The 144,179-nt window shown below is 40.6% G+C and overlaps 5 protein-coding genes and 1 pseudogene across 5 annotated transcripts in view; 4 read left to right on the top strand and 2 right to left on the bottom strand.

Moving 5' to 3' along the window:
• LOC119740171 (protein LTO1 homolog) overlaps nt 1-670 on the bottom strand; it is a 4,577-nt gene extending 3,907 nt beyond the window's left edge. The window contains exon 1 of the mRNA XM_038215387.1: nt 513-670. Within this exon, the coding sequence (XP_038071315.1) occupies nt 513-580 (68 nt within the window). The 5' untranslated portion in view covers nt 581-670. The remainder of the gene's footprint in view (nt 1-512) is intronic.
• Nucleotides 671-5,572: 4,902 nt separating this feature from the next.
• LOC119739955 (fructose-2,6-bisphosphatase TIGAR-like) lies at nt 5,573-19,416 on the top strand. The gene is made up of 6 exons (XM_038215113.1): nt 5,573-5,753; nt 13,478-13,515; nt 14,708-14,826; nt 15,246-15,320; nt 15,981-16,088; nt 16,853-19,416. The coding sequence occupies exons 1-6, from the start codon at nt 5,722-5,724 to the stop codon at nt 17,594-17,596; spliced, it is 1,116 nt and encodes a 371-aa protein (XP_038071041.1). The 5' UTR covers nt 5,573-5,721; the 3' UTR covers nt 17,597-19,416.
• A 5,916-nt stretch (nt 19,417-25,332) lies between these two features.
• LOC119739810 lies at nt 25,333-39,763 on the top strand. The gene is made up of 9 exons (XM_038214894.1): nt 25,333-26,376; nt 29,035-29,108; nt 29,889-30,092; nt 31,676-31,746; nt 32,427-32,604; nt 33,721-33,801; nt 34,104-34,187; nt 36,471-36,657; nt 37,887-39,763. Exons 1-9 carry the CDS (start codon nt 25,658-25,660, stop codon nt 38,359-38,361), a joined length of 2,073 nt encoding a protein of 690 aa, XP_038070822.1. The 5' UTR covers nt 25,333-25,657; the 3' UTR covers nt 38,362-39,763.
• A 14,174-nt stretch (nt 39,764-53,937) lies between these two features.
• On the top strand, nt 53,938-77,278 carry LOC119739809 (annotated as a pseudogene).
• An 8,908-nt stretch (nt 77,279-86,186) lies between these two features.
• LOC119740062 lies at nt 86,187-103,909 on the bottom strand. Its single transcript, XM_038215264.1, has 22 exons — nt 103,709-103,909; nt 102,795-103,106; nt 102,059-102,334; nt 101,281-101,556; nt 100,309-100,501; nt 99,392-99,517; nt 98,528-98,662; nt 98,329-98,376; nt 98,147-98,227; nt 97,396-97,443; nt 96,548-96,631; nt 95,909-96,093; nt 93,789-94,004; nt 92,942-93,220; nt 92,430-92,705; nt 91,585-91,857; nt 90,873-91,148; nt 90,115-90,325; nt 89,004-89,138; nt 88,479-88,559; nt 87,685-87,810; nt 86,187-87,300 (listed from the first exon to the last, which is right to left on the bottom strand). Exons 1-22 carry the CDS (start codon nt 103,907-103,909, stop codon nt 87,071-87,073), a joined length of 4,068 nt encoding a protein of 1,355 aa, XP_038071192.1. The 3' UTR covers nt 86,187-87,070.
• A 167-nt stretch (nt 103,910-104,076) lies between these two features.
• LOC119739966 (tudor domain-containing protein 6-like) lies at nt 104,077-127,557 on the top strand. Its single transcript, XM_038215126.1, has 25 exons — nt 104,077-104,114; nt 105,887-105,992; nt 106,936-107,070; nt 107,763-107,870; nt 108,959-109,034; nt 109,483-109,574; nt 110,177-110,261; nt 111,337-111,557; nt 112,232-113,838; nt 114,894-115,002; nt 115,120-115,267; nt 115,907-116,043; nt 116,203-116,215; nt 116,698-116,874; nt 117,746-117,917; nt 118,778-119,069; nt 119,342-120,308; nt 120,752-121,510; nt 121,695-122,504; nt 122,828-123,002; nt 123,875-124,000; nt 124,810-124,914; nt 125,457-125,630; nt 125,948-126,120; nt 126,317-127,557. Exons 2-25 carry the CDS (start codon nt 105,913-105,915, stop codon nt 126,566-126,568), a joined length of 6,993 nt encoding a protein of 2,330 aa, XP_038071054.1. The 5' UTR covers nt 104,077-104,114; nt 105,887-105,912; the 3' UTR covers nt 126,569-127,557.
• Nucleotides 127,558-144,179: the final 16,622 nt, after the last annotated feature.

Genomic DNA, 144,179 nt, shown 5'->3' with positions numbered 1-144,179 from the left:
AATATTTTTTCCATAGCTGTAGTTTGGGAGGCCCAACCATACATGTACTGCTGTAGTTGGGATGCTCGCTGTGCAGACAACAAACAGTGGCAGTTTCTGTTATCCTTCCCCCTTGCTTTATTTTTAAGCAAGGAAGTTAATAGCCCCACTAGTGTGGCCGTCGGTATGCTGCGCTGAGGTTCAGCGCAGCATACCGACGGCCACACTAGTGGGGCTAGGAAGTTAAATGAGAATCAGAACTAATTTTATACATGTTATACGATCTGCCAGATCGATCACTACGTTCACGGCTCAATAAACATTTTAAAAATCAGAAAACCTGTCAGTGTCACAGAAATGAAAGGAAATGAAACATGTTGAATCCACGACCGCAACCTATATCTGCGCAGGTAACACTTGCAACGCGCGTGCGAAGATGAGCTATAAAAATATGAGTGCGTAGAAATAGGACCGCGCGAACGACATAGTGTTTGTTAAAATGAACAATGCGGTCACCCATCATCTGCTTTTACCTTTCTTCTGCCATTACAATTGAGTCGAAAATATCTTCATCAGGAGTTGCAACCGTTAAATCAGCCATTGTAATTATCACTTTGATATTTAATTTGTACAGGATAGTGACTGCAACTAGAAACTGTGCAAGTCACACGCGTGATCAAAGGTTCCTCTTTTTCCGAGTGAATATGAGCGCGCCCTCTTTTGACAAAAGAAAAACAGAAATGTATTGCGGAATCCCCCCCCCCCCCCCCCCCCCGGCCCTCCAACCCAAGAATGAAGAGTTTTCATTGCCCGTACGTACGGTCATCTGAATGAGCTGAGAAGTGAGAGGTCAAAACGTGAAAATCGACATACCCTAAAGGTTTTGAGTCCCTCTCAGACTTTGAGTCACCCGATCCTAGTCCAAGACCCTCGTGACCAAAGGAAATCGTCACAGTGTGTCATATTACAACCATACAACAACATCAACAAAACAAAACAAAACCCACAAAAATCAACAAAACGAAACCGTAACAAAACAAAAGCGTTTGACGCATGTGCATTTCCTTCAAGAAAATACAACCATTATGGCGGGAGAAGTTTTACTTGCCACACACGCATATCTAGTCTGTGGATGGATCCGGCCGTAATCAAAAGTGGGCGGGGCAAGAAAAAAATTTAAAAGTGGGGAGGGCGCTGGTAAATGCCCACTGTGAAGTCCATTGAAGTTTCGGCTCATGCTACAAACTAGGTGCATCAGAAACTATCGTACGAATCTGGAAAATCCGGGTAGTCATTATTGATTACTTATTTCTAAACCTGGTATGGAAAACGTGAACCCCCTGAAGTTTTCAAGATTCATAAAACAATGCACTAGGCCTAGTTCGACTTTAGCGGTAGCCTGCTATAACCGTTTGTCAAAACAGCGGCGGGCTATTGTCAAACTATTCCTAAGTAGCCAGACTGCATGGCGAGTTAAAATTTGGGATACGGCAAATTATGAAAGGACAGGAAGAAATAAATCATTAATTTCAGAAAAAGGCTAACCTGTATCAATTTATGTCTAATTTTATTAACTGTTCGTGGTTAAATTATTAGATCTGTTTATTAAATACAGTACGATATTGCCTCATGGATTGCAGGTCAACTCCCCCCCTGGCCGACTCGCCTCTTACCGACTCGCCCCTTACCGACTCGCCCCCTGACCGACTCGCCCCCTGACCGACTCGACCCTTACAAGCTCGCCCCCTGGCTGACTCGCCCCCTAGCTGACTCGCCCCCTGGCTGACTCCCCCCTAGCCGACTCGCCCCCTGACCGACTCGCCCCTGACCGACTCGCCCCCTTGAAAATTATGCACCGTACGGGGACATCGTGAAATAAAAATAAAGACAGTGGAGCACATTGCCCGGTCGCAACGTGAAACTTAATGGAGCCAAATTACTCAAACGCAAGTTTGAAGGATTTCCGATACCAATGCAAAAAACTATTGATCCTTTTATAAAGAATTTGGGTTGGAAACACCTTAGCACAACTTTACCGATATAGCGCAGCGTGATTTTTCGCGGAGTGCCCGTGGCATAGGGCCCGTTGGGCATGTGCGCGTAGTAGCGTTCACGGTGACTGCCGGCGGGCACGGCAGGTCTAGCTACCGGTGGGTGCCGGCGCGCGGCAGGTATACCCGCGTTCACCGTTTGTCAATGACATAACGTTATAATTGTAAATCTCGACTCTGGGTCCTCAGTTTCATTAAAAAATATTTTTCAGAATAAATGTTTTTCGTTTTGTTGGTTTAGTGGTGTTCTTATCAAACATACCGAACGGTTTTGAAAAAGTTATAAAAGAGGCTCAGAAATGGAACTTTCAGAACCAAATTTTGAATTGGGCAATTTGAATTGTTTCCCTCCACTGTCTTTATTATTTTTTTTTTTACGATGTCCCCGTACGGTGCATCATTTCCAGGGGGCGAGTCGGTCAGGGGGCGAGTCGGTCAGGGGGCGAGTCGGCTAGGAGGCGGGTTGGCAATGGGGGAGTTGGCTAGGGGGCGAGTCGGCCAGGGGGCGAGTCGGCCAGGGGGCGAGCTTGTAAGGGGCGAGTCGGTCAGGGGGCGAGTCGGTCAGGGGGCGACTCGGTAAGGGGCGAGTCGGTAAGGGGCGAGTCGGCCAGGGGGCGAGTTGACCTGACACCGCCTCATGATACACATTTACTTTAACTTATAATATTTTTTGTGCACATTGTTGTTTATGAGATATGAACTCTGTAGAAGAAAAACATGCGGGTTAGTTTAAGAGTCTGTTTCAGTATCCCGGCTGGCTAGTGAAAAAAGGTATAAAGTCGAACCCTGAACAAAATATTATCATTGCTCTTCAGTAAGCTTAAGAGCAAAAAAGTGGGGAATTTATTGGGGGGCAATGTTATCGGCTTATAATCAGGCGCGGTTCATAAGTCCGACGCCTCATAGGTCCGACGCCTCATAAGTCCGACAAAATCTCACCCCAACCAAATAAAGGCCCATAAGTCCGACGCCTCATATTAGTCTGATGCCTCTAAGTCCGACGCCTCATATTAAGTGCGCCTCATAAGTCCGAATCCGAAACATCGTTCGTCCGTTGTCGGAATGGGGTCTACCCGATGTTCCCCAATACCGATATTCCCCACTACCGATGTTCCCCGAAATCCTTAGGATTAGGGTTAGGGTTAGGCCTTTTCAGGGTAAGGGTTATAGGGTAGGGATTTCGGGGAACATCGGTATTGGGGAACATCGGTATTGGGAAACATATAGTTAGGCACCCGTCGGAACTTTGAGGCGTCGGACTCATGAGGCGTCGGAGCTATGAGGCCGTCCAATATGCCTCATCATAATCCGATGTCTCATGATTCCTAAATTTCGGGCTTATTAGGCGTCGGACTTATGAAGCGTGGGACTTACGATACGGCCCCATATTTTTTGGGGGCTTGCAGGGGTGGATCCAGAAATTTTGTCGAGGGAAGCGTGCTGATATGTAGGCCTAGGCCGTTTTTTTTCTTCTCCGGACACTTAGGCCTCCGAAAATCAATGGGGGGGGGGGGGTCATATCATATTTTCAATGGGGAGCGCTGATCAAATCCTACGATCATGCACACTATCATACCTAATAGTGTACAAATATGCCCCCTTCTCACAAATGGCTACTCCTCTGGCAGACATGTACGTTATTATTATCAATACAATTTCCAACAGTTTTCAACCGGGGGGGGGGGGGATTGACACAAAAAACCACCCCCTCTGAATCCGCGCCTGACCGGCAAATAGCGAATTTTATGGGTAGACCGTTCGCATGTGACGTCACCTTCTGTAACATTCGTTGCTGCTATTTCAATTTTTTGGGGTGGGGGATTTTTTTTGGGGGGGGGGGGGGGCTAAACAAAAGTTGGGGGGCCCAAAGCCACCCTAGCCCCTCCCCGACCCTCCATAGAACCGCGCCTGCTGCCTAATTATGTAATAGCAATTTTGTTATGCATGGCCGATTGTCGGCAGGTTTGGCCGAGTAAACAAAGTGCTGCTAATTATTTTCTGTGAGTTCCAGCATCCAGGCGCTATTATATTTGAATTTTGAAGGGGTTATTAAAACTGAACTGCCATCGACATTTCAACCATTTTTCAATCCATCTATTATGCGGTACAGGTACTACAGGACACTGAATCATTGACCCCGCCTCGAACATACGTGTAGGATGATGAAGTTTGAGGGAGGTTTCCCCTGACTATACGCACCTTGTTATGGGTACAACATTTCCGACTTAATTTCCTGCAATTATTCTAGCTGGTTGCACCTCATTTCCATTTCCAAAGAAAGCGGAAAGATTTCCAACGTGCATACCCCGCCTCAATGATGAGTTCTAGCTGCTGATGTGTGGACACGTCTTGTCTTAAGACGTCGCGTTTGAAATAACAATGCCAGCCTGGCATCTTGCCCATAAGCATGCACTACCGTCCGCTCGCTCGGTCAGTCAACTTTTGAGTTAGATGATCACGACATGGATCATATGTGTACTGTAGGATTGTAGACCTATATGGGCCTATACTTTTCAATCGAGGCAGAATATTTTTTTTGCAAAGAACTACTCTCCGACATCTTCAACAGATTCAATTTGTTTCCTACTTGAAACTTAGACCAACTTCAAGTCTTTAGTTTTGTTTCATTTTTAACGAAAATCTACTGCTTAACTGGACGTCTGGAATTAAACTTTTGCGCATGCACGCAAATCCGTCATTCAGTACCGGTCCCTATAGTCATGCAACTGCTACGCAAATCGAAATGTAGAAGATAAATACATGTATAATTAATAGGAATATCAAAGCTTAATTACATGACCCATCTTCTAAATAAGGCCAAAAAAAAAACATGTTCAGCGTCCTGCCTTAAAGAAGCGGGAGGCCCTTTTTTCTCTCCAAAATGGCCGCCCGACTTGGCTATTTTTCAAGATGGCCGCCAGATTATTATTTTTTTTAATACCGCCATTGGACTAAGGAAATGACATATATGGGCTAGATGCAACAGACAAAGAGGCCAAAATGACGCCACTGTTTAAAAGTTATCGTTTTTTTCGGTTTGAAAAAAAAAGAGGAAGCGGCCTCCAAAAAGCCAGCGGGCGGAGACGCTAAACATGTTTTTTTTTTATTTGGCCTAAAGAGGCACTGTCCGATGGCCGATATCGCCGGGACGAATTTATTCATGAGTAGTTTTAAGACTGCTTTTTCAAGCCGATTTTGGAATGAACAATACCCTCACGTACTGGGGGAAAAATTATTACATGTATTTTGTTTCACGGCGATCATTTAAACTTTCAGTTCGCACGTTGGCAAGTATACAAAAAAAAATAACGAATGATTTTACTGACGAAATATTTTGTTGCCAATTTACTAACCCTATAAACTAGCAGTACATGTACGTATGACCAACGCAAAACTCGCGACCTTCAGACCGCAGCTAGACGAATAAATTCTCCCCAGACAGGTCACGAGGTCAACAGAGGACACGGTCTGGCATCCAAACTGCAAACGTCTGGTCTAAGATTGGACCAACGGGTTTTGTGGCCACAATACGCAATCGCGTAGGTGTACCGACGATTATTACCAGACACCGGTAAAGCACGGCATGCGAGCTGACAAAAAGCTGAGCCAAAATCGCCTATAAATTCACCAGCTCTTGTGCGATTTTGGCAGAACAAGCTGTGCAGCCAAGGCGTGCGAGCTGTCTGAGGAGATGGCGAGGTTCATTCTGACGCTTGTAAGACAGTAAGTGGAGAAATGTTTGCATGTATTCTGCTCGGTTTTGTTCAATCATGAATGCTGGATGTCAACATTTCCACCCACCCACCCAACCGTATAGCGTATCCTACTTGTGTTGTGCCCGCCGCGCCGCGCCGAGCGAGCGAGCACTCAGCTCAAGTCTGGATGCACGAGAGGCATTTGTACAATACAGACATAGTCTACACACACAGTAGGGCTGTTGAGTTCGTTGATCAAGTAACACTAACAGGTTTGTAAATTACATATGAATTTCATCCCGATGAAGTGATCTGGATTTTTCTTTAGAATAGAAAGTGAGATTGATAATTTGATTACGGTTTTGTCAAATTTGTTGTAAGGCCAAATAAGCAAAATACCAGTTGATCGTCCCCACCCACTTCCTTTTTTGAGGCTGCATTATACTTATACTATAGTGCATATTTGGGTGTTTTTTTTATTTTTTTTATTTCAGGCATAACTTTTTTTAACCTTGGCTTAGGCCTAACCCTTACCTCACCTAAAGCTACAAAATACTGCTGAGTAGTATGCATTTCTTTCCATACAATAACAAGTCTGCACAACACATTTTTCTGTAGCATTTGGTCCTTGACCCCCAAAGAGCCCTTTTTAGGACGTTAGGGTTATGTTTCAGAAGTTCAGATGCCTCTAAATAGTTTATTAGTAGCGGAAAGATTCCCATATCTGGCCATTTCTTGTCACCCTGTGCACAAACCCTATGGGACTGGTCTGAAAATTTGTAAGTGTTTTCTCAGTAAAAATTCAAAATTTGTCCCTGCCAATTTTGACTTTTTAGGACGTATTATCACTTTCTGATGGCGGGTAGTTCACTTAAGGGAACAATTACTGATGGCCAGATATGGGAATCTTTCCAAAATCCAGACGATCACCTCTGTTTTTGTGGTTAAAATAGTGTAGTGCACGAAAACAGCTTGCAAAACTTAATTAGAGCCAGACAATACCTTTTTTCAACAAGAATTGCAGTGAGAAGATTTGGAAAGATTTTAGCATAATGATTAACGGCTGTGTACAACCTGGCTATCAAACCAAAATTTGAAATCGGGCAGTGTATATTTTGACTGTGAACCAGTCCCTGTGATTGGGACTATCTCCCTCGGCTTTATCTCAGGAGATAGTCCCAATCATCCAACATTAGTTTTTACAATTTCCTCACAAACCATGTTGTATTTGTATACTACCAAACTGTTGTTGGGACCATTTCTATAGGTTTGGCATAACAAGTACATTACTAAAAAAAATTGCATGAAACTTTCAAACAGATATTTTTGCTTTGATATTTTCAGTCACCGCTCAGTCCCTGTGCAAAGAGCCATTGTTACAAGTACAAGTACTTTAAGTCACCATGCATACCTAATTCTATCCTACAAAAATGCCATCAGGCTTGCTTGGCCAATTGGCCTTAGGCCAAAAAAAAATAGTTCTGCTTCCGGTTTCCTTACCTACCCAATTCTGACAGCCCCTACCCAAATATTTTTATGGGACAAATTAGAAAAAACACCCAAAACCATCATTTTCTACCTTTTATCCTTGACTACACGCAGACGCCTCCATATGATCGTACACAAAAAAATTGGCCCCCCCCCCCCAAAAAAAATTCCCTACCTACCTAGCCTATTTTCGAATGCCATGTAATCGGAAGCAGAAGTATTTTTTTTTGTTGGCCTTATTAAAGGCTAATCTAGTGCCCAGACCTCTGGCTCTATATCTGACAAATCATTGCTGTTTATTTTTGAATAATTACCTCCGCCAAGGAGGTTATGTTGTCATCGGATTTGGTTAGTTTGTTGGTTGGTTGGTTTGTCTGTTAACAAGATAACTCAAACAGTTAAGGACAGATTTGCATTAATATGTGTTTAGGGGTGGTCCTTGGTACAGACTTGTACAAATCTATTAGATTTTGGAAGTGATCCGGATCTGGGTCTCAGGCATGCAACTTTTCCTCGGATCAGCTGATTTCCTCTTTTTTTACTTCCCATGTGTGCCATTGAAATAGAAAAACACTGTACAAAGTCTGGGAAAAATTTGAATTTCCTCTTTTTTTTTGATTTCCCAGTTGCATGCCTTGGGTCTGGATCCGGGATTTTTTTTTGCGGATTTTTCACCATTTATGCGAGTATTTCTTTTGGGTGTACTGACAATAATGGTTGGGAACTGTTTAGCCTATGCGGAGGTTTGCGCTCTCTGGGCGCTTTCTAGTTTAGTATAATATTTGATTATTGGGACTTGGATTTGATCAAATATTCGAACATTGACATTGAGGTGAAATTATTTTTAAGAACATCAAAAATGTATTTGATCAATTTATTCCGTGCAGCTGACAGGCTGACAGGCTGACATTCGACAGATTTAAAAGATACAAATTAGTGCTAATATCCATATGTCAGCTCTTCAATCATGCATGAATTTGGCTGTTCACAAAAATATGGCATTTAATTGAAAAAGAATAAAACTGCTCAACTTGAACAAATAAAATTACATCACTGGTAGGTTTTTTTTTATAATCTTTTTCAAGGTCTACCTCTCTCATTTTTGAAATATTCTGTGTGGGAAAATCCTATTTGGATATTCGTTGGATGATTGATTATTTGGATATATATGGGGGATATTCGGCTCACTTCGAGTTATTACCCGTACTTTGGGTCCATACCCATGATAAGACATCCATGGATGCTGAATTTGTTCAGTGGAAGGGTGGCCATTGCTTCAATCCTTCAGAATCCTCCAACAATCACTGTTAATGGGTTGAGGCAGTGCCGATGACATTCAGAAGCAGTGCGGATGATATCCAGCATTTACAGCACAGGTCTCAATTATGCATTGCTGAACATAAACGATACTGGGTACATGTACGGCGTACGATCTCGACACAATGCATCCTGCAAAATCAACAGACACTTTTTTGACATTCAGCCTCAATCCTCCAAAACCTCCAAAACTGCCTGGAGGATTTTGGAAGGTTAGGGCAATGGATGCTCATTCTAAACCTTCTATAAGGCTAACTTTGCAAACTTTATTTCTGCTCAAGGTTTAAATAATGCATTTTTTTTTTTACACATGAAAGATGTACATACTGGTCCATCAGAGCAGGCTGATTGGTTTACTTCATATACAGTCGAGTCTCGTTATAACAAACTCGTTCGGACCTAGCCAAATTGTTTGTTATATCAGAATTTTGTATAATAAGAGGAACTTCAGTCCCATTCATTGTGCACATAAATGCACAGTCGGGACCAAGGCTTTATGTTTGTTATAACCAGAATTGTGTATTAACAGAGTTTGTACTAACGAGAGTCGACTGTATTCTCCATTTTGCAGAATTTGATTTTATTTCTAGCCAACTTCAGGATGTAGCAAGTTTCAAAATCGTCTGTTTATGCATGTGGAGAATTTATGATTTACTTAAACAGAATTTCAAACAAACATACATGTAACTAAATGTATAGTATCACTCAGGCATCAGACACCCTGCTTGCAAGTGCATTTAATACTTAATTGCAGGTAACTTTCAAACCAATAATAATCTTTGCTTTTAAACTTTATGGCCCCACTCAAGCGCTAGTGCGTAATGTCTTATCAGTGCTGAAATGTGCAGTCAGCCACTAAGCACGCACGCAAACATGACCAAAATTGATCGAACTGCTTTCCACTAATTAGCCCCCCTCCCCATGTCATAGCAGCGGAAGGCGGTAGCAGGCTTGCACTTTTATACAGTCATGGTCAAGGTCACTGGAGGTGGGTAAACAAGCACGGGGAAGGAAACCAGTCAAGGTCGCTTGCCTTCCTAGGAAGGCTTAGCCCAGTCAAGATGCCAATCAAGTAATTACGCAGTCTGGGAGTTTTGGTGAGACCATCATGTGGTTTAACAGAAACGAATTCAATCAACTCCTGATGTCTGTAGCCTGTGGTAGGAAACGTCCTGGTTGGGTTGTATGAAACTTGTAGACTTTTAAGCTACTTTTGTACATGGTGTTTATCACTTAACCTTTTAGGGTTTGCAGGCTAACCGTAGTGGGAGTTTTGACGGTTCGGAAAGGTCCTTTGCCAAAAAAACATATTCAACAGAATACTTCATGGATGCAGGCCAGTAAATAGGCCTGAAATTGCCCATGCTGACCAAATCCCGATATATATGCCCTTAAATAATACGGTATTAGAGTATTTTGTTGGCCATGAACACAAGGGTTTGTAAAAAAGAAGGCTGGAAGCCTTGGACAGCACTGCAAGCTCGTACTTCTGTGAAATTCGGATGAAATGAGTCCGTAAAATGGGGTTATTACATGTATATTTATTACAATTTTGAGGCAATGTGTTTATTTGTTTTTATACCCCACGGCGAAGCCGAAGGGGCATACTGTTTCCGCCTTGTCCTTCCGTGGGTGGGTGGGTGGGTGGGTGGGTGGGTGTGTGTGTGGGTGTGTGGGTGGGTGGGTGGGTGTGTGGGCGTGTGTGTCCGGACAAATCTTGTCAGCGCAATAACTTGAGAAATACTTAACATATGAACTTCAAATTTGGTTTGTGGATTGTTCTTGGTAATCCTAAAGCCCTGTCCGCACTGGACTTTTTTTGGTCAAACTAACCGAGACTATGGGTACTTTTCCCATTTTAAGTCCAGTGCGGACAGCCTAGGACGTTTTCCTCTCGGTTACTTTTCCTGAGTCCAGCGGTTACTTTTACTGGCCAACTGCTGCCCAGGAAAACTTCCCACGCGCCCAGGAAAACTGACCAGGTCACTTTTCCCGAGACGATAAGTCCAGTGCGGACAGTGCGAGTCGGTAAAAGCGGCTCAGGAAAGCGTACATCCGGCTCGAGCGCCCTGTTATGCATACAGAGACCGCACGAACCTGCACGTGGCCGAACATTTTGTAGAAACACGCTGCGGTGTATCATCAAGTCCGAGCGGTAAAATCTCGTTAAAATATATATTTCAACGGACAAATACATACACAGAGAAGAGAGATCACGTTCTGAATTTTAATTTGCGGAAATTCTCTTTCTCCACCGAATTCGTCCTGATACGCTACTGTAGTCATGCACGGAACATCATGGTCCGGTACCGTACGTAGGCCGTAGTCACTGGTTCCTGGCCCACATCATAGCTTCGATTCTGTAAGCATGCGATGGGAACCAACGAATACTGATTGCACTGCTGCCGCACGGAACATCGTACAGCGGCATGGCTTCGACGACGTGCATCACAAATGCGTCAGAATTATAGGCCTTTTCGTCAATATTTAGCGTGTCAAGATGAAATAATATCGTGTAAACGATTATGTTGTGCATGCAAATGGCGTGTGTAATATTACTGTGCGTATCGGCGGCTGAAAATGTGATCGGCAATTTGTTTTCTGTGTACGGTGAGTCATTATACTGACACTGTGACAGCTCGGTTACTTCTCCCACGCGGTCTGGGTAAATTTTCCCGTGTCGAAAGTCCAAGTGCGGACAGTGGTCACATTTGACCATTTTTCATTTTACCATCGTCTCGGTAAAACCTTCCAAAAAAGAAGTCCAGTGCGGACAGGGCTTAAGAAGCCTTTCGCATTTGGGGCCAAAAGGCCAAAGGTCAAGTTCACAGTGGCTAAAACAATAGAAATCTTGTCAGCGCGATAACTTGAGAAATACTTTACATGTGAACTTCAAATTTGGTTTGTGGATTGTTTTTGGCAATCCTAAGAAGCCTTTTGCATTTGGGGCCAAAAGGCCAAAGGTCAAGTTCACAGTGGCTAAAACAATAAAAATCTTGTCAGCGCAATAACTTGAGAAATACTTTACATGTGAACTTCAAATTTGGTTTGTGGATTGTTTTTGGCAATCCTAAGAAGCCTTTTGCATTTGGGGCCAAAAGGCCAAAGGTCAAGTTCACAGTGGCTAAAACAATAAAAATCTTGTCAGCGCAATAACTTGAGAAATACTTTACATGTGAACTTCAAATTTGGTTTGTGGATTGTTTTTGGCAATCCTAAGAAGCCTTTTGCATTTGGGGCCAAAAGGCCAAAGGTCAAGTTCACAGTGGCTAAAACAATAAAAATCTTGTCAGCGCAATAACTTGAGAAATACTTTACATGTGAACTTCAAATTTGGTTTGTGGATTGTTCTTGGCAATCCTAAGAAGCCTATTGCATTTGGGGTCAAAAGGTCAAGTGTCAAGTTCACAGTGGCTAAAACAATAGAAATCTTGTCAGCGCGATAACTTGAGAAATACTTAACATATGAACTTCAAATTTGGTTTGTGGATTGTTCTTGGTAATCCTAAGAAGCCTATTGAATTTGGGGCCAAAAGGTCAAGGGTCAAGTTCACAGTGGCTAAAACAATAGAAATCTTGTATTTATTCTGAGATTATAGGGATTAGGGATTAATTCATATAAAACCTACAGAAGACACTAATGCTGTCAATGAATGTTCCATGTGACCAAGGTACATGTAAGTTGATGTTAAAAGAGTGGTGTTATGTCATGGGAACAGTCACGGTTGCGGGGCATTTGTGTTTGTAAACACACCTGACTTGTTTCTTTCAAATTTTGTAATTCAGGTGTGGTTCAAAAATATGTAAAACTTTCTTTTGAACTGGATTTCCACCCTTTACAATATGCCCCACTTCTGTAGACAGCGTTCTCTCATTGATACGTGTACAAGTTGCGGCAACTACTGAACACCTGGGACCTTTGGGGATAGTTTTTCCAAATATTTGTCAAGAGTTCACAGACTCATCATTCCATAGTTGGAGTCAATCGAGGTGTAAATGCTAACCCTCCCAGACCCATTGAAATTTCATTTTTTTTTTTTTTTTAATTAAAGGATATTACAGTATTGAGGAAGAAAGAGCCCAGCCACAGTTAAAATGAAATTTAACCCACAAAGAATGTTCCATTTTGGAAGTTTAGCAAGATGCCTGAATTGTTAGTGTACAGAAAACCCAAAGTTCAGTAGTATAGATGACCAATTGACAAGTGGCCAGTTATTAGAGACTGGAGTGACTTGCAATTCTGTCATGCCCTGGTAATTGCCGAGTAGGACAGCAAAATTAACCAAAATTAACCACGTTGTGACTTGGCAGATTGCCCAGTCATCCTATAAATATGAAATGGGGGGATGGAAAATTATGAATGAAAATAGGGCCGGAGACACTCAAGGGCACAGGGAAACTTCCTGGCTGGCGGGCACGCTAGAGATTAAATCCAATCCTCTGTGGACCAGACTCTGTGTTTGTGAAGGACTTTTTCCAATTAGGTTCTTTTCCCTGATCTCAAAAATTAAGACCGTGCTGAGTGTATTAAAATTCCAGCATGCAGTTTTGCGCAGACGTTCCAAAATCAACACTGATGTTTCAAAACAGTTCATTTGATAAGGAAGGAAATGTTTATGCTTCTTTAGTTCCAGACGGGATTAGTATGACAAACTCTTGTCACGATGTTTTTTAATTGACCGTCGTTAAACATCCTGTTTCTTTTCATAATTGGATACGAAACCGAGTTGAAAGCTGCGCTTCGAATTTCAGTGCTACATGTATAAACTTTGTAATTTTACAGTCTTCAAACTCTGTGCCTCCAGTTTACTATTTTCTTAAAACCATCTTTTCAATGGACTTATTTGTACCTTTTCTTCCCAATTTTCAAATCACAAGTGGTCATGATTTCAAATTTGGTTTTTAGTTTTACAATTTTATTTCATTTTATTTTCTCAATGTTTACAGTGGCCAGACAATATATAACCAAGATGGTATCATCCAAGGTAAGACTGGAGAAAAAGTATTTTGTACCAAAATTGTTGTTTATAAATTAAATTTACTACCACTGGGACAACATTTATTTTATAGGCATACAGTATAGGAACATTAGTAATTACCAGAAACGCATCTACATGTACCAATTTAAGGGAAGAAAAACATTTGCAAACATCAAAAAACGAAATGATCAAATTACCATGAAATATCTTACTGGATTGTTAGGGAATGACAGTCCAAAGCATCCTGTAAAATCGTGGCTCCTGGTGTGCTGACATTTTCAAGAAAACTTTCGTTGGAGAAAACTGGCTTTTTCCAAAAACTGCTCCTAATTTTTCATATTTAATTATTCTGCATTTTCTTTGCAATTGTTTACACACCTGTGAAATGGCACAAGCCTGCTAGACTGATTCTCTGACCTTACAATTCCCCAAAGCCTATAAATTGCTCCGTTTCATCATAAGTGGGGTCAGGGAACCAGACTACAAGATCATGGTTGGTTTTCTTGGATTTTCCAGCATCTCGGAACCCAAAACGTGAAGCAAGTCAGTTCAACAATATTTGCTATAACATACTAATCCTCCAAATCCATGTATTTCTGAAAATTGCAGCAAAAGCAAATGTTGTACATTCCCTTCAAATAATAAAAAAAAACTTGCTCAAGCGAAGATAGGGATGGCACCACATACATGTATGTGTGTAAGCAATGGAATCCTGTCACAAGACCAAAAAACTTTGCATATTTTTTTTCAATTCCTGTATGTACATGTATATCAGCCACTGAGCTAAACTTTTTTGTCGTTATGCGCCCTACTGAAGATTGTAAGCAATATTGTTGCTTCAAACGAAAAAAAAAACCCAAAAAACCCAAATGATCCTACCTTTAGATACCAATTTAAGGTTTAACCCTTTTTAATGACACCCCCAAAAATTGATTCAACTTAGATTATGCTTTTGAAAATTCTATGTGCTGTCAGGTTAATATTTGTATGAGTTAAGATGGCCCCTAACCATGAATAATGTTGTATCATTGTATGAAGTACACATGTACAGGAGCCAAAAGTGGGCATGTTTAGCCTAATAAATCTTGCTATTGCAAGATTTATTTTAAAATTTTAAGAGAGGTGTATATTACAGAAGTCGAAGCAGTGCTACTGTTGTTTCCAAACTTTCCCATTTTTGACCCCCTCTTTTACAAAGGTCAAATGGACGTACCATTGTCTGAGGAGGGGAGGAAGCAGATCTGGCTTCTGGCCAAGGCATTAGAGCAGCACCGATTTACCAAGATCTTTGCCAGTGACCTCCAGAGGGCGACAGAGGTAGGGAGTGACACACTCTGTTGTCCTGTCACTCTGCAACTTTATAGCCTTGATTCTAGGCACAATTCTGCATATTAGTCATCCTTGCATTTGTCATGGCCTTGGATCTTTTGACTCAGACTTGAATCCAGTTTACTGGCTCCAGTCAATTTATTTTTTCAAATTAATAATTGTTATGCTTCCAGTTATTCAGTTTCCCTGAATAGCTTATTTAATTATCTCCCTCTAGTCTTCATAATCAGTTTCATTTATTTATTTAGTACTTATTTTGAAAACATCAAGATACTGTTATATTGTTTTGCCCACACTGCAGGTACTCTCTTAATTCTGACTTGAGAACATTTATTCACAGCAGAACATGTGTCATAAATGTAGTAAGTCATGAATAATGGACACGATGTCTGTAATTTTTTTCCCAGACTGCTCAAGCCATTGTGGACCATGGAACAGTGGAGAGGCCGAAGGTCGTCACAGATCAAAGGTTAAGAGAAAGGGTAAGCAGAAGGAGAGGAGGCGCTTGTCGGAAAAAAGGAATTAAGCACATACTCAATTACCATACGAATTTGCTTTTTTAAAGGTAGAGTCTATCATTTGTCATTTTGGCATGTTTGAAAGCAACAAAAGTGCTCTAAATCTAAAGAAGGGTGCTTAACAACTAACCTTGTGAAATTATAGCTCAGTGAAAGTATATTCCAAAAAACAACAATATTTTAGGATCTCGATTTCAATTCAAAAGTTGCCGAGTCACGTTTTGAATTGCGCCTGAAATCAGCATCGTGTCAATGCTTAAGCGCACCCATTTACAGCTTCGCCGAATTAAAAACGAACTACTAACGGAAATTTCCAAAAATGCGTTTTTAGACACATCTTTGGAATTGACAGCATGCCAGGTAGAATAATTTCACGGGGAGTTTAGTACCATTACCATCTTCAAACCAAGTATGCTTTTCAACAATAATTTTGTCAGTTACTTTTTGGATAGCTGCAAATTTTATACTCTATCTTCAATTGCAAGTGGGCCTCCTAGTGCATATATATATTTGGACTTGCCCATAGACTCTTATTTCATGTGTTTTGTTCATGTAAGAAATGAAAAAGTAGGGTTTAATACACTAAACGTCTTTGATACGCTGAACTTCTCTATTGCTTTTCAGGGTTACGGACGCTTGGAAGGGATACCAGTGAAGGAGTACCAGGGACAAGCCAGGAAGGGCAAACATCACAAACATTTCACTCCAGAGGGAGGAGAAACAATTGATCAAGTAAGTCAAAGTGAAGTACTAAATTAATGAGGAATATCCATGAACCCATTTATCCCCGTACCGCCCCAAACCGCCCCAAACCGCCCTGCCTGTTATTCCCTGAACAGCCCCAAACCACCCGAGTGCGTTGTGGTTTTATGAATTCAACAGAGAACGAGAAAGCACTCTGAGAGCGCAAACCTCCGCCAAGGCTAAACAATTCCCCCGTCATAGTGTCAGCACACCCAGAGGAAATATTCGCATAAGTGGTGAAGAATCCTCAAAAGAAATCCTGGATCCAGACCCAGATCCGGATCACTTCCAAAACCTAATCGATTTGTACTTGTACTGAGGACCACCCCTAAACACATTTTCATGCAAATCTGTCCATAGGTTTTGAGTTATCTTGTTAACAGACAAACCAACCAACCAACAAACTAACCAACCAACTAACCAACCAAATCAGATGAAAACATAACCTCCTTGACAGAGGTAATAATAGATACAATATCACACAATATTAGGTGCTAATGGGTTGACTTACAAAATACACCTGTCTACCGAAGGGTTTCTTAAGCTCAATGGAACATATAAAGTACTTGAAATTACTTTCTTGGAAGTGACTCATTCAGATGTGAACTCAGATATGACAATATAACTTTGAATATCAAGACTTATACTGCAAACAAATGTAGTTCACTTCTTAAGATGTTAGCTGCTGTTTTCTTTACAGAGCAGAAAAATCATGTGCAGTCTGTGATGACGAGTCAATACATTTTTTACAGGTCAGAAAACGTGCCGTTTCCTTTTTCAAAGAGCTGTGCGATGACTTCCTAGAGGGTAATGCACTCCAAACCCCTCCCACAAAGTGTACAGCCACTAAAAAAACCCTCAAGTCTGAGGATGGTACGAACTCGTCAGCAGCAACTCCTACAAATCCAGAGTCTTCCATTGCATCGTCAGGGGTGAGTGCTTCCAACGAGGTGGACGTGCCTCCAGTTGAGTTCACAGTTGGCCCATCATCAGATGATGAGGATCCCAGAGACCAAGCTGACGGAAGTTCAGAAGGCCTTACAAGTGACGTCCAAACGTGCCTCCCTTCTAAACCTCAACAGAGTGGGAGTAAAACCCCTCAATACCACAGACAGTCACCCCTCAGTAACCAATACGCCCCCAACGTGACCCTGTCGTCATCCTCCATGGGCGGGAGTGAGTCACAAGAGGGGGCTATTGAGATCTCCTACTCTGAGGGCAGCCTCTGCAGTCAGGACACGGACGATTTTGACGAGGACGTGGACCTGGAAGGCATGGTGGCAGACATCCTGGTGGTCGCCCACGGCGTCCTGATCCGGGAACTGATGCGGTACTTCATCGAGGACCTCAACTGTTTCGTGCCCAAGGGCCCGAGCCTTGCCAATCGGGTCACCTTCAACACGGGCATGTCCAGATTCCAAGTGGATCTCCTGGACGGTTTCCCCAAGATGGAGTGCCTGAGTATCCATCAGATTGACCACCTGCATCAACTCTAGCAGTCACAATCGCCTACTACATCTGGTCAGGTTTTTTTTTTTTTTTTTTTTTTTTTTTTCGTTTTTGTAATAATTCAGGGAAGTGATTTTTATGTACAGTACCACACTGCTGTAATAAACACTACTCATTTAACCATTGCCAATTCAGTTTTTGGTTCCGAGTTATAAATTGTAAACAGTATTAACAGCATTACATTATTTAATGTAATTTTCATGCAATATTGACTTGAAATATAGTGACTTACTCGATTTGACTCTTGAGGACTATAAAAATGTGAAAATAATTTATACTTGAGGGCCTTTCTGGACAATTTCCTACCATTCACTGCTCACGAGTATTTCTCTTGTTTGTGCACGAGCAGCAGTTTGTGTAGCGGTTTTGAGCATGTTCTTATGGAAATTTGTTGCAAACGTGCATTCTTTGTTTTGTTAAAGTATGCCCTCACTTGGGTCAAGTGAGTTGTCCACAGGGCCCCTTCTGTAGTTAATGTGCAGTGACGATACGCCGTAGAAGTGGTTACGCCATACGCCATTGCCCGGGGCGATGTGTCTACACAAACTCAGCCTTATGCTAGCAATAGCGCGGTATCCACGTTTCATCAGTTTTTCATCCGTTAGAAAAGAAACGTAAAGGAATCCGTCACGTTCTGAGTGATAACTATAGTCAGCTATGAAGCATCGTCCCATTTTCCGGTCTTCTTTATTCTAAATGTCTGAGAAAATTCAAATAGAAAATTTTTACCAAATTTGGACACATCACTATTGGAGACGATCCGCACGACGTCACACTTCTACGGCGTAAAGGGTCTTTCAAACTTGATGAGCATCAAGATATCCAGTAAAATCAGATCGAAGGCCATTTCAAAGGCTGACTTTTTTTTCTTCAAATTAACAATTATATTACTTTTAATGTACAGTGTAGTCACTTTCTTCATAAAATATATTGACAAAATTTAGGTTAAGATTTTTTAGTTTTTAAGGACCCTTATCTTTTTAACTCACTGCTCGATTTTGTTTTTCAGCAAAACGATGACAAAAGAAAATCTCCAAATTCTGTGATTAATTAAGACATTGCATTTGTAGGCATGTGGTAATATTAAACATGACTTTAACATTTAAAACACAGAAACTGTCTTACACCAATATTGTAATTGGCCTAAAGACAGTCATATTATCGCCTGTAAAGTTGAATGTATTAACAACTACCTCGTTATGTTTGTTATGCTTTGTATGATTACGAGATGTGACCTCAGCAATTATTTTGATGACATCATCATTATTATTCTACTCAGTGCCTTAACTTTATACGTGTAAATATATCTTCATATAAAACTTAAGCATGACACAAAGTATATTGTATATAGACAAGAGTATAGTTAACAACATTGAGAGAGGTAAGGTGGTGTAAATGCCTTCAACTCTCGCTCCAAACCTTGTTTGGACAAGGTTGTAGTTTTTTTGTTTTAGGTTTTTGTTTGGAACTTCAGAACATCAGAGGAATGTATCATTAAAATACGTGTATCGTTAGAATTCACATCTTTTGATGGAGGTTTTTGTCAGTTGTAATCGAGTAATTACAAGCAAAATTGTAAAACTTAGTACTGTCACGAGAAACGGGATTAATAACGCTAAAAGGAATATCATTTTCACAGCTCATGTGAATCGCCTGTCATTTGGGCAGCCTGCATGACTGCATGATCTGTGATTGACTTGTGACAACTTCATTACAAACTTGGTTCCTGTTTCCATTTTTTTTATGCAACTTCAAAACTGAGAGTTATTGCTTTCAAAAATAATAAAAAGCTGCTTCAAAATATCAAGTACCGTATGGTGGCCTGAAATGCATAAATCGTGAAAAAAATCAATTCAACCCTAGTAACAGAAGCTTTTTTCAAGAGAGATTTTCTAGAACTTTTATTATAAAATCCTTCCAATAGTCTCAGAGAGAACCTTTCATGATTATTAAGTATTAAGAAAATCCAGAATTTCCAAGCCTCACAATTTTAAGTGAAAATACAGCATAAGATGAGCGGATACCAACTTGCCTCAGAGCCAGGGAAAAGGTAAAACAGGCCCAAATCCCACAAATGTTTCTTACAGTTAGCAGAATTGTGTGTTGTCTGTATTGTACTTTCTTGGTTTTTACCTCATATTTTTTATATTCAGTAATACTTTTAATAAACTTGTTATCTCAGAAGTTCCAACTTAAAGGTATTATACAATATTTGCAAACATCAAAAAAAAATATTATTATGAAATACATTACTTGACTGGAAGAGAATAATAGTCTATAGCATCCTGTGAAATTGTGGCACCTGGTGTGCAGTCATTTTCAAGAAAAGTGGAATTTTTGTATCAATTTCCAACTTTGGAAAGAAATATTTCAAACACTGCTCCCAATTTACCAAATTTAATTAGTCCACATTTTGTTTGCAATCGGTTACACATCCACGAACGGGTGCAAGCCAGCTTGTCTGGTTCCCCGACCTCACAATTCTCTGACGTCTATAAATTGCTCTGTTTTGTCTGAAGTAGGGTCTGGGAACCAGATTAGAAGAACACCGGGTTTTTTTCTTGGTTCTTGGCCAGTGTAACAAAATTTGCAATAAAAAAAACTAACCCCTAAATCTATCCATTTCTGAAAATTACAGCAAAAGCAAATGTTGTATATTACCTTTAAAGTGCATGCAAGAAAGATGTAAATTGAGACCTGTTGGAATCGGATATGCATGACCTCGTATGTAATGGGAAAAATGAAAGAATAAAAGTGCCAATCGCCGTGGTTATGGCGGCAAATGGAAAACTCAACTAGACTTGTTTTGGTTCTTTCAAACTTTTTCCTTGTTTCTCGGCACCGCATTATTTAATTGAACACTTATGTTTAATGTTATGTAATTGTTACAAAGATAATTGTTACATATTCTGTTGAAAACTAATAGAAGCTTTTGAGTAGAGCTTGAAAACGGAGGTATTACACACAATCGTGTTTGGGTGATTTGCAGGGTTTTTCCCACGAAGTTGTGATCCTAAAATACGACTGAAATATAATGTAAAATAATTGCATGTAACGACGGTTTGGAATAATTTGTAGAGGTGTATCAGTTCAAGGCATGCATCCCTCTTTTACCGATGTCTCAAAAATATAAATGTGATTGTAAAGGGGATAACTAAAACAAACGTTAAAGAGTCTGTTTTTGACAGAGAGCACATCAGAGTTTGGCCCAGGCTAGTTGAAAATAATAAATCGACCATCGGTCGTCCCCAGCTCCCCAAAACAACATTTTCCACCCGCGATACTTTCAATCGAACCGGTATATTGATTCCCGAATGCCTTAAATCCGATGGTGTAGTACCCATTGTGACACATTATCCGTGATATTGGCAGCGAGTACGAACAAATATATTACTTTTCCTCCGGTGTTTTTTTCTTTCAAAAGCTAACTTTATGTGTTTTCAATTTGTTTTAAACCTGTGATATGATTGTTGTATTGGAGCGGGTGGACGGATGATGGATGAAAATATTGAATACGTAAACTTCAGCAGAACCACTTTTTTAAGATTCATGCTCTCAGCCTGTATTGGCCCAATCGGTCCCATCACAAGCTCGGCACGGCTTGACCCAACCAAGATCAGCCTTCAAAATCGATATCAAACTCGGCATTTTCAGTCATATTTGAATTGTTATCGTTAGGGTTGGGTGTCCGCGACCCTCTTTCTTCGACCGTCCATCGGTGTCGGTGGCGGTTGTCTTGGAAACAGTCCTGAAGTTGGCCGTATTTCTCCGGGTAACTGGCCCGCGCTGATTTGTTCCAAGACCGCGGCCACGTCTCCAGTTTTGTCCAAATCTTCCTTCACCGCATCCAATCGTTCACTCGCTCTGTTTTTCTCACTCCTGACCGCCTTCTTGTTTTGTCTCTTACCGATAAACCTCGATTTTTCCCTCGGAGAGTTGTACTGAACGCTAGAGAACTTGTCAGGGAGCTGTAACATGGAGGGCACTGTCGATGTTTCCTTGGTCCCGATCGTTGGAGGATTTCTACCTTTTCTGTCTCCGAGTTCGCGGGCGCCGTTGGCAACGCGCCAGTCGTACATTGGGTACATCTGGCGCAACTCTTCCTTGTTTCGATTCAAGAAATCCCCTGGCAGAGTTCCTTCCGAGTCGATTCGGAGCGTGGAGATCTTCAAGCCACCTCTTGTGTAGAGGCTTTCCAGCTCCAGAGGCAGTTTAGATTTCTTGAGGCGAGTGGTAGTGTTTGAATTGTTCACGGTGTTTAAACTTGGCAGAGTCAAACTACCTGTCTCCCTCGAGGGTTGGTTTAGTCCAATAGGATCACCGATTGAGATTTCCGTGTCGACATCGCCGTCTCTTGTGAGAGAGGCAAGCATTCCTCGGTAATCTTTGTACGTGATGTTGCCCTTTCGAATGGCCGGCATCGGCGTTGGTTTGTGATTGGTCTGGTCGGGCATGTATCGAGGCACTGAGGAGGGGTTATATCGCGGAGATTCGGTGAATTCCAAAACCTTGCGCGTTGGTGCCTGATAATGTGCCATTTTGGGTTCCTCTAACTCCAAAGCGGAGCGTTCTGGATCCATGTCCGCCTCTCTCCGGCAATATGGTTGATTCGAAATACCATCTGGGGCGTGTTTTGACAAGATATCACCCTGATGTCGCCCGATGCGGGAGCTATTTGGTGGTGTGAGGGACTCCGTAGTGACTTGAGAACTATCTAATGGTCTGAGGCGTTCTGATGTCCTCCTCTTGTGCTGTTTACTGGAGCAATACCTGTACGGGCGGGAAACGTATTTGGCTCATTTTAGGCAATATGTGTCTCGCATCAAAATAAGTTTGTTGAAATCAACACAAAGGGTGATAAACATGCAATATTGTAATCAGTAACTATAGCTGAGGTGTTAATATTATGACGCTTGAGATGTCTTGCTGCAGGTTCGCTCCACGGGGTGGGGGTTGTCAATCTTATCAATTCAATTATTAACGTGACTTGGTTGAGGTAAAACTGTGACGCCATTGTGACGCTGTGTGCAGGGGGCTGGAACATACAAGGTACAAGAAGTAATTTGTTTTGGCCAAATGAAACAAAATGTCGTTAACTACGAGAAACAATTTAAACCGTTCCGTCATCCATAATTGCAGTGATGTCAGTCTCCTGACGACGGGCAGAGCATGGCCGAAACGTTGACTCCCCCTCCCGGTTCTTTTCAGAACCTCACAAACTCACAAAAGAATTTATCACACGGTGCTACCGTAAATCTTATTTTAATGCAACGAATACTACTTTCGCGTCGAAACCCCGAGAATTAATGTTGTCCTTCACTAATATTCCCATGCATATATCAAATAAAAACATGAAAAAATGGAGTGCCTTTTTAAAATAAATAGGTCCTTTACAAACCTATTTCAGCATTTGAAATGGAATTAAGGATTGCGTTTTGTGGGTTATGCGGCGCTTCAGTGTTGGACACGATTTGATTTAACACCTAAGCTTTTTTTTCCAAACGCGGAGGGAACAAGCAAAAAGTAACCCCAAATTTAGAAAACACAGGGCCTTCAAAGCTCGATCTACAACTTACCGTGAATCACTGGATTGGCTACCGAGAATTTGGTCCTGGTGCCCGGTCGTTGTAGAGGACGGTACCCGGTGCACAAAAGTACGTCCGTTCCTGCAGACTGACGTGCCAACATAGCTGTCTGTTTCTCTCATCTCCAGCTGAGTTGCCATGGTTGTTAGTGTTTTATCATTTCTTTCATATTTTTACATGCAGTTAAAGTTACAGGGTTGCGAATGCAGGAGGTTGGACGCGATTTGCAGAAAAAAATGTCATCGCTTGGGGGTTCTGTGCGCCTAGTGTAATCTATCATAAAACAACGACGTCCGTCCTTTGTATACACGACCAAAGTGTCTGGCCGTAAAAACAGCTATCTCAGGACGAAGTCCATCTTGACTTGAATGGAACGACACATCGTAAAGAAATAAAAGTCAAATTAATCCCGAATTCATGACGGCAAGTACTTGTAGTCCACTTCAGGTTTTTCCTCCACTCGTAGCCAAACGATTTTAAAGTTTTGTTCGTTGTCAAGTTACTTTGTAATTTCTCTGACAATGTCAGTCCTGGAAACAGCATGCAAGATACCGTGAGATCTTCATCAAATGGGATTCCATGTAGGCCTATTGTTTCTCACCGCAGTTGACGCAACGATGGTGTGATTTTTTTTTCTCACGCGGCACAAGCAATTTGCTGGCGGATACTCAACGGAAAACAAGTCTTCACTTTGGACTGGGCTCTTAATTCTAGAGAGCTAGCTCCACAAAGATTTTGGTATGACGAACAAAAAGGTGTTTGCGGCATGAAGAGCTGTCGGCAAGGAGTTGACAATGTGTGACAGGTACCTCTCCACTCTTAACAAAGGGGACTTGGACAACCTTCGTGGGTGACTTAAGATGGTGATGAATTGAAGTGTCTCGTGATAGGGGATTACAACCGCAAAAGAGTCCACAACACTGGTTTTACTCAGGATGGTGAAAAGGATGCGAAAACTAGGTTCTCTGTAAAGGTGTTGAAGAATGATAGTGGAATTAGAGGTACAAAATGTAAGTGGGTGACACAACAGGGGCATTGACATTCCGACAATAAGGCCTCAATTGTTTGTTCTAGTCTACGTTTGGGCAAACGCATCTCGAAGGACAATTTTGTTACTGCTAAGCAGGCCCAAAAAAAGAGCAAAAAAGCCTTTAGGCCTAGCTAGGGCTAGATGAGCAAAGTTCAACTAAACCAGTTTCGTTTGCAGTTTACGAGTAGGCCTATTCTTAAGTCTTAGGTCTTATATCCCACCCCTTGTTTGCCAAACTATAATTAATTAGCCCGGGCCTAATGAAATGGGACTAAAAGTGAATAGCGATGATCTGAGTCAACTGTCTGAAAACAGGCAAAGGTCTTTTTTCCCATAGTATACTTGTGACTTATTTTGTCAAGCTACAATTAATTACTCAGACTATTTTCCTGGAACTGACGAAGAGGATTAACCATTTTTTGCATGTACAAAATTGCTGGACGTATCCTGACCCGAAATTGATTAAGGAAATAACAATTTTAGAGCCGCGAAAAAAGGCCGTGGTCGGAGTCGAGTCACAGCCATGAAGCTCGGTAGCATAAAATGGCACGACAGTAGAGCGCGTGATGAATATGCATGACTATGACGTCACTATTTCTACTGTCGCGCCGCCACCCTCTAGTGTCGTCCCACTAACCAATGATATCACATTTAACAAGTCCTCTTTCTACTGTCGCGCCGCCACCCTCTAGTGTCGTCCTACTTACCAATTATATCACATTTAACAAGTCCTCTTTCTACTGTCGCGCCGCCACCCTCTACTGTTGCCCCACTAACTGATGATCATCAAGTGGGACGACACTAGAGGTGGCGGCGCGACAGTAGAAAGAGGACTTGTTAAATGTGATATCATCGGTGGGATGCAGCACATACAGTGTGCATCTACATGTATATCTATCAGTACCGTGCGTGATATATTACTCATGAGCTTCTAGTGACGTCATAGTCATGCATATTCATCACGCGCTCCTACTGTCGTGCCATTTTATGCTACCATGAAGCTCGAAGCTGGATACCGCCATGGTCTTGTCACATCACAAGAGGGCGTGCTCTATGAGTCTCGGGAAAATGGCCGCGCCCATAACACCATATGGAGCAAGAAACGAGACGATCGGTCACGCACCATATGTCATGCAGCATTGCTACACTGCTACAGAATTGAGCATGCGCAGTAACGATCGAAAGTTCACTGGTGCACTTCAAAATATTGCATATCACGTATAGCAGACCTACCAGCGTCACCACGTTGCACCATACCACCACGCGCGTGCAGAATACACGTGTACATGCTCCATCCACGATATCCATTTTTCCCTGCCGTCGCCCGCCTCGTTCTTCATTCTTTTAATATTGTTCAATTCGTTTTCGTCAGTTGTTGACAGTATACATGGTAAATACGCCAACCTCTTTAATAGATATGTTTTCTGGTCGGGATGCCGAAGAAAAAGGTTGCGAAACTTAATTTCACAACATTTTTAAGTCAACTCGAAGCAGACGACGAGGCAGTTGAACAATATCAGCGTGCATTGGAAAAAATCAACATTTCTTCAACTTCGTTTCGTCAGTTGAGTACCGATGAACAGTTTGGAGTAGTGGTTTCGCGATTTGGTTTTCTGGAAGTTTGCAGAGTACAACGAGCCATTGAAAGCAGTGACGTTTCTTCTTTTTTTGACGCAAATTTATTTAGTGAAAGTCTTGGAGCAGATTCACAGCTGTGCCAATTTTTGTTAGCGGTGCGTAGGCCTACTTTGTCTGCTTCAACTTCCTCTTCCACATGCGAATCGCCATCTTCCTCATCCTTACAGCAGCCGTCACTCCCAAGCTCGTGCTCTTTGATCTCATCTAGTTTTTCTCCTGTAGATTCTTTTGATTTTTGTTTGGTCCCTCCATATTCTACATGCATTTCTTGTGAGGGTAACTTGGGACACAATCACGTGGATGGTACCAAGGTTAAGGTAATTACCTTAAATGGGTGCAAGATTGGCCGAAAATCCACGTTGCGATGCCGCCACTGCAGCTTAATTTATAGATACGATTCATATGGGAATGCAACTCTTGGTTTCAACTTATACAAGGAACAAAGACAATTTGTGAGAGCGTCCAATACACTCTACCTTGAAAGGCAACTGTTGGAGCTGCAGTGTAGCCTGGCGTAAGTTTATGACTTGAATGTTATTGTTAAATCGCTTTTTCATGTGTTTCTACCACCATTTATCATGTTTCATTGTTGGCAGTGTATATTTTGCCGGAGACGGCAAACCTTTAGTAAACGTTAGTTTGCCGGATATGCACTGAACATGCGCAGTTAGCCTACTGTTTTTTTGTACTTAAACATTTTCCGGTGACAAATTTTAGTCTGGCTCCATGTCAAAATTATCGATGTAACCTCGTAATTTTTTTCGTATTCACAAGATGGGATTCAGACCATTTTATAATTTCGGACTTATTTTCCTTTTAAAAAAAATCCTCCAGAGCCACAAATCTGACAAAGAAAAGGTAATACTCTGCAAAAAAATGTTTGAGACATGTTAAAATAATAAAAGAAGAATATTCGTATTTATTTGGGGATGAGAAAAAAAACCTTAAAATTGTGCTGCGGTCTGAATCGAACCCGAGACATCCCGCTTACTAGGGCTTTTGCTTAACCACTACACCAATCGTGCTACACAACTTTTGGTGGGAATTTAATACATCTTATAATTCAGCCCTATCTTAAAGAGTACAGCGCCCTCTGTTGATATGGATTGCCGCCGGCAAACCTTTAGTAAACGTTAGTTTGCCGTCATTACCTCCGGCAAAATATCCACTATCTTCATTGTTTGCAAGTGATCATGTAGTGTAGGGCCCCTGTTTTGTTTTTATCAAATTTGAGTCAAAAATATGGGCAAATGTCCATACTGGCTCACCACTATACATGTACCTGCCGCCAAACACATCAATTTTCACCTCACCTTGTGATTTCACCCATGAGGAATCCAGGAAGCTGTTTTCAAAATGCGTTTTTAGAGCACCTTTTGGATGCACACGTCGTGCAGAACTGAGTTGAAGCAGTCCAAAAATTTGGGACTCTCCCTACTGTGTATGAGAGTCCCAAAACTGAAGGTATTTAAAACATGCAATTGCAAAACAAGAAAATAGACTGGCACCTAAAACAACCAGTGGAAAAAATGTCATACTCGATCACCACATTTTTCAATAAATTTTCAAGCACCAACAGTTGCATCCTTTATGGTTATTCCCTCCACTTTCCCTCCTCTACTCTCACCCTCTCCTTTCCTTTATTTCTATTTATCATCGAGATTCGAACCTCGCCAACACAAGACTCTTAACTGCTAGGCCGCGCATGATGGCTGTTGCAATAGAATGCAATAAGATTAATCTAAATTGGACGTATTTGAATTAGCCATTGAAATGAACTAAATATTCCTGCGAAAATAAATATTCACAATGACGTATTGCACTATCATTGGCCGGCTCATGCAACGTCTTGGTTGTCATGGTTGTCGATGTTATGCGTATAACGTACAGCAGTTTTGACCGGCTGCTTCAACTTAGTTCTGCACGACGTGTGTATCCACAATGTGCTCTAAAAACACATGTTGCCTAATTTTCTATCGCATTTACACAGTTTCCTGGATTCCTCTTGGTTGAAATCAAAAGGTGAGGTGAAAATTGATACGTTTGGCGGCAGGTAAGTGGTGATCGAGTATGGACATTTTCCCCTCGTACCTTGGACATCTCGTACCTTGGATAACTCGTACCTTGGACAACTCGTACCTTCAATTAAGAGGACTCGTACCATCAGAATAATCAAAATGGAAAGATTTCCATATATGAAGTTCACTCAACACTCTGTGTACAAACCCTTTGAGAGTGGACTTAAACATTTTAAGTGTTTTCTAAGAAAATGCTTGTATTTTCTCACGGCTCAAATTGACTTTGATGACATGAAATTGCTATCAGGGGGCTTGTTAGTCAATACAGAGGAAAATTAGTGAACTTCGCATTTGGTAATCTTGCCAAAAAGGAAAGAGTACACTGTACGTGCGTGACTTAGTATGCACAGTGTGTGGTTCCTTGACTCCGAAAAGATAACGATTCTTTTCAAGTCAAAGTTAATTTCTATCCCACAGAACCACATTCAAGATCTAATCGCTTTGCCAGGCAGCATTATTTTCCGCATTGGGCCTGGCGGGCGCAAGCAGCAGTCGGTCGTACGCGGTACCGATGCGGGTGACTCGGAGCGACTCGGAAGCGGCCGGCCTGCGCGATGCGCGCGGCGATTATATGGATCAATAATAGGAAAAATGTTGCAACCTGACACCACTTTTTTCTTCATATATCATCTCAATGATAGTCATTCATTGCAAAAATGATGGTAAGACGTGAATCTTGGATAAACCCAGTGCCATAATATTTGCACGTAGCCTAATTCTCTACATGTAATGGCAGACTGCATCAATGTCACCGTGCACAGACGTCCATATTGACCGGTCAGCGCGGCGCAAGAACCGTGTCACTCACGGATGGCTACTGCATGTAGGTTGACCGCCCACATGCCGCGTGGGCCTGTGCATGTTGCGCAAACAGTGCGTGTAACCTGCCACGTCCGGCTTCGCAATAGGTGCACATACATAGGTGCGCATATATGTGACCTTGACTGTTTCCTGAACAGTGCAAGCATCCTGAAAATCAGCTCATGGTTGCAAAGTGCAATGTCTGTAGTTGTTGGCCTGATGTGATTGATCTTGGGGTATTTTGATCACGAAAATTTATTTTGTACTAATTATAATACTTTGTTTATTTGCAGAAATCATTCTTGGGTCAGCTTCGTTGGTTTTGCTGAGTCGTTCAATGATGCATTTGGTCTTTCAAGGCAAGCAGGTACCTGTATAAACTCTGCAAAACCATTATGTGGAAGTGACATTCATAAATGGAACTTTTCTGACTTTTCAACGAATATTGTCATTTCTTACAGATTTCCCCCAAAATTTGATTTTTTTACGGATTTTGCCACACAAGAATTTGTTTTGATTTCGAAGATGATCTTGTGTTTCCTGATATTTTTTTAAATTTTATTTTCCTAAATTGGCCCACGTACTGTTTGATATAAGTGTTGGTCCAATGTCCATGTTGCATTGTGTGATTGCCTTCTTTGATACCCTAGTGTATTCACATGCACTGCATTATGGCAGCTCGGAGTCTCTGTGTATAAGTATGTTGTGTCAGTGTATAAACATTGTTTTAAATGCGTATGTTCATATTTTAAAAGAAAACTTGCATTCCAAGCAAATTGACTTGCATCAATTATTGGAGTTTCATTGTGATCCTCTTTGTTTTCTCTACTATGTAGTTTTTGAGAGATCACAGACATCAGCTATCCAATTGACAGAAAATAGAACCACGTACCTGGGCCCGTTCCACAAAAAATTGAAATCTTGGAATCTGTTGTACAGATTGTCCATAACGGTCTGGTGCACAAAGATACTATTCACACATTTGTGCATCTATACTCAACATACAAGTGTGTACATGGAGAATTAGAGATCCCAATGGGATTGCATTTTGTTTAAATGTAAGTTGCATTTTGTTTTGTTTTTTTGTGTAACATGTTCCTTTTAAAAATATTCCTTAAATTTACTGTTAACTTGCTTATTCACTAAGGTGTCACTTCCAAGCATATTTCATCAGCCTTCTGCAATGGAGAGTTGGAAAATGAATTACGTGATCTTCAACGACTTGATATGTTTGGCCTTATGAAGGCCAACAGTAAATCCGACCGAGTCAAGATCCTTGAACAGGTTGAGTGTATACGGCGCCAGCAACAATATGCTCATCCAAAGTGCCATCCGAACTGTGCAGCAAAAGGTTGGGTTTTTTTTTATTTAAATTCATTTAACTTGCATCTTCACCTGTTTACATCAAGCCAATGATATATTTCATCTGCTTAATGTATGTTAAAAATCGTTTGTAAATGTCATATTCACGAGTACCACTGTTGACACCCCCTCTCCCCACCCCCCCCCCCCCCCCAAAAAAAAACAACAACAAGGGTTTAACAAAATGGACCTGGATGCACATGTCCCGATTGATTGATTCTGTTGCATTTAACTGAAAAACTGCAGGAAAGCATTTCTTTTTGATCTCATTCTGTTTTCTTCCTTTGGCTGTCTTCCTTCCTTTTTGTTCCATCTTACTTTACCTAATTATTGTAACATCTTTTTGGGTATTTATCTTTGTCATACATTATCTTGCATCTAAGCATACACACAATGTATATACATTGTCGGCTAAGTCGTTATGGCAGTTTGGGCCAAAATGACTTTTTTGCTTCTTGCCAAAAAATTGTTTCATGTTATCTTTTTAATTATACTGGAAATTAACTGCACGTAATTAAAAAAGGGCTTAATTTTGATTTAACATTTGTATTCTTTTTATAAGGTCGCTAATTGGAATCATTACGTTAAAAAACATGATTATGACCAATGAGTTATCAATAACAGGCCACCAACGGATAATGACCTTTTATTTCATATTGCACCTAAAGTAAGCCCAAAAAGCGTTATGGACAAAAGGTCACTAACGGATAACGACCATTTGTTGCACACAACACCTGAAGGTTTGGACTACAATGACTGTGTTTTCTCAGAAAATAACAAGTTTAAAAGCCAAAAAAAATTCTATTTACGGAAATATTGACCTAAATTGTCCCAACTAACATATTCAACGTGGTAGACAGATTTCTTTTATCAACCGACAATCGAAATTTCAAACTGTATTTTCTCAAATTAAAAAAAAAAAAACGCTAATGATTTTATAGCAACGATGACATCGTGATGACATCATTGTATGTCATGTCGCTCTTGTTTGTGGCTAGACTTGACCCAAGTCAGTAATTTGTGTTGACGTTGATCATGGTGGTCTTTCTATGTATTGAATTATGACGTGTATGAACAAACCAATGCCATATGGATTGAGCAAAGCAAAGTAAGTTTGACTCGGGTCACGTCTAGTGTGTGCCAGGCTTTTGAGAAGGTCCTGTTGTCTTGAGTTGTGGTGGGGCAATATAGAGATTTTTATCAATTAATATGCAAAATGATGTGCAAAATAACATGATTTTTTTTTTTTTTTTTTTTTAAATAGTTTAAGAATTTAATATTCATTTTACATAAATAGGTTTGTTTGCTTCCAGGTCATAGACATCCAATTGCCATAAAACTTGATGCGGAGCCTGAGGATGTTATTACAATGTATGAGGATTTAGTCCAAAACATCAACCCCAAAAACCCACATTTTGGAAGGGGGTAAGGGTAGTTTCAGTTTTGATATACTGGTGGCATATCTGGTAATGCGTCATCCTTGTAAGAAGACAGGAATGATCTCATTGGACCCCCCTCCCTTCATTTTATTTCAAAAGCATGTATTTAATTTTGTTTTTTTATCTTGAATAGGTTGTGGCCGAGTGTTCGTTGCGGATGGCATCTGGAAACTCAGTTTTCCTCACTGCATGCATAAATGCGAGGTAAATGTGTTTGCTATCATTCAGATTGTAAGGATTGTTACTTGTCTTGCTTAACATTTACTTTCAATCAAATTCATTTTTTCTTAAAGTTTGTTGGTTGTAAACTGTAAGCCAAATTGTCGTTCATAGTTTTGTCACTTTCTGGCAGACAATTTCTTGTGTTTTGTTTTTGTGTATTACATTTTATTTAATTATTTTTATTATTATTATTTTTATGTTTTTGTTTTTTGGCAGTTTCCTCAAAATCGCACAATAACAAAGAGTACTTTCTGGAAAACACTGAATATTTTTCAGATTTTAAAATATTCAGTTATATGTTGTCCAGATATTAAGCACACCGTGTTTGTACGTGTACAAATGCCAGTGTCTGTATCGTTTCGGTTTGCGGTAACACCATGTGGTAATAACTACTGCTTAGAAGATATTAGTTCTGAGAAGAACTTATCCTGCTTATTATCAACTTTGCTAAGTAGTTTTTTGTTCTGTTTAGAACAGTCCTGCTGTAAGTTCTAAAAGAACTTGTCTTTGGTCTCAACGTTTCAACTAGCATGCTCTAGTCATCGTCAGGAGACTGAAGATAGTTGGAGATGCTAGTCCTTAAGTAGGGTTTGTTAGGATTAGGAGTGCTTGCTGGGCATGCCTCATCTATATTTATCTACTTTTAATTTCACATTATTTAGAACAAGGTTTCAGGCATTCCAGTACCCAGTCTACCTGATGTGTGTACCAAATCTCCGGTGAAAGGAAAGGCGTTCTGCTTAGAGCATTGTGCAAATGCAAAAGAGTTGAAAATACCAACTGACCTGCATGCTTTTCTTAAGCACTGTGACGTCAAACAACCAGATCCTGTCTCCAAAGGTACCAGTTTGTATATGTACAGATATGTCGTCCAATATTTTTATCCCCCTGGCTTTAAGCGCGAGGGGGATATTTGGATGACGTATTCCTTTTGTGTGTCTGCATTTGTTTATGGTGTAAATCCAGGACACACACGTGCAACATCATCAGTGAATCGAGGACAGGAACCAAATTGAAGATGACTGCGATTAGAAAACGTGCACAAAAACAATGAAAGCTGTTACAAACAAATGAAAATGGACGAGGAACAAAAGAAAATCCTTGATTTACACCATCAACAAAAATGCTAGTATGGGTGTATGTATGCGTGTACATGTATTTATGTTGTAAAGTCTCACTTGCTGTATTTTTTTAAATGTCATGACCATATTTATGAACTCCCAATTGGTCATGCATCACGTTTACCAACTACGTGATTTTCTTCATATTTAGTAATGATAATTTTTGTATCTTATATTCTTTACAAATATGCATAGTTGGTATGAATTAACATGTCATATGTCTGTTAAGTATAATGGCAATTCTATGAATTAGGAGTGTCCAAAGTACCATGCACATTGGAAAATGTACAAATAACCTAAGTTTGTAAAAAAAAAAAAGGGAAAACAGTATTAACGACTGCTCTTCGCTCATGTAATACACAATGTAGAAAATCATAAATGCCAATACCAATTGAAACTTTCTCTACAAAGTCTTGTGTGGTTTCGAATGAACTTGTCTCTCTCTGATGTTCCAGGCATGCACCTTGCAGGTCCTCTGATTTTCTTGTTTATTTCTTTTCATGAATGCCATAACAAATTCAAATACAATATGCAAAGTCTTTTATGGTTTTCCATTTTCTGTGAATTCCCCAGTTGCATTACTGTAAAAGTGTCTCTGGCTTTTTCTTTTGAATATTTATTGCCTTGGAATGGTCTATATGTATACAAACAGATTCCAATTTGTAAAAATTGACAGTAACAATACTTGTTATCAGTTATAATGTAGTTTATAACTGTAAATGATGTACCCTTTTGATTTTTTGTCGAACTGAATTTGCATTTACATGTACAAATTTATGTAAATTTAGGTAGAAATGAACAATAATACCATAAAGAATTAACCCTTCTTTTAAAGGTCCATCTACATCTACTGGCAGTCAGGGCAGTGATAAGATTGCTGACAAGCTCTGCCTGGCACCTGGTGCCAGCTGTAATGGTTAGTGCTAATTTTCATGTAAAATTCACTATGCGAGCAGCTACCTATATTTGTCAACAGCAATGCCCATGGTCGTGGGAGAAGTCATATTGAAATGACTCCGTATTCAGTTCTGTTCACAGTTGGGGCTTCAGTTTGTAGTGGATAATTCTTGAGAATGTACATAAATGTTTGTTAACATTGATCAAATTTGATTTAATAGCGGAAGATTAATTTGCGAAAGGTTATTCTATTCCATTCACCTCTTCAATATTATTATTAATATTTTTTTATTTTTTTTTTCTTGTCTTTTTTATTAACAGCACAAACGATAGCCAAAGTGGAAGAAGTTCTCTCGAAATTACAGCCAGTGCCATCTACTGGGGAATCTGTAGTGGATGCACAAGGTAATCAAATTGTTATTAATTCTTAATCCTACTCTTTCTAAATCATTCAACATCCCCCCATGGGCTTGTGGCAGATGGGCCATGTGTATCAAGCTTATCCAAATTGAATTGCTTTGGAGAAAAGTGGTGGTGTTAATGGATTTTGATGGACTAGGTCCTCTACTTCTTTAACCCTTACCCTACTAGACCCTCCAACGCATGCCAATATGTGCCTCAAGAAAATCTCCTATGTTTTTTGCATGGCCCTCCAATATCTGCCATGTCATTTCAAGGGTAACTGGACAGGCACTCCAATACATGCCACAGAGAACAATGAGAGTCCTCTGATAACAATCAAGTGCCCCCAGCTGGTCAGTATCAGGCACCCTCCAGGGCCTCCAACTCCTGCCAATTGGAGCCTTCACTGCTACATCAAAGTATCCTCCAATTAACTGCAGCTGGAGGGCATTGGCATAACCAACTGACATGCAGTAAACTACCCTCAGAGAGTAAGGGTTAAAGTTGGTTGGGAGTTTGTGTTAATTGGTATTCTGATTTAATTCCAATGGCGGTGTGAAACACACTGTATGCTTTGGTGGTTTATGTTGGCTGGTTGGTGGTTGGGCTGGTTGGTTGGTGGGCACTTTACTTGGCTGCATATTGTATTCATACAACTAAAGTATTACAGCTTTGCAATCAAAGACCTTCTGGCTTGATCTTTTTGTTTTTGGGGGGTTGGAGTAGGGGTGGGGTAGGGATGTTTAGGGGAGGGTTCAGGTGGGGTGTAGGGGTTGGTGGGAGGGGAGATGGGGTAGGTGGCTGTAGGGATTGGAGTAGGGGTCGGGGTGGGCTGGGTATGGGTAGGGGTAGAATGGAGTGGGTGGTGGCAGGGGTCCAGGGGGAGGGAGATAGGGGTAGGGGTGCATGGGGTGGGGAAGGGTAGGTGGTGGGATGGGGTAAGGTTGTGGGGGGGGGGGTGTGGTGACGGTAGTGTGGCTACATGAATATAACAATCTTGTTCCTCATTTGTGGGAACTACACACAAGTTCTCCCACGGTAATATGGGGACCAAAGACACTGGGGGGGGGGGGGGGGCTGCAAAAAGTCCCCACAACTAGGTCCTAATTACACTAACAATGAAAATCTTCCCCAAAGCGCGGTGACGGCTAACCCATGATTCCTGATCCCCTTCCATCAAGCCCATCCCCAACCCTACCTTCAGCCTCCCTGCCCACCTTCAACAGCGAGCCATGCCGGCTTCGCCGTTTTTAGTTATTTGATAATGTACAATGTGTTGATTTGCAGCTTTTAAGCTTGTTAAATTCCAGTATTAAAGATCACACAGTTCACTGAGTTGGCACGATGAAGAGAAAGATTGAGGTTTTTTTCTTTGCGTTTTTCGTAAAAAAATTCCTTAAACATTAAATACCTAAAACATTATATATTGTATATAATAATGGTGGAAACACTTCAAAACATACTGGGGATTTGCAGAACATGTCGATGAAAAATGTAGCAAAATTGCTTCACCAAGGTTACCGCACCCGCTTGGGTTCAACATGTAAATACAGTCGAGTCTTGTTAATACAAACTCTTTCGGACCTAGCCAAATTGTTTGTTATATCAGAATTTTGTATTAAGAGGAACATCAGTCCCATTCATTGTGCACATAATTGCACAGTCAGGACTAAGGCTTTATGTTTGTTATAACCAGAATTTTGTATCAACAGAGTTTGTACTAACGAGAGTCGACTGTAGACCAATTAAGCCCTGGCTTGTTGGGATTTGACCTATCACAGCCGTGACTCATGTCCGACATGCATGCTCAAAAGTTTGCCATGTGTATGTGCGTGTGTATGACATTTGCGGCTGACACATGCAGTGTGGTATTGGAGGGGAGCACATGTTGGTTACCCACATGCGCAGTCTATTGTGGCAAAAGTAATATTTCAATATGCAACCCTTTAACACTTATCATACAAATTTGTATTATAAATTTTGAAGCGTAACCGTGATTGTACACCTTCTCGGAAATTTGTCAGTTGAGAGTGGCCCCCATAATTGTAAGATCATCTAGCTGGCAGGGGGCGCAGTATCCTGTAATAGTGTTACAATTTTAATTATTTTACTGTTAAGATACACTATGGCTTTGTTACCTGATTGTTTTCTGTTATTGTTAATCATTTTGCATTGAACACGCTTTCAAGTTTGGATTTTGATAATTTGGTCATGGAACGGCCATGCAACATAATTTTCAGAAATGTGCATGAAATCTGATTGCTTGAATTTTTCATTGACCTACAGGGACCAAGAGCTTCTTAAGTCAACACAGTGCCTCCATGTCCACCATGATGAAGGATTGTGTTGAAGAGGTTCCCTCAACTTGCAAGAAGGATGTTGGGGCAAGAAAGAGGCTTCAAAAATGGTCTAGAGGACATCTGTTTGTTGTCAGAGCTGGTGGCCATATTGAGTTTTGGCAAACCTTATACAAGTGAGTGTTACATTTTTTGCACATGGTATACATGTAGATCAAGTAAATTGGTGCAATAGTATCTTGGCAATGTTTTTTGTAAACTACCTTGTGCTGCAGGCCAATAATACAGTCGATTCTCATAAATTAATACAAATTCAGCCAGACCTAGTCATAATATTTATTATATCACATTTTTATGTTAAGAGGAATGCTAGTCCGTTTCACTGTGCTCATAAATGCACGGTCGAGATGAAGGCTTTGTGTTTGCTATAATCAGAATTTGTATTAACAGTGCTTTAACTATAGTTGATTGTAACACGCACAGGCATTTTTTGTAGGCAGGCAAGGCTGACTGGTTAATATGTCTACATTAGCTCCACTTGTTTTTGTGTGGTATTCAATCCCTAGCGCCTTTTGCACACACACTCTTTATGTGTAGTCTGGTTAGACAGTCTATTGTAGCCATAGACATATAATAAAACCTATACACGACATTAATTACGCTTAATTACGCAATGCGCGAATGTCATGCATATGTCCTCTATTTACGTGCATACTTCTTAGTTATTCTATACGCGCTGCATTTTGTTCACAGGCACAAAAGCAAATGTGTCTAGGTTTTATTACATGTCTGGTTGTAGCAGACCATGTATAGTCCGTTGTGAATGCCATCCGTGAGGTATTGTGCAGTTTGCACTAAAGTGTACAGGCTAAGGGGGGGGGGGGGGGGTCCCTCTTAGAAAGGAAACCCTCCCCCCCAAAAAAATTGAGAGAGACAAGTAATAGTACAAAGTTGTATTACTGATCATAAATGAGGTGGGGGTACATGTATGTCTTGTCAACCCTATTTATAGAACATCCCAGGAACATCATGCTCCATTGAAATATTTTAGTAATGATTTGTGAAGTTTCGGCCAAAAATATTGCACCAATCCTCTTGAAATGACCCGTTTCAAGTATTTGAAGCATTATTTTAGTATATAAGCAGTATATGTACTTAGACCACTGTCAGAGGTCTCGGGCCGAATCATAATGCACTGATGACGTCATCACGTGACATCATTGGCATGGAGTATTTAGTGGACGTCTCTGTTGACGTCCAACCTTTTTTTTGCAATGTCGCGGGTCCCTTACTGCAGAAACTACAATGGGTACATTCATCACAGATCTGTGTGTTGGTAGGCATCCTGATATTGTACCAATATGTTATGCTCCATTGTAAATTTTTTTTTTTTTTGCTTTTGCAGGTCGGAGTCACCCTCCCAGGTTTTCCTGATACTAGTGTCTTGGCTATCTGAGTACTTGAAGACGGTTCCTGTAAATTCCTGGTCGAATGTAGCTGTTGTCTATGACAATATGTGTCACTTGGACAATATGAAGGTTGCAAGGAAGCCTTTACCACTCGATTGGCCCTGGTCCCAAATGTGGTTGAGTCTCCACAAGTGTGTGGATAGATTGCACATACGGAACCACACAGACAAATTATGCAAAACAAAGTATCACCCCAGTGATCACCTTGCTGAGACAGACAACACACTTAGTGCTGAACAGACCTTTGTGTGGCTCTCAAGATTCAAAAAAATCTTATGTGCCATGCCAAAAGTGAAACATATGTTCTATCTTCACAGGATGGTAGTTCGCCGTAACAGGTATACTGCGTATTGTTATAACAGTGGGTACAACCCAGTGCTTCCTGTTGTAAAAAGCACAAACACTACCTAGTAACATAGGTTAGAGCACAGGACAGTGATTTCAGATTTTAGGGTTTGCATCGTAGGGTGTCAGTGTCATTTAGGTTTTTGGGTAACACCATATGGTCATAACTACTTACACTATGGCACAGTTAGTTATGTTAAAAATAGTGTTGGTTAGTATACTGGAAATGACGTGCTTAATATTTTGTTACGTTGAGTATATTTAGTTGTAAACCAGTCTTGCTTATTTCTTGCAATTATCTTCACTGAACAAGTTTGTTCTAATTTCAAATAGAACAAAGTAACCAGTGAAAGTAGATATTTCCACACGTTGTAACTGCTAATCTTATAGACATTGATTTCCACCAACCAGTTCTTTTAAATTGTTGGCAGTTTACTCTCCTATGGGCTTCATGCACAAGTATCCCCTCAACAGCCACAAAAAGGAGAGTTGAGGGAGACCTAGATTTCATTACATATTTCAAAGGACCCAAATTTATTGTGGGTGGGGCTTAGTCTTGGCAATCATCAAAAATTGTTCACACTTTAGTGTCGATGAAATCCGACGCTCCTGCAAAGATGCTGTGGTTAATGGCTTTAAGGCATTCAGGAAGTCATGCATACTTCCCACGTGAACAAACACTGTTATGCAGGTGCTTAGTGTTGCCGATTAATATGGATCTCAAAACTGGTTTAAAAAAAGCCCTCATTTAGTGATGCACGGAACCCATAACGGTCAACTATCCAGTGCACTGTAAACCACTAAATTGTTGTTCCACTTGCAGTGCACTGCACCCATTCTGGTTGTTTAAGGGCAGCATTACCAGACCCAGCTGGAATTGTTGCATGCTCCCATTAAATGCTCTGCCTGTTGTTACTTTACATGCAGCCCCAGATGTCTGAAAAGAATTCTTGCCATATACGGACAAGATGGGTCCCCTCTGGCAAATATCTTGCTGTATTACAATGTAGTGCATATGAGCAGTTTTCCTGATTTTACACTAAATTTTTCTTTTTTGCGTGTGTTGTATTACTAGAATTTTTTGTTTACAGTTGTGAAGGTGAAACAATTGTGTTATACAGGGCGAGTCAAAAAAACACGAAACCAACATGTCTGGAACACTTTTTTAGTGAGGTTCTGCATGTATAGGGCTTTCAAAATCTAGGATATGACAGCCCAATTCAAAAGCTTTCCTTCAGAATTGGAATTAATAGAATCACTCGTGTACTTTCCAAGTTCCAGAAATTTCAACGCAACCACCGTTATGTATTTAGGTCCACGTACACAAAAAGGAATTGTTTTTTCATCAAAACCAAAACAAATCACATAGAGATGTGTTTGCATGGTTTTCGTTTTGCTGAAAGAACGCACGCCTTTTCCTGTGATCCATGGACAGAACTTTAAAATGGTGGTCGTGTTTAAAATACTGTAACTTAAAAAGTACGTGAGTGAATTGAATGATTTTTGTACTAAAAGAAAGCTTAAGAATCGCGTTTTCATATCCTAGATTTTGAAAGTGCAACATGCACAACTTCACTAGTCCCGACATTTGGGTTTCATTTTTTTTTTTACTCAACCTGTATTGTGTTATTATGAGTCGTTCAAACTCAAGCATTTAACTGTTCCTTAATTGATGTACTTGTAACTAAATGTTTTAATATGTGTTTTTTTAACTGTGTAGTGAGTGCTAGTTTGTGTACATATGCCTTTATGTCCCACGTGAACAGATTTCAGAACTGTTACTCCTAGATTGACTCTCATAATTTATTTGACAGTTAGGGCATACATTATGAGGATAACGGGTAACTTTACCCAATACTCTTACTAGTAAATCTAAGTGTGTCAGATTGTCTTTGCAAGGCTAAATGTTGGTAAGCTTTCTAAGTTTATAAATGAAGTTTGTTTTCTTTCGTTGTGTTAAGATTTTAGTGTTTCCTTTTTTTTTGGTATTTTGTTGTGACCTTCATGTCATTCGTCTGGGATGTGTACAAGTTTTATTCACCAATGCATTCTTGACAAAACGAAAAGTATTTCTCATGATAGTTATGTAACGACGCGATAGGAATATTGAGTTCCAAACAATGATGTTACGTTGACAGGCACATTATCAAGAGCATTGTAAGTCAGACTTACTGATACTTAGGTAGATCATGTGTTATTGGTCAAATTTGAGATGATGCATGACGATGTCCTGAGATTTTTGTGTTTTTCAATCTTAATGAACTGAATAATTGTGCAAAATTGGAATTTATTGACAGGTTGATACACTGAAGTAAAGTTAGATAACGGTACCAACATACACTAGGGAGGTTTCGCAAGCGAACGGATACGCTTACACTTACGCTTAGCTATCCGTATCCGTTTTTTACTTACGTGTAGCGAGCGAGATATGCGTGCCGTCTGCACGTTTAGCCGATAGTGAGTTGCGTATGACGTCATACGTGCAGACGACACGCATATCTCGCTCGCTACACGTAAGTAGAAATCGGATACGGATAGCTAAACGTAAGTGTAAGCGTATCCGTTCGCTTGCGAAACCTCCCTAATGATACGAAATGACGTCGCAAATGGTCGCACTGACTTCATGGGATATGACGCATTTGTGAGCGTTCATAGATGTTCTCTATATATGTACAGAACTACATATGTACATCAGAGGTTGATCTTATCGAATACAATTTGACGCAGACCAAGACTACATAGTAAATTGTAATGTATCATGAGCCCTGTGATAATTAATGTGAACATTTTAAACTCGAGTATCTACAAAACTTAAATTTTGTTGGAGTTGTTTGTAAGCTGGGTTGTGTTTTTGGTTGAAATGGAGACCGTCATGATTACGTCACTACGTAATTTCTTATGAATATTTTGGCCATATAGTAAACAATATCTCATCAACATCACAAGCTCAATTCGCAATTCTTGTGTCGGGTTTGTTTAGGAGCACGTAGACGAACCAAAACTGGAAATGTACGTCATGAAGACATTTAAAATATCATGTTCGATCGTGGTAGTTGGTGGGTAGGTAGATATTTACTCGTAGTATATTCATTGAATGTTGTTTTTTTAAAGGGGGCCTGTTGCATAAATTTTTTTCGAATTTATGACAAAAATCTTACAAATGGGTCTGTATGATTTCAGTTTCGTATGGCACAAAACAATGCAGAACAAATTACGTTATTGCTGCTAGTTTTGTCTGTTGTCTGTTAATTGTGATTGTATTTAAGGATAGGTGGGATTTCAATCTTCAGATACTTCACGAAATAAAGATATTTTCCTTATGATATTGTCACGGGTTATGCAATTTATTTTATGTATTTTGAACTTGAAAGCACATTACGTGTATTGCCGGCAACTTAGCCCAAACTTTGACAATATTTAATCTTTAATTTCTTTGTCGGGGAGATCCTTGCTCGTGCCTTTGTACGATGTGCCATCCGACTTGTTCAGATACTGACCTATTTTATCTAGGGATGACGACATAATACATGCCAAAAAGACGACATCCTGATATGATTTATAGGGGGATGGCGACATCCTGAAAGTAGGAGGAGATAATGTACAGGGTGTCTTGAAAATAATGGTGCGTGTAAACCCCCGCCATTTTCGCCAATTTGCAACCAGAATTTACTGCAAATGTTTACACGATCTTTAAGGTTACAGATTTTAGCTTGATAATATCGTTTGTTTAATTAAGTGCACAGATATGTTTGAATAATCGCTAAGCCAAAAAAAAAAAATTCTGCGACAATTTGAGAAGCGAGTGCTTCAAAGATCAGACAATGCCAGTATCATTATTGCTCTTCTGATAAGATTTTCCTTATGGGTGAACGACAAACATTCCATTCACACGACAATACAGGGTTTTGTTCTAATGCTGAAACAAGTTTCGCTTTTTCGAAACTTTAGTGAAAGAGTTCAATTACATATAAATAGATGGGTTATGATGTATGTGCGTTTCCAAGATGGCGTCAATGCACCACGTAATATCTCAGTATGTCGTCTTCCTACTTTCAGGATGTCATCCCCTACTAAATAATCTCGGGATGTCGTCATTTCAATTTCCGAATGTCGTGACGTCGCGTTGTGCACTATTAAATTATTTCAGGATGTCTTCATGCCATAAAAGATTGTTTGAGATGTCATCATCCCATTTTCAGGATTGCGTCATGCCATAACATTATGTCGAGATGTCGTCCTCCTTTTGTCAGGATGTTGCCATCCCCCAAATAAATCATCTCATGGTTTGTCTGTATTATTTCGTAATCCCGAGGTACAATAAGTCAGTATCATGACCTATCTGAACAAGTCGGATGGCACTTCCAGAGCTCCGTAGGCACCTCTATAACTCAGTATTATGTTTATCGCAAGGAAAGTACAAAAACAAAATTTTAGACTTTCACGTCCTTTTGTTTCCTTGCAGCGAAATAAAAATGAGTATGTCGCATTCTCTTAGTTCTGCTGTTTTTTACCAGTCTCCGATTGGGTAAACTAATATATGTAATAAACTATATGACCACAGCTAGGTCTCCATGGACAATTGGTCGACTAGGGCTATAAGGATTAAAAAAAAATTCTCCAAAGTTGGCTTCCATAAAAAAAACAAAGAAATAACAACTTTTCACTGCCTGTTTATTACCCATTTTCACCAAGTAATCCCCCTCACACACACACACCCACGCACACAAAATCAAACAGAAATACACATTGTCTAGAGGGGACAAAACACATCCCAAAAAAATAAAATCCTGTATTTTCCAGCATATTCTCCATTTATCATGTTTCAAAGGGACAGTTTTTTAGTCCAAACCCCCCGCCCCTCCCCCATCCCCAAAAATAGTAAATTTACAACATTCTAACTTAGCACCTCCCATATATGAATGTTTTCTCTCTTTTTACTCCGGGGCAAATTCTCCGTTGCGTCCCCACACGCTTCATTAAAAACATAACAATAAGAAAACTAAGAAACACAAGACTAAATTAGAAAACAGGACTAAACCTGCACAGTTTGCTTTTAATGAGAACGTTTCAGAGAAATGACAAGTACAAAATTTAGATTTCTAATTTCAAACTTGGTCCTCTTGTTAGCTGTTTTTCTCGGGGGCTAAAGCTGTTCTCAATATTTCCCCCAAGAGAATATGTCAAATGTCGTACATTCAAGTTTTGCATTTTAATTGTTTTATTTAAAAAATGATTAAGAGAACAAAACATGAAATATTGCTTCCAAACAGTTCCTTTTTATAACTCTACGCACAGACTTAAACATTAACCAAAATCAAAAAAATAGTGCTGCTTCTAGCATACCATGTACTATTCCTATTTATGTCAGACAACATTAATTCACTTTTCAATGCCACACCTGAATAGTTCTTCTTTTGTCATACAATTTCACGAACACCCGTTTTCGGCGAGGAGTATTCCATTAAGTCTCGTCTACGCCGACCATTTTTATTCAGAACTGAAATTCATCTTTTGCCACACAATATACTGATAACTGTGTTCAAGTTCGTCACAGTTTATCGCGAGATCTGTTGTAGAAGGCACAGAGGTTGCAGATGAGGATATTTTTTTCCACTGTTATTCAGTTGCAGCCACTTGGATGCAGTCCATGGCATCATCTAATGACTCGATAATTATTATCATGTCCAATAGAAACTCAGTTGTATGGCCCTCCGACACAAGGAACATGGTATCACACACGCCAGACTGATTAAATTAACAGCAGTTTGAAATTGATTGGCAACGAATGTAATCTCTGAGTGCTGCCATTCGGCAAAAGCTTAGACAAAATTGACGAATATTCTGGACACTCTGTGGTGACCGTACTTTTCAATTGAATGGTAGTGACTTAATCGCTTTGGTAAAAGCATGTTATCATTTTTTTTTCTCATACAAAATGGAATGTTAGATTTGGTGAATTCGATTGAGAAGTGTTTTAAAATGTTACATCATTCAATATGCCAGCCAAATGTGGAAAAGTTCGCTATGAATTAATTTCACGGCATGTTTTGTTATAAAAAAATGGCATTCATGCTGGATAATCTCTTTGAATTATATGTGGATGGATACCATCGTTACTTTTAACCCTAAATATACCTAATTTGCCTAAATGTTATTATCTACCGTGTAATATATTTTTCCCCATATTTGGATATTATATTTTGATGATTATTATTTACACATCCTTACTCCAATAATCTTCTAAAGCATATAAGTGCCTGAATAATATTATGAGGACATAGTAACGATCCAAAATGGCTACCGGTTACATCCAAAAATTGCGCGCATATACCTTGTCTCGAAATATCTTCAATTAGCCTTGGCAAACGTCAGTATTGATGAGCTTTAAATTCAACAAGCTAACTGGCACATGAGTTACCCTATTAAAACATTACGAAACATCATGTGGACAATAAAAATGTATTTTATTTAGCCCAGCACACAAAAATGGGCAAAAACGAGGTGTCTGTTAATTGGTATATAATTAACAATAATACTGTTTATAATAATTATAATAATATCTACTACCAATTAGGTACTCGAGGCGCTGGAGAATGTGTCTGTTATTTTATTAATGAAAGGTAAATGAAGCTTATTAGAAATATGAGACCCATTATGTAGCACCTTATAATGGTATACAAGGTGCTGCGGCGCATGTTGCAGTTACTGCCAGAAGCAACTTGACAAACCCCTTCTCTAATAGGCCAAACAAAATAAGTCTCCGGTTTCTGGTATGGTATTTTATTTACCTGATTTTTCTGCTTCAAATGTCGGCTGATGACTGCAAATGGTACCCGACCCAACTTTGTGCAAATATATGGGAGTCCGGAGAGGCCACATAAAGCTTATTCTCGATCATAACCCCCTCTAAAAACACGCTAAATTGTGCAGCGGCAGGATTCCAGTCAAACTAGTGAGTTTGGCGGTTTTGAAACATCATCTTTCATTTTGCCGACGCGCATGGCTACGGCGACGGGCGCGCATACCAGAAACCGTAGACTTTTTTTGGGGGGGGGGGGGGGGCTCAGCGGTGAGTGTTAACATGGAGGAATAAGAACACACTGTTTTCTGTAACGTGTATTACAACGCACGGGACCTACAGCTTTACGTCCCATCCGAAGGACGAAGTTATAATGGTAAAGTGCCTTGCTTAAGAGCACAGGCAGCATGTTCCCACGGTCAGGATTCGAACACCCGCCCATGTACCACGACCATCGTAACCATTGGACCACACCGACACCACGAAGTAACACCCATCTACATACCAGTAAAAACTAGCAATCGGAGAAAACGGCAACTAAAGTCAAACGCCTTCTAAAACAACACTTTGCGTCAAAAAGACAGAGTATTTTCAGTTAGGTTTCTCGTTGAGGACACTTAATGAATTGAATTTATTAAATCTGCTGTTTTTCACCCATTTGTTTATTAAATAAACAAAGAAATAAGAGAAAAAAGATGAGTGTTAGTTCGTGGAACCGAAAAGGCTGCGAAACTGTAAATTTTCGTTTTCACGAAGTAACACTCTAAAATGTGACCCGCTCTGCATAAATGATTCTGATGTCGCATAGCTTGAATTCCAGCTTTCACCACTTTTAAATGGAAACAGTGAAAATTTGCTCAAAATTTGGATTTATGTATTCAACACGAGGAAAGTGCAACTTCAGGTCAGCGCGCGCGCGCTCATACAACTTGTTACAGGAAGAGTGTTACTTTATTCGTGAAAACGTTTTTGTTCACTTAAGAGCAGAGTGCGCGCCATGCATTCCAACGGTAAATGGAATTTGAGTGTTACTTCTTGCAAACGAAAATTGTCACTTTTTCGCAAAAGTTGACATGGATACTTAGCGTAATTATAAAAGTAAAGCTCTTGAAGCTTTGAAACCTCGTGCAATGGTAGGCCTTGATGAATAGTGTTTAAAAATTTAAAAAACTGAAACTCGAAAAAAATATTGTTTAACACGGTACAGTGTTATTTCGTGGTGTCGGTGATTAGTAAAGGGTTTCCTGACCTGGGAGACTTGAAAAAAAGGTCTAGGAAATTCACAAAATTATTGGGAATAAAATTTATGGAAAAAACACATTGTGACATTGACATCAGTGTTGCAAGCATTTGCTTTATTTTGTTTTGCTTTTTTTTTTTGGGGGGGGGGATTTCCTTATTCGTATTAAAGTCTCACACCCGTCAGGCGACCCTTCGCCAAATGTACGCCCATTTTACGGATAGCCAGCTTTGTTTGCTAAGATGATTATGACAATTTTGTAATTGTTTACATGATTTTCAATAAGGTTTTATTATGTGCCAGAAAGCAACTTTATGATCTGAAGAACCGTCAATACCATAATATATACTATTTGATGTTAATCTGGAGACAAGGTAAATGCGAGCAAGTTGGGGTATAATAACAGCCATTTACTAAAATCACCAAAAATAAACTTTTTAAAAGATAAAAATGAAGAATTTACGCAAATAGGGGAATAACAATATTACACTACATGGATTAAAAAGTATGCAAATTAGGTATGGTCAAAATGAAGGGTGTCATCTACCAACATTTTATGTTTCATTCATTGGCTAATTGACTCTGACATGTTGCCTGCTTTTACCAAAACATGTTATCTAAAATTACACTTTGGCTGGTTTACTAATTTGCCTGCTGAGTGTGTGGCGCGTCCTAATTTGTGTAACTCGACGGAAGCGTGACTGCTTTAGAGATATCATGTGAAAACAAACAGTAGGTGTATAATTAATTTACACACGATTTAGAAATAGCTTTCCACATTTAGAGATACATGTAGTCTTTTAATGAATTGGAGATATCTTTCAATCTATTTAACGGGATCAACTACCTTTCCCACGATGAACTTCTTAGCCATCTTCAACAATCCATGAAACAACTAGAAACTGAAAATACCTAGAAAATACCCTTGAAAAATTATGTTGGCGATATCTGGTTAGACAAGGGAAATGCAGGCAATTTAAGGTTATAATGGCAGCCATTTTTTCGATCGGTAATATGTACTCGTAATTATTAAGTCGAGCATGCATGTTTTAAAATATGTTATCAAAATGTAACCCAAAACGCCAGATCAGGCAAATTATGCACCATTCCCACAAGCATTTCACGTGTCACCCCTTCTGAATATCTTCTCGACTCTATTGAAGAATCTTTCTACCAAGTTTGGTGCTGCATTTGGACCAGTCTGTCACAATCTTGTCAAAAATTGGGTCGAAGCCTATCTGGAATTAAACATTACAAAAGAAATGCCATAAACCAAGTGCTGTCGGCCGCGATTATTTTGGCCCCGAACGAGATCGGACAATATCAAAAGAGGGCGCTCTCATCACTGCGTTATGCATGTTCATGATGTCCAGGGCTTTAGAGACTATTATAAGTTATTTAATCAGGAATAATGGTGTTAAAATCAGCGCCGTTTGGCAGCTGATTCGTGGACTGGTTGGAAGTAGTCCTGACTTCTAATTAGGCAATCCGACTCGGAGTTCGAATCTCAGTGAAGGTTTTTCACTTCTTCTCAGTTTACCTTTTAAATAAATAAAGTGAGGAAGGAACACTTTGTGTTATGGAGAACAAGGCATTAGAATTGCATGTAAAAAAAAAATGGACCAATCTGAAGATGAGAAACGGATGTCGTTTAAAGAAAATAAAAGCAGATTCGCGTCCCGGCCGGCCAAGGGCGGGTAACTGTCTTTTTTTATGGAAGTACAAATGTATTTTGAATCTTCACCATGTTTTGATTTCATTGTATTTGAAACCATATCGTTTTTAATCAAACTTTTGATTATATGATTGTAATTGTTTTGATATTGGAAAAATACCACAATGAACCACGTATGACCAACACTGAACTAAGTTGACTTCCGTTGTTTATATATATTGCATTTAGGTCTATTGTGCTTGTTTTTGATAAAATTTGTAATGGGTGGAGGGAGCCGGGGTAATGTTCATTGCAGTGGCTTATCCAGCTTTTGGTGATGGGGAGGGGGGGGGGGGGGACCGCACTCGCACATCCGCCCCGAAATGTTATAGACATATTTTTCCCAAAACACTTAACCTCCGTTAAAACACTCAGCCTCCGTAAACTAAGTACCAGCTAAAGCTTGGAGCTGAACTCGCACTTGATTTATCACGATTGATGACGTTTCCTTAAAATGGTAAAAGTTTTTGGAAATAGGCATAAATGAAATTATCCAAATAGTGCTATGTATGTTTCTAATTACTTTTCATTTCCCCTACTGTAAAATTTTATGAAAGGATGTTGACCTCTAAAGCAGGTGACTCTTGTAATATGATTACAAGCGTAAATGGGGAGCGCCAATCAAATCCTACAATCAGGCACACTATATTAACTACAAATGCACCCTTGTCACGACTATTTCTTTCATAGGGGGAGACCGTTTGCATGTACGTCACTAAATTTGTTATGGAATTTTTTCGGGGGGGGGGGGCAGACAAAATATTAGGGGCGGGGGCTACAGCCCCCGCCCCTAGCCCCCCCCCCCCCCCCCCCGTAGAACCGCCACTGCCCTTGACTTGTTTGATGCTAACTTACTTTCTCTTTTGGGCACGAAAAATAACTGCATGTGTCCTGACTCGAAAAGTCAACTCGAAAGTAGAGAATGTCACTCGAAACCCGAAAAATTGACTCGAAACTCGAAAATTTATCTCCAAACTGGAAGATTTGACTCGAAACTCGAAAAGTTAACTTTTTTTCATGTCAACACACTTAGGCCTGTGGAAATAGTTACTGACACAAATATCTTTCACTGAAAATCCGCCGGGAGGGGGGGGGGGGGTTTATATCGGTTGAGATATCATGCATGCAAGGCTCGTGTTGCTTCGGCACCACGCGTCTAGCACCACAGATTGGAAGGGAAAAAAAACTAAAACAAAACAACAGGACCTGCCCGGCAACACGTGGTTATGATGAGACGACTTCGGGCCTTCGAATATATACAGGAGCTAATTTCATTGTCTTCTTCAGCTGTCAGTTCGTTCACACCGCACGCACCGTCCATGTTCTTTTGCTCACGCAGACAACATCTCTCTCAGGCTCTCTCTCAGGCTCTCTCTCGGCTGCTCTGAACCCTGAGCAAGGAGTCTGAACTCCGAAGCGGTAAATCAACAAGGAAAATGTCACGCCGCGGTAAGTACTCATTCCAAACCATTTGTTGCCACTGTAAATATTCTGATACATGACATACGGAATCAGAAAAAAAATGTAACTTTAAAAGAACCGGACATTGAAGACTAAATAATTATTTAACCAACGCAAACAACGTCGCTTGTAAATTATTTTATTGTGCCCTTCCATATGCAGTTTTGTATATCGTCCTTGCTCTCTCTACCGTATACCACCGCTATGCTCCAACATGCACACTCTGAAAAAACTGAACAACTTCGTGTTCGTCAAAACATATGTACTGGTTTTCCTTGTTATTGAAAATTGACCATGAATTTAGTTAAATTTGTATAATGTAGCTAGAAAAAATAGGGTTCCACTCCAATCTCATTTATTTTTTGCATAAATTATGTTTCCAAAGTCAATTATCATGGAAACTCTCGTCTGCTTGGCTGATTTTCGGTTGCATCCTCAGCTGACCCTGAATGGCTAGTCAAACTTAACAGATTTCTTGTCAAATCTGACCATGGAGATAGTTCTATGAGTATGACTCATGTTTTTTGTTGTTTTAAAGTGCATACCCACATGTTCATTCAACCGTGCTACCAGTGAACCACTACTTTCATCTTACAAGCACTACTTTCATCATATGATAATCGCACCCCATACCATCGTCCAGTATCACGATCTCAAATGTTTTCAATATTTGGATAATTTAACTTAAAATCTCTTACCATTTTAAAGCAAACTTGCACAGATTGAGCGTGATAAATCATAGAGCAATGGATAAATGAAGTGCAGGTATAGCTCCAAGCTTTAGCTGGTGCTTATCAACTTTAATTCATAAAGTTTTTTTTGTGTATGGTCTAAAATAAAGGTAATTAGGCCTTATGTATATGTAAATAAACACCCCCAAAAAAGAAAGCTGACATTCATTGCAGGTGTCATAATTTTGGATCGGGACGTCAGTTATATACCTGTGGGGAATCATATCAGCTGAATTTTTATTTGTGATACCCTGTTTGCTACCAAAGACTGAAAATTGTTTCGTAAAACTGTAAAATGTGGATTGACTATGGTTTGTGACAAATTATGCAGTTTGAAAAGTTGCAAATTTAAAGAGTACGCTATACTATAGTTGAGTGGAAATTGCTGTCTGACAATGTGACACTGCCCGAAACGAATGACAAGGAATGGCTATCGCACAGTGATTGCCTGCATGAGAGCATGTGAAATTGAATAACCCCGCTTTGTACGGGCACTGTACAGTCCATCCATATGGGGACAATTACATTTATTTTTGGTTGCGCTGAGCACTTTCTCCTGGCGTTTCTCTTAAATTCAGTGCAACTTTTCAAAATGCACCGTTTGTCATAAAACGTAATCTTGAACCATTAAAATTTCACAAAGATGCTCTTTGATGTAATACATGCTGACATTTTTTTTTGTACTGTTCATTGTATTAAATTAATAGCATGTAGGCATATAGAGCAAGGTCAAAATTGAGTTGTACCGGTATGCTTTCAGTGATCCTAATTGTGTGCTACATGTGCACAATGTACACCAAGATATGGTCCCTCATTTAACACTGCAATTGCAAAATACATGTAGAAGTGCTGCTTAATTTTAGGTCTATTAATGGAGATGGAAAACTTTGTAGCTTCTACTGACTGTTCCTTCATCTAGCTTTGAGCACACTGCAGTGCAAAGAATAGACAGTAGTGGCCAAGCACTGTTGATTTCCAGTGTTTGGAAAATAATGTTGATCATATTAATGTTGGTCGTAATTGTTTATTTTAGCCATGTGTGACTATTAACTAAGTGGTGGATAAGCCATGCCTCTAAACATACCTCCATGGATATATCGTGTTATCAGATCTAGTAGTACAAGATAATTCGAGCCAGCTGCTTCGGACATTAAGTAAAGAGGTCAACTATCAATTAAGGTCAACTCGAAAATGGAGAAGTCAACTTGAAAATGGAGAAGTCAACTCGAAAATGGAGAAGTCAACTTGAAACTCGAAAACTTAACTCGAAACTCGAAAACTTAACTGGAAACTCGAAAGTCAACTCGAAATTCGAAAACTTCACTCGAAACTCGAAAACTTAACTCGAAACACAATTGCGCAGTGGTGTACATTTTTTGTCAACTTTATTTGTGTGCCGAGTTCTTCTGGGTTGTACTGGTGCACGTAATATCATAGGATATTTGTATGTATAGTTACAGGGTACCAGTCGAATCCAGAATTTTCGTGGCGCGCGCAACTCCCAATGACCAAAAAAGACTTGAAATGCACATTAATTTTAAGCCGCATGGTTGCAAAAATAAAGACAAAATGGACCACGAACGAGCAAGGAACACGGACCAAGGAGTTTGTTGTTAATTATTCCTCCATGAACACACACACATGCCGTAAGCTGGGAACACAAATCAGAATGCTTGCAAGACCATGCGGGAAGTGTTACATAACACATTCTTGGATGTCCCTCACTGGTTATTAATAGGCTTGGTAATACAGCCCGAGGAAAAGTAAGCACAGCGGACACATAACGTGCTCAACTGTCCGCCGAATCCATCCGGAGACTGAGCTAGCACGCCGGAGAAGTGAGACCGTGACACCGGTGTCACCGTGCTAGCTTCTCCGGGTGGATTCGGCGGATAACTGAGCTTGTTACACATGTACGTCACATATAAGCACGATTCATGCCCATGTGTCCGCTATGCTTACTTTTCCTAGAGCGGTATTCTGAAGTCTACCAGCCAACATGTCCTGTGGTCCAATCAAATCAATAAGTCACTTCCAGAGCCAACACAGTGAGGGATACCCAAGAATGTATTATGCAAGACTTCCTGTGGGCAGGTGGGGTCAAGTCATTCCATGGTCCGTAGCATTCTGAGTTGTGTTTCCAGCGTCATGCATGTGTGTGTGTTCATGGAGGAACAATTAAGAACGAACTTCTTGGTCCGTGTTCCTTGCTCGTTCGTGGTCCATTTTTTTGTCTTTATTTTTGCAGCCACGGCCTAAAATAAATTGGTTTGGTTATTGGGAGTTGTGCGTCACGAAAATTCTGGATTGGACTGGTACCCTGTAACCATGCATACAAATATCCTAAGATCTTACGGGTCCACTGTAGTAATTCAAGCCCCATTGAAAACATTTTAAATTCAACAAAGTTCAGGGCCAAGTAACATGCAAGCCAACATCACTGGGTTTTCTGAAACAAAAATTAAATTATTGTCTTGTCTTTCATCTTTTCATTTCTTTTCAATTTTACGTACATTGGCCAATTACATTTTTAAATATTCACACCCAAATAAAATCACCTCCCGAAAAGTGATAGTTCCCGAGCCTGCATGTAGCCATTTTAAGAGTGGCACCCTTCCACTTTCACAGGCAAATAGGACACATTGTTTCATTCGTGATTTTATCAAGCCTGCCCTCAGATGGAAGCCTCAAAACCAGGGAGTTGATCCTCGGGTATATTTAAACAATTCCACCGTTTTTAAAGCCAACCGGTCTCCGTTTTCAAAAGAAATTGTGGGGGGGGGGGGCACTTTTTATGCTAATCAGCTGGCTTAGAAATTCTCGCTTGAATTAGTTCAGTGCACCCTTACGTGCACCAGTACAACCCCAAAGCACTCAGCACGCTAATATAATACAGTTGGCGGAAATGTACACTAAAGCGCAATTTTGCGCATGCGTGTTCGTGAAGCCAAATTTCCCTTTCGGAGAAGCTTGTAGCACGCCGGAGAAGTGAGACCGTGACACCGGCCTTGATTATACACCATTATCATCTTGCCGCGAAAGTGATTTTTTTCCCTTCAATTCAAATCAAGGTAACCAAAGTGAGGCTGGAAGGAGAAATAGTCTGGTTCCTTTTTGCGCAAAAACATTACCATTCAGTACTGTGATTGGATACAAGGAACATGACTGAAATGGAGGCGTTAGCGTTGATGTATCCGGCAGGATATTTTGCTGACTTAAACAATGGAGATGGAGATGGAGGCACCAAGATAAAGATCGAAAAAGGCTTCATTTTTGGCTGACACTCGTACAGAATTGTACACAATACTCACAATACTAATATACCAAGAAAAGGAGGAAAACGCACGAATTTCACTTCAATGCTACGGTATTAGATCCTTTTTTAATTAAAGAAAACATACTCACGCGCGACACTTTTAATAATTAGGGTAGGAAACTTTTGTTTCTATGAACAACACAAAATAGTGGCGGCCCCTCTAGTGGCGGAGACTTTCAGTAAAAACTGTAGCCTACTGCCATGCCTCGTTCAACTTCCACGTTTCAAATTCAAAGAATTTCGCCCTGCGTAATTGCTCGCATTGATTTCAAGTTGTTGACACGAAACAAGAAACATTTGTGGAAACTTACATTATTGTAAATCAAAAAGTGTATGACAAACATTTACAAGATGGTATATCTTTTTTCGAAATAGAATCATTTGAAATTGCTGACGACAGGATTTGGAGAGTCCGGAGAAATGACGACAACAAGATAACAAGTAGAAAAGAAGTCGCTTCTTTCACCATGAAGGTACAAAAAATAATCAACGCTGGACACAAATCCCAAAGCGGTGGACTACTGGTCGAAGTACGAAGCGCTTTGATGAATACCACCAGGTAATTTTCCATAATTGTACTTATATATTGATATATGTGCTTTGTCAACGTCAGAAATTTATTCTCTGAATGAATTAGGAAATGTTCGCTGGCGCCACCGAAATCATTTCTCCATGGTACAAGTGGACCTATATAAACAGCTTAACGTGCGTAATATGCGCTGCATGGGTCATGCAATAGTTTATCAATCACAGATGCGTCATGATTCAATGAGCTGATTAGCCATAGCATAAAGCCAGGTGCTCACGGCCACCTGTTTGACGCGGTCCTGCTTGTAATTAGGCGGAAGACCTTTAATTAGAGCGAAACCCCGGCGGATCCGATCCCATAGCGTATTTTGAAACACAAAAAGAGTCGCTGAATTTCAACACGGCACATGAGTTGAACACCACTGCACCATTCATTGTAAACCAAATGTATTGAATATTACTATTAAACCAGCCTTTTTTTTAATGCTCAATGCACTTAACTAAGTATTTACGGGTGAAAGACAGTCATCACGGTCTCACTTCTCCAGCGTGCTAGATTCTCCGGGTGAATGCGGCGGATAATTGAACACGTTACAGTGCACGTTACATGAGCACGATACATGCTCATGTGTGAACTGTGCTTACTTTTCCTCGGGCTGTGTTCTGGAGTCTGCCAAGTCCATTAATAACACAGTGAGGGACACCGAAGAATGTGTTACGTAACACTTCCTGTGGGTCAAACTTAGGACTATGGTCATTCCTTGGGTCATTCCATGGTCTTGCAACTATCTGATTTGTGTTCCTAGCGTCGTCTGGGTGTGTGGGTGGGTGGGTGGGTGGGTGGGTGGGTGTGTGTGTGTGTTCATGGAGGAATAATTAAGAACAAACTCCTTGGTCTGTGCAAGGTCTGTGTTCCTTGCTCGTTCATGGTTGTCTTTATTTGTTGCAACCACTGGGTTTAAAATAAATGTGTATCCTTCACGTTTTTACTTGTATTGGGAGTTGCGCGATTCAAATTATGGATTCGACTGGTACCTTGTTACGTATACATTTGCTCATACAAATATCCCAAGAGTAAGATCTCACGTGTAGCAGTACAACCCCCAAGAAATCAGCACACAAATACAGTTGAGGAAATGTACACTATACTGCGCAATTTGCGCAGTAGTGTTAAGGCGAAATCACGCCGGAGAAGTGAGACCGTGGGTACGGGTGATACTCAGACAACCCCTAAGCCCAGCTCTGTCAATCCTTTAAAAATGTACAATTTAAATGGCAATGTGAAGTAAATTTGTTCAAGGAGGCATCATTAAAAAGTATTCCTAAATACCTCAGACAGTTTAGCTAATCCTATTGGTCGAGCGCCCGTCACGTGGCAGGTCTTAAAGGTAAAATACATGTACAACATTTGCAAGCATCAAAAAATGAAATGATCAAATATACCTGACTGGATTGTTAGGGACTGACAATCGAAAGCATCCTTTAAAATCGTGGCTCCTGGTGTGCTGACATTTACAAGAAAAACTCTATTTTCCAACGCTGGTCGGCCGACCAGCAACTGTTTTTTTTTTAAACTGTTCTTAATTTTTCATATTTAGTTATTCTGAAAGAAAAAAAGAAAGAAGATTTATGTGAAAAAATCCAGACAGTGGTCGGGTTGTGCCCGACCACTCAATTGAGGTTATATGACAGCGAAGATACATCATTTACAAACAAGTAAAAAAACGAAATGATCAAATTATCACGAAAGATCTTACTATATTGTAAGGGAATGACATTCTAAAGCACCCTGTAAAATCGTGGCTCCTGGTGTGCTGACATTAAAAAAAAACACGGTATTTTTCCAACGCTGGTGGGGAACTGGCTTTTTTTCAAAAACTGCTCTTAATTTTTCATTATTAGTTTTCCACATTTTCTTTGCAATTGATTACACACCTGCGAAGGAGTACAAGCCTGCCGGACTGATTCTCTGTCCTTACAATTCCCGAAAGTCCACCAACTGCTCTGTTCCATCTTAAGTGGGGTCAGGGAGCCAGACTACAAGAACATTTCTTGGTTTTCCCAGCACCCTCTGACCCAAAACGTGAAACAAGTCAGTTTAACAATATTTGCTTTAACATTTTGATCCCCAAATCCATTTACTACTGAAAATTGAAGCAAGAGCAAATGTTGTACATTGACTTTAACTGCTAATTGCTTATAAATAGTTTAAAAAATGAGTTGATAATTAATATTCATAATTGCTTTCATTTAGAAAACTTGAAATTCAACAACGATTAAATTGTAAAATTATTTTCCTATTTTTGGAGGGCTTTTTCAGAGGGTTCACTATGTGTGCTTCGAAAAAACTCATAAAATCACATCAAAATAAATTTCTTTGTTTATTTTGTATAACGGGTGGTTAAAATCAGAATTTGTTACTATAGTGTTTAGAACTTGATGACAATTTCAGTTCATTGACACTGCAGTTACAACTTTGGCTGTAGCTCGGCGCTAAGTGAAAACAAAAGTGCGCCTGTTAATGCGCCTATCAATTGTTTCCCCCACCACTCCCCCCCCCCCCCACCCCCCCCCCCCCCCCCCCCCCCCACTGGCTGCCCCACCCAAGATGTGGGGATTGTCACACTTTTGAAGTGACAAAATCCCCACCATTGTGGCAGAATTTAAAGTGACAATCCCTGACCATGCCTTGACATACATACGTGGGGCGCGCTGGTGATTGCCTTTCCATGTAGTACGTCCATGTTAACTTTATAATATGAGTCAAATTGAGTGACCAAAATCCCGACCCTGGGGCATGAAAACGTGACCAGATCCAGACATCAGACCTGTGGCAGAGCGGGGGGGGGGGGGGACATTTTATAGGCGTATAAGGGGGCCGCACCACGTTAGGAAACAATATATCACGGTCAAGCAAATTTGTTTAATGTATAATTTCTCTCCTTTGTCAACCAAAATGCTTCCAGGACATGTTTCGTGACCCAATCCGCTATCCAATCAAACCTGGATAAGTTTACTACGGAGCTTTCCCAGTCCTTTGGATTAGATGGTGCTGGATGTGGTGGCCTTGTCCACACATTCACCAAGAGTGAACTCAAGGAGTTTTTTTTGCGTGAAGTGGAGAGATATTACAGGTGAGTACCAACGGTTAAGCCAAATAAAAAAAGAAAGGTTAAGCGTCCCTGCCCCCTTCTTTATTGGGTGCCGCCTCCTTGTTTTTAGACTGAAAAAATGATAAATTTTAAACAGTGACATCATTTTGGCATCGTTGTATACATCTAGCCCATGTAAAGCTGGTACGGTATGTCATTTCCTGAGTCAAAGTGGTGGCCATTTCAAACAAAAGCTGGCGACCTTCTTGAAAAATATCCTGGCCGGTTGTTTGGATAATGTGTCAGGCGGCTATTTTGGAGCCAAAAAGGAAAAGAAAGAACCTCCTTCCCTTTTTTCAAAAAGGCAGGACATGTTTTTCTTTTTCATTTGGCCTTACTCTGTCTTGTGTGTAGGAATTCTACTGTCCTCTTATAGGCATACTAGTCTTTGTCCTATATTTTACTTTGAATTTTATACACTTTGAGGAGATTCACTATTGGTTTTGTCATGCTAACTTTCAATGTTATTCCCTTTGAAATGGATGCTTTCATGCACATACAATTATTCATTCCATCATTCTTGTCTGGATATGAACTGTTAAAGCCAGTGCACCAAAAGATTTACAGCATGGGTTTCAAAGCGATGATTTTATTTCATTGGAATGTTGTTAAAATTGCCTCATTCCTGTTATTCAATTACAAACCAAACCCCAAACGTAACCTTTTCTGTTGTCTTTATCCTCATCTGCTGTTATGATATCCTCATCTGATTTATGGCTGTATTATGAAGCTTCTTCAATTTAATTGGATGCACCTCATAACCAAAAAAAAACAAAAACAAAAAACTTTCAAGGTGTTAGTGTGAAGTTTAATTGCTAAAAACAGTTTTACTTTTGCCTTTGTTTACATAACTATACCATCAAAACTATCACCAAATTTGAACACTTTGTTTTGATTTCACTTGATATTGTTGGCTTCTATAACTAGGCGTGTGTTTTTTATGTTTGTGTTGAATTAACCTAACGTTGACCTTCTAGTTTGCATGCAAGGGCGTCAATCGTTTTCAAAAGTGTGTGGGGGGAACATAACCTAGATCAGCAATATTAATGCTGGGTCTGGGGCCCACATAACGGCCCTGGAAAATGGTGGATTCTGGTCTCTCTATGATACAGTCGGAGTCAATTCAACCAATTTGTGAGCCAAAAAAAATATTGATTTGGGGACAAGACAAGGAGAGGGGGTTACAAAAAATATGATATCAACCACATAAAAAGTTGGGGATTCCCCCCCCCCCCCCCCCCCACCGATTAACGTCCATGTTTTCCTAAATGTTGCGCTTAACATTTTGACAATTTTTATTAATTACAAAAACAATACAGGCAGTGCAGGGAGGATGGTTCATCCACCACATTATCGGCAGCTACATGTGTAGGTAAACAGCCTAAGAAGGATGTCTGGGTTTTATCACCCAGTTTGCAGCTCGACAGCAATGGAGTAGAAATTCCTACTGACCAGCAGACATTCTACTGGGTCGACAAGCTGCTACCTTCGACTGGGACGAGTGAGCTTGAGGTGCCAAGGCATTTTAATATCCTGCGGCCTGTAGATGTATTGAGAGACGTCTTTTTGGCCCTGTCAGAGACACTACATGAAAATGCCATCGCAGGGATATTCACAGTTGGTTAGTATAAAGGTTAAAGGTTACTCCTTCCAACATGGACTGTGTGATTCCTAATTTTCATCATTTTCAACTACCAAAATTATCATTAGGTGTATTCCTCATTATCTCTTTTTTATTTCAATAATATAAATTTGGTCAGTACACATATTCTTTTCAGAACTGGATGTCTTAAAGACGAGATCACTTCACTTACTAATAAATATCTCTGTTTCAAATTGAATAAATTGTATTTAATTGTTTTGATGATATTAGTATGAAGTTTTTATTTACAAAACAAATTCATAGTCACACAAAAATAATAAAACATCGGCTATCCTTGCGGTTTCCATGGACAAACCAAGTGTATAAGGTCATCACTCATTGGGTTTCAGAACTTCAAAACATAACCAAAGAGAATGTATGTTTTTACTCTCTAAATTGAAATGATATATTCTTTTGTATTCGTTGTTTTGGTCCTTACAGCATCTGTGTGTCTCTCACTTCACTATGAAACAGTCCTGCAGCTGTTCAAGTGTTGTCCAGTGCCAATCATAATTGGCGACGTCAACACAGGTTGGTACTGGTTCATAGGTAAAATTCACTTCATCCACATGTGAATAATATTGGCAATGAATGACTACTTCATTCAAACAAAAAAAATATTTGGTCTCTGGTCTGACCAAAGTTCCGGAATTGACGCGGCGACGCGGCTTTTTTTTTTTTTCTTCAAGCTTGGATTGTACAGACAAGGTGGGGTACTATTTTGCTTTTTTGGTGTCCTCATGTACATTGGTGTCCTTCATAATTTGCTTTGGTGCTCTCGATCATTTGCCTTGGTGCAATTTCCCATTCCTTGGTGCTCTTTGGTAAAAAAAAAAATTGAGTAGGTGCGGCAAAGAGGGCGCTGTTGGAGCTACCGCGGAACATTTTAAGAAAAAAAAGGTTGACGCGCTTGAATAAAATCGACGCGCGAGCTGACCAGAGACCGACTAATTTTTTTTTTGGCCTAATATGAAACAAAATGTAATAAAACCTCCACTATCCATAATGAGGAATTGCTCTGGCTTCTAGTTCTTAATGAAACAAATGGGTGAAACCATATCAAATCTACATGTCAGGCCATAATGGTTGATGCTCAATTTCAAATCCCAAAGCAGTGTTACAAAAGCAGTGTCCCTGTAGTAGCATTTTCAAATGACATTGATCACACTGTGGAAATAAATACTACATATAATTTTTCTTGTACTGCAAATACAGGTAAATATAAATCTTAAATATCCAATTATTATCTTTTCTTGTAATAGGCAAAACGACGTCCTGTCGTATGGCATCAAGAATGACCGGGGCCAAAAATGGTGTACTTGGATATACCAGAGAACGCTTTCTCCCAAAAGCAACTTCCAAATCCTCCATCCCTGTCATTCTGGATGATGCCGAGCCTAGTGGCATCCGGGGTCTTATGACCAAGTATTTCAATGGCGGGGTGGATGCCACTTGCACTCTGGAGTCATCACCAAAGTGCTGCCCCATCATTAGCGCAAACTGGTTTGCGCTTTCCAAACTGGCTGGATGTGAGCGGTGAGTGAGATTGTTGAATTAGCTTGTATATTTGCTTTGTCAGAAATAAAAACAATTGGAAGTTGTGGGTTTATTTAGGATTATATTTAAAAAAACAAACATACTAAGTAACCCCCAAAACAATTACATCGTATATGCAATTGATATAATAATTGAGGATGAAAACAAGGCAATATATCAGGTAATATGCCTATCTTAATTTTAAGCAATAAAGGGTCAATCATTTTTCAAAGGGGTGTACGTGTAGCCTGGAAAAATGACACACTTTTAAAGAAACTTGCACTAAACAGGCTAAATGGGGACTACTAACAAAAAAAAAAAATTAAATCAGGATCGTTGAAAGGAAAATCTGAGGAAATTGAACTAGTAGAGACCAAAGACAGAATTGTAAATTTTCAGACCCAAATAGCTAAAATAATTTATTTTACGGGACTTTGACTCACTGAGTCAAAGTCCCGTAAAATAAATTATTTTAGCTATTTGGGTTTGAAAATGATGATGATCATGATGATGATCATCATGATCATCATGTGTTTGAAAATGATGATGATCATGATGATGATCATCATGATCATCATCATTTTCAAACCCAAATAGCTAAATTATTATATATAGCTGCCAACTGTTACGAAATTTTCGTCATTATTACAAATTGTTTGTTAGAATACGAAAATACGATTTGCCACTAAAACATTACGAATTTCCCATTTTCTACCTAATGAAAAAAAAATATATCGTTTTTGACCGAAAACTTCTGGCGAAATGTTGCGATAATGGAGGGACTGGTGACAAGTCTAAAACTATTTTTCAATGGTGTGTCATTTGTGTGTGCATCTCGTGGATGTGTGGTTGTGTGTACTGTATGTGAGTACTTGTACTTTTCAGTGACGATCGTGAGCACATTTGGTCGCTTACTAATAAAAGAAGTACAGTGGCACAGGCAATGAAGTAAATCTTGGGAACTGCTCCATATGCCTCTTTTCTCTATTCATTTATTAGCTCCACCTCCATGCTATGGACCTGATATTAACAGGTATAAAGAAGGACTTGTGATGATGCACATTATTTAAGTACATGTACATTTGTAGAGGAACATATTTGATTGTTGTGGATATTTGCAGAACACTTTAGTAATCTGATAATAGAATTGATTACTGCTCCTTCAATCACGGGCATGCCAAAGTGTTGTAAACAGTCAGTGTATGTTTGTAAATGACCAGATATTTTCACTAAAATGGCTGGGCATGGGAACCAGGTACCCAAGTACACGACAATTGGTGTCAGGTACTGGTTCCAGATTATAGAATCAATTTACCATAAGTAACCTTTACATATTGTCCAACGCGGATCCAGGGGGGGGGGGGGGGGTTTGGGGGTCAACCCCCCCCCCCCCCGCCCCCATCTCTCCCCCCCCCCAAAAAAAAATATATATCATACAACTTCCGAAAAAATAAGGCTAACCCCCCCCCCCCTTCCTGCTGTGACACAAACAAAAAAATTATACTGTTATAATGTCCGCCTGTTCAAATTACGGTACACCATTCTGTAATCTAGTGTTAATAATTGTCGAAATTTGAACAGGGCCCCCTATTGAAATATGGTCCCCCCCCCCCCCCCCCCCTGATAACAGATTGCCCTCATGAAATTACTGTTTTACTTCCAGAGAGATGACTCGGGCAGTCATCGTTCCATTCCTAAAGACACAAAGGCGGAGGACCGAAGAGCAATTCCTAGCAGAGAGCCGACGCCACGAGCTTGAAGACAAAGTAGTTCACTGCCTGCCTCTTCTGATTTCGGTGGGCGCGGAATTAAGGAAACAGAAGGTCAGCATTTTGCAAAAGTGCAGGGTGCTGGTGGCGAGAAGCCTAGCTCATCTGAGTGATGCAGATGACAGGCTCCACCTGACCTATGGGATTCTCCTGTTTGTTGTACAGTTGGTAAGTATTTCTTTAACAGTCAAGAATCCTAGCAAAATAAAAGAGCGATATTAGTTTCATTTTTACTTTTTTTGTCTGTAATAGAAAAAGCAAGATGAGCCTGATTTTCTTTTCCGCTTGCAAATATGCCAATCTAGGTCCATTTGCTATTGATATTGCATACAGCCATTTCGATCGTGAGCATAGGTTAATTATCTGTCAAAATGTCAGGAACCTGTAGTGATAAAACACATTAACATTTTGGTTAATGCGCCTTGCCCAACAATTTAGGTTTGCAGTAAACATGGACTCAAATCACTCCATCTTTTAAAAGTTCCCCTCAAAAAAAAAAATCTTTATTACACATGTTTCTTTTGAATTTGATTCTATGTCAATGATGTGGCAATGATGTGACGAACCACCCCCCCCCCCCTGTACTGCAGGCTGTCATTAAGCTTGCACCATTTTTGTTTTCTTCATAAATACCTGTTATTGTTTAGAATGATTTGTAATGGCACACAGCATTATGATATATGATATTCCATGTTTTGCTGTTTGTTGTATGGGTGGTAATTGCCATTGTATTATCAACAAAAACTATGAAGTAAAATAGCAGCATAATTTTTGTCAAAGCTTCTCCAGAAAGCAAATATCCCTGACTTTCCACCGGAGGTGGCCGAAACCTTTCTGCAGACCACCATTCTGCACTATGGAATTGAGCAATTCCAGATTGGGAATGCCAAACTGCATGGCCTTCCCTCCCCCACCAAGTCAATCGCAGATGTGGCCCACCTCATCACCGAGGCTACTCAAGTATCGGACATCGGTGAGGTAAGGGACATGACATACTTGCATTGCTTTGTATGGTATGGTCTGTGTCAATTTGTTAAAACACCTTGGTTGAACGTGTCTATCATATAAGAAAAATTGGTTGCCTTTGGCTTCCTCATCTCCTCATCCCTGATATGCATGCACATTCAGTTCATGGAATTGCATATTATTTATATAGTGACTATAAAGAACGAACTGTTCAGCATCTGTCCATTGTTTTCTGATGTCCAAAGAAACAATCAAAGAATGTTAGGATGGGAATTGGCCACAACAGCAGTGTCCACGAGTTGGTAAGATGTAACTCTGGGCGTGACTCAAAATACACATGCTAAACAGTTACACACCATCAATCACATCATGATCTTACCATATGAAATAGATAATCATTTACCAGAAGATGGGCTCAAATCTGTCATTCAGCAAGGAAACAGTTCATTGATTCTGATTGCATTTTCAGCAGATAAAGCACCTGGTATGTACATTCAGCTATTTGATTCAACTGTTATTTAAGTGTGATGTTCACTTCATTCATGATTTGATTTCATGTAGTTGCTGACTGCAATCAATCCCAGAGTGGAGGTTAGAGGGACAAACGGGTTAGCTTTCCACCTGGTGACGCTGTTGGAGATTCTGGCTGGTCATCAAATCAAACATCCGTCAAAGGATGCCTGCCGCAAGGCGATTTCAGCAGACCCATTGATGTCTGCGGTGCAGGTCTATCTTAACATAGAAAAAACCCATGACATCATATCAAGAGGGGGGTTACACGCAACTGGGCCACGGAACAAAAGGGGCATCTGGATGCCATATTCAAGATTCACGGCAACACAGCTTGCAGAAATTGAATCTGGTGAGGCAAATACTCCTACGAATTTCATGAATAAGATAACCTTTACAAATAGCATATTTGGTTTATAACCCACTAACATTAAGACAAACAGTCTGTTGTTTTTCTTCTATCTGTGCTATACAAATCCAAATGAGCGTTCAAAAATTCTTTAAATGATTAACCTTTTCAATTGTATCAACATTTGTTGAAAATTTGACCTAAGCAACTCCCGTATTAAGTATTGTTCTGAAGCAATTTAAAACGGTTTTAATTAGTTTTTTGTTGTCAAATATTCCATAAATTAGAACCCAATTTTGAATCAAGTTTGAATTACCTGTGGTTATTATTGGCCCTGATTTCCATGCTTAGTTTCAAAGATACTGATGAGTAACCTGGGGATTCAGGTTGGTGTAGCGATACTTTCCTCATCTTTCACCACTGTGGCCCGGGTTTGAATCCCGCCTGGGCCAATGTATTTGGTTTTCAGTCCCTACCTGATCCTGCGGGTTTTCCCCAGAATATTCTTCTTGGGTTTTCATCACAACTCTAAAACTTCTTCTCATTGTCTGCTCTCCACAGGTTTCTTCAGGCTTACTAGCTATAGTGCCTAGGGTGCTTTTGAGGAATCCTTGAATAATAATAATAGGCTAATAACTTTTCTTTTGTTCTCCAGCCTTCAAGATAGAAACCAAGCAAACCCGTGCAGAAGGTAATTATTAGTGCTGTATTGTAATGATAGTACGTAATGTACTGTGATTTTTCCAACTTGGTATCAATAGACTGATCCAGTAGGCCCTGCCCACTGCGCATGTGGGTAACCAACATGTGCTCCCCTCCAATACCACACTGCATGTGTCAGCCGCAAATGTCATACACACGCACATACACATGGCAAACCTTTGAGCATGCATGTCGGACATGAGCTGTGATAGGTCAAATCCAAACGGGGCAGGGCTTACATGATCAGTTTATTGCAACTGTGTTTGATTTAATTTTCTCATTTGTATTGGAATTGCCATCTGATTGTGGAATTGCTTGTTGAATTTTTGAATAAAGTTTATTAAATGTTTGGTTATTATGGTCATATTTCATACCACACACTCACCGGTGTATACCTTTGTTGGTGTTTCAATTTCATATGCAGTGCAAGTTACAAAAGATGCTTTGGAGGAAGTCCAAGTGGAAAATGTTAAAAAATTTATAAAAAGCATTACAAGTACCAGTACATTGTATACGTAAACTCTTTATGTTGTTGCCTTGTAATTGCAATAGTGAATATAGTATTCCCTCAATGCACAGGAGAAAAGGATGACAGAGCAGAGACGGAGGCAGAGGTGGGACTTGCAGTTGGTGATCTCGAGACAGATGTTGTGATGCTGGATGTTGAGGGACCAGCTACTGGTGACAGAGTTGGTGTAGAGCAGACCAAAGATGACACTCGCAGTAAAGGAGGTAGGTATATTCATGGATTTACTTATTCCTGTGCTACCCGACCGCAGACAACAAAGCCACTGTGGTAACAATCCAAAATGATTGCACATTTTTTTTAGGCTAAAACTGAGACAATAATGACATTCCTGATCGGAATATGAGGAGCGGGGCATGGAAGGGGGGGGGGGGGGTTCGCATTAACATTTGGGCATGGTGGGATAGGAACAATTAACTGTGACTTTTTTTTCAAACCATCATGATGCGCTTAAGTTGTTTGCGTACGTTCTACATGCGTGTTTCATTTAGAGTACACTGTCAAAATTCACTCTATCTAATTTCATTATGAAAAATAGAATTAGCTGTTGCAAACAGCTAATTCATTATGTTCTACAAATGAACATGAATTCAAAATGTCTGCGCGCAGGAAGGATTCAAAGTAAACCCACGTGCAAGAGTTAGCGCTCTTGTAATTTAATATAGCTCTAATTTAATATAGCTCTGTGTTTGTTACACTCTGACCTGTTAAATTTGATGAGTTTACAAGAAGAGAAAAATCATGACTGAAAAGACAAGTGAAAATAAACAACATTAAAACATTTTGAAATGTATAAATGAATTCCCATTTCCAGGATTGTAATTTTTTTCATTGTATGGAATCAAGAAGATAGAACAGAAGAACGGCTGCTTCTGAAGGCAAGTTGAGTTATGTCCAAGTAATGAGTGCCTTGTAATTGCAGTGAATATAGTATTCCCTCAATGCACAGGAGAAAAGGATGACAGAGCAGAGACGGAGGCAGAGGTGGGACTTGCAGTTGGTGATCTCGAGACAGACGTTGTGATGCCTGATGTTGAAGGACCAGCTACTGGTGACAGAGTTGGTGTAGAGCAGACCAAAGATGACACTCGCAGTAAAGGAGGTAGGTATATTCATGGATTTACTTGTTCCTGTGCTACCTGACCGCAGACAACAAAGCCACTGTGGTAACAATCCAAAACGATTGCACATTTTTTTAGGCTAAAACTGAGACAATAATGACATTCCTGATCGGAATATGAGGAGCGGCGCATGGAAGGGGGGGGGGGGGGGTTCACATTAACATTTGGGCATGGTGGGATAGGAACAATTAACTGTGACTTTTTTTTCAAACCATCATGATGCGCTTAAGTTGTTTGCGTACGTTCTACATGCGTGTTTCATTTAGAGTACACTGTCAAAATTCACTCTATCTAATTTCATTATGAAAAATAGAATTAGCTGTTGCAAACAGCTAATTCATTATGTTCTACAAATGAACATGAATTCAAAATGTCTGTGCGCAGGAAGGATTCAAAGTAAACCCACGTGCAAGAGTTAGCGCTCTTGTAATTTAATATAGCTCTAATTTAATATAGCTCTGTGTTTGTTACACTCTGACCTGTTAAATTTGATGAGTTTACAAGAAGAGAAAAATCATGACTGAAAAGACAAGTGAAAATAAACAACATTAAAACATTTTGAAATGTATAAATGAATTCCCATTTCCAGGATTGTAATTTTTTTCATTGTATGGAATCAAGAAGATAGAACAGAAGAACGGCTGCTTCTGAAGGCAAGTTGAGTTATGTCCAAGTAATGAGTGCCTTGTAATTGCAGTGAATATAGTATTCCCTCAATGCACAGGAGAAAAGGATGACAGAGCAGAGACGGAGGCAGAGGTGGGACTTGCAGTTGGTGATCTCGAGACAGATGTTGTGATGCTGGATGTTGAGGGACCAGCTACTGGTGACAGAGTTGGTGTAGAGCATTCCAAAGATGACACTCGCAGTAAAGGAGGTAGGTATATTCATGGATTTACTTATTCCTGTGCTACCTGACCGCAGACAACAAAGCCACTGTGGTAACAATCCAAAACGATTGCACATTTTTTTAGGCTAAAACTGAGACAATAATGACATTCCTGATCGGAATATGAGGAGCGGGGCATGGAAGGGGGGGGGGGGGGTTCGCATTAACATTTGGGCATGGTGGGATAGGAACAATTAACTGTGACTTTTTTTTCAAACCATCATGATGCGCTTAAGTTGTTTGCGTACGTTCTACATGCGTGTTTCATTTAGAGTACACTGTCAAAATTCACTCTATCTAATTTCATTATGAAAAATAGAATTAACTGTTGCAAACAGCTAATTCATTATGTTCTACAAATGAACATGAATTCAAAATGTCTGCGCGCAGGAAGGATTCAAAGTAAACCCACGTGCAAGAGTTAGCGCTCTTGTAATTTAATATAGCTCTAATTTAATATAGCTCTGTGTTTGTTACACTCTGACCTGTTAAATTTGATGAGTTTACAAGAAGAGAAAAATCATGACTGAAAAGACAAGTGAAAATAAACAACATTAAAACATTTTGAAATGTATAAATGAATTCCCATTTCCAGGATTGTAATTTTTTTCATTGTATGGAATCAAGAAGATAGAACAGAAGAACGGCTGCTTCTGAAGGCAAGTTGAGTTATGTCCAAGTAATGAGTGTCTTGTAATTGCAGTGAATATAGTATTCCCTCAATGCACAGGAGAAAAGGATGACAGAGCAGAGACGGAGGCAGAGGTGGGACTTGCAGTTGGTGATCTCGAGACAGATGTTGTGATGCCTGATGTTGAGGGACCAGCTACTGGTGACAGAGTTGGTGTAGAGCAGACCAAAGATGACACTCGCAGTAAAGGAGGTAGGTATATTCATGGATTTACCTATTCCTGTGCTACCTGACCGCAGACAACAAAGCCACTGTGGTAACAATCCAAATCGATTGCACATTTTTTGGGGGCTGAAAAAATGCACCCCATTTATCTTCTTAAAGAATGAGAGATCCATATGTCAAGAAATAAGTGGTTGTCCCCTCCACCTTGGGAAATCATGAATCATCTTAAAGTTATGTGACCAACTTCAAGGACTTTATTTACAATTGTAAAAGGCATAAACCAATCAAGGTATAAGCTTCCCATCAGAATTGTGGAAATCATGTACAAAGACAAAATATGTTGTTACACAATCGGTAAGCGACATTCTGCTTAACCCATTTACAGACCCTGCTTTGACGAATATGGCTGTTCCTGTCACATTGGAAACTGCACACAGAAAGCTTTTTGTAGATGAGAAGCAACCGAACGTAGCAAGGTGAGTAACGTCGGGCATTTTAAACTTAACTAGGAATGAATGTGTGATGTATTTTTATGCCCAACTGGTAAGAAAAAAAGGGGCATACTCTTGTCCTTCATTGGTGCGTATGTGAGTATGTCAACACCGGTAATCGTGGACCTTGCACAAAAGGGTTGGGGCACAAACAATACGTCCATGATTGACTGAACGTCTGCTATTCAAATTCGTGTACAAAACCAATGAGAGCTGTTGCTAAAAAGTTTGAGTACAAACAAAGGACTGAGGATTAGGGACAACAGGGGTCCACAATTGGCAGTGTTTACAAAGATGGGTGTGCGGGCGATTGTAGGCCTAAACCGTGTCAGGGGAAAAGTATTTTATTGGAAGGAAAGTTTGGACCGAGTTATGGGGACTTTCTGCTGTCCCTATGTTTTTGGTCCCCACAAATACGTTTTCAATGTTTACAAGTTTGAAATGAATTGAACGAATACTAATCGTTGGCTTATTTTTTCGTTCAGTGCCTCATTGGGAAGCTAATAAATTTTGCCATTCTAAAACATTAGCAATTCAATCATAACATTTTTTTCTTATAGCACCACACCCAAAATGCACGGACAGTACATCTTTAATGATTGCGGGAAATTTCTTTTGATACTGAAGAAAAACTATATGGCATAACTCCACTTTGAATGTTCATTCTCCATTCAGTGCAACTTCGACCTATGTCGGGGAGCCATTCTCTTCAAGTACATGCTCCCCCTACGATTCCCAGAGGGACAGGGTAAGCTAAACATGACTGATTTCGGCTGTAGTGGTGGGGAATTTGGGTTGGATAATGTCCAATTTTTTTTTGTGGCTATTTCCATATGCTTTTGTACAATGTAGTCCTACCTTCATCATTATGCACTGGTACCGCCTTGAGCGCTGCTGTAAATACCCACTAAATGAGACAAACCCAGTTATATAATGATGTTTAGTACATTTTCTTTTTAACTTGCTGTTATTCAATTTATAATTGTCAAACGTCAATGCAGGGTTCACTCATAAAATGCAGTTGTGAGTCACCAATGGAATTGATATACATGTATTTGGTTTAAAGAGGCAACTGATCTGATACACCGTGCCCTCTGGAGAAATGCACACAATAGGCAACAAAAGATTGTATACGTCTCCGCTGGGCAATTTGTATTGGTGAATAGGTCTCCACAAGGTGTTCACGAAATATATATATGGACTTTACCAAAGAAATAGGAATTTCAAAGGTGGGTTGATCCGTCGCAAATGGAAGAGTTTTAGAAAAGGGATATTAAGTACGAATTTCAGGCAAGGAAAATTAATTCTGGTTAAGATAAGAGCTTTTGAAACTGCACTTTCAAACTCGAAAACTTTACTACATGAGAACAAAGAAATGTCTCCACAAGGATACATATTTCAGTATGTGTGCACTAGTTTGTGTGGTACATGTAGCTGCAGATTAGTTTGTCTCAACATCATGCAGGATGACACTTGACCCAACTGTGTAGCTGTTGCATAAATATGATTCATTCATTTTTACCAACTATTGCTTATACCAAAAGGTCAATGATGCTGACAAGAAGGGTGAGAAGCTGATTCATACTAGAGTTGGTAGGTACAATGTTATTATGAAATGCATGTTGAAGTGATTCTAGCTAAATTGGAACACTTTGATACAAGAATTGGTCGGATTACTTGAAATTGGTAGCTTGTGCATTTCCCCACTCTATGTCACCTTACTGAGGCCTTTGCCATACATGTACTCAGGGGATTAGACTTGCTCACAATTGATGATGCACATATGTGCTCCGTGCACAAGTACTCGTTCAATGGCCAGAAAAGGAGAGTCGGGGGAGACCTGGTTTTCAATCCATCCACTGCATATTTTGAATGATCCAAAATTATTGATATCAATCTGAGGGACTATCGCAGGTTAAATTTGAACGATTTCAATCATATTACCATGCCAATGACACCTGATGCTCACGCCGAAGATGCTGTGGCTTGGCATTGTGCACATTCAGGATGACAAAAAGTGGTGCGCACTTCATGCAAGAATTACAGTGAGCACAGGTGGAGACCCATCCAAGGGGCTCTCAGAAGTGGTAAAAGTTTGCCCTTTGTTGGCACACGGAGCCCTTAACGTGTTAACAGTTAACTGATAAGCACCAGTAACAAATGGTGGTGAACTGAGTAAATCTACTCGGCCAAAATCACTAACATGTGGATATCAAGCAAGTGAACTTAAACCCTGTAGTTCCATCACTTTATGAATTTACAGACCGTGCTTCACGAAAAAGAAGAGCGTTACCGGGTGGTGAAACTGCAAACAAGAAGACACTATCATCAGAGGGCAGCTCTAGTCAAACCCTTGCAGAGAAGTCCAAGGGGGATGAGGTAAGTTAATAATACAACTAGTCTCTTTATAATGGTCATTGAATGCGAGTGATGATGTCTGATCCAAAGACAAATGATAGACCAGACGTTTTCTTCAGTTACTAATTGGTTATTGGAGAATTTGAAAAATAGAGTACACTTAGTACTGGAGCATGATTAATCAAACTGACTAAAACAAAAGAAAGTGATGCAGTGGCAGCACTTTATAATATCACCGTAAGATTAGTTTGTACAAACAGAATCGACCGGTGTGCAGCAACATAACACAAATGCGCATGTTTTACATGTAAGTTTAATCTAAAATTTGCTGTACTTGCCATCATGGACTTAGTGTTCCCATTTCTGGAATATGTCATGTCCCATTAAGTTTATGTGTACGTACTGAAAATCACTCAAATGGGCTATAAGTATAACATCCAACATGCATGCACCTTGCCAGCACGCTTTTGTAGCAGCTTTTGATCAGTAAGGAAGGCCGTTGATGCTGGCATTAGAAGATTTGATCAGAAAGTTTGCAGTGTTCAGTTTATATGCATTTTCAATTAGTCAAATAGCGGTTTACTAAAAAGAATGGTCCTAAAAATAGTTATGTGAAATCAAAGGGTTTAAAAAAATTGTTTGTGTGTGTCAGAGTTATTGCAGGACCTGCATGCGGACAGCCCCAAAGAAAAGCAGACATCATCGAAGCAAGGTAACTGGGTTTTAATTTACATGAGGTTCAATTGAAATTAGTATCTTTAAGACAACACATGATGAGGAATTAATATTATTTTTGAACTCACTATAAAGACAGCGTCCAACACTACCAGCTGCACAAGCGAAGGAAAAGTTTGTTAGGGAGTATTAAAAAAAACGGTAATCCAACTTCAGTTGGCTTATACATGAAAGTAGGAACACTGTTGACTGTCAAAGTGGTTTTATTTTAAAGGGATGTTTTAAAGGTTAGCTTTCAATTGGTACTGTAATTGCAGCTTTTCAGTTACAGATGACTGAGCACTAATGATTGCAAATACAAAGGACAAAAAAACCTCAATTTCCGAATTTGCTGAAAGCAAGTGCAATTGTCGGAAGTAGGCACTGTTGGAGCTATTTGCAGTGCATAAAAGGGGTAGACGAAATGGGAGCGGTTCGGTTATGGCTCATAAAAATGCTGCATTATGTTGCCCATAAATTAGTAATCATTCCAAAGATTTTGTTTTCATCGCAATCTAGCACAGACATCAAAAAATCTGTAAAACATAGCTTGTAGTGGGCACTGCCAAAGCCTAGCATTGCCTCAAGTTGGTAGATTGCGCAATCAAATTTTAGTGTATTTTTGCACAAGGTATGAGGTGGTTATTACTTTTTGGAGGGATCACAATTATTGCCTTAATCGTGAAACAGGATACTTCATTTTGTGCTCAGAAACCTCCAACATGTAGCCCTTTCCTCACTAGAAACACTCAAAAAAATAATTCACTGCAACTATATATATGCCCTTTTTTGGACATCTCAAGTTGCCACTGAATCTGGTTTAAACTTTGAGGGGAAAAAACATGTTTGGCATTCTGGGCATAAAGAAATTCCCTTGAATAGTCATGGGCATTATTACTACCATTTATGCATGTTATGCAGCAACTTTAGCTGACAAAGCACTTTAAACGCAATGCTTACAGCTGCAACAGTGCCTTCTTCCCAGAATTGAACTAGCCACTTATTTTAGCAAATTTGTAAACTGTTTTTATTTAACGTTGTTTTCAATCAATGGTGCTCATAAACCTTTCACTGAAAAGCTGTAATAATGGTATCAATTGAAAGCTAATAAACAACCCTTTAAGATGGTACCACTTAGACAGAGAGTCAACAATTTCCTAACTTTGAAGTATGAGTCAAGTGCAGTTAGATTATGCCGAGAAAAAAAAATAGTTCTGCTTCCGATTACATGCATTTCAAAAATAGGGTCAGTTGGAATTTTTTTTTTGGACCATTTCTTTTTTTATGAAGATTGAATGGGGTATTCAATTATATACAAAGTTTTAGCCTGAATTATTTCCATTGCACAACGAAAGCTATACACAAAATGGCCACAAAAAGTGAATGAAACCTACCTTAATTATTGTCAATATATTTACGTTCGATAATTCTGAAAAAAATAATGGAAAATTCAGGTTGTTCCCATCATATGCACAACGCTAGTCAAGACGGGAAGCTGGCCAAAACTCCAAAGTGTGTGATACACTGTGCATGTATGTGTGGCCCGCGGCCATCAGACCTCGCTTTTACGGTTGAAAATTTCGGGAAACAGGCTGCATTGTATCACTCCAAATGCGAGTAGTGCAATCTCAAAATGAACTCTTGAACATGGAAAATACATTCACAGACAAGCTAGATTAATTCTGTGAATTAACTTGCAAAAATTTTTCTTTCTCTGTCTGTGTTTTCTTGGCATTTTTATGATGTCTGACCAGTTGACAGTGCACGTGCATGCAATGCATAGCCATGCTAGCGATCGCATAGCCATAACATACTAGTTACCGCATTTTCAGCATGTCTTCTAAATTGGCCCTTGCGCGGCGCGGCGGGAACCAGTCGTCGCTGCATTGAACTTAAGCACGTGATTATAGTCACCGTGACAGCGAATTTTTATAAATAATGGAGGTTTCTTTTGAAAATGATACTTTTCGATTGAAACCATAAATCAGTTTAAAAAGATAAGTTAGCAGGCTCTGTTTTGGCACTGAGAGAGGAGCTTTGAAATTCACAGATGTTTTTTCAAGTGTTTGTAAAAACAAAAACGATGTTTCATGCAAGTCTTTGTAGGGTGTATACGCTGTTAACATAGCATTTTATGGATATCCTAAATCATTTAATCTTTTATAGTGTGATCCAGCAAAAGAGATGCAAATGTTCATGTATATGTCAGGGCAGTATTATTAGGTTCCTGAACTACCCAAAATTAAAACAGTCTTGCCACATTAACAGACATTTCAAACAATATGAGCACAAACTAAATTCTTTAGATTCCCTTTCAACGGTGGACTACCGAAAAACACTAGAAATTTAATACACTGTTATTGAAATTGTAAGCACACAAGAAAAGATGAGGTTTCCACATGCTGTACGTCACCCCTTGACAGTTCTGTATGTGGTTTCGCATCTACAAATAAAAAGCTAGACACTCCTAATTAAAATTTTTTAAATAATTAAATGGTCTTTGGGTGGACATATTTTTGGGGGAAAAATCTCATTAGAAAGCTCAACGCTAGTACACTACTGCACCAAAACAAATCTTTATATTATTATTCACAAATTTTTTGTGAATAATAAATCTGCGTTTGATTGTAGATCAAAAACAAATAAGTGAATCATGGTGTGCCATGCCATTTACCAGGAGAGTGTTGGAACCACTTTGTAGGATTTTTTTTTAAATACCACCCCAAGGCATATGTTTCAATAACTTAATAGTGCTGTTTTGCAGAGGAAAAAGTACACATCTTTTACAAAAAATGGTCAGCCATTTTGCAATCATCAGGCATACAACTTTTCCTCTGATCAGCTGATTTCCTCTTTTTTTACTTCCCATGTGTGCCATTGAAAATAGAAAAACACTGTACAAAGTCTGGGAAAAATGTGAATTTCCTCTTTTTTTTGTGATTTCCCAGTTGCATGCCTGAATTATTCTGATCACAATTTGCAAAATATGTTTTGGGTTTACATCCATAAACAGTGCAAGTTAGGCATTCTGGTACCTTTGCTGTTGATTTCCTGACGGTTATAAATTGGTCAGATTTCAGTCAAACTGTGGCATTAGTTTAAAATCTAATATTTTTTAAAAATCTTCGAGCTTTGGTGAACAAAAAATACATAGTGCAGCAGTATTGCCTTAAAATCAATGCACATCCATCCATTAGCTGTAATTATAGAAAAAGCAAATGTATAAATTTGCTGTCAGTGATGAATGTCTTCAGCAATTGATGTTTTTGAATAAGTAAACAATAGTTTATGAAAACAGAGACAACCTCTAGACCAGTTTATTATTTGGTTAATATTGCATCATTTTCATGTCCACATAGAGAAATGTATGTGAAAACAAACATGGCTTTCTAACAACTGGCCTGTACAACGATGTCAGCTAATTGCTAACACTGTCAAAATGACCAATATCAATGCCATAAGGGGAAAAGGTAGTTAGCAGAGAAGTGACTTTTTAATGGTAACTAACAAGTTTACATGTTCGAACATTGATGTTTCAGAAAATAAAATGGATCTCCTGCAACAACTGCTGCGATTGGTTCCACCAGGAGTGCCTCGGGATGGATCTTTCAAACAGAGAAGCCCAAAACCTTGTGTTCAAGTGCAACAAGTGCTTGGATTAGAAAATCACCTCAAGGTGTCAACCACCCTGTGTTTAGTATGTTAATAGGTAATATGTGTAGGTGTTATTACGAGGGGAAAAAAGGCAACTATTCAACATTCCAAGTTTGTTTGGTTGAAAAAATATGGGAGTATTCATGATGATCAAAATGGTTCTGGTAAAAGGTTCATATCACCTCAGCTAGATGGTTAAAGTGTAATGAAGTGAATTACATGTATAACCTTAATGCAAGTAAATAACCCAACTTTCTCACTGTCTCAGTTATACATGATTTTGGTCTTCAGTTTGTGTGGACCATTTCAGTGTCCTGTTATTAATTTGGTCTTTGCACGTTTAATTTAAGATGACAGAGAAAGCACATTTTTTTCATGCACTCCATATAAAATGTGAGTAATCGAATAACAAAGGATGCAAAAGAAAGTGTTTCGATAGCCATAATATTGCCAATGATAATCTTCCACAAGAACTTGTACACGTATTTTACTAGAAAGTTGAACTGAGCTACAACAAAGAGCAAGTTCAGTCCAGATATATCATGCCGTGGTTAGACGAGCTAGCACAACCAGATCAACTTAGCTAGCTGTACAGCATGCATCAATTAAATTACAGTTTCAATACCCTGGAAAAGTCATATATTGAGGCAAGTTTTTGAAATGTTTTTGATAGTTTGTGTTCAATGATGATAACTCTTTACAATAACAAATTGACACGAAACATTTTACTTTCTTATATTAACAAAGACAAGGCCCAATTATCTGCTCCAAAATAGAATTGACTGAGCTGATCAAGTAGATCCCTCAAGTAGAAAACATAACACAGATGAGTGAACTTAAATAGCCAAAAAAAATTTGCCAACAACACCCAAACTTGATTTATTTTGCCCTGGTGATTATCATCTTGCTATAACCAGAACTCAGAAAGACATTGCCCATTCCGATGTGAATGCTCCTGTAAATTTCTATTTCAACACTGATGAATTACTGGGACATGTACTGTTACAATGTGCCTGAATGTAGGTATTTTTTTCTGCTATGCTGTAGATGAGTTTTTGGCTTTTGCAAAGCTTTCAATTTTATGGGGAACATGTACATGTACAGGACTTCAGCCTTGGAAAATACATAAAAAAATGGAGATTTTTTTTAACAGTTTTAACTTAAACAGAAGTCAGGAGTCAGGACAGTGCAGTATATTTAATTAGAGAAGCCCGTGTATGAGATGTAACAAAATGCATTGACTGCAATAGGAGACGTTTACCATATACATGTACATGTAGTCTAATTATCTTACACTGTGATATTAGCTATAACGAAGTCGTTGGATTGATTGCTGCTGTAAAAGATTATGGGATCTTTTATCTTGACATGCCTTGCCATTAAATACTCAAACATGCCCTCCCACTTACGACGTGTAATTCATGTATTTGTGTGTTTTTCAAATTTATTCTTATTATGTATACATGTACAAGGTAGACACTGATGGAGAAACACAGATTGCAGCTTCTTTTAAATTCAAACTCAGTTCGAAAATAACACCTCAAAGATCATTTTTTGTGGATTTAACACGTTTCGAATTTTTTGTTGGAAAAAGTCCAATTTTGACTAACATAACTTTACAGACCATCATTTACAATTTTGAGCATTTTGTTTGTTTGAAGCAATTACAAACGTGCGCAAAATCTAAAGAAGGTTGCTGAACAACTAACCTGATGAATGTTCAGCTGAGCTTCTGAGAAAAACAGCATTCAAGGATCTCTACAAGTTGCTGAACCAGTTTTGAATATTGGGCCTGAATTCAGGGTCCGACACATGTTCTAGGGTGGTAGGTTTTTTAAAATTTTAGGTTTATGTTGTCATTTTAAGGTGTCACTTTATTGGTTTGAGGTTTTCTTGGTCTTTAATTTTTGGTTAACGATTGGTATTTCAAGTGTTTTTATGTTTAAAATTAGTTTTGGTTTAGTCCTGATTTTCAGCTCTTGTGAATAAACTCCTTTTGTCTTGTCTTGGTTTGAAATCCTTAATTGTGTCCCTAGCCTCTACTAATTCATTTTCCTTGCGACCATTCGTTTCAAAGATCCCGAGTTTGGTTTAGTTTTTGTTAATTACAGGGAAGATACAACATTAATTTGCGAACGTCAACAAACGAAAGCTCAAAGTATCATGAAATACCTTACTGGATTGTTAGGGAATGAGTCTAAATCATCCAATCCAGGCTGCAGGTATTCTTACATTTTCAAGTGCTGATCGGCGGACCAGCGCGTTGAAGAAAACGGGCTTCTTTCAAAAACCGGTCATCAGTTTCACATTTGAGTTGTTTGCATTTTCTTTCCAATTTAAAATTTATTACACACCTGTGAAGAGGTACAAGCCTGCTACAACTTACGAGTGCTAGACTGATTCTTTGACCTTACACTTCACCAAATCACCAAAGTCTACAAATTGCTCAGTGGCGTACCCGGGGGGGGGGGGGGGGGACTTTGCCCCACCCTGACGGATCGTTGGACAGTTTTTTTAAAAATGCACATGATTTAAACAAAAATTCTAGAGTTTTCCTGACTATTCCCACGAAAGAAAATCCGCTCAATGCGCCGTGAAAAGTATGCATAATAACTGCCAGTTTTGAAGAGCGCCCCCATTTGGAAGATGGGTACCAGCCCTCCCCACCCCCCCCCCCCCTTTATTTTACAGAGAAAATAACGCGTAGGCCTACATTTAGCCAAAAAATTTAAGTCTCCGGTTTCTGGTTTGCGCGCGCGTCGCCGTAGCCATGCGCGTCGGCAAAATGAAAAAGGTTTTTTTTTTCAATGGAGATAATGTCTCTAAACCACCAAACTCACTGGTTTGACTGGATCCTGCTGCTGCACAATTTTAACTTGTTTTAGAGGGGGTTATGATCGAGAATAAGTTTTAAGTGGCCTCCCTGGACTCCCGAGGATATATTGTTGATGTACCCTAACGTGGCGCGCCCCCTAACGTGGCGCACTTTGATTTTTCGCTTGTAGCGCCTAGCTAGAGCCAAAGTTTTAACTGAAATTTCACAGAAAGTGAAATTTCATCAAGTTATAAATACTCCCGTTCATAAATCGGGAGTTTATTTACCCGCTACAGAGTTAAAAGAAAATAATATTTTGGCGTGATTTTCCGATTTTATTTTCAAGTGCAAAGTGAACCCTTTGAAAATGCCCCGAAAAATAAGAAAATATTTTTGTGACAAACATCTGGCTGGGTATGTAGGTAGAGATAATAATAATTTATCAGAATTTAGCAAGTTTACAGAAATTCTTAAATGTTAATTTGGAATTTTCCGAGACTTATTTAAGTGCGCCACGTTAGGGAACACTCCGCCAAATTGTGCCCAATTTCCAGACGCCACCGTTTTTTAATTTCGGCTTAAATTTTATGAAACCGAAATTGTTCACAGAGGTTAAACAGCAAGCATTAATAAGGTAAAAGTACCAGTAGTTCACTACATGAGTTTGGGGTTTGTCAACAAAGAGGTTTGGCAACACCACACGAGGAAATTTGAGTAAGCTTCGAAGTGCGCCACGTTAGGAAACACGACTATTCAGGTATTTGCACCAAGTTTAGTCGGGAACCATTTTACAGTCATCCGCCGACGACATTTGAAGCAAAAAAAACCGTGGTGCGGAGTGCGGTTGCCTCCCCTGCATCAAAAGCTGTATACGCTGCTTGAAATTGCTCCATTTCATCTGAAGAGGGGTCAGGGAACCAGACTACAAGGTTTTCTTGACACAAAACGTGAAACAATGAAGCCCGTTTAAACAATATTTGCCAAAACATGTTCATTCTTTGAAATCCATTTATTTCTGAAAATTCCAGTACGAGTTCCTCAAAGTGTGTCGTTTTTCCAGGTTACATTTTAAAGAGAAATTCGACCTTTTATTTTCGCGTGCAGCACAGTGTAGCATTTCATTTGAGCACAAGTCAATGGTGTAGCACTTTTTTGCTACTTGCCACGGCCCCTTCCTTTTCGCCCTTTCATTTATTACGCGTGCAGCACAGTGTAGCATTTAATTTGTGCACAAGTCAATGGTGTAGCACTTTTTTGCTACTTGGCACAGCCCCTTCCTTTTCGCCCTTTGATTTACGCGTGTAGCACTGTGTAGCATTTAATTTGTGCACAAGTCAATGGTGTAGCACTTTTTTTGCTACTTGGCACAGCCCCTTCCTTTTCGCCCTTTCATTTATTACACGTGTAGCACTGTGTAGCATTTAATTTGTGCACAAGTCAATGGTGTAGCACTTTTTTGCTACTTGCCACGGCCCCTTCCTTTTCGCCCTTTGATTTACGCGTGTAGCACTGTGTAGCATTTAATTTGTGCACAAGTCAATGGTGTAGCACTTTTTTGCTACTTGCCACGGCCCCTTCCTTTTCGCCCTTTCATTTACGCGTGTAGCACTGTGTAGCATTTCATTTGTGCACAAGTCAATGGTGTAGCACTTTTTTGCTACTTGGCACAGCCCCTTCCTTTTCGCCCTTTGATTTACGCGTGTAGCACTGTGTAGCATTTAATTTGTGCACAAGTCAATGGTGTAGCACTTTTTTGCTACTTGCCACGGCCCCTTCCTTTTCGCCCTTTCATTTATTACGCGTGCAGCACAGTGTAGCATTTAATTTGTGCACAAGTCAATGGTGTAGCACTTTTTTGCTACTTGGCACAGCCCCTTCCTTTTCGCCCTTTGATTTACGCGTGTAGCACTGTGTAGCATTTAATTTGTGCACAAGTCAATGGTGTAGCACTTTTTTGCTACTTGCCACGGCCCCTTCCTTTTCGCCCTTTCATTTATTACGCGTGCAGCACAGTGTAGCATTTAATTTGTGCACAAGTCAATGGTGTAGCACTTTTTTGCTACTTGGCACAGCCCCTTCCTTTTCGCCCTTTGATTTACGCGTGTAGCACTGTGTAGCATTTAATTTGTGCACAAGTCAATGGTGTAGCACTTTTTTGCTACTGGCCACGGCCCCTTCCTTTTCGCCCTTTCATTTATTACGCGTGCAGCACAGTGTAGCATTTAATTTGTGCACAAGTCAATGGTGTAGCACTTTTTTGCTACTTGGCACAGCCCCTTCCTTTTCGCCCTTTGATTTACGCGTGTAGCACTGTGTAGCATTTAATTTGTGCACAAGTCAATGGTGTAGCACTTTTTTGCTACTTGGCACAGCCCCTTCCTTTTCGCCCTTTGATTTACGCGTGTAGCACTGTGTAGCATTTAATTTGTGCACAAGTCAATGGTGTAGCACTTTTTTGCTACTTGGCACAGCCCCTTCCTTTTCGCCCTTTGATTTACGCGTGTAGCACTGTGTAGCATTTAATTTGTGCACAAGTCAATGGTGTAGCACTTTTTTGCTACTTGCCGCGGCCCCTTCCTTTTCGCCCTTTGATTTACGCGTGTAGCACTGTGTAGCATTTAATTTGTGCACAAGTCAATGGTGTAGCACTTTTTTGCTACTTGCCACGGCCCCTTCCTTTTCGCCCTTTCATTTATTACGCGTGCAGCACAGTGTAGCATTTAATTTGTGCACAAGTCAATGGTGTAGCACTTTTTTGCTACTTGGCACAGCCCCTTCCTTTTCGCCCTTTGATTTACGCGTGTAGCACTGTGTAGCATTTAATTTGTGCACAAGTCAATGGTGTAGCACTTTTTTGCTACTTGCCACGGCCCCTTCCTTTTCGCCCTTTCATTTATTACGCGTGCAGCACAGTGTAGCATTTAATTTGTGCACAAGTCAATGGTGTAGCACTTTTTTGCTACTTGGCACAGCCCCTTCCTTTTCGCCCTTTGATTTACGCGTGTAGCACTGTGTAGCATTTAATTTGTGCACAAGTCAATGGTGTAGCACTTTTTTGCTACTTGGCACAGCCCCTTCCTTTTCGCCCTTTGATTTACGCGTGTAGCACTGTGTAGCATTTAATTTGTGCACAAGTCAATGGTGTAGCACTTTTTTGCTACTGGCCACGGCCCCTTCCTTTTCGCCCTTTGATTTACAGGTGTAGCACTGTGTAGCATTTAATTTGTGCACAAGTCAATGGTGTAGCACTTTTTTGCTACTGGCCACGGCCCCTTCCTTTTCGCCCTTTGATTTACGCGTGTAGCACTGTGTAGCATTTAATTTGTGCACAAGTCAATGGTGTAGCACTTTTTTGCTACTTGGCACAGCCCCTTCCTTTTCGCCCTTTCATTTATTTCACGTGTAGCACTGTGTAGCATTTAATTTGTGCACAAGTCAATGGTGTAGCACTTTTTTGCTACTTGCCACGGCCCCTTCCTTTTCGCCCTTTGATTTACGCGTGTAGCACTGTGTAGCATTTCATTTGTGCACAAGTCAATGGTGTAGCATATATTTTGCTACTTTGCACGGCCAATTCCTTTTTGCCCTTTTCTTGTAACTTGCCAAGTTGCCAAGCGTTGGTGCGTTCTCCCTTGTCTGGTTCTTTGACCTGAAGGTGGCTCATGCCCATTCGAATAAAAGCATCAAGGCATCACCTGACTAACTGTTTCCTGTAGCATGTAGCACTGCTACACACACAGGCCTTGAATTCAATTGTCTCAAAACTTGCTGGGTATAAGGTGATATATGATGAAACAAATTGGCATCAGGATGCAACATTCTTTCTGAACAGACCATTCTCTACCTGTGGAAGTTTTACCCCATATTAAATTGCCCTCATAAAACAAAACCTTGGTTTTTTTTTCTAAAAAAAGAACAAGCCTGTTAATAATTGCTAATAATATTTAACATGGTAGCCTACTGGTATCTTAGTGAACGATATTAATGTTAAGTGAGTCCACAAACATGACATAACAGTGACTTTTCCTGCTGGTCATGCTGGTACTATGGTCTGATGGTACTAGTATCGGGGGTCAAACAAGTCGACCGTTGAGACAACTCGACTCGGGACAAGTCGACCGTTGAGACAACTCAACCGTTGAGACAACTTGACCGTATGTGCGATAAATGGAAAGACAAGTCGACCGTTGAGACAAGTCGCCTCGCATGTTTTTGGGCCTAGTTTTGGGGATAGTACCGGGGATTTTTGACGGCGGCTGATCGCCGTTTGGGAGTGATGACACATGAGGTTTTTTTGTTGCATATAACAGAGCCGATATAGCGCAGCGTGATTGTTTTTGCCGGGCCTGTGCGCCCACTTGCCGCGCCGGTTGACATGCCCGCGTGCCGGGCCGGGCCCGATCCTCGATCGCGGGCAGGGCGCGCCGGCCCAACGCGACGGCCACCGGATCGGATCGCCCTCTGTGCATCGAGTATGCCCGCGCCGCGCCCGGTCCTGCCACAGATTTTTGCAACTTTTTCCGCTCCACGTGTATACATTTCCATTAAGTCGAGCTGTCTCAACGGTCGAGTTGTCCCGAGTCGAGTTGTCTCAACGGTCGACTTGTCTCAACGGTCGACTTGTCTCAACGGTCGACTTGTCCCGAGTCGAGTTGTCTCAATGGTCGACTTGTCTGACATTCTAGCCTCATTCAATCATCACCAACCATGCCAACTATTTTAATTAGGAATTTAGCATGTTTAGCATGTTTAGGCGAGTCCCGAAACATGAAAGTGTGTTTTCGTTCTCTTTATGTTATGAAATAGGGTCCTAAACTACACTTTAACTCAAATTTTAAACCCTTTTTCCATTGGTTTTACTTGGTCCATGCCTTGGTCCATGGTCCCAGAAAGCAGTCCAGCATCTGGACCCCTGCGAGCATGGCGAGGCTGTCACGCCCCAACTATCGCATCGGTCCCAACTATAGTTGGGCCTGTCCCAACTATAGTTGGGACAGGCCCAACTGTAGTTCCACAGTTGGGCTGGCCCAACTATAGTTGGGCCTGTCCCAACTATAGTTGGGACGGTCCCAACTGTAAGTTCCATTGTTGGGCTGGCCCATCTATAGTTGGGCCACTCCGATCTGTTTATTTTGCGGTGTCCCAACTATAGTTTACATTGATGTACAACCATAAAACGTTCCCTACAGCTCTGATACACGTCTGACTTTACTGGGGACCACTGAAATTAGCTATTGATGGGGCGAATCTATAGTTGGGCCATCCCAATCTTTTTATTTTGCGGTCCCAACTATAGTGTACATTGTTGTACGATTATAAAACATTCACTCACAGTGCATGGAGGAAGGAATACATGATAGGGCCTACACACTAACCTTGAAATTTGACGATGGCGAGTGGGTCGATTTTGCCGAACTTTTCGATGTTGGGTAAGTTGGTAGCATTCGACACAATCACCATCAGCGACATGTTGATGCTATGATGAGATGGCACCCGGGGCCATGCGCTATACTCGGTGAAAAGTAGAGCTCTACCTTCGAGGAGAAAACGCCGACTTGGCGAAGAAGTTGGACAGGTGCTGGCACCTACACCGTACCAGTACCAGTAAAGAGTGCACACTACTGTCACTAGTATTAGTAATGAATTTGCGCCGCACCCAGCTAGCTGCCTCGCCCACGCACGCGCACTCCCGCCGGCTGGGGATTAAATGATTGCATACAGAATGATTTGTGGTTAACTTTTTAATAGTGCGCCCTCGCTACCGCTCAATTTATATTATGGGCATTTTCCCTTAACGTTTTAGGAATTTTTAACTGTAACAATCCAAGGGAAAAACTCATGGCTGAATTTGATCTTTTCCTTTGATCTTAGGAAAAGTCGCTTAATTTCATTTATCATGTTTAAAGGGCTCATGCAATGTAATTTTTAAAATGCAATCTTTGAAAATGCATGTCACATTTAACCATATTTTCAATTTTCGTTTTGCTATTTTCTAGGGTACTTTGGTGCCTTTTTGGTTTTTATGCTGATAAAAATTTTCATATTCATGAGCAAAAGTGATGTCATTTCAGGCAGAAACCTCAATGTAACAGCCATTTCGGCACCAAGAGTTGATAGAATTTTGGATATTTTGCTGTAAATAATCTTTTCTTTGGTGATTCGAAGTTGTTAGTACATGTTGGTAAGTTTTCTCACAAATGTTTCAAACAAATAAAATAATGTTTGGGTTCACAAACAATATATATGAACAGAAAACCCAAACTGAACAGTCTTCCTGAAATGACATCGCAGCGACAGCACCATCAGTTGTCAGGAAACTAAGTATGGACAATATAAAATGTTTAAAGCAGTGCACTTTTCAATAAAATTAACCAAAAAGACATGCAAAAGAGTTTTCATATGTTTAAGAGTAGAAAATTGCACAAAATGTGTACCTACGAAAAATTCATCTCACGGACCCTTTAACATCTGGCATTGCTGTATTATGGGGAAGGAAAAAGAATGCATAATGTATACCCACAGCGAATTTGAGCCAATCAAATAGTGGACAAGCCTATTTATTGGTTTTAACTAAACTACCACATAACAAAAAGATTCTCACAATTCTCTCAATGAGTCCAAGGACTACTCATGTCCATCACTTTAATTCCGTTTGCAGTATTAAAAATGTATACAAGTTCTTCAAAGGTTTAACTGTAGTACTTAATTTTTGAGATAAAAACCCAGAAAGGATGCATTTTACAGGTGTTTTAATGTCAAGTATACAAACATATTAAACTTTTTGAAACCACAAATGCATGAAAACAATGGACTGATCTAAATTGGAAACATTTAGTACATAAAAACAAAATTGTTTAAAAAAAAAAGAAACAATACAGAAAATAATTGTGACGCTGGACACGGATGATTCAGTTACATAATTGTCAGGGATTCCACTATTTCAGTGTAGAATCTTACAAGTTGCATAAAATTGCAAAAAACAGTTTTAGTTGACACAACCTGGGATAAATATATATTGAACCCGCCCTGCGAAAACCCGCCCTTGTCCGGTTGCAAAAAAATTCAAAAATTAGAAATAGTCCAATATTCGGTGGATTTTTTTCGCACGATGTCTCATTCAAAAGTGAGTAACTTTTATATTGCTAGAAAAAAATAGCAATTAAAAAAAAAAATCAACTTTTTGGGGTGTGAAACTCAAAATAGCACGGGGAACTCATCGTTAATGTGTTTGTAATGACATTTTGAAACTAATCACACATCTCTCAAACCAAACTTATACAACAAAATGTCTTTTCAGTTGTGGGTTGGTCATAATCAGAAGGGTCCCTGTACAGTGACAGCACTCTGACATATGTGATGTGATCAAGCTAAATGAGTCGTTTGTCGGGAACTTTCATTTGGAGATTCAGGCCAAAATAGGACCACTTCATCACATCTCTTGGTGTTCCAACATCCATAATTTTCTAACTAAAGATGGTACCAGCCATGCGGTTTTCACAGCAGTAATGATGAGATTGTACTCTTTTCAAATCTGTAAAAAAAAATTGACCAGGGTCGACAAACGACTCATTTAGCTTGATCGCATCAATTATGTAGAATTAGCAATGGAATGAGTGAAGAAAAGTTGTACACACATTTGTCCATCCATCCACTATTTTGAAGTCCCCAGGACCACAGTAGAAAAAGAACTTTCACACAAAAAATATAAAATGAAACAAAGAATTAAACGCTGGCATAGCAATGTTGTCAGTCATTATTTTCGGTTCTTCCTTACCCAAAAACTGGATGTATTGATTCCCTTTATCTCCAAAACACAAGGTACTATTTCTACAAATCTACAAATGTACAAGATAAAATATCCTCGGGACTCCTACATACTCAATACCAAAATCCCGAAGTATTTCTCAAGTTTGTTTCCCCTGAAAATCCCCATCCTCGAGGAGAAGAAAATGCTGGGTATATCACATGAGTTATGTGTCTCGACTCACCAGTAACAATTTTTTGCTCACAAACAAAAATACAAACAAAAAGTAATAAGTAGAATGACTTTCATGACAGGAATCCATGATACATTGAAAGGTTTCGCCAAATCTGTCAAGCAACTGGTGTGGTCATGCCTTCATGAGAAGTAGCTCAATGCTCAACTGCCAATTTCACACGCTGATGCGGAAAATCACTTATCCCAACTAGGAAATCATACAGTATGTCATTCCACCCTCTACATATGATACTCCAATCAAATGTTTGACGGCACAGTGCGAAATTCTAACAAGAAGAACCTTAAACAATTTATCTGATGTCATTGATAAATTGAATGACCTTAACTTGTCAAGAATAAGGCAAACATTGTAACTCAATTAAATGTACAATATGGGCCAAAATATCCTGAAAGCAGTGAGTAATGTGCCAGAAAGGTAAACAGACCCATGTTACAGTATTGATAATTTGAATGAGATTTATTCAAAATGTCGGTGCCGCTCTATGCGTGTGAGAATAAGGGAACCTCTGGTAAAATACTGTGACGAAGAAACGAGGCATTTCTCACAACAATCTGGTCAATGTTTTTGAAAGGAAACCTGTACATCAAAGCCAATGTGACAGAGAATTGTAATCACTACAAGGCCAATTGGGCACAACTTAGCATTCCTGGAGGCCAATAACACCTGTCACATTCCCCAATAATGCACAATTGTCCGTCCCCCATCAACTGAGGGAGAAATTTCAATAAGACAACACACACACAAACGAAGAAAACCAAATTTGTACATGCATCAATTCCAAAACAGTGAAAGAATATGACACTTTTTGTGACGGCTCCAAATTGATCATGGTAATTCATTTTAGTCCAAACGGCTTGTGTGTATTTCCACCCTTACTGATGTACTATCCAATGGCACTTATACGTATGCAGCTGAAGATACCCCAGGGTCACGTGACTAATATGGACGGCCTCTCTGGCCACCCCTTCCTCGCCGCTGACCCCTTGGGCCCGGTCCCCGGCCCGGTCTCCGCCCACGCCCCCGCCCCCTGCCATTGCCGAATCCACCCCTCCAGCCATCACCGGCATAACCGTCGTCCCAGGCGGCATAACCGTCATCCCAGGCGTCATACCCCCCACCGCCCCATCTGTTGTGATTTCCGAAGCCTCGCCCGCGACCAGGGAAGCCTGTTTAAGAAAATGACAAATGACAGAAAATCAGAACCTGGACCGGACATTTCTGAAGAAGGAAAAATGGATAGAGAGGTCACACATTATGAGTTATTAATTACATCAGGCTTCCAATGGTAAAAATAAATCGTTGTGTTGTATGCTTTTGTAAAAAGTACCCGGATGACCGCAATATTCTTTTTGATATTGTCTTGATTATGGCATTTTTTTCAAATTTCGCTGGTTCCCGGAAAATCAAAAGCGTAGAAACTCACAGTTATCAACCAGTCAACAGAGCAGTCTCGGTAGGAAGATAAAGTTGACACTGCTTAATGAAACTACTGAGCAACAATACTCCCAAGATAAAAATTTCTTTGCTTCAAAATCTTATCTTTTTCCTACCTCTCATTGGTCCACAGCTTGACTCCCAGCCCTGATAGTATCCGTCGCCGTATTCACCAAAGTTGCCCCACTCACCACCCCCACCGCCTCCACCTCGGCCCCAACCGCCACGACCTCTTCCTCGACCTTGACCAAATAACACCAAGTTGAAGCGAGATAACAGTAACATGTTGGATACAGAGCATTACAAGCTTTCACCACCTCAAAGTTCTGGACGACCTCTGTGACATTAGCTTAAGCAAATTTTCAAGGACGGTTTTGGACCAAACCAGGTGTTTGTATAGGGAGTACCCAAGTTTTTTGAATGGGTACCCGAGATTTTTGAATAGGTACCCAGGTTTCTTAAATGGGTACCCGGGTTTCTTGAATGGGTACCTGGGTTTCTTGAATGGGTACCTGGTTTCTTGAATGGGTACCTGGGTTTCTTGAATGGGTACCTGGGTTTCTTGAATGGGTACCCGGGTTTCTTGAATAGGTACCCAGGTTTCTTAAATGGGTACCCGGGTTTCTTGAATGGGTACCTGGGTTTCTTGAATGGGTACCTGGTTTCTTGAATGGGTACCTGGGTTTCTTGAATGGGTACCCGGGTTTCTTGAATGGGTACCTGGGTTTCTTGAATGGGTACCCGGGTTTCTTGAATGGGTACCCGTTTTTTTTTTTTTAATCGGGTACCCGGTTCACATACTATCCGTGAAGTGAATGCACATCCCAAAGCATATTCTGTGTTCAATGCAAAATTCAGGATTGTGACGAGTATGACATTTTGTTGCATTTTTTTTAAGGAATCTACTTACCCCCTCCCCCATTCCACTGAGGAAAGCCCCTCCCACCTCGAGGGGGACCCCCACCACCCCAGCCACCTCCTCTTGAGAAACCTGACGAATGAGAAGAAAAAATCCAAAAAAAAAATCAGTGAGTCACTGTGAAGAGCCGCATCTACCTACTGTAGCAGGCAGGAGGTACAAGCAGATCCAGACCAGTTTAAATTTATCTGTGAGCATTTGATAAAACACTTGATGTTTACCTTCAAACCAGTTCAATCACTACAAATTAAAGCTAATAACGCAATTTCTGAAGTTCCCTAAATAACATCATCACTCCGTAGTGCAAATCTGGATTCAATGCTCCAGCCTTTGGTCTTTTCTGTGTCAAATGTAACGTCTTCCCCCCCCCAACTGAAAAATCTTCAACAGCCAAGCCACACCCCCTTTGGAACATCCAGAATCCGCCACTGTGGAGGCATTATTTGAAAACAAAATCAAAAGGGAATGAGTTCAGGGTAAACATTCTTGACCGACTTCAAGGCAATGGTTTTGTACCTCTTCCCCTTCCTCTGACCGTCTCCTGTCTCTTCTTCCTTTCTTTCTTCTTGAGTTTGGCTTTCTGTTCTGCGTCTTTCCTCTTGAACTTGGTCACAACGCACCGGTGGTCCCTGATATAATGCTCGTGCATAACTGAAAGAGTAAAGCACAAAATAAATAAACAAGTAGTTACACAACTGTGTGTATATACAATGAGCCAGTTCGGTATTTTAACTGTGCATGTGAACAATGATATGGGTCAAGTGTCATTCGGGATAACGAACGTTTCGAAGGCGCATGAACGTGGGCGCATGATGCTTGCGTGTAAATTACCAGCAGAATGGGCGTGGGAATAACACATCACATCAGCGATGTTATCCCGAATGACCTCAGGTCATTGAAATACCGAACAGGCATACATTTCTTTCAGTTACTTTTGCAGTTGGCCCACTAGTGTTGAAACTGGTATTATTATACCTCATACACATTCATGAGCAAGAGTCAAATTCTAACTGGTCAATTCACCACCACATACCAAGTGCACATGTTTGAACTCAGGTGAGTCACAAATAAATGTATGCAGTTGATTATCATATGATTTACCTGTACAACACTTTACAAACTGCGCAATCGTGGAGCTATAATCATTAGCCTATTTTGAGATATGGCGGACACAATACGAAGACTTTACCCAAATCAAACAGCGCCCTCTGACTGTGTCTGCCACATCTCAAACAGGCTACTATGCACTCATGAAAAGAATTTACATTTAACTTCAGTGGACACATTGTATTTCATTGGCTCCGTAAATTACAAAATTATGGTAACTGAATATAAATGGTGAATAGTAAAAAAAGAAAAATATAACATCGTTGTTTTCCGGTAGATAGACAATATTATTTCCCCTCGGTATTAGAAGTTGACACATTAGTTCCCTTGGCTTTGCTTCAGGAACAAGTTTGTTAACTTCCAATATTACAGGGGGCTTATATCTATGGTTCACGCTAAAACCATGTGAGATATGTGTTTAGAATCCGTTCCATTTTCTGCCATGCCAATACCGACAAATAGGAGATGAGGTGGCATAATAAATGAAAACTGATGGTCCTTAAATCCAGTTCCAACTCACTTGCAAGTTTCTCAATGTCGTGATGGTTGTCCATCTCGATGACGGCAAAACCCAGCTGCTTGCTCGTTTTTCTGTGAAAGGGGAGCTCCATGCGCACGATGTTGCCGTACTTGCCGAAGTATTCCCGCAGGTCGTCCTCCGTGATGTCTGTTCCCTTGAAGTTTGTGACGTTCATTTTGTTGATGCGATCGGTTATCATCGCACGATGTAACTGTTTTAGAGCGGGGAAAAGATAAGAATGAGCTCATTGGGGTTTTCTTAAACCTTATAACTCTGAATCATGCATAGAATATGAACTTTTGCCTGAAACATGTTTTTGCTCATTCCACATGAAAGTAGACCTACACAAGATATGATAAGAGTCAATAATACTCGTCTTGCCTCCCAGTTCGCGGCACATATCATCAATGCATCATAATAATTCAGCTAGTTTGATGTTTATTCATAAAAAATAAAATAATGTCACACCATTGCTGCACTCAGTCATGCATGTACATTAAAGCATTTCAAAGAACGGCTTTCGACGAACTGCCACAGTGGCCTAGTGGATAGTGGAATGAACTATGTATCGCAAGATCTGTGGTTTGAACCAATGTCCATTTTCATCAAATAATTTTCTTGGTTGAGATAAGTTGAATTGAAGGAAAATTACTATGAAAACCATCCACACAGAGTGAAAAATATTCATGTTAGGGTGCATGATATGATTGGTTATGAACCAGGCTTACCCCATCTTGTTTAAAGCAAATTGAACTCACTGTGTGCGGGGATGCCCTGTTGACGACCAGCTCTTTTTCGTGCAGGACATGGGGTGTGGGGTGCTTCAAGATGGCGTCCACTTCCTCGATCGTTGACATCAATAAGAAAGCATACCCCTTGGAGGCTCCTTCTTGACCTTCGACCTCGGGGGCCTCTCGTACCAGGGTGCATTCGACGACAGTGCCGAACGCAGTGAAGTACTCCGTCAGATCGGTTTCTGTTGTCTTTTCCTTGTCCAGCTCGCCCACGTAAAACTTTTGAAGTTTTTCGTTATTCTGCGGGAAGAGATATTGGAAAACATGACAAGTGGAAGCTACAAATTTGATTTGAACTTGCAAAAGGGCCAACAAATGTGCTGTTGGGTCGAGTGTTTTGTGTCAAACTAGGTAAAATACAGTGTTACATCAAATTTGAAACCTTACCCTGCCAGACACAACACAGTGCATCTGGTGTAAAAAATGTCTGTGTGACCTTGCTGCATTGAGCCAACATCAGTGCATAAACGGCCAATGCTTAGACTATGAGAACTAGTCCCATTGTACAATGCCAGAGCTATGTCCTGCTGTTGTTGTTGACTACAGGTTCTGAGGCAGTTTAGCCTTGAGACTTTTGACCGAATAGATCAAAATGGTAACCTAACCTTCCCTGGTGCCCTAGCCTTCCCTGGTACCCTAACCTTCCCTGGTACCCTAACCTTCCCTGGTACCTCACCTCCACAGTAAAAGCCCGCCTGACGTCCAGCAGTCGGTCGTGGAGCCTGTACTCCTGCTCCCCCTCATGAGCCTTGATGATTTTCTCGAAGTCCTCTTGATTGCACATTCTGACGAAGGCATAGGTCTTTTTGACGGCGATGGCGTCGCGCCCCTTGCGGGGCATAGTCAGGTCCTGGATGTTCCCCCACTGGCTGAAGTACGCCCGGATGTCGTCTTTTGTGGTCTTTTCTGGGTCCAGGTTACCTATGTATATCTGTCGCCTCTTGTTTTTCTGAGAGAAAAAAAGGCAAAAATAAGATCACCAACAAGACTGCTGTTGGAAAGCTTAAGATCTGGTTTGGTCCATTCACTCCCTAGGCATTTTTGCTAGGATGCAACCTCAATCCTGTAAAATCCTCCAACTGCCTCCATGTAAACATTGCATACAGCCTCAATCCTGCAAAATCCTTCATTATGTGGTCCTTGGAGGGGTGACCACTGCCTCAATCCTGCAAAATCCTCAAGCAATTACTGTCAATATGTTGAGGCAGAGCCAGTGACATCCTGGAGCAGTGCGGAGGATTTCAAGTATAATTTAGGCCTAAATTTATGCACGGCTGAGCATAAACAACACAATGTGCATCCTCCAAAATAAGCCACAAATTTTTGTCGTATAGCCTTAATCCTGCAAAATCCTCAATTTTGCAAAGAGGATTTTGGAGGATCTGGGAAGGTTAAACAAGCCAGTCCTGTCCACGGGAATCTCTAAAGTGGTTAAAAAACACCCTCTCTTGTTTGTCCATGGAGCGCATACTATGCAACAATTTTTCATGGACCAAATGATGTACCACGATACCCACTCACATTTCTGTCGACGTGGACTTGTTTGACCTCCGCTTTGGCCCCGTCAATTATCTGCCGACCGTGGGAGTTCTCACTGATGATGGTGTCAACCTCCTCCTGCAGCGCCATGGTGACGAAGCCGAAGCCCCTGCTAACCATCTTGCCGTCCACCTCCTCTTTGCTGACGCGGCAGCTGGTCACCGTGCCAAACTTACTGAAGTAGTCCCTCAAGGAATCGTCTGTGGTCTTCACCTTGTCTAAATGGGACACGCTCAGCCGCAACTTACGCTCTGGTGCCTGGTGGTATAACAACATAATCATTATAATTAGTGTGTGTGCCCTTGGACAAGGCACTTGGTCACTCATTGATTCTCTCCACCCAGGAGTAAATGGGTACTTGTGAGGGCAGAGATGGTTAATGTGATTGAATTAGCTTCCTTGCGCCTAACAGGCAGCATTGAGCTGTATACTCCCCATGGAGCTGAGTCGGGTAGAGTTTGTTCTAGTGGGAGTCGTCTGTAATTGTTACTCACACTTAATGGCTTCGATATGGTTACAGCCACTTGTCTTCCTTGTAGCGTGTGCTTCTCCCTCAGCACAGCTTGGGCCTCCTCAGCAGAAGACATCGTGATGAAGCCAAACCCCTTGGAGCCATTGTGCTTTCCCTTCTTGTTGAACATGGACCTGTCTCTGGCGATGGTGCAACTCTCTACGGTCCCATAGGCACTGAAATGCTCCTTCATGTTCTCCTCTGTCGTCTTGGCGTGCAGACCGCCGATGAAAAGCTTCCTAGGGTCTTCAATCTCCTGATCCTGAGAAAATAATTGGGTTTCTTGGTCTTACTGGAGTTTGTTAGGTCTTTATTGAATTGGTTAATATTTTATTCATTATTTACTTATGTTTTGCAAAGAATGTGCATGTAGTATACAGACGCCATTTCATTGATTGTAACTTAAGTTGTATACAAATTACAAAGTCTACAGAGAGTCAAGGGCTTTTCAAAGTAATTTCTAACTGAAAACGTTTCTCAGTTTCAGATTTCAGACTACGGAAACAGTGAAACCAGACTACGATTTTTCATTTTTTTATATTTTTAAATTTTTTAAACACATTTTCAAATAGGCCTAGGCTATACATTTACATTTCCAGAGCTTTCTGGATTTGTCTTCAAAAAAAGAAATCATTCACAAGGTGAGGTGAAATGATGTGATTTGCGGCAGATAGGTGGCACTCGAGTACGGACACATGACGGAACTCATTCCAAATCTAGTCTAAATTCACGCTACATACAGAGCAGTGTGAACAAGGCGAGTACGGCAACTAGACTCAGCATGCTCAGACGACGTTTCGTTTCACGGTTAAATAACACGTAAGGTTTACCGATTCAGCCTTGTCTCCATCCTCTGCTTCATCCTCAGACTCCATGTCATCTTCCCCCTCGTCCTGATCAGATTCTTTCTCAGACTCGACGTTTCCTTCTTCCACAGCATCTTCCCGAAATTCTTGTTCCTCGCCGTCCACATCCATCGCTGCATTATCCGACTCCATGTTGCCGATGTAGTTAGTCTGGCGCGCACTTTTCATTTGGTTCGCAAACTAATACAAAATGCAGAAACTGGGTTGCGGGAACTAGACATTCAAAAAAAATGAGGGCGCTATAAAAGAAAAATCTCAAACACTGAATCGAAGCGCGCGTGTGTACACCTGCTTACAACAGAAAAAAAGTTTTCAAAGGTTTTATCTGCCTTTCTGCCTTTAGAAAAACAGAAATTACTCTAAATAAAACCCAGGCTCCTTTCTCTGCTACCTTAAAAGGTACATTTTTTCTTGTTCTCTTGAACTTTGGTCTCTCAACCGATGGAATAGGAGAAAATCAGATCAAACCTAAATTAAGATCATTTTTTTTTAATGAAAACTTTCAAAACGTGCAATCTCCGTTTCCGCTATGAAAGAAAAACATTAAAGTTTCAATCAGAATTGCATTATTGTTTTTTTTTTATTGTGGCATAAATAAGCCATATCAAATTGTCCTTGCAAATAATAAACCTATGAGAAAGTACAACTTGTTGTGTAGCCAGTACACGTCACCAATTCTTTCAAAACCAAATTAAATACTTAGTTTTCAAAAATACAGTTTTTATAGTTAATACAACACTAAATTCATTTACACACAAAGGGAACATTAAGGAAAACTACCAACGTACTTGTTGGCAACATGCAGTACATAGTAAACAACTTTTCTTCAGGAAATTTCTGATCTTAGAAATACTTCCAAATATATCTTTTTTGCAAATGTCTGTAATTCTGATCTTAAAGTGTTATTTTTAAAATGAAATCCTTTAAAATACACCTTAGAGTCCCATTTAACTTTTTTTCCTTCAAATTTCGTTCTGCTATTTTCAAGGGTATTTTGTATCCTTTTTTCACAATAATGCGAATTTCCATATTCATGAGCAAGAGTGATGCCATTCCAGGCAGAAACCTCAAATGTTACAGCTATTTCGGCACAAACAAATTTGCTTCAAAATTTTGGATATTTTGTGAATTTCCATATTCATGAGCAAAACTGTGATGTCATTCCTTGTAGAAACCTAAAAATTACATCCGTATTGCAACACAAGAAAATATTCTGGAAATGTTTAATTTGTGGTTGTTTATAAAAAAAAATTTCATTGGTGATTATTATGTCAGTACATGGCAGTAAGCCAATGAGCAAGCTTTTCTCACAAATGTTTTCAATGAGCACATTTTGGGTTCACAATTTAAACAGAAAGTGCCATCACAACATTAGCTACCTCAGTTGTCTAGAAAAGCATGTTTTTTTTTAAACAAATACTTTATAAGAAGTGCACTTTAAACTAAAATTAACCAAAACGGATGTGACATAGTTTTCATGCATCTAAGCGTAGAAAGTTGCACAAAATGTGTTCCTAAGAAAAATTCATCGCATGGCCCCTTTAAACCCCAAATGACAAAGCATCATACTTGACTTCAATTTAAAACCAGATCCTTTAAAAAAAAGCCTACAATAATGTATTCCCTAATCTGTGATCTGAAAGACCAATAAGAAATCCTATTGTAAAAACAAGACGGTAATTCAAAGCTTACGCTATAAATTGTGTAAACCTAGCCAATGGCCTTATGCACAAGTTGGCCATTTTTGTTGTGTTCCCTGCATGTACTTCATTAATTGTTAACTTTTGAATGGGATGGGCCAAACTATTTATGCAGGCATAAAGCAGCCTTCTTTTGCTGCAATTTTGTTTTAAATCTGGCTTTAAATATTAGGGAATGTTCAATTACAAATTTGAAATCATTCATTGAAGGAGACTGGAATTAATTAGTAATTAACTTGCTTTCATTTCTCTTTGCAAGATCCAAAAATTAAGATTTCACCGCACTTTCAATTCAATATGGCCGACTCGTGCATAAGGCCATGGTCTTCATCCAACATGATCTTCAGTTCTAGTGGTTGTGTTTACTGTACTTTTCGGGTCTCAATATGGCCGCCACCCCCTGCCTCGGCCCCGCCCCTTGCCTCTAGTCATATTGCCCCCTTCCCCCCACATGTCATCATAACCCCCACCCAGTCCGTCGGCGTCACTGAAGCGACCGTCTGGTCTCTCCCCGTTGCCATAGCCGACACCCATATTCAAGACACTGCCTCGCCCCTTGCCTACGAATCCTGTGAAGTAATAACGAGAGAAAACACCATGGAAATATGGATGTCTAGTTAAATGATTTCAAGAAATACCCTGACTTAATTTCGGCCATCCTTAATCAGCAAATGACATCTCGTACATACCTGCACATGTACTTGTCAAATGAACTAGTAGTTTTCTTTCAAGCACATATTGCCAAAGCACTTGTAAGTACATGTATTAATTTCCTAGTCTGTTTCACCAATGCACTTTTGCCTTTCGAATTTTCCTTGAACTTCTATATTTACTTTGTTTAACCTTACTTTATGATATGTACCATATGCAGGGCCCCAATGGAAACCAGTTTTTCAGAATGAGAACAGGTGTAGAGTGCTCAGATCTGTCTATAACTTTGTTAAAAGTTTGATGAATTTGCTTGCAGAAACCCTACCCTGCAGGTTTCTTTTTATAATTTCCTAGGAAATTTCTAAAAAGTACCTTTTAGGGAGAACGGCCGTGGGTGGACTTCTGGCTCTTGGTATAAATTGTCTACAAACACCCAGCCACTGGCACTTCCCCCACCTACAAACGGAGAGAAAAAAACTGCCTGTAAATGTGGACAGGCATTACATTCACTGTGTGGACTTTTAAACAAAAGATGTCCACATAAACCAGGTAGCAGCGACGTTGCGTGGACTTGCCCACGTCCACACAAGGTTTCCCCCTCTCTGGAAAACAGATTTAGAGGCATTTTTGGGTTAGGTTTATTTGTCGCATAATGAAGAGAAACACTCAAGGGAATCATAGTAACAAAACATTGAGTTGAAAGAGTTTACACGGTGTGAGTAAAATGATTTTTTTTCCGAGGTTTTTCTTAGCTACATGAAAGCAAGGAAATGTCCACACTTGGTATGTAACTTAAACATGTGTGTGTTCACTGTGTGTGATTGTGATCTTGTTTACACGTCGGAGGACCCTGGACAATGGGTTTCCTGTGATAACAACTCCGAGGACCTGAGCCGTGTCCTCAGAAGGTTATCGTGTACTAACCTTATGGGACGTGGAGCAATAAGGACCAATAAGGGTCCTTCTAAGAATGGTAAAATCACGACCGTGTGCAGTGTATAGAATGGCTCAAGGAAATCTAAAACATCTTTCTGCCTGTTTTACACAGAACAGTTTGGGTCATCTGTGTTAATAATTAAAAAAAAATTGTGAGGGATGTTAAAATTTGTCATTGTCAGATTTGTCATGTTTATGGTGCTGTGATAGTAAACTCTACTTTCAGGCTTTCAGATATTAGTGTGAATAGTTGACCAATGTTCAAGCTGTGTTTGTATACTCACCCCGGCCTTGTGCGTGACCCCGTGGCACACTAAGTGAAAGTCCCCTACCTGCATTATCAAAATATGTCAAAAGTGAAAATGGTTAAAAATTTAATAGTCTGAGTATCACCTGTTGTCCAATTGAGCCCTCTCTGTCTCAGGTCCAACGTCTGATATATCTAAGCATGCATATTTATGCGACTCCACGCATGCCACTTGGAGTCAACTTTATAAAATTGTAACGCCATTTTGAACAGAAATGTGGACTAAGCTGTTGATTGGTCAATTTGAATGCAACAACGGGCATACAGATATAATAAAACCTAGACACGACACTGGTTCTCAAAAACTGTTAACAAAACGCTGTGTTTAGAACTCTCAAAGCCAAAATAAAAAAACCCTCAGAAATTCAACTTATTAGTGCAAGTTCAGATTTTGATAACCAGTGCGCGCCGGGATTACTTTGACAAGAACGGAACGAGGCGCAGGACTTAATTTCACTCAACCTCATGCCAGGCGGGTTGAAGCCATCACCTTCAGGCAGCACACTCATATTTCCGGCCTCGCTCGCTGAGAGCGGGTCGCTGACAGATATTTTCGGTCTTGCTCCCTGCGTGTTTATCTGTCATCCGTTCCGAATACTGCAAAACTTTTGCGTGTATCCACGGCCTCCGGCGCGAACTGGTTTAAGAAGATTTTGTTTAAACATTGCAGGGACTATTTTACTGCTTTTAGCCCGACACTAAACCAACAGTTTTAGAGATTTGCGTACCTCTGACAGGCCCATATCCAGAGGGATCCTTCTCATAAAAATAATCTGCTATCCCAGCTTGCCGAGAGGGTACATATCCACCTTGACACAAAACAAACAAGAAGAACAGTATTTAACACATCCACACTCATTCCCCTTTCTGTCTCATGCATATTCATGAGCATGTGACCTAATTTGCATACCTGGCATGGGCTGGTTGCGATACTGTCTACCCCCTGAGCTGCCAAAACCTGGGGAGGAGAGAACACAAAGAAGTTTAATATAAAAGAATTTTACTCCAACAATTTTTATTTGAAAAGACAAAACAACATTATAACATTCTATTGAGAATGAAAACCTCTTATTTTCCTTGTTTGAGTCACAAATGCTACAGTGACAAACCTCGTGCTTGTCTTGGGCCTTGAGATTGACGCGAGCTGCCTTGCGAGGTTCTACGACGTCTGGAGTTCTTAGACTGCTGGCCAGCACTACTGGCACTGCCTGAACTTTTCACTGAACTCGACTGGTTGCCAGAACCTAAAGAAAATCATCAATTTCATTTTTGTTTTAATTTCAATATCAGAATGCATAACCCACGAGTCCCTGAATCATGACAAATTGCCCAGCTTACACCAGAAACACCCCAAATTGCCATTGCACTGTGTGGTTTTATGGGTTCATCTGGGATTAAGTGCTATGTGATACAATGTAATACAATGTAATACAAGTGCTATGTGATACAATGTAATACAATGTAATAATACAAGTAGTGTCAAGTTAAAGTAAGTGATTACATCACTTCAGAAAACTCTATGTAGGATTGGTAATAAAGTTGTCTCATGTTGGTTACCAATGACATTTTTGACATCATATTAAAGTAAACTGAATTTTGTTCATGGACAATACACCCTCTTATCTTTCTCTGCAATGTGGCTGTGTTGCACTTATTTGGAACAAAACAACTGAGAATGTTTCTATCCCCCTGGATGGGATGCCAGCCCATCGTAAGATATTCCCCAGCTAATGCCGGTACCCATTTATACTGCTGGGTGAAAAGAGGCCAGTGGGGTTGACATGGTTGAAGTGGCTTGCCCAAGGACACAACATATGGCCAGCAGCTGGATTTGAACCCCTGACCCTCCGATCATGGGTCAAGAACCCTAACTGCTAGGTCACACTTCCCCATTTCTTTAATTTTTATAAAATTTATTGATAAGTAGGTCAAACTTCAAAATGGCAAATGTAGGAACTATTTGTGCAGCACACCTTTCTTGTTGACACTCTGCTTCTGTTTAGCAGCTGGTTTCTTGGACTTGTCTGGTTTAACAGCCGACTGTGGGTCCGCCATTCTCACAATCAGCCAGTACTTTTTAACACAGTGATCCTGCATATCTGGAGAAACATGGGCGAAAAATTGGATATTCCTTGAATGATAATGGCTTCATTGAGGCTTTCAAGTACTGATCAAAAGGTCATGGGAACTTTTTCTTATCAACTCCTTGAATCCTCCAAGATCAAAAATTGTGCTTTCACTTTCAGTCCAAAAGTAACCTTATTTGTGGCGAGGCCAAATTGTCTTCATCCAAACAAGGAGCAGAATAATTTCATAGCATTTTGGGACCAGTCCTATCTTGACTCTGAGCAAGGATTTTCTCGTTAAATCGGTAGCTAAGTTTCCAGATAATTGCAAATGTTCTTACGTGCCTTTAACTTCCACATATCAATCAATCATGCTGGTTTTGGCTCATTTCGGGAAACCTATCCATAGCAACATTGCCTGTCCAAGCTAGGGCATGTTTGTTTTGTGCAATCCAGATTGCAATCAGTGATCCGAAGCATTGATAGCTGTTCCACATCAGGTTTTAATGGATCCTGCTCATGAGGTGGGTTTGCAAGATAAAAGATGGCGATGTGCAGAATGAACAAAGAGAAAAAGTGAATTTTTTTTAAAGTAGATTTGAAGCATGAAATGAGCTTTTGCGACAATGTTTTTTCATCATTCTTTTAGATTGTATTTTCATGATTAAAAATAGTATGAAATATTTACTTTTTTTGAAAATTATAGATAGCTTATCATAAAAATAGCCCTTCTGTCAACAAAATCTGAAGCAGACTGGATCAAATAAGCTTGATCAGGAATGAACCAATCAGGTCCTAAGGGTCTTGAACGATAGGGAACTTACGTGCGAGCTTCACGGCATCATCAGCACTGCCCAGCAGTATTCTAGCTGCACCTTCGTCCTTGATCATGGTGATGTTCCTCACGTTTGCGTGCGTGTTGAAGTACGCCCTTAAATCATCCATTGTGAGGGTTCCATCTTTGAGTCCTGAGACGTAAATTTCTTTGACTGGTTGGCGATCATAATCATTCTGTGACTGTGAACGAATTCAAATAACACGTGGAGAATATCCTTGAACGATTGTAAATCAATCAAAAGGCTCACAAAATTATTTTAAGTGGAAAATAACTCTTTGGAAATATCTCTTAGTGACCCATTCAACATGATTTTCAAACTTCATATTGCCATTTTCAGGGGCATTTTGTAGTCTTATTGTTTTTATGCTAAATTTTGATTTTTTTTTTCTATGGTAAATTGTATGTATTTGGTGAAATCATTGTTTTAGTACGTGACAGTACTGAAGTCAATGACCCAACTTCAGGCACAAATGCGTAAATTTTTGGGTTCACAATTTGAACAGAAATGCCCCTAAATTGTAGAGTGTGATATCACAGCAACAGCCCCTTCAGTTGTAAGGAAAACATGGAAAAGTCATAAAATGGTCATTTTTTTTAGCTGCGGGATAGCAGCTCATCAAATCATCATGTCTCTCCGTTAGTCTGTTAGTTAGTTAGTTAGTAACAAATGTTAACATTGTCTATTGCTCCTGCACAATTTGACAGATTTTAACCAAACTTTGTCAAAAGTATCAGTAGCCAGTCCCATTAGTCACATGACCAAACTGGGGTCAAAGGTCATCATGGGGTCACTGGGGTCAAAAAACTGATTTTGTTACTCAAAACACTACTCCTTCCAGAAATTACATGGCACAATCACGTGACTGATGCATGCACACGAATTCGTTGGCCGGCAGCTTCCAAGATATTTCAGACCGAGCTTGTTATTTGAGCCATCAGTCAGACTAAAAATACTAACCGGTGGTAGGGGTACCCGATTGAAGATCAATTCCTTGCCGTGGATTTTATGCGGTCCTGTGTGCTTCAAGATGGCGACCGTTTCTCCAACGCTAGCCATATTGATGAAGCCGTAGCCTTTGGATTTGCACTCTCCTCCTTCCGTCTCCGGAGGGTCCCGGACAATGACGCAGTCTGTGACCGCCCCAAAGGCGCTGAAGTAGTCGGCCACGTCCGACTCGGTGGTTTTGTCCTTGTCCAGCCCCCCGAACCACAGCTTACGGAGCCTGTCCTGAGTCTGTAATGACATGGAATGTAAGAACAGGACTACATAAAGCTGAGTCAAATTCTTGGCAAGGCTAAAAGGTGAATTTCTTTCGGTAAGGCAACAAAAGTGCTGAAACTCTAAAGAAGGGTGCTATCAACTAACCTGATGAAATTTCAGCTCAGTGAATGCTGTACGTTCCGAGAAAACAATATTCTAGGCTCTCAATTTTAATTTTAAAGTTGCCAAGTCATGTTTTGAATTGTGTCCAAACTAAGCGTCTGGGACACATTCTCATTCAGCCGATTGCAGCTACGCAATGTCAAACACTGAACCTGAAGCCACAAAAGTAAAACGAATTACTAACGGAAATTTCCAAAAAAGCGTCTTTGGACGCATCTTTGGAAATGACCTTCTTTTATTGCTAGTCAACGTGGCAACATTACTGTACAACAAACTCCTCTCTATAATTCTACAATTTGTTTGTGTATTGTAGCTTGAACAACTGCAAATATTAAAATGGAAATCTATTTACTTGTGTGCCACGAGAGACCCGTTTGACGTCAACCGTTTTTTCGTCGACAGTCTGGTGCCCGTTGATGCAGCCGTTCAAGACCGCTTGTACTTCCTCCTCCGTTGTCATGGTAACATAGCCGATTCCCCTGGATACCACCTTGCCGTCAACTTGCTTCTTGGAGATGTTGCAGTTGGCGACGATGCCAAATCGGCCGAAGTGAGCTGCTAACGTCTCCTCTGTCGTTTTCTCAACGTCCAGATTCCTTACGCTGAGGCGGAGTTTTCTCTCTGGTGCCTGATGGGCAGAGGGGGGTGGGGGGGGGTGGGAGTTGGAATACAAGAGAGGAAGAAAAATATAAAAAATAGAAGCAACAAATGAAGAGAGTTAAACTGTAGCTGTTGTTAAAGATGCCCGTTTCGGACACCGCTTGATAGCAGAATACTTCTGCCTTTTCTGAGGTACGCTGAAGAGCTAGAGGTCACATGACCAGAGGTCACATGATGGCTTGGTATGCAGTGTCTCTTCTAGTGCCAAGGATATGTAACGACATGGTCTCAGTGCATGAGTAGTAGATGGCAATTTGTGATTACTCAGCTCAGCCATGGGAAGACACATTACGGAGGCACGTTGAGGGGGTACATGTGAACGGAGCCCATTGCTGTCTCAGTCAAACCTTTAATTAGATCAAATAAATGGTACTAAATTGTAAAGACAAGCAAATCCCTCCAACTTTTTCACTGTATTTTTGACTTACATCCGGTGGTCGGGAGATCGCGACTGTCACCACCTTGTCCTTGATGACATGGGTGTCTTTCAAGACGGCCTCGGTTTCTGCCATGGTCGTCATGGTAACAAATCCGAATCCTCTGGATTTGCCAATCTTGCCTTCTTCTGTCCCCTTTCTGGGGATGCTGCATTCAGTCATCTTGCCGTACTTTTCAAAGTGTTCCCTGAAATCGTCATCAGTCGTTCCGCTGTTAAGGCCGCCGATGAACAGGCGAGGGCCAACGATGTCCGAAACTGTATTCTGCTGAGTTAAAAAGGCAAACGCTGTTTCAGTGATAATTCAGTGTTAAATTAAAACCAGTGTTTACAATTTGTGTCAAAATCAAACATTTGCGTCTCTTCTGAAAAGTAAAAAAATAAAAGTAAACGATTCCGCCCCCCTCCTAAGATCTCGGCCATCGAGTGACGAACAATTTTGAAACTCGGTACATGCATAGAGCAACTCATCATGAATATACCCAAGAAATTTCATTACAATAGGTCAAAGGGTTTTGGAATTACGGCTAATTAACAATTCATATGTGCGAATGGTAATTCTGCTCTGTGTACACGACGCATATAGGAAAATTCACTTTCAGTTTTCACGCTGCTGCATAGCGCCGGAAAATTGTTCGCTGCGCGGCAACCCATCGTCCGATTTTGTTTTTGGTATCAAAAGATGCGCAAGGCTCGAGGGTAAAGGGTAATAGGCCTAACAGCTCGGGTCGCAAAAAAAATAATTCAAGGCTATCGCAGAAAAAGTTGAGGGAGGGTGGGTTCTGCCCCCCCCCCCCTTAGTTTTAGGGTTAAGTTGTAAAAAAAAAATAAGCACTGATAAGCATCAGCAAATCCCGACTTAAGGTATGGGCTGACTTATTGACATTTGGGTAAATCTGGGCTTACAACTTTTTCTTCATCATCGTGTTCACAATGCTCGCAATCCTGCATCATGTCTTCTTGACTATCGCCGGCTTGCCCTTCATGCCCGTCGTCTTGCATGTTCTGCTGTTCGCTTTCCTCATCATTCGAGATTAAACGGGCGAGGTTTTCCTCATCTAGTTCCATTTCTTCGATCTCTAATTCCCCTGTTATTTCTTCGGCCATTCTTTAGAAGGACCACAAATAAACAAGTGAGATGGACTTGATAATATGGGGGGAATGAAGGATGGAATAAATAAACAAGTGAAGTGGGCCTTCGCACACGATCCGATTGGCAGGCAATGAATGGCGCCCTCTTTTGATAAAATTTGGCCCACGTGGTGGCGAAACAAGTGCAACACGCATATATATCGCATCTGACATGTCGGAGGTAAGACTAAGAGTCTTCATTCTAACTTTTATTTCAATGATTTGACAGTTTGAAGCCCATTATGTTCTTTGCAGGCTTTTTTGGGTGCAGTTTGTAATTTGGCTTTCAGTGCACTGTTGATGTTTTGCTGTTAATTATTTCTTTCAAATCTTTTCAGCTACTGTTCACTTCATCAACTTTCAAGTTCAACTTCCGTGAATGTGTGATGTGTCAACTCGCCCCAGCCCATTTCTTTGGGGGGGGGGGGGGGGGGGGGGGGCTCGGGCTCGGCTCGGCTCATTTGGCACTTGACTCATACTCCTCATAAGAACAAAGGAAAGAATGTTGCTTCCTGACGCCATATTTTTTTTAGCATAAATAATTTTTAAATTATTTCAATGAAGTTCACTCATTTATGGGAGTAATTGCAGAATACCCCGCCACTCGGAAATACACCCCTAAATTCTCTGGCTACGAGGTTGGAATCACTGGAAAAGAAACAATTCAAGTCCATGCCAGCTACGCGGATACTGAGTGGGGGTCCATTATTTGAGAACGAAGCAACACAAAAGGAATGGGAGTTGCTGGAAAATTTTTAAGTCCAAACCAACCACCCTGTTGGCGGCTACGCGGATACGGAGTGGGAGTCCCCTTGAATATGCTTGAGAACGAAGCAACACAAAAGGAATGGGAGTTGCCGAAAAAATTGTAAGTCCAAACCAACTACCCTGTTGGCGGCTACGCGGTTACGAAGTGGGAGTGCAATGGAGCATGACGCCATACTACATACAAGTAGCGCTGAGAATGTTTATTGAGGTCAACCAACCGTGACCTCGTAGCCGGCTACGAGGTGGATAGATCGAGTGGCGGGGTATTCTGCAATTGTGCCCATTTATGCATTGCATAAATGTTGAAAATACATGAATAATTTGGGACTGAGAAACATATTTCCAAATTTATTAATTATTAGGAAATAAATAATTAATTTCAAAATGCACTCAACTTGTCTCAACTCTCCATCACGTCAATAGACATTGTACACAACCACCGAACTTCAGAAGTGGCGTCTGGATACTACATTCTTTCCCGAAGTCCGAACGATTTTTGTGCTGACAAGTGACATTGGGGCCCGATTTCATGGCCATGCTAACCACCCTCTGCTAACCACGGAATTCCGCGCTTACTATACGATCACCATTTTTTGCTAAAAAGCAACATTCTGCGCTAACCCTGTAAGCACAGAATCCTTAGTAACGGGATGATGTACACATGCGCAGAAGACACTAGCCCGTGAAATATGCTTACCGTAAACACGGATTTTTCGCTAACTGTAAGCAGAGCCATGAAATTGCGCACCCGGAACTCATTTGATGCTTGGGGCCGGGGTGCACTTAACTTTCATTCTGTTCGTTCGGAGAAAGGAATGATTACACAAAATGGAGACGTCATTTAGAACCAGAAAGTGTAGTGCAAACGAATGGAGTACGCACGCTATTCACTTCGGTACTCCATAGATGTACAACAGCATCGATTGTAAAAATACTTGTTTGTGTTCTTGTTTAATTTGGTTACAAAAGAAATTTTAGCCTACAATTTTCTTTTTATTTGAGGTAGGGGTGGGGGGCATCAGCCCCCTCGACCGACCGATCGGCTCCCCCACCCCATTCCACCACCCACTTCCACAACCCCTGGAAAACATGGACAATACATAGCAAAAAGTATATTTTACAACTTCATCGCCTGTGCTATGGGCAAAACAACTTAATCTCCTCATTCAAACAAATTCTTTGCAGACATCTGGAAAGTAGAAACCATAATTATGGCATCGGGAAAGTCGGGTTCCGGGGTTAAGCCCAAATGGCCCAGCAGGGAAGCTCACCTTAGCACTGGAAGTGAAAGGTGAATGCACTTTTTTGTTTCCATAACACGTCATCTCATAGCTTTAAGGTCCCTACTGGAAAAGTTGAACAAATGTCCTTATTTACAAAAATTGGTCGAATCTTCAATGCGGCCAAAAAATAGACAAACTTTGGTGATCGGGTCGGGAGAAATTATTTCACAAATTGCATTTGTCCAAAAGTTGTACCTAAAATAACTTTGTTTTGAGACTTAAAATTTGACCCAAGAGCCTTCGCCAGAATGTTTGTTGACTGCAGTGAGGACCTCGAAGCTTTCACTTCCACAAACAATTAATGTCAGAACCTTACATCCAAGCATCTTAATCCATCCTTCTTTGCTTTCTCACCCTCATGGGTCTATCACTGACCATTAACCATCCCCAAGACCTTCACATCAACTGTCCCGAAATGCATTTCAAAATAAACACTGCAAAAAAAAAAAAATCCACACTCATACGTCATTTTTTTAGACCATTTGTGGGAATGTTTTGCTACCCAAGACTGTAAATCATCTAACCTTGACAATATGTAGGAGCAATAGACAATGTCAACGTTTGTTTCTAACTAATGGACTAACAGAGAGCCATGATTTTTTTGAGCTGCTATCCCGCAGCTAAAAAGTGAGCCATCTTGAAAAAGTGTTGAAAACGAAGAGAGCTGTTACTCATAATAATGACTTCACATAGTTTGTCACTGCTGTAGACTAATCCATTGACAGCTACTTTCTTTGGTAACACCAGGCTCACCCGAGTGGCACCACTGCAAAAATTGCTTCTTATTTTGTTCGTCGGATTCATAAATTGAGACATTGCTTTTTAATTCACGAAATTAGGAATTGATTCCAAAATGACTTTGTTTCCCTTGAGGCAGATTCGATTTGCATCGCTGACATGGCTGAAATGAAACTGATAATCAGTAATCTTGAAATGATCTTGATATTCCAGTGATGTGAATCTGACAGTGCATTCCAATCCCCCGTTACAATCGTCCACCAAAAAGTCCCCTTCATCAAGACCCCAGGAGCAGCAGACGCAACAGGTGGTGCAGCACAGGCCACAAGTGGCACCACCCAGTAACAGGTGGGGTCTCAGTTAATCACCACTTAAAAACAAAAGTAGCTAAGGGCAATTATTGGTCTTTCAGTTATTGGGCCAATTGATTTCGTAAGCGCTTGTATTCTTGTATCCCTACCTATACTTAAGCTTTGCTCCGCTGCACCTACCAATTTAATACAGCATTTGCCAAAAGTGACATAAACCCTAACTCCCTAGCATGATTTACTAGGAACCACACCCAGCCTGGCAAATTCCAACACCACATGGGAAACTGTGCACACATATTTCTGACTTTGTTTCTGGAGGTGAGCCAACCCAGGGTAAAAGACTGTCAGTTTAGGGGTACTGTACCCATCCAGACAGATTCCAACAATACATGCTGTTGGGATTTGATGGGTTGAGTTCTGTTAGGTTTAAGCCACGTACACTTCAGCTAAAGTACCTCGGAAGAGCATGGGTTAATTTGTTTAAAAGAAAAATGAAACACGCCATGTGACGCAATTTCGTGACTGTTGATGCCAATTACATTCTGTAAGAGAGGCTTACCAGTTTATGTTGTTTTGTACATTTAAAGTAATGAGTGATGTTTGTTAATTAGCTTGCTTTTTGCAGAACGAATTGTGTATCCAATGTTTCAACTCAAAAGGAAGGCATTCGACCAAAAACACTAAATTGGTTTCTAGATTCATATGTTTTGACTGATGTATTTTTTTCAGACCTAAGAAAGAGATCACCTTTGACAACTGGAACCCAATGGAGGAGGATTACAATGACAAATCGTTCAATAGCTACAACAGGGGGCCTGCAGCTGGAATCAGTGGAACGTAGGTATCCCATAATCCTAACTCCCTAGGCCATTTTGCTAGGATGTAGCCTCAATCCTGCAAAATCCTCCAATGGGCCTCATGGAAAAAAGCATATAGCCTCAATCCTGCAAATTCCTCCATTATTTCTTGAATATGGTCCGTGGAGGGGTGACCACTGCCTGAATCCTGCAAAATCCTGCGGCAGTGACTGTCAATATGTTGAGGCTTGGCCAGTGACATCCTGGAGCAGTACGGAGGATTTCAAGCATAATGCAGGCCTATATTTAGGCATGGTTGAGCAAAAACAACACTTGTAAGGTCCGGCCCAAGACCTTGACAAAGTGCATCCTACAAAATCATTAACACACTTTTGCCATGTAACCGCAATCCTCCAAATTCTTCCACTTTGGCAAAGAGTGTTTTGAAGGAATCAGGGCGGTTAGGGTTAATCCTTTGGTCCAATCCTAGTTGTATGTCTTGAGTTGTTTACTTTGATTCCTAGTTTAGCTAACTCATTTACATTCCCGTTGGATCCTGTTGGATTCAGCAGTAAACCCCTTGTACATATTCCTGTTGAAATCTGTTGGATTCAGCAGGCATCTGAAAACATTCAGACTCGGATTCTGTTGAGTACTGGTAAATAACGCCAAGTTGGACTCTGTTGGATCCAGCAGCAAACAGAAAACTCAGGCACAGTCGGATTCTGTTGGACTGAGCAGGCCAGTCATTTTATATTTTCAGGTGCCCAGCAACTCGGCAAGTTGGATTGTGTTGGACTGTGTTGGATTGAGCAGGAAACTCACATGAGTAACCGTCAGACTCTGTTGGATTCAGCAGGGTAGTCCAGTGGAACTATTAGGGGTTTAGGGTTCTATTAACAGTTACAGAACTTTGGCTGTCCCTGAGTTTGTGTTGTACATAAAGTTCTTAACACAATCTGAGGCTTCCTGATTACCTATTTTCCAAAGGAGCTATATTTGTGGCGACAGTGGCAAACTGTACATCCGAGGTCTGGTGAGGTCCTCACAAAGTTGTTACCTTGGGAATCACAGACTTGCTCTGTTCTCGTTGGGAGTTGTTTCAGGAATATTTTTTATTTGTTGTAGGAACTCCAGCCGTCCAGGAAAGACGAGGGGCAAGTTCTCCCTATTCGTGGGCAATATACCAACGGAAATGACAGAGGTATGTTAAAGATTATCTCAAACAATTATCTTAGTTCAACGGTTATTTTATCAAGCCAGATGTAAGTCTTGGAAGTTTGCGGAATTTTCCTAAAGAGGCAATTTAGTTGAACTTTAGAGCTTTCAAGAAGTTTAAGGGCGTACGAGCAGCACAGTAAATGAATTTCTTGTCTGGTTCGATTTCTCAAATAAAGTGACATAATTTTTTTGCAAGAAAACATCTGCTTGAAATTGTAGGCCATACGATGGTACTCTTCAATTTTTTTTTGGTCAAAAATGTTCCCTGACATATTTGCTAAATCACATCCCCTGACAAGGTCTGAAATATGAATTTCCAAGTTGAATTGTGACTTTTAACATTTGTTGTCAATGTTTCAGTATTAATTACAGGAAAATGTATTAACTCGGTGATGTCCACCGAAACTTTTTTTTAAATTGATTTTTTGCAGGAAGGGCTTTCAAATTTGTTCAGCCATGTGTGTGATATTCAGCACGTTACGGTCTGCAGACCCAGAGATGAAAATAGCGACACGACCTTTGGGTAAGGATTTGAGTTAATCTTCATTATTTGAATGTTGAGTTCTTCCTGATTCATGAAGAGGATAATTTTTTTTTTTTGTCCAGCAACTTTTACTTGATGTCGGGCCGAGTGCTCCTTGATGAATGCCATTACAATTGAAAACACACTGTTCAAATTCTGGTGTGGCTTGGAATTTCCTCGTTTTTTTTCTTCTAAATTTCCAGTTATATGCCTGTACAGAGTGGAGAAAAATGCCAAGGGATTCAGGGTTATTCAATTTTTGGGGGGATGAAATACCAGAACCTACAAATTAGTGCAAATACTGGACATTAATTAGTCCTAACTAAGTTAGAGACCATGTCCGTCAAAATCCATTCATTTGTAACGTTGAGGAAGGCACAGTGACAAATTTAATACCGTGTTGTGGCCTCCTGTAAGGTTTAAGTGCAAAGAATGTTCCATTTCTGTGCAGTTCTTGATTTTTGAGGACTCTGGAGGTTCCCAGCAAAAAGTGACTCGACAGCCCAGGATTAAAATTGTCCCTGGAGTACCGATAAACCATTCGTTTATTTTCACTAGCCAAAAGAAAACTTGAGCAATCCCTTTGACTGTTTTCCTCACAGATTTGTAGAGGTGCCCTCTATCAAAGATGGCGAGGAGGCAATAAAGAGACTGGATGCCCACGTCATCAGAAACAGACGCTTGAAGGTACGTTGATCACGTCGGGCTGGGATTGGATGCATGGTTTGACTGGCTTCAGACATAATTTAAATGAGCCTATCAGATTGATCCATTGTGCACTGCCCTGTGATGCTTCGACCAATCATAGCCAGATTAACCCTATCTGTTATCTGTTAGCTTCTGTATAAACGCCTAGTGTGGCTATCGTGTACAGCCTCATGGTGTATGCATGAGGATAACTGCCAGAAACACCGGGGCGAACCCCTTCTCTTAGCGATAAGTGTTTGCTGGGTTCTTTTACGTGCATTTATACAACACATAGGACCTACAGCTTTACGTCCCCTCCGAAGGACGAAGCAGTAATGGTTAAGTGCCTTGCTCAAGGGCACAAGTGTCCGGGCCCAGGCTTGAACCCACGCCACTGTTGCCTCTGAAACACCAGAGCATGAGTCCAGTGTTCTAGGCCATCTCACCCCACCTAACCCTGCCAGGCGCAATGCAGCGATCAGGTGGAAAAGTCTAGTGCACTTGGACGCTTTCAGTTGTCAACACCAGTGCATAAATGGCCAGTTCTGAAACAATCGGAGCTAATCCCATTGAACAAGGCCACAGTTCTATCTTGCTGCAGTTGTATCTTGTGTGGCATTTAGGTAGGACAAAATGATGCTTACTGCAAATAGATGTCTGTCAAATGACTACAGATTACCACGTGCATTGGCATTCGTGGAGTCGAATTTTCGTGACACAACATGCGCGCGTGTTCAGAACATTTTGCACACTGTGTGTACACATACCCAATGGCGTTAAACGCAGTTGTAATTTTCCTACGAAGATGGCTGCCCATGAGGGAGGTCTATAAAGTAGATTCCATAGAAGAATATTTTATCAAAAAATAAGTGATGAGGAAAAACTCAGTTCCACTGAATAAAATCTATGAATGTCTGGAAAAGACATAAAACATGGAAAAAAACATAAAAACTAAAGCAGATGTGTTCACTGCAGCAAATTTGTCAATCAAAGAAACTTACAACACTTGAAATAATTGGGCATTTTTTCCTTCAAACTGATCAAGGGAGACTACTTTTTGTTTGTGGTTGAACAGGTTTCATTCAAGCGGGAGAAATCCACGGCACCGATCGAGGTGCCAAACGCCAAGAGCGACTCCCCCGAGGAATGGGATCCTCCGAACCCAGGAGGCAAACCCATAAAGATGACCTTGCCAGGAAAACAGAGCGTACCCTCTGGCAAGAGAAGATCCACCAGTTCTGGGAAGACGTCTTCGAGCAATTCTGAGGCGGATGACGGTGGAAGTAAAGCAACCAGGTAATGATGCCACTGAAGCTGTCAATTTCAGATTGCTGGAGGTTACTTGCTGTGATAAATTTCCTATTTTGTTAAGATTTTCTAATTTTTTTCTAATTTCATTTCCTGTTATTTCCTCCATTTTCAGCATTCTGTACCGTAGTTATTACACTTTTGGGAGGTCTGCAGGACACTTTTTCCTTGTTTTTGGGCCGACAGTTAAATATCATGCCTGCTTACAACTAACCCACATGTTTGTTTTTTCAGGCAACCTGGAGTGATTTTCATTTCAGTTCTGGTTGAGGATGTGAAAGAGAGTAATGAATGAGCTTGAATTTTGTGAGATCAAGCTCAGTAGTTTATGTACTTGCAAGCAGGGGGTCCTAGGTTCATGTTCCATTCTATAATCAGGATAAGCCCTGCTCTTGTTGACAGATGAAGCTATATTCATTCACAGTATGTGTTTACTTTCTTAGAGTTTAAACTCTCTCCTGAAGACGGTCAGAGCATACTGATCGGAACATCGAGTTTATACCTCCAGTTCTTTTCAGAACCATTCTCTTAGTTGAGAAATTAATCCCACATGGTTTTTCCGCAAACATTTCACTCATTATACCCATTCAGGTACTTTTTCTCAAATTCATAATTCAACCTTATGTTCAAGACCGTACTCTTTTTGTGTGTGGTGTTTTCAGGAAGCCAGCACAGCCCCGTAGATTGGAAGATCGCTACGGCTCTTCCTTAAAACCCAAATCCTCAGGAGAAGAGTCGGTGAATAAGAGTCCAAGAGGCCCTGCCCGCAACCAACAGAAGAGTCCCCAGCAAGCACAGGAGCCACCGCCGGTTGATAACAAGCTTACTCATAGTCCTCTTCAGGCTCTGCTTCAGAAGATGAGAAGCCCCAACAAGAGCAGTCCGGAGACCGACGGCGTCCAGCCTGGAGGCCAAAATGTCGCAGGGGTCAAGAGTTCACCCGGGGTCAAGGGTCAGGCAGGGAGGGGTATCGGGAGAGAGATTGATTTTGACAAGTCTGTGGAGGCAACTCCTGGCAGCGGCACGAGACAGTCGCTAGCAGAGAAGCTTCACCAGGCCGGAATTATGCCAAAGAGTCAACCCCTGGATAGTTCTCACACCAATTCCAACTTGACTGGCAAGACTGAACAGGAAGGAGTGAAGAGCCATCCAGCTATAAGTAAAACAGCTCCAAAGCCTCTCTTGCCTCTTCCTGTCAAGGCAGTTGATAATCAGGCTTTCAACAACTCGGCGGGAAACGAGTCTGACCTACAGGAGAGAGGACAGGGCGATAACCCCTCAAGAAGTCTGGTCGCCAAGCATAACCCACAGGATGGATTACTTGGTCGGGCACCTGGTCTCTTGTCGCAGCCGTACGGCCAAGCGAAAAGTCCGAGTCACTGCCCTGAGTGTTCAGCTCGTGAGCACCATGAAAGCGACAGGCATGGATTCCACTCGTGCCATCACCACCACCATCTGCCTCAGCACCATCATCACCATCATGGACCCCAGCCAAGGTTCCCCTGCTCACTCTGCGAGGGGAGCTTAGAGGAAGACGAGCCCTGTCAAGTGTGTCATCACCACCCCCTGCCCAAGCCCCACCGGCCGCTGATGCACCCACAGTACCACCCAGGTCCTCGCTATGGTCCAGACCCATCTTATGGACCGAGACCCCCTTACGGTGGTTACTATCCATACGGTAGGGGTCCAGCACACCCTCTGCCGCCTGACTATCCAATGCAACATGGCTATTATGAAGGCAGGGACATGTATCAGATGGGATACCCCCAAGCCAATTTGGGATCAGCAGGGTACAGAAACAGCCGTTTCGTGGCCGGTAGGTCCAAACACCCTCCGAGTTACTTCCCACCCAAATCGCCAAACGTTCATTCTGCCCCTGTGGATGGTCCTGGCGATCAGACTACAAAGCAGCTGCCAAAGTCATCCTCGGAAACCAAAAAGAACTCCACTGGTAAAGGTATAGCCAGTGAACCAAAAGAGCCAATAGGGAAGGCCTCCACAGCTAAAGTAGATGAACCGGCAGCCGCAGAACTGGGACTTTCTACCAACAAGCAGTTTCCAGGGAAAAACCCAGCAGCAGAACATTCTCAGAAGGCGCCACCAACTGCCCAAGCAAATCAAGAGGGACAGCCTGCCGCCGCTGAGAAATCCCCTGCTGGAAAGTCAACGGCCACTGGTGGAGAAGGTCAGAGGTCATTGCACAAAGAAAGCAAACAAGGCCAACGGGGGTCATTAGATCCTAAGCCATGTGTACACTGTGGCACACCAGGTTAGACAATCATGTTTTGGTTGTGGTTTATAAATTTCTTTTATCAGACCCCCTTTTTGAGCTGGTCCTCTTTCCAAAAGGTTAAATTCATGTTTTGCACGGTAAAAAACAGATATATCTGACCTGTGGTGCTCACATCTTCACATATTTATTTAATTTTTAACGGAAATGTTGGTAGTTGGTATTTTTTTGTTAGCTTAAATGTGAAGCAGGTGACGTACACAAAAACAGCAATGAATAGGCTGGTAAGGGCGGCATAATTTTAGGGTCGGCACAACTTTGGTGGGGCTGCATGAAATCTGAGCTGGATGGCCTGCAGAACACTGAAGTAAGTTTGCATCTGAAAGCCTTGGCAGGCACCATGTGTTGCCCCAAACAACCCTCAAATGCAGCTCTATGAGATTGTCGTCTGAGCTTTGAAACTTTGCCACCATTGAGAAAATTACAGGATTTGATTGTACTCATAAGTTGGAAATGGCATTGGGGTGATGTGAAATTCAATCTTGGGTGGTTTGCCCTTCACCGACGTATAAACACTGTATGCTCAGTGTGTTACACCAAGCAAAAGTGGGAAAATCACTCGGGTGGGGCTCAAACACACGACCTCCTGCTTTCTAGTGCAGACGTCTTACCAGTCGATTCAACATTAATAGGTTTTGCTCTTTCTCTCAAAGGGGGGAGGGGGGTGCACACTGAGTATACAGTGTTTGTAGTTGGTGAAGGGCAAACCTAATGTTGAATTTGCATCACCCCGACGCAAATTCCATCTTATGAATAGTTTCATTGCGGTAGCCGCTGCTACATCAGATTCAAACCAGCCAGCCGATCCCGGCAAGCTAGGTGGTTGAGTGGTAAGACTTCTGCACTAGAAAGCAGGAGGTCATGGGTTAGTCCCACCTGAATGATTGTTTTCTCATTCCACCGGGGGGGGGGGGGGTAATGGATGTGGGTTTACACACTGAGTATACAGTGTTTATACGTTGGTGAAGATCAAAACCTAATATTGAAGGAAGTGATTGATTTTACATAAAATTAACTCAATTTTCACCTTCTAGGTCTGCTTCGCTGTAGTAATTGCAAGTGCACATACTGCTCCAAAGAATGCCAGAAGGACAACTGGCCGACCCACAAGCATCAGTGTCACAAGGTCAACAGCAGCAAAGGGTAAGTAACAAGCGATCTCATTGGATGATACCAGTTTGAATTTGGTCTTAGGTCCAGAATCTTCACCAAATAACGATACAGTAAACAATGTTTGCATAATTGTTTTCTTCTTTTTAGATCCTCTACCGCTTCCAGCGTAGTGAGTGTTGATTCCTTTCCGACCAAACAGCCTAGAAAGTCCACAGAACTTCTTCACGGTGGGACGGAGGGGCAGTTTATGGCCCGCAACTTGCCGTACGAGACCCCCGAAAATCCAGAGATGAGGGTACGGTAAACCGTAGCTTAAACGCCCAATTCAGCTTGGTGTTGTAGGGTTATGACAAACCAAATTATTTCAAAGATAGGGCTTCACAATTCTGAATAATTTAGTATTCGATTAATCCAACTTTGCCTTGATCGAGTCTTCAAATATGTGACCTGCCATGGCATAATGAGGAATAACTCCCACCCTGACTTTTTTTGAGATTTATATGCCATGTAAAAAAAGCAACTCTGTAGCTTTCTAATGATACCAAATTTATTTCTGTAGCTCAATTAATTCCAAAGATATGCCGCGAGAAAGTCGGTAGTGCATCGCATGAACATACTTCAGAAACAGTTAGGTTTTTTCTTTTTGGGGGGGGGGGGGGATTTTTCACAACCAAAATGCAAAGTGTGAATCTTCGATACCGTGGCTACTCAAAAAAAAAAATTTGATTTAGACATGATTTTTCATATATGTGCAACTTCGGGCATCGATGACTTAAAACAAGGTTTTGGGAGACATTCCACGTTTAGCCTCAGTAGGTCACATATTTGAAATGCTCTGATAAGTTTTGAGTCCATGAAAACTTTGACATTTGAAACAATTAATAGTTCTCATCATTTTCAAGTGTACTTTTTGTTGGCTGTTTTTTATTTGTAGGTTCTTGTGACTGAAGTTGTTGACCCCAGTGAACTCTGGGTACAGCTAGTGCAGGAACGCAGCATGGAAGGCTTCTCTAACATTGTTGAGATGCTTCACAGCGTCTACACAGACCCTGCCCAGGCCGCACAGCTCAGTTACATAGCAATGGTGAGTCAACATGTTTGTCTAAACCTTTTGAAAATAGTTCGGAAAAAAATCAACGTTTAAACGTCGTCAACTTGGCTCTAAAAAAAAAAATCTTTCAAAACTTTTTGAAGTGTCTGATAAATCAACTGAATTATTCAAAGTTTCAGTTACAAAGCAATGGTGAATCAACATTTTAAGCTTGTCAACTTGGCTCTGAACAAAAATCTTTTAAAACTTTCTGAAGTATCTGATAAATCAACTGAATTATTTTAAGTTTATTTTCCAGATATCAACTTCATTTTTACCACAAGTATTGTCAACTCAAGTTTATCTTGAGTGAGTTTAGATTCATCTCTTTTCAGCAGTTTGCAAAAGAGAAGTAACATGTTCATGAAGAATTTTATAATGTGTGCATTGGTGACAGGTACTTTTGTGTAAAATGTAAAACAAAGTACGCCTGGTTGTTTTCTATGATAGGGTATAATTTTAATGAAGAAAGGCAAGAAAGAAAAATTATCAATAGAAATTAATTGCTCTGCTATTTGCAATCATTGTCCTCTCAAAGTTTCTTTGGGTGACTTCCTTTCTCTTCATAGTCTTTCCTGCACACTCTCCTTGCAAATTCCTAAATCCTACATTTTCTATTTTGCCATTGCATCTAGGTTGGCGGAGTTTGTGCCGTCCCGTACTCGCAGGACGGCCACTGGTACCGTGCCGAGGTGGTGTCCGTCAACGATGCCATGTGCACCGTTCGTCTGATTGATTTCGGGAACATGGACGTCGTGGCTGTCGACAGCCTGCGTAGACTGCAGGATGCCATGCTCAAGTTGCCCAAACAGGTATGAAGAAAGAGAATTCAAAGTAGTTTCTCTCCCTTCTACAAAATCTTTGACGTAATTACTGTGACTCCACTCTGCATTTTCCATAGTGCATAGAAGAATAGACGAATCCGAATACACACACAAGGCTTGTGCATTGCTATGCCCCGTGACAGATTATCTGAACTATAGCTAGCACAAGCCTTTTGCCATTGAATGGGACCTCTGTCGTGGAAGGGACAGCTTGCCTAGATTGGTCTATGAGAATAGTGCACAATACACTGAATGACGGCACTTACCAGCATTTTTCAAGTGTCCTTCATTGTCCATGCGGCCCTACCTGACAAAATGCCTCTGGTAGTGTCATAAATAAATTTACTACTCGGACACAAACATTTTACTTTCGCAAGCAATCCAAAGAAAAAAAAGACGAAATGCATTACTTTGTCATTGTTATTATAAGATGGAATTTTTGCGCCGGGGTGATACAAATCAAATTAGGTTTTGCCCTTCACCAACGTTTAAACACTGTATACTCAGTGTGTTACCTCCTGAGTGAAAGTTGGAAAAAATCACTCGGGTGGGACTCGAACCCACGACCTCCTGCTTTCTAGTGCAGATGCACTAGAAAGCAGGAGGTCGTGGGTTCGAAAAGCAGGAGGTCGTGGGTTCGAGTCCCACCCGAGTGATTTTTTCGGTGAAGGGCAAAACCAAATTTGATTTGTCATTGTTTATCCCCTGTTATTTGAAACCTGACTTATGTTGTGATTTGACTTGTTATTTAAATTGTGACGGACTTGTGATTTGATTTGCCATGGATTTGATAACAATTCACAACAGTTCCCGCAGGGAGACTTGAAATTCCGCTGACAATATTGTCGCTTTTATCCAGGCCCTGAAGTGCTTCCTGAGTGACATCAAGCCCCCGCAGGGAACATGGTCCCCAGAAGCCACCCAGATGCTCAAGTCACTGATCAACAAGGATGAGGACTGCACCAGGGCAAAGTTCAGAGGTCAGGGTGCAAAAGGTCAAGAGATTGAGCTGTACAGTGCGGAGGATGACAGTAAGTACTTGCACCAGTGCGATCTTTCCTTGCCAAGTTGGTAGGGATAATCAGGCTAGATCACATCAATGGTTTAATGACAATGAAATTTATCCCCTTGAACAGGACTCCAGTCTGTCATGGGTTACTCCCTGCATCCTAACTAATTCTGTCACCTGGATAGGATGAAGTCCCTCCTGTGCTCAGTGACAATCTGTAAAACGTTACCCTATATTTCAAAGACAATCAGGTGTCATATTTTACCATATCTGCAAACTGCCCTCATATTGGTACAATTGACCCATTTTAAAATGGCTGCTACACAAGCTGTACCTGTATTAGTAGGCGTGTTCATCTTTTCAAATCGTGGACGAAATATACCGAAGAACAAAAGAGAACAATATCGTCCACGATTGAGGTCGTTGCAAAACCTATGGGAGTCTTCAAACAAAAGAGTACAAACAAAAGAGGGACAATAGGATGTCCACGATCGACGTATGGTCATATCATCTGCCAAACCACCCAAATAGGCTCTGACAGTTGTACAGTAAAATCCATAGGGATTTGTGGCAGTTGGAGAGCAGCATGGACAAAAACTTTCAAGAGCGGTGGGGGTTAGAGTTTGTAACAGTTTGTGCTAGTTATAAGTATAGGAGGGTTTTAAAGAATAGAATATCATTATAGTACCTCATTGTACATTGAGTACCTAATAGTTGGTAGATACGTGCGCTATATAAGATCCGATATTATTATTATTATTATTATTACCATTATTACCATTATGGTGGTACCTGGCAAAACGGGGAGATCTTAAGCCAACTGGCAATTTTGTTAAGAACTTTCTTATTTAAAGGTTGTTTTTTTCCTGATACTTCCCCCAGCAAAGACTCTTTCATCAATCCTGATCTCCGCTGGTCTAGCAGAAGCAATCAGCAGCTCCGTCCCGAGCAAACCAACCAGTGACCCAGTGACGGTGACCCCTGACCCCTCCCCTAGCCTGGGCTGGGTCTTGGATAGCCTAGCAGTAGGTAGTCACCTGGATGTCATCGTGAGTCATGTGGATAGCCCAGGCTGCTTCTGTGCCTACCTGTTTGAGAGCGCTCTGGCCTTGCTGGAATTGCAGCAGGAGATGAATGCGCACTATGCTGGGGTGCCACCGAAAGCTGGATTCAGGTAGGCGTGGATGGGAAAGGCGGCATAGCATTTGCACGAACTCTTTACAGTTGAACTTACATTGGAAAAGTACAGACGCAGTAACATACTGAAAATGGGAAAGTTAGAACATTTTACAGGGACTTCTTGAACTGTTGAGTTAAAGTGGGACTCTTTTTGTAGTCAAAATTGGCAGTTATTGCTTGTCTATTTCCAGAAAAAGAGGCTCATGAAGCCTGTTTTCTTGATTTGAATAATTATTTTTGTTAATTTTTCCCCGTTTTTTTTTGCAGACCTGGTAAAGATGTACTCTGTGCTGCTAAGTACAATGTAGATGATAACTGGTATAGAGCAATCATCGTCGAACCAGCTAGTCCTCCCCTCAACACACTGCAGATCACTTTCATTGATCACGGCAACAGCGAGACGATCAACCTGGATGACTGCCGCCCTCTAGAGGCACAATTTTTTACGCTCCCCAGACAGGCCATCCCGTGCGGCCTGGCCGGCGTCCAGCCCAACGTGTCCGATTGGCCGGAAGAGATGACGGCCGCTTTCAAGGAATGGTTGGCAGATGGCCAGGCCAGGGTCGGGATCAAGGCTAAAAGCGACAGCCAACTCCAAGTGGAGATCTTCCTGCCTCATCGGGAAGACGACCCAGGTACGGGCATCTCATTCAATGCCTTGCTGCAGCATTCCGGCTTCGGCAACGACGAGGAGGCGGGCGTGGACAAGAAGTCGAACGATCCAGTCTCGGCAAATGAGATGCCTACCTCGGCCAAGGAAGCAGTCGTTGACGATACGAGGAGGGGCTTGCCTGTCACCGAGCCTCCACAGGGCGAGGTCCATGGGTTTGTGACCGTCGTGAACGACCCCGGCGATTTCTACTTGCAGGTTGACAGTGACCAGAACAGGGAGGCTTTCCAGTCTCTGTCGGAGCACCTCAACACAAGATACGCGTTGCAGGACTTTGCTCCGTACAAACCAAGCATTGGGGAATACTGTGCCGTCATTTACTCCGATGATGCATGGTACAGGGCCCTGGTTGTGGACAAGGTGGCCCCGGAATCAGCATTCAAAGTCTTACTGGTCGACTACGGAGAAGTGGGGGTTCTCCCAGCCGACAAAATCAGACAACTCGAGGACAGATTCTACAAGCAGCCAGCGATGGCCCTACATTGTAGTTTGACGTGTGTGATGGCGCCCTCTAGTAACGCCGGAACGTGGAACGAAGCAGCAACAAAACATTTCAAAGAGAAGGTACACTTACTCAAAATTAAGCACGTGCATTAATCTCTTGCACTTCCCAGGGGATTAATATTTGTTGAATGTAAGTGATAAGTTATTATGTTTGTACTAGACCAGTTCATGCCGGGATTATTTTGACAAAACAGAAGAAGGCGCGGGGTTCCTTTTCACTCAACCAGGCCAGGCAGGTTGAAGCCATCAGCCTTGGGCAGCACACTCGTATTTCCGGCCTCGCTCGCTGCAAGTAGGTCACTGCCAGATATTTCCGGCCTCGCCCCCTGGATGTTTATCTGTCATCTGTTCCGAGTAACATAACCTTTGCGGGTATACAAGTCATCCAACGTGAACTGCTTGATAGCCCTTGTACATGTACGTTTTTACCATTGCACATTTTAACCATGCTCAATCCTTTATCTTTCAGTTTCAAATAAATTGATAAAATCTCGTTATTTCAGGCGTTGAACCAGTTGTGCCAAGTCATTGTTGTGAAATGTGAGGATGGCAAGTGTGACGTTGAGCTCCTGTATCCAGGCAAAAACATGAATGAGCTGCCATCGGTCAAGAGAGATCTTATCCAAAAGGGTTGGGCAGTGCCTAAGGGCGCCCCATCATCCAATCAGGTCCATGCAAGTGGATCAGGTGATCGCCAGGTAGCCAATCCAAATGCTGCAACCAAGGGGAGTACTGGAGTGGGTAGGTCTCCCACTCCGCCACCAACCAATCCCACCGTGCCTCACTCGCCATCGACCAATCAGAGTGTCTGTTCTTTGCCGGCGCCAAAAGTACCCGCAGAAGACTTCTTCGGGTTGGTCACCGTGGTAAGTGATCGCGGCGATGTGTACATTCAGGTTATGAGTGAGGAAAACGCAGAGGCCACGGAGTCGTTAACTCTCAACCTGTACGAACATTATAGTCAGGCGCCGCAGCGCCCTCTCAAGGCCAACATTGGCGAGTTCTGCGCGGTCAAATACAGAGAGGACGACTCGTGGTGCAGGGGGAAAGTTGTGGGCTGCTTGACCCAGGATTCTACCTTGGAGGTCCTGTTTGTGGATTATGGCAACACGGAAATTGTTTCCTCGGAAGATGTCATGAAACTTCAGGAGAAGTTCTTGGGGATTCCCATATGTGCCCTCCGATGCCGCTTGAATGGTGTAACAGCGCCCTCTACAGGTGTCGTATGGCCGAGCGAGGCAGTAAATTTTCTCAAAAAAGAGGTGAGTGTCTTTTAACATTTGTAACAAAATTTGGAATAAAAGGCTCTGTGTGCTAGATGGAGTCGGTTGTGTTTGGCCTTGGTTCGAACCTCACCAGGGCGAAAATGTGGATTTTCTGTGATATTCAAAAATGTATTGGGAAAATCTTTCCTCAATTGAAATTGTATTTTTTTTCTAATAACAGATCCTTGAGAAAGCCTGCAAGGTTCACGTTTGCAAGAACGATGGGGAGGTTTGTCAGGTGGAGCTTCAGTACTCCAATGATGATGTCAGCTGGTTCTCCGTCAACAAGGAGCTAATCGACAGGGGATTGGCTAAGCCAATCACAACCCAGAGCCACTCCCCTGGACCGTCAGGTGATCACCCCTTGGCCAATCAGGAGCAGCTTAACAAAAGCCATCCCGTGTTGACCAATGAGAGTGTGCCCCAGCTGCAAGCACAAGCAGCTCAAAACCCAAGCAGTGGTGTCCAAGAAGCGTCGGCCAATCAGAGAGCAGATGTGAGGTCAGGTGGTCAAGTAGAGGCGGCACCAGCCAATAAGCTCCTTGATAGCGAGCCGCCTCCGGCAGAGTTCACAGGAGTCCTGACCAGCGTGAACCACCCCTGCGACTTCTACCTGCAGATCAAGAACGAGGACTACATCCAGCTCAGCCAGCTGCTGCGAGAGGAACTCAACCAGCACTATCCACGCAAGGACGAGCCCCCTCACGTGCCGAGAGTCGGAAAGCTGTGCGCCGCCATGTACAGCGCTGACGAGGAGTGGTACAGGGCCCTGGCCCTGGTGGAGGTGGCCCCTAAACAAGCGTTCAAGGTCATGTTTGTGGACTACGGCAATTGCGAGGTGGTGCCCTTGGACCGACTGCAGAAGTTGGAGGGCATCTTTCTTGAAGTGCCACGCCTCTCGCACCACTGCTGTTTGAGCGGTGTGATGGCGCCCTCTGGGGATGACCACAGACAACAGTCTGCAGAGGCAGCGCTGTTCATTGTAACCGAGGTTTGTATGAAGAATTTCATCCGAGTACGTCTAGACTAAGAATTAACAGAACTAAATACAAACATATTCAGTTTTGATTGGATATTTTGTTGGAACAGCCATCTTTGAATCACAGAGGTTTGGAATGATTTAAAACATCCTCAACATCAACAAAATTAGGAATAATTGTGTAAAATCATTGGCATGGGATTGGCTTTCATTAAAATTGTGTGTACATCTATTCATGTGACCATGGGAAAATTTAATATGTAAAGGTTTTTGTTACAGATTTTTTTAAACTGTGAGGGACCTGTTCTATTTCAAACTTTTTTTTTCTGAAATAGCTGATCGAGAAGGGCAAGGATTGCCGGGTCAAGTTGATGAAACACGATGCGAAAATGTGTGAGGTGGAGCTTCATTACTCCAGTGATGACGGCACGCAGAGCTACAATCTGAAGGAGGAGTTAATCCGACGGGGATTGGCCAGGCCTGCTGCTATGGCAACTGCTCAAAACAAAGGTAATTTGGAAATTGAACTAGCTAAATCGCAAGTTTGTAGAATTTCAATCTTCACTACAAGTGACCTCTTTATTCCTGACACCTTTATTTATGTTGTGAAAGTTGTGAATTGAAAAAGCCGTTCAAAATCAGGACCCTTTTAACTTACGATTTACACTGAGACAGTGCTACCTTTCAATGGGATTTTATGCTTGTAGATTGTGTCCTTCTCAGGCATGATAATCTTCCTATTTAAACAGAAATTCTTGTTTTTTGTAGCCCAAAATTTCCGCGTTTTTATTTGTTTTGAGCCTGTTTTGGGGCTTTTTTGCCTGATTTCACATCTTTTTTTTCTGTTTTTGGCACAAGTTTCCTGGGTTTTTTTTACTGAAATATATTATCTTGCCTGCTTTGTCCAAGTTGGAATAACAAAGTGCACATCATGTTTGGAGTATTTCAACCGACGCTACCGTTGATAATGTTAAATCACGATGGTTGAAATTATTTGGCCCTGAATTTACCGAGGAGAAACTTGGCCAAGTAAGAATACTATGTATTTGAAGAAAATTAAGGCCATCCCAACATGGGCATTAGCCTTTACTTGGTGGTAAATAGATCCCGTAAACATAAACTGAATTAACTAATCAATCCCATGTATAAGGAGGAAATTAAGGCAGTCCCCACATGGGCAGTAGTCCCAACATGGGCAGCAGTCCCAACATGGTCATAAATTTGGTCAAGTAAACATGGGGTATTTTTTCACTGAAAGTCAGTTTTACTTTAAAAATTAATTGCAAATATGACTTAACATTTGTCAGTCTTTTTTCGTTCTTGACTCTAGAGTCTGCCCAACCAAATGTTGTTTGCTGACTTTTTTTTCTGCCTTGTTGCAGAGAACCGCCTGCTTGCAAGAACTCTGCAGAGGGCAACCCTGCCAACCGACGCCAACATTGCCGTCACAGTGACAGATGTAGTGAGCCCTCAAGAGTTCTACTGCCAGATGATCATTAGAGAAGAAAGTAAGAAATGTTCACATGTCCATTTTTTTGTGAACGCTCTCCGAGTTTCCTGACAACTGTTTTAAACAAACTGGATCAGAGGCGTAAATCCATGGGGGGGGGGGTGGTATATATCCCCCTCCCACTTTTAGGCCAGGGGGGATGGCTATTGCATCACCCCCCCCCCACGCTTTTTCGTGATGAGAAAAACAAAATGCGAATTTTGAGGTATTTTTTCGAACGTCCCAACAACCCAAATGTATATAATAGCACTGAGAAGTAGACAAACAAAATACAAAAGCTTTTAAAATGCACAGTTTTGATGTAAGCGTGAGTGTATATGTTGATATACATCTATATCCTGAAGAGCGCCCCCTAGTGTAATGTGGTGTCTAGCCCCCCCCCCTCCTGCTTTTCGAATTTCCAATAACAACAAGAAAACAATAGACCTAAGACATAATGACATCATGTTTTGTTTACATGTGCGCTTTCCTATGGAAGCCAGGTGGGGCAGAGATCCACCAAGCTCCCATAGGAAAGCGCACATGTTAACTAAACGTGACATCATTATGTCTTACGTCTATGGGTAATGTAAGATTTGAATATTCATAGCCGAGCAGTCAATCTGTCAGAGGATAGGTTATTGAACCATTGCATCCATGCTGGAGTCAAGACCCCGTCTTCCGGTTTTGGAAAACAAAATCTTGAGAAACGTGTTGGGATTGCCAACAATTTGACAATTTAGGAGAGCAGTATGTTTTGACCAAACAAAAAAAATGTTTTAGATGTTTGCAAAAAAGTTTCACAAAAATGATTTTGTTTCTTGCTAGTTGACAAGCTGAAGTCCCTGATGGAAGACATCGCAGCAGCGGCTGGGAATCGACGCCTGACGGCCCCTCCTGCCATCGGCGATCTGTGCTTGGCCAAGTTCACAGGTAAGAGCTCCGAGACATATGTGCTGGTCCCAGAGAGCTGGTGTAGTGTCCTCTTTCTGTCTATCTCGCTGACTCACTATCACTTGAGAGCCGGGCAGTGCTATCGTATAGGATTACCCCGTAATGCCATTTTTGACTGTGTTCCCTGAATGCATTTTATAAATTGCAAACTATTGAATGGGATGGTACCAGACTATTTCGTGATTGGAATGTGTGCCAGGCCTCACTGTCAATTTATTTTTAAATGTGGCTTAAAACATTAGGGTATATTTTAATCACAAATTTTAAATTATTCTTTTCTATTCGCAGTTCCAAAAAATGAAGATTTGACCCTGCTTTCAATTTAATATGGCCGACTTGTGAATAAGGCCTATCCAGCCAGTCATGTAGACCAGATTTTTGTTTTTCACTTTTTTTCCAAAAGCTATTGATTTAGAAACTAATTTTTATTTTTTTTGTGGTGGAGGGGGGGGGGAGTGGGATGGGTTGAAACTCTTATAAATCATTATGTTACATCTTTAACCATTTTTTATTTTTAATAGAAGACGATGTTTGGTACCGGGCTGAAATCCTCAAGATCAACCAGGCCAAGCAGCGAGCTCTTGTTTATTACGTCGACTTCGGTAACAAGGAGCCGTTGCCTTGGTCGCGACTGCTGACCGTCGACAGCAAATTTGCCAAGCTGCCCATGCAGGCAATACGATGCGGATTTCAAGGTAATATATAACTTTAATAGGCTATATTGTTGAGTGAATGGGGCTAGTATTATTGTAATGTTGCAGCTTTACTTTAATTTTAAATTTAAACACTGTAAAAGTTTAATTTCCGAAATATTCTGGCATATCAACTCACATTTATAATCTGGAATTCACGTCTTTTCATTCCCTCAAATTGGTGTCATTACGGTCCGCTGATCGCTTATAAAAATGTGTTGTATCAGAGCATTATATTCCAACAATTTAATCAGGCTTTTATGAATAGTTTTTGTCATGCAGCACCGAAAAAAATTTTTTTCTCCGTTTCTCATGACAAGGTGTGTCACCGGACACGGCGGCTGATGAGAAGACTAGATTGGCCCTGCGGAATCTGATGACAGACCACACGAATGCCAAGCGCATGCTTACAAGGATGTGCGGTATGTCAGGGAACGGGACGACGTCCCTGGTCACGTTGGTCGACGAAGAAAGCGGCACGGACATCGCTCAGGTAAATCACATTCTGGAATCGTTTTGCCACTGTTCTCAACTGAAAAACTGAGCTCCAGATTTTTATGGACAGTTAACCCATTCCTATTGATCGAGAGCCTGTTCTCACGTGTTTAAAGTTTGTAATTAACAATGCTACCTTAAAATTTCTGCTATGATTTTTACATCTGGTTTCTGGACTTCTGGATCTGTTTCAGCTTGTTAAAGATCATGCCATGGCAGGGGCCAGCCCCGGCCCGACAACCAAGAGCCCACTGCCCGTCTCTGCCACCTCTCCCGCTGGCCCAGTGGTATCACCCAAGGCCGCGACCTCTGACCCCGCCAAGCGGGAAGCCCTGAAGCGAGAGATGGAGTTGAAGAAGAGGCAGTTGGAGGAACAGATTGAAGCCCAGCGACGCGAGCTGGCGGAGGTTGAACAATTGAGGGCTAGTCTAGAGCAGGGTCTCTGAAAAAAACCAACATGTCTTCTCCAGGGTCAGTTGAGTGTTAAAAAGTCGAATTCCAGAAAACTGCTGCATATTTTTGTTCTCAGTTAGTTAGAATGTTGAAACTAGTAGTAGGAGAAATCAGAGATTTCAAAATTTGGTTATCCTTTTTTTTCCCAAACTGAATCAAAAAGAACACACAAAAAAAATACGAGAGCTATAATTGGGTTCCTACCGAATTGAATTTTAAAAATAATACAAGAAAACAAGTTTTCATAATTTTTTCTTTCAATTATTTCAAGAAGCTGCATTTTGAAAAAAAAAAACAGTTAATTGTTGTTTCAAACTGTTGATTTGAGAAGAAAGAGTTGAATTTCTGATAACTTTTCGTTTATATACTTTCAGGACATCTCTCAAATCTTTTTTTTTGGCATGGATGTTCGTAGCCTTTAAAAAAACAAACATTTGACTCAAAGATCTGTTTTTATTGGCTAAAGGCTAGCCAGTCATATAGAATTTCAAAACTACGAACTATCAAAAGATCGATATTTCATTTCAGTTCTTTTTTTGTGTATTAGTTCTCAGGGTTTGAGAGACTTACAAAAGGGAATTTAATTTGATTCCTTTGTTGAGCTCCAAATTTGAAAAATAGTGTAATGCAGTAGCTTATCTTGTAGGCATTTATTCTTTTAAGATTAGTACTTAGCTTTTTGTAACTAACTTCTTTTTTTCTGGTTGAAGTAGATAAGGCCCAGATAGAATTACTTCTGCTTCCGGTTCATACCTGAAAGGCCCTATTTTTTGTTGGGCAGTTTCCCTGCAAGACTAACGACACTAGCGTTATGCGTTTAATGGTGTGCACAACTTAAATTCTCCATTTTGGTCCACAAAATGAATTTTTACAAATCAACAATTTACCGGTAGTCTTACTTTTTTCTCATTGTCTTACTGTCCTGTACTGAAACAACAATGAATCACTGAAAGCAGAGAAGTAAACCAAAGCACCCCCCCCCCAAAAAAAACCCCAAACAAACAACAAATTCTGGTGATTTTTTTGTGCTTCCTTCCTTGTACTCGGAAGCAGATGTATTTTTTCTTGACCTTAAAAAAAAGTAGCAAAACTAGAGTTCTTTGTTCGGCCAATTAATTGCCATGAGTTAAAATTAACAATGTTTAACAATATATCTATTGGATTGTATGATATGTTAGGAATAAGACGGCACTGCAGTGGAAAGTGAAGGAAAAGAGGAATTGTCCCCCCCCCCACAAGCCCACCGACAACAAAAGGGGAACAATTGTGAATAACAAATATGAAAGCAGCCAAAGTCATTTTTTTAACCCTGATGTAACATGAAGCATGCTATGGGCTCCGGGCGCGAACACAAGAGAGGGCACTGTTTGACCACTTTTGAGAGTCCAGTGGACGCTTATTTTTTTTTTGCAGCATACATTGCACTGCGCAGTGTTTACAAAAAAAAAAATTTGCAACAACTCGTCAATTGCTGCCCTTTGGGCAGCAGGTACTTTCCCGCACTACACAAGACCCAATTCATAGCAATACAACAGAAAGCCACGTGCCAGACAGTGTCCAGACAGTTGCCAGACAGTGCGCTGGAAAGATAATTGACTGGCGGCTGTGGTATGCAGTTATGAAGGGAGATGACTGTGTCAAGTTACAGGTCTTTGTTAATGTTTCAATGAGACTTGGCAGGAGGCCTGGTCGAAAGTTTGTTGACACGGCCTGGGTGCAGCCCTGGCTGCAAAGTTCATTGAACCAGCTTATTTGGCAAGGGTCGAATGAGGATTAGATGGAAGGTGACCATCATTGGCCCTCAATTTTTTTTTTTTTTTAAATTTGGTTACCTGGGGCCCAAAGGGCAGTAGGACACTCTGTGCAAGGTTAACCAAACACATCAAGCACCATAATATGAATAACTTATGCTGTGTGGATGGAAGACACTTAGGATCTGCGTGTTCTCGTAGTGTTTTCCCTTCAATTAAACTTATCCCAACCAACAAAAACATTTGATGAAAATGGACATGGGTTCGAACCACAGATCTTGCAATCCATAGCTCATTCCACTTTTCCACTTGGCCACTGTGGCAGCTCGACGAAAGACGTTCTTTGAAATGCTTTAATGCTCATGCATGACTGAGTGGTGTGACGTAATTTTTTTTTTTTATGAATAAACATCGCACTAGCTGAATAATCATGATCCATTGACGGTTTGTGCTGCACTATGAAAACACTGCCAACGGGACACAGTGCGTTGGCGTACTGGTTTGCGTTCGTGTAGCACAAAGTACGAACAATTAATTGTATTTTGAATGTGCACACATCCACAGCGTCTTCACGCGAGCGTCAGGCGTCGTCAACAGTGCGAATGTCTCTCCCAGTGGTCTGTACAAATTCACCCTTTCTCTCCGTGGAGGGGGTACATGTGCACGAAGCACGGAAAGAATGTTGCATCCTGACGCCACTGTTTTCATCATATATTATCTCAATGAAGGTGGTGGAATTGTTGAAAAGATATGAATCTGCTGGAACTAAGAGCAGCCATGCAACTTTTCCTCGAATCCGCTGATTTCCTCGTTGTTGTTTTTTTTTAAACTTCTGATGAATGCCATTACAAATAAAAAAATACTGTACAAAAGCTTGTGTGGTTTGGAATGTCCTTGTTTTTTTCTAAATTCCCAGTTGCATGCCTGTTATTGTTAGAGACATATTCGAATTTTGTTAGAAAATACACTCAACTCTCCAAAGACTTTGTAGGCAACCAAAGAAGTGGCGTCTGGATACTTCAACTTCATTCTTTCCCACAGTTCATGTGTTGTGGAAAAGAAAAATCATTTACAAAAATTACAATAATAAAACTTGTTTATTGTTTATCTAGTACAGGCAAAACCAGCCAAATTGGAAACACGAGTCCATGGAGAATGGTGAAGCAAAAAAATTGGTTTTATTGAGACGTGTGAGATTTTATTTTGGTCTTTCTATTTTTCTATTTTTCTACATTGCCCTAGCATAAATTGCCTTTGATGATAATGGAAATTTGTGTGTAGTTTTGATAGCATTATTAGAAAACCGTTTCAAGAGAAATAGTTTGCATTGAATTCTGCTTAAAAAAAGACATTGCATCTAATCATGGATCGAAAATCAAAGCCTTTGACAGAATATCAGACATCGAATAAACTTTCCTTGAAACTGTTTGCGATCATTCAAATACATTGAGACTGACAGTTTCGCCACATCATAGGGCTCTGTGTCACACTATAAACTAAAAGCCCCTTGTATTACGTACAGTTATTCAGCGAGGCTTTTTGTCAGAGGCTTTTCATCAATTTAACAAATGGTATGTCATTGTTTCCCCACTTCACAGTGTACAGGCAGCCTTCACATTACTTTTATTCTTTAAACTTGTTCTTTCAAATATTGAAACAGATGGTGTTTCTTCTTGTTTGTATTTATGTGGAATTATTTTTTTTATACCTCTCATTATGTTTATTTTCTGTAGTCCCCGAGATTGGACATAAGACTAATAAGTAATAAATTGCAGGGGTTTAACATTTCTAGCATGCACACACAAAGAACAGGAAATTAGGATGGAAACTGTTAATAATTTTGATCAGGATTTTTTTTTTTTGGCTATCATCAGCCAAATTTTAAAGTTGTCTTCATATGCTCCAACTTTGATGACGTTTTTTGCATTAAAAAAAAAAAAGACATAAAAAATATTAGTTGATTGTAAGCACATGTATTCTTAAAACTATGTTTTGCTAAAATGTATTATTAGATATTTTATTAACTCGTTAAAAATTACAGTTGCAGTTTAAGAGCAAAGAAATAAAAGTTCATTATGTTGTCTTGTTCACTTGGAGAGGTAGCATTTGTCTGCTCCTGTTTTCAACGCTTCTTACATCACCTCTTTGTTTCAGTTGCGCAATACTTCATCTTCTTGTACCATGGCAGGGCCATGCATATCTTGCTATTTTTTAAACGTGCAGCAGACTATGTTACACTTACTGAGGTAAGGCAGTATTTTGAAGTTCAGAAAACAATTCAGGAGAATTAATTTGTTATTAGTCTTGTAGATGCCACACACAGAATCTTCTCCACAGGTTTGTTATACTTTCACAAACATTGGAATTTTAGAATCAAAGCATGTTTTTTCCAAAACATTTTAACAACTTTAAAAGCTGAGAGTGAGAATTTGCCAATGGAGCTAATAATCACAACTAATATGAGCACGAAGCTCCAACGTTGTTTGGTCGGAGCCCTCAATTTTGGAAGCTAGACACTCTGTGGTGCAATCTGGGGCAATTTCTGACCACTTTAACCAATTTCTCTTGAGCAAAAGATCATCATTTGAACCTCATTTTCGATTTTATATTTTTCATTTTTCAATTATTTTGTATGTATTGTGCATAATGGCAATGATGTTATGATATGTATGTGCCAGACATTTAAGGAGATGTAAATTTCTGTCTAGGTTTTATTTGAGGAGCTTCGTCTTGACAAGAAGTATCGGGGTCGGAAACTTGCCTGGAGGAATGTGCTGTACCTGAAATCAACATCTGAAAAAGTGGTAAGTACTGGATCTTTGTTATTGTGATTACTTTCTTTACAGTCAAAATTACTGTAATTGATTAAGTGCTTATTAATCGTTTCAAAATTGTCATTGTTTTCATGGCCATTTTTGTAGACTTTCATCATCATAACACCCCTGTCATTATTGTCTTCATTGTTATTGTGATATTGTCAATAGTCAGTCGTCAGATTTCAGTCTCATCAATCTTCAATCATCGGTCAAATCATCAATTGTCAAACATTCTTGCTGTGACCATACTTGACATTGTTATTGTTATTGCCGTTGTCATTGTCATTACCATTGTCGTTTGTTTGTCATCGATGTTGTCATTGCCATTGCAACTGCCATTGTCATTGTAATTGCATTGTCATTTTCATTACCATAGCCCGCTATTGCCATTGCCATTGTTATCACCATGGTCATTTTCATGGTGACTATCATTGTCATTTCCCTTATCACCATTGTCACCACACCATCACAAAAAATACCTTTCTCTTTCTGCTTCGCTCTTATATCATTTATTCCTCATTCTAGTTGCTCAAGCTGCAAGACTTGCACCCCTTGCCCAAATTAGTGCTTCAGTACAGACAGGTAAGATCTTTGCTTGTCCATCATTTGTCCTCTTGTCTGCTTGTCTGATTTCTTTTTCATTCTCACTAACTGAGCCAACCTGACGTAGACCTCACCAAAGCAACTTTGTAACTTTTCTGTACAAATAATTTCAGCATATTTTGTTCTGAATCAGTTGTTTATGTTATTAATAATACACATTTAATTCATGGTAACAAAAATATGCTGAATAGTCATATTTAGTGTCTTAAATTCCTGCAAATTTGAGTAAATATATGATTTTGAGTTAACATATGATCTTTAACATATAACAAAACGAAGTACATTTTGCAGTATTCAGTGTCTTTTAAATTCCTGCAAATTTGAGTTAACATATGATTTTGAGTTAACATATAATCTTTAACATATAACAAAACGGGGTACATTTGGCATTATTTTAAAAAAAAATTTGATTGCAGTAATCATTAAAACCTGTTATTTATATATATATACGTAACAAAACTCAGAATTGTAAATTTGCTTCTTTTTTTGGTTTATATTTTCAAATTTAAATGGAAAATACAACATTTGCAAACATCAAAAAATAAAACTACCAAAATCATTTTGAAATACCTTGCTGGACTGTTAGTGAATGACAGTGTATAGCATCCTGTAAAATCATGGCACCTGGTATACTGTCATTTTCAAGAAAAGTGGTATTTTTGTATCAATTTCCAACGCTGATCGACCGACCAGCGTTGGAAAAAACTGGCTTTTTTTCAAATACTGGCCCCAGTTGACCATCGCACTTGTTTGCAATCGATTACACACCTATGAACGGGTACAAGCCAGCTAGACTGGTTCCCTGACCTTATAATTCCCCAATATATGTAAACTGCTCTGTTTTTTCTTAAATGGAGTCAGGGAACCAGACTACAGGAAAATGATTGTTTTTCTTGGTTTTATAGCATTTTCTAACCCAAAACCTCAAAAAAGTCAGTGTAACTATTTTTGCTATATATTTCCAACCCCCCAATTCCATCCATTTCTGAAAATTACAGCAAAAGCAAATGATGTATATTCCCTTTAAATTCCTGCAAATTTGAGTTAACATATGATTTTGAGTTAACATATAATCTTTAACATATAACAAAACGGGGTACATTTGGCACTATTTTATTTTTAAAAAAAATTTGATTGCAGTAATCATTAAAACCTGTTATTTATATATATACATAACAAAACTCAGAATTGTAAATTTGCTTCTTTTTTTGTTTATATTTTCACATTTAAACACAAATTTGACACTCCTATGATAAAGATTTGTTTTGAGTAAAATTGTGTTTTACAAGATGTACAATCAACAGCAACAGCATTCTCAAAAAACTTCTTTTTCACCTTTCAAAGGTTATTTTAAAGATGCATAACTAAAATCAAATGGCTAAAATTGAATTTCGCGAAAAACATGAAAACTTCTTAAAGGCTATAATAATTTCAAACGTTAAATTTTACAAAATGACTTTTTTCAAAGTGATCAGACAAATCCAGAGCTACACTTACAATAACCACAGATAACTACAATATACATATTATAATACTATCAAACATACACCCAAAAGTAACCATGGCAACACAGCAACAAAGACTTTAAAATTCTGTTTAACATTTGGAAATATACACTTTAGAATGTCAAGCTGCTGGAAAATATAAGCAGAATAACAATTTGTAAGAGTTTGAATTTCACCATGAGATATGTGTACATGACATACGTTTTTTGAAACATTTACATGTCCACACTTGCACTTCCATACATTTTATGACAAGTGGTCATTTTCTTAGCTTTATTGTAATACCTTTAAAGTAAAGGGCTCATAAGTAGGTGACATAGCATCAGAGTTGTAACGAGTCGCTGATTTTTTTGACTCGAGTCGAGTCGAGTCATTTTAAAGAGGTGACTCAAGTTGAGTCATTTTAAAGAAGTTACTCGAGTTGAGTTAAGTTATTAGGTCAAGAAGATTGAGTCGAGTCGAGTCAAATATATAGCTTGAGTCAATTCGAGTCACGAATATGTGAACACTATATACCAAAACTTTTAAAGGAGGGCATAAATTTAGCTGTCGTTCAAATCCAAGAGCTTTATAAGAAATCGTCCAAAGCCTAAATCCGGTTCCTGGATAGTATTTTGTGCATTCTAGAACTATGAGGTGGGAGTCTGTGACACGTTGTATGTATGTACATGACAAGTGGCTGTACCGTACTGTATTCGCAAAGCACCATAAGTCATTGCAAATACTTTTCGCAAAGTTTTGCTTTTATTTTTGGGACTCGAGTCTTATTAGCCTTCGCTCAAGTTGAGTTGAGTCTTCTGATGAGGGACTCGAGTCGAGTCGAGTCTTTTGCTTGCAGTGACTTAGTCATTTACCCTTAGGGACTCGAGTTGAGTCGAGTCACCAAAAATTGTGACTTGAGTTGAGTCATTGACTCAAGTCATTACAACTCTGCATAGCACACCAAACTTTTTACATTGACATCATTAACAGGTTGTTTAAACTGAGAAAGCATTGCTCATTGTAATGATGTTTGAGACTTTCAGCTATTGACACTTCAGTTTGTTCACGACATTTTGGTAGGCATTACGCAGGATCAATCTATGCTCCTTTTGTGTGTACGTCAGAAACACTGCCCCAGCAATTGTTTGAAATAGGGCAAAACCACCCAGAATATAAAAGGTCGTGAAATGCGCTAGCGTTGGTTGTGCAAAAAATACAACAACGTTGAGATGGATAATGGTTGGTAACCAGGCTATAATAATAGTGGCAAAATAGGTGCAAGAATACCGATTTGATTTTGACGAGCGCTGTTTGGGGCGCCGCACTGGATTTTGATTTTCATTGGTTGCAATCTTTCCAAGGTTGATGGTTTCCGCTATGATCTTGCGCTGTTGATTTCTGGCAATGCGAGCCAGCGCAAACACAAATACTGTGAGTGCAATCAAACAGGGAAATGATGCTATGTCTAACAGCAGAAACAGTTTCAGCACGAATGTCTTATTTGAGAGCATGTCATTAAGTGAAATGTAGTCATTTTCAAAATCACCTAGGGAACCTACGAATACGCTAAGGCAACTTACAACTAAGAAAACCCACACGGCCAGGATAATGCCACCCGCAACTTTGTTACTCATCAGACGCAGGTACTGCATCGGTCTAGAAATTTTGAAATATCTGTCGGCAGCAACGACGGCGGAATTAAGAAAGTATCCAAGCGTTAACACAATAGTCACGCATATCAGTAGTACTTGCAGAGATTTAGAATGTTCAGATGAAAAGCCAAGATAAAGGCCTGTGAGAGATATCAATACGATGTTGATAAATTCATCGACGAGTACGCTCACCAAGAAATAATTGGATTGACTGTGCAGCGTACGACAGAAAGCCACAGAGGAGATGATCCAGAGATAAACAGGACAGACAATTGTGGCAATGACAGTAATTGCCATGATCGTAGTAATGGGTGACTCAGGCTCAATGGCAGGAGCTTGGGTACTAAACGAGTCATTGAGCTCCATGGTTGCTCTGCTATAAATTGTAGGAAAATTAAACTCTGTATATGGTTCTCTGTTTTCTGACAGAGTTTCAGCTCCCCTTGTCCGGTTTCTTTGCCCTTGACTTAACTGCTTGCTTAGACACTACAGTATCGCATCGACAGTATTGCAATATTTGCATTCACAGAGAAACAGGTTTACATACTTGTCGTGAAGTCTCTTCTACTTGTCCTTCCAGTCTGTTGGGTAGGACTGATAAATTCCACCTTCTGGCCCCAAATCCTCCTGATGTTGCTGTGCAGATATGTAGGATTCACTGAGTTTCTGTAGACATAATCTTTTTTGAACCAAAGGGTTTGGCGTTTTACAATGGTACAAGTTGATACAACTTGTTGTCCACGTAACTCCGGGAACATGTTCTTTACGCAGAAGTTATCATGACCTGTCTCCAATCACGTACATAACACAACCCTTCAATGTTTTTAACGTTTCCTATGGACAGTAGTGCTTTTTTTTACTCTTCAGTTTAGACGATTCCAATGTTGCACAACTTGTCACACACTGCCTTATTTACACCAACAATAAGAGTGGCTTTTGTTTTAGTCCCAAAGATCTCTGCCACAGTCTCTGTTCAGTACCAGAGGACCAAACTAAGGCGGCTATCAGTTGTTGAGGTACTGAGCTCAAGATGCAGCGATATCTGGATTCAGTCGAAGATCCTTCTCCTTCAGTATTGACTTCAGTAGTGACAAGGGCCTCACTGTGAGTGGTGTGTTTAATACGTTTTGCAGGATGTTGTCCAATCATGCCACTCCCTGCAGTTTTACGGGAGGTTGTCCAATCATACCATCAATCATGATCAGTGATGTTATTGGGTTGTCTACCCACAGGCAATATTGGGAGTAAACACAAATCATAGATGTCTTGACAGATATTAAAGTCTGGAATTATAACTGATGGATCACATATTGGTGCTGTGATTATTAGTAGGAATAATTGCTTAGACATTGATGCTGTCAGTGCTGGCAGTCAATGCTTGGAGAGATGCTAAAGTTTGGACTCTATAATTGATGGATAATAAATTGGTGTCCTAATTACTGCAGATGAAATACGTGGGCTGTGGTTGGGACTATTTTGGTGGGAAAACTTGTGGTTCGCCTTTGTCCAAGTAGTGAACATGGGTGAATTTACAGACTTCACTTTGCGGTACATTCTGTGGAAGTAAGCGTGGTTTCACCGAAACATGTCTCGAGGTTTTTACTTCCATCTGTAATGAAAAAAAAATGTCATTTTTGTGGTATTATAGGTGTTAGGTAGTTCCACCATGCACGTAGCGTGAAGTCTTAACTAGAATCATCAGGTTATTTACATTTTCCGTCACAAGACTCGAATAAACTGTTGTAAACTTGCTAGTTATCTATTTCATCTAGTCCACTTCATTGCGCTTTAAACTGTTATGAAGTCGCAAATATGCAAACAAAATCATGCACACACATTTCTTTGGTTGACTGTACAGTAAACTCTGTTGTATTCGGATGTGAGAACCACTCTAAGGAGGTTGTACATGTACATGTACCGCTTATGTAAAATTAAGAAACTCACTTTGAATGTTGTCATGTAGAAAGTAGAACAGGTCGGAATAAGCGAGATTCGGTCTGCTGATTCAGTCTCCTTACTTGAGGAGCTAGTTGAACCACGACGAAGGGAATGAGATGGCTTTCTTGAAAACCATAAGGTGCAAGCTCACAATATGTTTGTCCATCACTGGTTTGCTGCAGTATAATCCAGTGTAATCCAGTGGCTCAAAGACTTGTGACAGCCGAAAATGAGTTTTTCAATCCACAAGGAGATCTGTTGACTAACCTCCGTTTTATGTACAAAAAGCACTTAGGCATCCATTACGCTGATGTTTAGAAGTTTGTAGTCATAGCAGTCCGTGAATCATGTTCCCATGTACTTCACAAAGAGGATAATAAACAGTCTTGTAGCATGTACCTCATCAGATCCTCATACACAAATTGTCTCTTTTTGGATCAGAAAATGTTGCTCTGAAGGTTTTTCGGCAGGTTCAGTTGAGCAACGGACTCATAAAGCAAGATGTTGTTTTTCTGAATGGATGAAGTTGCCTCATGATGCAGTTGCTGTTAAATGAACACAGGCACAGCCTACATCTCGCCTCTTTGTACCTGCCCCTCACCAAGCTGGGCTGTAATTACCGCCTGGCCCGAGACCCATTATAAAATCATGTCATTATTGCTTGTCGATCCACTCTGCAATGAGCTTACTGTCCACACTCATCTCATGCCTGTCTACTTGACAGCAGATAAATGATGGCAGGATATTGGTTTGCGGGTGATGAGAAGAGTACTGCAAACAATCACACTCTGTGATATCCACATTAAAAGCTCATTGGGTTTTTTCCCCCAATATCCAACTCTTTTTCTCAATATGTACCTCGGATGAATTTTTGCTCTTGTGCCAACTGAGTCAACAATGGGGAGAGATGTGTTCTTTCTCATCCGCCCATATCATGTTATCGGTAAAGTGTCCAATACTCAAATTTGTTTTCACAGTATTGTGCTACAACTTTTCTTTAAATAATAATAATATCGGAGTCTTATAGAGCACCGATATGTCTGCTCAAAAGCTACTCATGGCGCTGATATAATTTTCTTCTTCATTTTGATTGCATGAACGTTTGCGGAGAATAGCTTCTGTTACCGTTTCACCTTTCAGTTGTGCACATGTATCTGCAGCATTTATCTGAAAGCAAGCACCCTCAAATCTTGATGTATACGGTTGGGATACTGAATTGGCTTATGTGCTTGGCAATAATCAGTCGAGAACTAGCCAACAGCACTGTAGTATCGCATGATTTGGCTGGTTTTCCGTTATTCCCTCGGCCAACATGTTCTATGCTTAGCAAAATGCTTAGCAGCAGCAGGAATTAAGCCCAACATCTTGAAAATCGATGCACAAGGTTAGAGGAGCTGAATAACTCTCATCAGCTTTTTGCTTTTCTAACCTGTAAAGATTTATAACTGAATGGTAAATGATATTAGATAAAGAGCGTAAAATTCAAATTTTGCTCATCTCTCTGAAATATTGCATAATGTGTATAAACATATCTGTCATGTTTTGTGGTTGTATGAGTTTGATTATAGGGTTTATCGCTATTATTAATTGCTTGTGTTATCGTGCACTTGAAGCTAGGTGCATTTCAGTTTGTTAATAATCGTTTTGCACGCATCACGCAGGACCTGTCTGTGGTCTTTTTGTGTAAAGGTCAGAAACAGCGCCCCCAAAATCATTTGCAGCACCGAAAGACCAGTCAAAACGTTTGACAAAGTTATTATAGCAAGTGAAGTTTGACTTTGTTGAAAAATGGCGATGTTAAGAACAACGATGCTTGGCACCCACGCAAGGATGATTGTGGTAAAGTATATGCATGAGTACCATGTTGATTTGGATGGTCGCCCATGCTGGGGTCGTATGGCCTGGTTATTGTCATTTGTTGGGTTGTTGGTGGCAATGTTTCCTAGGTTAATTCTCTCAGCTTTGATCTGACGCTGTTGCTTTCTTGCTATTCTTACCAGTCCATACAGACAAGCGGTCGTCATCAGTAAACTTGGTATTGAATGTACATCCAACAACACAACTACCCAAGTCAAATAATTAGGATGGGTGAACACTTCATAATATGAAATGTGATTGTTGCTGAAATCACTCAAACTAGCAACAAACACGCCAATGAAAGTCACCAACAACAGAACCCACTCAGCCAGAATGAGGCAGCCGCATAATTTGTTGGACATCAAACGCATGTACTGCATGGGCCTGGCAATTTTGAAAAATCGATCGGCTGCCACTGCAGCTGAGGCCCCAAAATAGCCACAGATTGCTACAAATCCGGACCACTGTACTGCCAAAAGTAACACTTTTGGGCAATAAGAAAACATTCCGAGTAAATTATAGATGGCCAGCATTAAAATCCATATCAATTCAGTGACAAATAAACTGACCATAAAATAGTTGGACTCACTTCGGAGTCTACGACTGAAAGCCACAGAGAGAATGACCCAGAGGTAAATAAGTCCGATCATGACACCACCTACTGATAGGCAGACTTGTGCAGGAAATGGAAATATAAAAGAATCTTCAGGGCAGTTTGTCGACATATTGTTTGCTTATAAACGTTAACATGAAAAGTCCCATTCAAATGACAAATTCCTTTTTAGTACAGCCTTTTCTTTTGTTACATGAAAACCATACCGTTTGCCAACTGGTTGTTGGCAAAATATTTGCAGGCCACTTTCGCAAAACAAAACAATTTTTTTTTAAATCGAGTTTTAAAAACCTTTCACCTTTTCAGAGTACTGCATGATCAACATACACTTCCAGGAACTAAATAGATGTGTCTTTTTCATAAATACTCAGGATGTAAATGTGTCCGTTTGGCAAAATCTGTTTCCATCCGTGGTTGGAATTGATGCCAATTGATTGCCACGGAAACAAAACTGTGCTGAATGTTTGGCCAAAAAAAGTCTAAAAAAGTTTTTTTTTATATATAGCAAGTGAAACCCTGTGTGAATAAAAAACCCTCTCTACTTCACAGATACTTTTTCCTCTTCCTTTGAATCAGTCAGCCTATATTAGTCTTTGAGACACAGTCGTGCCACAGAAGTCCTGTTGGACTGATCCATTCACATAACTGTTCTGCAGGCCTGTGAAGTTGAACTCACTTCGAATTCTGTAAGTTTGCCTCAACACTGTCAGCCAGAGACGGCTACAAATGACTGAGTGGATTATGTTAGCATTTAAACATGTTTTCTTCTTTGCAGACAATGAAAGCAAACCCTTTCCTTTGTAGTTCCACCATGCACGTAGCGTGTACTGTTACATAGAATCACCAAGGCATTTACATTTTCCTTCACAAGATTCCAGTAAACTGTTGTTGTAAACCTGCTAGATATTTGAAGTCATCTAGTGCACTTCATTGCACTTAATACTGTCACGAAGTCGCAAATATGCAAACGAAATCATGCACAGACATCTGTGTTATTAACTCTCCTGTTAATTCTGTTGTATCTGGATTTGAGAGCAATTCTGAGAAGGAAGTTGTACATGTACTGCTCATGTCAAATTAAGAACCTCAGCTTGAATGTGATCACGTAGAAAGTGGAACAGGTCAGGATACACAAGATTTTGCTAATCCAGTCTCCTTACTTGAGGAGCTAGTTGAACCACGACGAAGGGAATGAGATGGCTTTCTTGAAAACCTTAAGGTGCAAGCTCACAATGTGTATGTCCATCAATGGTCTGGTGCAGTATATTCCAGTGGCTCAAAGACTTGCGGCAGATAAAATGAACTTATCAATCCACAAGGAGATCTGTTGATGGGCCTCGTTTATATGTACAAAAAGCACCACGCTTGCACCTCCATTGTTCAGAAGTTTGTAGTCATTGCAGTCAGTGGAACTTGTTACTGTGGACTGATGTAGCAAGTACATCATCAGATCCTCAGTTTTTTTTATCAGAAAATGTTGCTCTGAAGTCCTTTAGCAGGTACAGTTAAGCATCGGACCCACAAAGCAAGATGTTGTTTTTCTGAATGTGAAGTTGCCTCATGACGCAGTTGCTGTTAAATGAACACAGGCACAGCCTACATCTCGCCTATTTGTACCTGCCCCTCATCAAGCTGAGCTGTAATCACTGCCTGGCCCCAAACACATTATCAAATCATTCTGCCATCTTTCATCATGATTAGTCCTCTCCACAATCAGCTTAATTTCCACTCACTGTCTCTTGCCTGTCCACTTGACAGCAGGTTATTGATGGCCCATTATGGCTTAATTGATGGCCCATTATGGCTTGCAAAATGATGTGCAGATTATTGGAAACAAACTGGCAGTCCTAATTATCTTGGCCCACACTCTGTGATGTTAATATTTGAAACAGTTGAGGCTTTTCCCCCAATATCTCTCTATTTGGTCACTTTCTGCACCTCTGATGACTTTTGCTATAATCCCAACTGGGCTGACTTTATTTTGAATGGGGAGAGATATGCTTGTCTTTAATCGCCAATATTATTTTATCAGTAAAGCGCACATTGCCCACAACTTTGTTGTGCTTTTACTTTTGTGTTTACAAAAAATTCCATCTTGCTATTCTTCTTGCTGCCAACCATGATTAGTGATGCTAATGGGTTTCTACCCGCAGGCAAGTTTGGGAGCGAACACAAAATATCAATGTCCTGACGGATATTAAAGTCAGGATTTAAAATTGATGGAAAACAAATTGGTGTCCAACTTATCGCAGTTGAAATTCTTGGGCTGTGGTTTGGACTTTCTTGGTGGGCAAACTTGTGGTCCGCCTTTGTCCAATAAGTGAACTTGAATATGCAGATTTTACTTTGTGGTACATTCTGAGGAGAAGGTGTGGTTTCATAGAAACATCTTTTCAGATTTTTTTTAACCTCATCTGTTACAGAAAAAGTGTCATTTTGTGGTGCTACATGTGTTTGGGTTTATCGCTATAGGTGTTGGTGTTCTTGTGCACTTGAAGTTACCACCATTTCAATTTGTTAGAAATCGTTTTGCACGCATCACGCAGGACCTGTCTGTGCTCATTTTGTGTAAAGGTCAGAAACAGCGCCCCAAAAATCAGTTGCAGCATCGACAAAACATACAAAATGTACCCCAAGGTTCTTACAGAATTTGAAAGGGAATTTTGTTGAAAAGTACCGATGTTAAGAACAGTGATGCTCGGCACCCACCCAAGGATGACTGTGGTAAAGTATATGCATGAGTACCATGTTGATTTGGATGGTCGCGCATGCTGGGGTCGTATGGCCTGATTATTGTCATTTGTTGGGTTGTTAGTGGCAATGTTTCCGAGGTTAATTCTCTCAGCTTTGATCTGACGCTGCTGCTTTCTTGCTATTCTTACCAGTCCATAAAGACAAGCGGTCATCATCAATATACTTGGTATTAAGTGAACATCCAGCAACACAACTACTCGAGTCAGGACACTAAGATTCAGGGACATTTCATTGAATGAAATATGATTGTTGCTGAAATCACTCAAACTAGCAACAAACACGCCAATGAAAGTCACTAACAACAGAACCCACTCAGCCAGAATGAGGCAGCCGCATAATTTGTTGGACATCAAACGCATGTACTGCATGGGCCTGGCAATTTTGAAAAATCGATCGGCTGACACAGCGACTGAGGCCCCAAAATAGCCACAGCATGCTACAAACGCAGACAATTGTATTGCCAAAAGTAATGATTTTGGGTGACAAGAATTATTCCCGATTAAAAAAGTGACGATTATCATAAAGACACAAATCAATTCAGTGACAAATAAACTGACCAGAAAATAATTGGACTCACTTCGGAGTCTGCGACTGAAAGCCACAGAGAAAATGACCCAGAGGTAAATAAGACAGATGATGACACCACCTACTGATGCGCAGACTGTTACAGAAAATGGAATTGCAAAAGAATCTACAGTGCAATTTATTGCCATGTTGTTGGCATGAAACATAAACCTTCACAGTCGCATTCAATTGGAAAAAAAATCCTTTCCTTTGTTCCAACTTGACTTTTGCCAACCAGTTGTTCGCAAAATGTAGCTGACCACCATTCCAAAAAAAAATGAAACTATCAAGGTTGAAAAACTAGTCAACTATTTAAGATACTGAATAATCAACAAGCATTTCTAGGAATAAAATGGATATTTCTGTTTCATTAACACGACAGATGTAAATATGTCTTCTTGGCAAAATCGGTTATTTAAGCCAACTGATATAGCCATCTGTAGCAGATATCAAACAGAAAAATCTAAAAAGTGTTTTTTTTTATAGCAAGTCCACACCTACGTGAAATACACACCCTCTTTACCTCACTTTTTCCCCTCTTTCTTCTTTCTTTTGATCTCCCAAGAAAGGCCCAGGTCAACCTGAACTGAATCAGAAGAAGAGTTGGACGTACGCAACAATTCCTGCACAAGATTGGAGCAGAGTCATCGCCCAACTGTGAGTGTGGAGAGATCCAGACCATGGAGCACGTACCTGCCCCATCTACCGATCCCCGCACGGTGTCCCTGGACTCCTGGAGTTAGATGAAGACACCATCAGCTGGCTGAACTTGAACCTCCCTATCTAGCCCAGATGCAAAGATGGATTTCTCACAAAAGAACGGTAAGGACAAAGTCTTGTTGGACATAAAAGGTTGCCTCCACACAGCAATGAATGACCGAGTGGGTTCCGTTAGGTCTGCTTGCAAGTTAAACTGTGTTCATCTTGAAAGAAAAAAACAAGAACCCTTTCCTTTGTAGTTCCACCGTACACGTAGCGTCAAGTCCCACTCGTAATCATCTGTTTCCAGGTTCCAGCTGTCTCATGACTCCAGTAAACTGTTGTTGTAAACTTGCTAGTTATTTGAAGTCTTCTAGTGCAACAGTGGAACAGATCAGAATAAACAAGATTCTGCTGATTCGGTCTGCTTACTTGAGGAGCTAGTTGAACCACGATGAGGGGAATGAGATGGCTTTCTTGAAAACAATAAGGTGCAAGCTCACAATGTGTAGGTCTATCAGTGGTCTCAAATGATCAATTTTGTAGCATGTACATCATCAGATTCTCAAATATGCAAAATTTGCCAATTTTTCAAATCAGAAAATGTTGCTCTAAACTCCTTTGGCAGGTACAGTTAAGCATTGGAGTCATCAAGCGCGAGTTTGTTTTCTGAATTTGAAGTTGCCTAATGACGCAGTTGCTGTTAACTGAACACAGGCACAGCCTACATCTTGCTCCCTCGTCAAGCTGAGGTGAAATCACTGCCTGGTCTAAACGGTTTATAAAATCATGCCATTATTGTTCATCAGCCCTCTCCTCAATCAGCTTAATTTCCACCCACACGGTCTATTGCCTGTGTACTTGACAGCA

Source organism: Patiria miniata, unplaced genomic scaffold (assembly GCF_015706575.1).
Source record: "Patiria miniata isolate m_02_andy unplaced genomic scaffold, ASM1570657v1 HiC_scaffold_4, whole genome shotgun sequence".
Taxonomy (NCBI): domain Eukaryota; kingdom Metazoa; phylum Echinodermata; class Asteroidea; order Valvatida; family Asterinidae; genus Patiria; species Patiria miniata.
The sequence above is the reverse complement of the archived record's forward strand: the minus strand, read 5'-3'. Positions and strand labels throughout refer to the sequence as shown.

Coding starts and splice junctions, on each gene's coding strand:
- LOC119740062 (XM_038215264.1), bottom strand. CDS start 103,909: ATGGCCGAAGAAATAACAGGGGAATTAGAGATCGAAGAAATGGAACTA. Junction 98,228..98,328: donor TCGCAACCAGCCCATGCCAG/GTATGCAAATTA, acceptor TTTTGTGTCAAG/GTGGATATGTACCCTCTCGG. Junction 89,139..90,114: donor CGACATTGAGAAACTTGCAA/GTGAGTTGGAAC, acceptor TTACTCTTTCAG/TTATGCACGAGCATTATATC.
- LOC119739810 (XM_038214894.1), top strand. CDS start 25,658: ATGCCGAAGAAAAAGGTTGCGAAACTTAATTTCACAACATTTTTAAGT. Junction 32,605..33,720: donor ACCAGATCCTGTCTCCAAAG/GTACCAGTTTGT, acceptor CTTCTTTTAAAG/GTCCATCTACATCTACTGGC. Junction 33,802..34,103: donor ACCTGGTGCCAGCTGTAATG/GTTAGTGCTAAT, acceptor TTTTATTAACAG/CACAAACGATAGCCAAAGTG.
- LOC119739955 (XM_038215113.1), top strand. CDS start 5,722: ATGGCGAGGTTCATTCTGACGCTTGTAAGACA. Junction 5,754..13,477: donor ATTCTGACGCTTGTAAGACA/GTAAGTGGAGAA, acceptor CAATGTTTACAG/TGGCCAGACAATATATAACC. Junction 14,827..15,245: donor ACCTCCAGAGGGCGACAGAG/GTAGGGAGTGAC, acceptor TTTTTTTCCCAG/ACTGCTCAAGCCATTGTGGA.
- LOC119739966 (XM_038215126.1), top strand. CDS start 105,913: ATGGCATCGGGAAAGTCGGGTTCCGGGGTTAAGCCCAAATGGCCCAGC. Junction 115,268..115,906: donor CCGAAAATCCAGAGATGAGG/GTACGGTAAACC, acceptor TTTTATTTGTAG/GTTCTTGTGACTGAAGTTGT. Junction 117,918..118,777: donor GTACAGTGCGGAGGATGACA/GTAAGTACTTGC, acceptor TACTTCCCCCAG/CAAAGACTCTTTCATCAATC.